The sequence below is a fragment of the Equus asinus genome, chromosome 8, assembly GCF_041296235.1.
Source record: "Equus asinus isolate D_3611 breed Donkey chromosome 8, EquAss-T2T_v2, whole genome shotgun sequence".
Classification (NCBI taxonomy): Eukaryota; Metazoa; Chordata; class Mammalia; order Perissodactyla; family Equidae; genus Equus; species Equus asinus.
The window spans coordinates 64,815,717-64,959,895 of NC_091797.1; the positions used below are offsets into that span (position 1 = coordinate 64,815,717).

The 144,179-nt window shown below is 47.7% G+C and overlaps 1 protein-coding gene and 1 long non-coding RNA gene across 2 annotated transcripts; one reads left to right on the forward strand and one right to left on the reverse strand.

Moving 5' to 3' along the window:
- Window positions 1-42,296: 42,296 nt before the first annotated feature.
- Window positions 42,297-79,339, reverse strand: LOC139045896 (uncharacterized). The gene is made up of 3 exons (XR_011505255.1): window positions 77,313-79,339; window positions 60,419-60,575; window positions 42,297-51,094 (listed from the first exon to the last, which is right to left on the reverse strand). It is a non-coding gene; the product is annotated as an uncharacterized lncRNA (long non-coding RNA).
- A 515-nt stretch (window positions 79,340-79,854) lies between these two features.
- Window positions 79,855-112,911, forward strand: PXDC1 (PX domain containing 1). The gene is made up of 5 exons (XM_014867443.3): window positions 79,855-80,242; window positions 94,126-94,217; window positions 94,904-95,021; window positions 107,562-107,673; window positions 111,691-112,911. Exons 1-5 carry the CDS (start codon window positions 79,987-79,989, stop codon window positions 111,806-111,808), a joined length of 696 nt encoding a protein of 231 aa, XP_014722929.2. The 5' UTR covers window positions 79,855-79,986; the 3' UTR covers window positions 111,809-112,911.
- Window positions 112,912-144,179: the final 31,268 nt, after the last annotated feature.

Sequence of the window (144,179 nt, forward strand, 5' to 3'; positions counted from 1 at the left end):
ATGTTTTCTTCTAGGAGTTTTATTGTTTCAGGACTTACATTCAAATCTTTGACCCATTTTGAGTTAATTTTTGTGTATGGTGTAAGATAGTGGTCCAGTTTCATTCTTTTGCATGTGGCCGTCCAGTTTTCCCAACACTGTTTATTCAAGAGACTATCATTTCCCTGTTGTATATTCTTGGCTGCTTTGTTGTAGATTAATTGACTATATACATGTGGGTTTATTTCTGGGTTCTCTCTTCTGTTCCATTGACCTATGGGTCTGCCTTTTGCCAGTACTATACTGTTTTGATTACTATAGCTTTGTAATATAGCTTGAAATCAGGAAGTGTGATGCCTCCAGCTTTGTTCTTCTTTCTCAAGATTGCTTTGGCTATTTGAGGTCTTTCATGGTTCCATACAAAATTTAGGATTGTTTGTTCTATTTCTGTGAAAAATCCTGTTGGAATTTTGATAGGGATTGCATTGAATCTGTAGATTGCTTTGAGTAGTATGGACATTTTAACGACATTAATTCTTCCAAACCAAGAACACTGGCTATCTTTCCACTTATTTATGTCTTCATCAGTTTCTTTATCAATGTCTTATAGTTTTCAGTCTTTCACCTCCTTGGTTAAATTTGTTTCTAGATATTTTGTTCTTGTTGATGCAATTGTAAATGGAATTGTTTTGTTAATTTCTCTTTCTGCTAGTTTGCTATTAATATATAGAAACATAACAGATTTTTGTACGTTGATTTTATATCCCGCAACTTTACTGAATTTGTTTATTAGTTCTATCAGTTTTTTGGTGGAGTCTTTACGGTTTTCTATATACAATGTCATGTCATCTGCGAATAGTGGTAGTTTTCCTTCTTGCTTTCTAATTTGAATATGTTTTATTTCCTTTTCTTGCCCAATTGCTCTGGCTAGGTGCTCATTTTTTAACTGGGTTGTTTTCTTATTAAGTTTTAAGAGTTTTTGTTGGGTTCTGAATACAAGTCCTTTATCAGATATGTGATTTGCAATAGTTTCTACCAGTATAGATTCTTTTTTCATTCTCATGTCTTTTGCAGAGCAAAAGTTTTAAATTTTGATGAAGTCCAATTTACCAGTTCTTCATTTATGGATCATGCCTTTGATGTCTTATTTAGGAGTTCTTTGCCTAACCTAAGGTCAAAAGATTTTCTCCAATGCTTTCTTCTGAAAATTTTATAGTTTTCCATTTTCCGTTTATATCTGTGATCTATTTTTTGTTAATTTTTTTGTGTAAGATATGAGGTGTAGGTGAAAGTTAATTTTTATGCATTTGTATGCCTAATTGTTCCAACACCATTTGTTAAAAGACTATCCTTATTCCATTGAATTTTCTTTGCACCTTTGTCAAAAATCAATTGGCCTGTATTGTATGAGTCTGTTTCTGCACTCTTCTGTTCCATTGAACTATATGCCTGTTCCCTTGTTAATATCACACTATCTTAGAGTACTGTAGCTTTATAGCAAGTCTTAAAATTGTTTACTATGAATCCTCCAATATTATTCTTCTTTTTAAAGAACTTTTTGGGTATTCTAGTCCTTTTCCTTCCCATATAAGTTATAGAATCACCTAGCCTATCTGTATAAATAATCCTTCTTGGATTTTTATTGGAAGTGCACTAAATTCATGGTCAACTTTGGGGAGATTTGCCATCTCAACTAATTAAGCCTTCTAATCCATGAACATTGTATGGCTCTCCATTTATTTAGGTCTCCTTTGATTTCTTTCATCAGCATTTTGTAGCTTTTAGTATACAGATTCTGCACAAGTTAGCTTTATGCCCAAATGTTTATCTTTTTTTCTTTTGGAGCTATTACTCGTGGCATTTAAAAAAATTGGTTTCTAATTTTTTATTGCCAATACATAGAAATACAAGTGAGTTTTGTCTGTTGACCTTGTATCTTTCCATCTTGCTAAACTCATGTATTCCATAAACTCTTTGGCAGATTCTTTGGGATTTCTATGTAAACATCATGTTTCCCGAGACAACAACTGTTGTCTGAGAACAAGGACTGTTTAACTTCTTCCTTTTCAATCTGTATACTATTGGTTTCTTTTTCTTGTCTTATTACATTGACTAGAGCTTTCTGTGTGATGTTGATTATATAGAATTGGTGTTATTTCTTCTTTAAACGTTGGGTAGAATTTGTCAGTACAATCATCTGGGCCTGGAGTTTTCTTTTTTGGCAGGTTTTAAACTACAATCTATTTAATAGATATAGATAGAACAACTATTCAGGTGTGTCTATTTTTTCTAAGGTAAGTATTGATAATTTGTGTCCTTCAAGACCTTGGTCCATTTCATCTAGGTAGTCAAATTTATGTACATAGTTTTGTGTTACTCTCTCATTATCCTTATACTGTCCACAGAGTTCATAGTGATTTCCTCTCTTTCATTCCTTATACTGTGTCTTCTCTCTTTTTTCTTTCTGTCTGTCTAGAAGTTTACCAAATTTGACCAATTCATGGTCAAATTTACCTATTTGAGGAATCAATTTTTGATTTTATTTATTTTCTGTATTGTTTTTCTGCTTTCAATTTCACTGATTTCTGCCCTTTATTTTTTCCTTCCATTTGCTTTAGATTATTTTGAACTTTTTCTAGTTTCTTAAGGCAGAAGCTTAGATTATTGATTTGAAACCTTTCTTCTTTTCTAATACAAGCCTTTAAACCTATAAATTTCTCTCTATGCACTGTGTTAACTGGATCTCTCAAATTTTGATACTGTGTTTTCGTTTTCATTCAATTCAAAATGTTTTCTAATGTCTCTTGAGAATTCTTCTTTGACTCATGGGTTATTTATTTAGAAGTGTGTTTTTTAATTTCCAAGTATTTGGAGATATTCCAGTCATCTTTTTGTTATTGATGTCTAGTTTAATTCTATTGTGATAAGAAAACATACTTTGTAGGATTTTTATTCTCTTAAATTTGTAAGGATTATCCTAGTACTTAGGAAATGGTCTATATTAGCTCGGCAACATAGAATGTCCCATGTACCCTTAAAAAGAATGTGTGTCCTGCTGTTATTGATTGGGATGCTCTAAAAACGTCAATTAGATCAGTTGATTCAGTTCTATAGCTTGCTGATTTTCAGTATACTTGTTCTATCAATTACTGAGAGAGAAGTATGGAAGACTTGGATTGTAATTGTGGATTTTTCCATTTTTCCTTTATGTTCTATCCATTTTTGCTTCATGTATTTTGAAGCTCTATTGTTAGGGACATACACATTTGGGATTGTTATGTCTTATGGGTGGATTAACCCATTGTTATAACTTCCATCTTTATCTCTAGTCATTTTCCTTGCTTTAAGGTCTACTTTGTCTGATATTAATATAGTGATTAGTGTTTGCATGGCATATCTTGTTCCATCTTTTTACTTTTAACCTACTTGTATCGATACATTTAAAGTAGGTTTCTTGTAGACAGGATCTAGTTGGGTCTTGTTTAAAAAAAATTACTGTGACAATCCCTGTCTTTTTATTGATGTCTTCAGACCATTTACATTTGTTATTGATATATTAGGATTTAGGGCTAAGATTTTATTATTCATTTTCTGTTTTTTCTCTATTTTCGCTCCTTTTCACTGCCTTCCTTTGAATTATTTGGTTATTCTTTAGTATTCAATTTTAATTTATCTATTGAGGTTTTTACTATATCTTTTTGTGGATTTTTAGTGGTTGCTCTGGGGATTACAACATATATTCTTAATTTTTCAGTTTACCTGAAATAATATTTTACTACTTTAAGAGTAATGTAAAAACCTTAACACCATGTAAGTCACTTTGCCCTTACCTACATATTGTGTTTATTTTATGTGTTACATCTACATGCATTGAAAACCTCATCAGGCAATGTTATAATTTTTCCTTTCAACCACCATACAGAGTTTAAAGGAGTCAATTGATTATAATTACCCAGATATTTGCCATTTCCATTTCTCTTCCTTCATTCCTGAAGTTACTTGTTTCTCTCTAGTATCATTTCCCTTCCATCTAAAGAATTTCCTTCATCATTCTTGGTTTTAAGTGACCAATTTATCACCTAGGTTTTTAAAAAACTAGTCTATACCTTCTCTTTATAATGGGAATCTATGGTGGAGACAGGATTGTGCCCTTCAGTGTGTTGAAGGTGATTTCAGGGACTGCAGAAAACAAATGAAAGGGCACCCACAGTGCTTCCCTCTGCCATTGGCTGCAGTGCACAGAATCTTTCAGGAGACGCAGGCTCCTTGGCACATGCTGAGACACGTGCAACACAACTGGCTGCCAATGGTGTCAGTGGCCAGGGTGCCCACAGCAGCCTGCTCTGGGGACCCCATGCATCTCTTCAACACATGCAGAGGTGGCCATCCTGACACAAGGAAAGCCCATTCTCAGACACACCGTTCCTAAGATGTGGTGGTTTGCAAGTCTGCTAACGTATAGCTATGCTTCCTTTGTAGCCAAAATTAAGTAGTAAGGATCTTTGCTGAGCCAGTGGAATGATCCATAACTGTCTCAGGGGTTAGGACTGGGTCTCTGTGTCTAATTGATGATGCAGCTTGTCCTACCTGGAGGACTTACCATGAGCCTATAAAGGATGCTAAGATTCCAGTGGTAGATGAAATGCAAGAGGCGAAACCCTCTTCACTTTCTGACTCATTGAGAATCCCGTCAGACCACTGTCCACAAGGGCTGCCTCCAAGAGTTGATCTCAAGTGAATGTTGCCAGAGGGTCTTCAGTAAACTGTTTGTTTGGCACTGATGCACTAATTCTCTGTACAAGCATTGCCAAGACTAAGGGCCAGGAATCTAATGGGCAGGACCAGATTGACTGGAAAAGGATGTATGGTTTAAAATTTTTGCTAAGTTATATGGCCTCTTGCTACTGCTTCGTGTTTTCATTTTTCCTGTTCCAGGGCCTAGTATATTGTATATGCTCAATAAATGTTTGATGACTGACAGAGTGAATAAATAAATGAATGAGCAAATGTCACATTGATTATATGACATTGAGATACTGCCAATATCAGCAACACTAGGCATTACAGTAAAGGTGTTCAGTGCCACATCTGCATTTTCAATTCTTCACATTGAGTGAAGTTATAAAAGATTACTCTTCACAAACCCCTGAAACTGTGAGGCCCTGCAGCTGGAAATGTGGCAGCCAAAGATGCAGTATGGCAGAGTGGAAATCATGCACCATGAGGAGGACCGGCTCTGCAACTTCTTGTGGCCTCAGGGAAAGCCACACACTTTTCTAAGCTGCGGTTTTCTCATCTGGAAAACTACATACTGAATTGTCTGATGGTTTTGAGTTGTACAGGCCTAGGACTCCATCAAAAGAACGTTCTTATAACTCATCTGAGTTGATCACAAGACGTGCGTCCAGGAAGCCTAGAGCTTGTTTGTTTGTGTAATTCCTCCTTACTGCTTGTTATCTGGAGCTCCAAACTCCAGTTTCTGGGGGTGGAGAGATGTCAACTCAGCCAAAGGCATTAGCTCATAGGCTCATATCAGACTTTGGCTGGTTATAACAGGGCTGACGTGTTATCGAATTAGTCCAAAGGCAAACTCAGAGGGCTGGGAAGGGATCGGATCAAGCACAAGAAATCGCTGGTTTGGCAGCAGAGAGGCTGGGGCAGCCTCTGTCTGGCCTTCGCAGCTAGAACCTGACAAATGACTACTTCTTGTGCTTTTCAAGGAGCCAAATTCTGAACACTTTAGGTAGCAGCTGACTCCAGGAGAGTGAACACTGGAAACTAAATCCTTTACGTTCACCTGGAGCTGATTGTGAAATTTTCCATTCCTGGTTTCCTGGTTGGGGAAGTTCCGTCTTCTTCTCTCACACTTCCCTGGGCAGCTTCCCTGTGTCCTCTGCAGCCCTCCAGCCCCACTCTCTGTACTACTTGGAGGACGCGGAATGTGTAGATCTCAACTCTGCCCCTTCCCCTTCCTTCTACCCTTCCCAAACACGACGGTCTCTGTCATCTGCCAGACGCTCGTCGGCGTTCAGAAGCTGAGGACGAGAAAGATACAGTCCACTGTCAGGGTGGCCACAGATTACCCAACCTGGATTCCTCTCTGATTTGGGCTCATTTAATTATTTATTTTAAAATGAAAATATTTTTATACTACATAAATTTTGTAAAAACTTTACATAAAATGGCCTTTATATAATCCAGCACTTGAGAGATAATCATTATTAATAGTTGACATTTACTTCCAGACTTTAAATGTATATGTAGACATGTATTTTAATATAAGTGGGATCATTCTTTACATTGTTTGATAACCTCAAACAATATATCATACTTTTTTCTATGCTGGCACTTAAAGGCCTACTTTGTAATGACCCCAACGTATTTCAGTATAGGAATACATCATAACATATTTTAACAGTTTTCTATTGCTTAACATTTATTTTCATTTTTTAAAACTCTATAATGATCATTCTTTATTTAAAATTTTTTTTTTGCTGAGGAAGATTCTCCCTGAGCTAACGCCTGTTGCCAATCCTCCTCTTCTTTTGCTTGAGGAAGATTAGCCCTGAGTTAACATCCATGCCAATCTTCCTTCACCTTTTTTATATGTGGGTCAGCACCACAGCATGGCAGATGAGTGGTGTACATCCACGCCCAGGATCCAAACCCACCAACCCGAGGTGCCAAAGATGAGTGCACCAAACTCAACCACTATGCCATGGGGCTAGCCCTGATATAATGATCATCCTTACACCTACATCTCTGTGAGTGAATTCTTGTAGTGCCTGGTGTTTAATATATATTAGTTATTACAATTATTAGCAATCCTTTTTAACCTGATAGCCCTTGACTTTCTTTGAATTTAAATTCAGCATCTTATGTTCTTTAAATTTCATGATCACATCTTTTACTATTTTTCTACTGAGGAGATTTCTTTTCTTAGGGATTTATAGGAACTCTTTATATATTGAGACTACCAACCCTTTATCTGTCATATAAGTTCCAAAGATTACCCCCAGTTTGATCTTTGCATTTTTGACTTTGTTTATGGGATTTTTTTTTTGGCCACATAGCAGTTTTTAGAATTTTGTTTTTATGTAGCCAAATCTGACCATCTTTTATGACTTGTGAGTTTAATATACATTTTAAAGCTCACTCAGTTTTGTAGATATTTTTAATGTTTGTTTCTTTTTATGTATATATTTTGTCTAGCTGGGATCTATTTCTGAACATACTCTAATACAGTGATTTAAATCTTTTCTGAAAGAAGGTACTAAGTTAAAATGAAAAAAGGATTTTTTCTCAATCTGCTCCATGAACCATAGGTATTCTTGCTAACTAGTGGTAATAAAAATAATAAAAACTAATTTTTTTATGGGAACTTGCAAGTTACAAAGCTTGTTTACACACTGTGTCAATCGGGAGTGTCTGTTCCAGGTAAGAGAGAGCCTGACTCAAACTGGCTTAAACACAAGATTTAAGGACTCACTTCTCTGAGAAGACCGAGGTCATGTGGCTTTCAGTGTGGGTCGATTCGGAAGTCCAGGGACCTCACCATCTCTCTTTTCTGCTTCATCTTTAGACTGACACTCCTCAGGTCACAAGATGTGTCTAACAATTTCTAGGAGTTACAGGCTGTCTTCAAAGCTGAGAGATTATTCCTTTGATTGCTCTCTCAGAAGAGTTAGAAAGTTTTTTTTCCCAGATAACAAATTTCTCCTTGCTTTTTCCAATTATAGTGTCAGGGAAAATGATAAGTGGCCACTTTGGATTTAGTCAATCAGAGCCTATCCTAGACCAGGGGACAGGGTGGTGGGGGCACCAGGGAAAGGTGAATAGTCAACCGAACAGAAATTGGAATGGCACAACTACGAGGAAGGGAGAACGGCAGCTGAGCACTCGGGTTGGCAGATGTTCACCATCCGTACGTTGTCCTGCTTGATACTTACAAGAACCCTGTGACGGCGGGTGGTTACTCATCTTCCTATCTTTACATGGGGACGCTAAACACTAGAAGAGTTGTGTGGTTTGCCTTCATCACTTGCCTGGTAGGTGGCAAAACTCAAATCTAGATGTTAAATTCTCTGAATTCTCTGTTCTTTTCAATACTCTGAATTAACTCCCTACAGCTTACAACCATCACTTCCTGTATGGGACTGCAGCAGTGCTACAAACTCATTTTTAAAAATTAAAACGTCAAAAGGAGACATGAGCTCTTGGTTATATTGATGGTCCTAATGGGGACAGAACATTATATGAGGTTCCACCACGGTGGCTTCAAAAGAACTAGAAGTGAAGATGCTGTTCTAGCTTAGCCTGGGTTTCCCCAAAGAAGAGCATGGTATGTAGGCTTATGTCTGGGTGGTTTACTTGAGAACGTGGTCACAGGGAGCAGGAGGGAGTGTTCAGATGAGGTGGGAGGATGAGGAGGAAAGCCGGTACAATCAAGGCCGCCATCTCTATAGGTGACTGTTTGACCCCACAGGAGCTTTTGGAAGTCTATGAAATGTGTCGTCGTGGGGTGGAGAGAAAAGGGGAAGCATTTACCCTACAGCTCACATCCCCACTGGTCAATAGTTCCTCCATAGGATGTTAACAGCCCTGCATTTCTTAGTTGTGCATAAGTGAGTGCCTAGTGGGTTGGCTGGACATCCCAGCCAGCCACTGCATCAGAGAAGCCAGGGAACTGAGAGGAGGCACTCCGAAGGTGCTCCAGCATGAAGCTGGTGGGATAGAACTGTAGCCATGGCTGGAAGGAGATGGGACCAGAGGATTTTAAGCAGGGCACCAGAGGTCTTCAGTACATGATCCGTAAGCTAATAATACAAAGCTTGAGATAAGGAAGTGATACACAAACAAACTTAAATTCCTATTTCTCTAGTTAACATCTGATAAGTTCAAGCCTGGATTATTATGACTACCTCCTGAAAAGGTCTTCCTAGATTTTCTCCATTAAAGTAAAGTGTTCATTACTCCCCACGGCTTGCAGGATTATGTACAAATTCCTTTGCTTCAATCTTCACAATTGGTTTTACTATAATTAAACAGCTGTGCTCCCAAAACTGTCCCAGCTGGACTCAAGCCAGCCTAATTTTCTTACCATTTGATGTACAGTCCGAGATTATTCCTTCTCCGTGCCCCTGCTAATATTGTTCCCTCTTAACTGACCAGGATGATAAGCGAAACATTTACCAACTGCTCTGGCAGGCACCGACCAATCAGCATGGAGCCTGAGCCAGTTAGAACTGAGGTCAGATGTAACCGACAACATGAGCTGACCGTCAGCCTGCATCCTCCTGCCTACTGAAACCCCGTCTCTCTGAAGGTCTCCTGGAGTGTTCTTGCTCGTGTTGGTCTTTCCTTCCTCGGGATTAATTACTACTTTGTGTCCTGAATATTCTTAAAGATGTTCACCTGATGGTGTAAGAGTCTAAAACACCTTCACTTTTTTGGCAGCACATTCTCGATTGCCTCTTCATATGGTAACAGTTTCGTGACATTTTCTATACAGAGAATAGAAAGATATAATTCAGTCTTTCCTATAACATGGATGATCAAAAATAATTACTGATATTTTAGAAAAGTTTCTTTCAGCTTCAAAAATTCATGACTGATAATGACATAAGTTTTTAGAATTTTTGTCATATATGAGGAAAGTCTCTACTAAGTTTCTTTCATGTGTGAGGTATAAAATTTCAGGAGATTTCAAGTCTCCTTGGAATGCTCTTTGAATTGCTTTAGATGTATTCCTGGAAGCCATTCCAACACCAGGATGACCAACAATATTTTAACTGATACAGTGCTTTCAAAACATGGCCCCCAAATTCTTTGCCATTCCTCCCATTGAGAGATGAAGTTCATGTCTCTGCCCTTGAATCTGGGCTGACTTGTGACTTGGTTGTAACCAACAGAAAGCTAGATCAGAAAAAGAGATGCACCTACTGCTTTGTAATCTGGAATTCTCACCCTTGGGGCCATGACCCATCATGTAAGAAGTCTAGTTGCTCCATAGCCACCATCCTTGGGAAGAAAGCTATGGTCCACAGCCCCACGGAGATCCCAGCTGACAGCCAGCACCAACCACCAGGTGTGATTCTGGCCCCTGGCTATATAGTCACCCCTACCATGAGGTCTTCCCAACTCGGGCCCCAGACATTGTGGAGCAGAGACAAGCTGTGCACTGTCTGAACTTCTGTCCCATAGAATCCATGAGCATAAAAGATGGTTGTTTTCTGCCACTGAATTTTGGGGCAATAGTTATGCAGCAGTAGTGACCAAAATAAGTATAGACAAAGCAAACAGTGACCCAGGTACACTCATAACATTGTGAAGTCCTGGGTTGGAATACAAATGGAGGTCTATATACCACAGGTCTAAATATTTAAAGATTTTTTGTAAGTTAAATTTTATAAATAAACTAATATTTATAATGTTGTAAATAAAGCTAATAAACTATTAAATAAATACATTCTCTCCTCCTTCCTTGAAGACTACGCCTTCATAATGACCAGGAAGGCCAGGTTTGGATTTAGAATTCCCATCAAAGGCCAGCCCCTCCCCGTCTTTACCCACCTCCAGCTCCATCCAGCACCTTTTGGGGCCTCATACATATGCATGCCCACGTTCCATTCATACTCCCCGGGAACAGCCACCTCGTACCATTCTTGGGCCTAGGGGTGCAGACCCAGCAGTGGGGTTTGTCATCCACAGGAGAGTAGATTCGACTGAGAGTTCCAAGCAGGCCCCAGGCGCTGGGCAGGAAATCGCGGGATCCCTGGGATGGTGTGGAATCTGGGGCTTGGGCCCTGGGGTGGTCCAACAAATGGTCCCGCAGACTTCCCACCTATGCCAGCCAATGGTCAGAGTTGGGGCAGTCTTGCTGTGGCCCAAGCACATTACTTGTGCTAACCACAAAAATAAATCGTTCTCAACTCAAACGAAATGAATCTTCAACTCAACTTCCCCTTTGCAGTCTGCCAAGAATATCCGTGGCCAGTTCAGTGCCACCTGAGACAAGGGGAAGTGCGACAGAGAGGAAGTCAGAATGGAAGGAGACAGCAGTCTTAGTCAATTGTGGCTGAAGCTTCTTACTTTGGAAAACACCACAGCACAATATGGCCCCAGAGAAGGGGCCCAGACAAGTAAGGGGCCAGGAAGCTACTGCTTCATTATCTTCTTGGAAGTCCACCTCTGTTTCCATTTCTGGGTTCGTTCATCCGCTCTTGATAGACCCTCTGGGGAAGACAAGATCGTCATCAGATATGGTCTTTGTGATCCAGGAAAGAATTTCAGCTGGAGCAGAGGTCAAAGTTAGTGACCCACGGGCTGTATTTGACCTGCAAATGTATTTTATTTGGGTTGTGCGATGTTTTAAAAATTCTTTCTGAATGAGTGACTAGCATTTAAAAACAGAGATTTCAGGGGCTGGCCCCGTGGCCGAGTGGTTAAGTTCGCGCGCTCCGCTGCAGGCGGCCCAGTGTTTCGTTAGTTCGAATCCTGGGCGCGGACATGGCACTGCTCATCAGACCACGCTGAGGCAGCGTCCCACATGCCACAACTAGAAGAACCCACAACGAAGAATACACAACTATGTACCGGGGGGCTTTGGGGAGAAAAAGGAAAAAATAAAATCTTAAAAAAAAAAAAAAACAGATTTCATATTAAAATCTAGATTTCTCGCTTTTCCTGGAAATTAGAATGATCTGAAAAACTGGGCCCACCTTCCACAGAGTGACAAGCAGTAAGACATGCTCTCAGATACCTGCAGAACAAGACGGTAAATGCTGACTAATGGGGCCTACCCAGAATAATGAAGAATGACTAGAAGAATGAAAGGCTATGGTGCAGTTTTGTTAGACAAATGCCAGGAGGACAGAGAGCAAAGCAATCATCTTAACTGCTAGAATCTTCTTTAAAGAGTAAATCGAGTGGAGCCTTCTTCTTCTATTATTTATTTTATATTATAATACTGACCGTCTGCTACTGATCAGAGACTCTAATTTGACGGGATCCTTAGAGAGAAGGAAGCTTGTAAAACTTCTCAAAGTGCATAAATGAGAAAGAAAAGGCAAAGGGCAGCCCCATCAGGGAGTTACTTCAGATTTTCCACAAAACAAATGTGTATTATGATTTTTTAAAAACTCTAACCATAGGAATTTAAAAAGTCACCTGCCCATCTGATGTAGTCCTTTAAAATATAATCACAACAGTATGCCAGTTCCTCATAGAATGACCATATGATCCAGCGATTCCACTTCTGGGCATAGACCCAAAAGAACTGAAAACAGAGTCTTGGAGAGAGATTGTACACCATGTTCACAGCAGCATCATTCACAACAGCCAAAACGTAGAGGCAACCCAAGGGTCCATCGACAGAGAAAAGGATAAACAAAATGTGGTATACACATACCTACATTATTCAGCCTTAAAAAGGAAGGAAACTCTGACACATGCCAAAATATGGATGAACTTTGAGGACATTAGGCTCAGTGAAACAAGTCAGCCACAAAACAACAAATACTGGATGATTCCACTCGTGGGAGGTCCCTGGAGGAGTGAAATTCATAGAGACGGAAAGTAGGATGGGGATTGCCGGGGCTGGGGGAGGGGGATTACGGAGTTATTGTCTGATGGGCAGAGAGTTTCAGCTAGAAAGAGGAAAAAGTTCTGGAGACGGATGGTGGTGATGGTTGCACAACAACGTGAATGTCTTTAATGCCACTGAACTGTAGATTTACAAACAGCTAAGATGGTAAATTTAATGTTATGTGTGTTTAAACACAATTTAAAAATGATCACAAAAGATACATTTGTGATCTGCAGCTTCTCATTTAAAGCCCAAATTAAATTCAGCTTGCTTCCCCCAGAGGCTGTGGAACAGCTGTCAGAGAGGTGGATGAAATGGGAGGATGAAACGCAGGGTTCACTAGTCTAATTGGCCAATTGAGGCGGCCTCGTAGTCCCTTAATGAAAGTAAGCTACTCTCTGACCTCCCCCAGCCTCCTGGCCAATAAACACACCCTCCTCTTAGTTAGACAAGTGCTGGGAGAATCAGAATTCAGTTGTCACAAGCTTTTTCAAAATAACCGTTTTCCAAAGAAGATGCAGGAAAGCCAACTAAATGTGGATAAGCATGGCCTAACCGGCATTTTTAGAAACAGTTAGCATGACCTAGTTACAGCAGCAGTGCAGCCCAAGAGGACCAGTGTGTGGAATTATAACTCGGGATGAAAGATCTCACTCGCTCTTCACATGCAACACTCGCGGAGGTCTGTCCTGGAACCAGCCAGAGACACAGACCATGCCTGGGACACAGAGGCTCCTGGAATGTCAAATAGTCCTATTATTTGCATGCATGCCTATTTCCATTGTGTATGTACTGAGTTCTGTATTTTCACACTACATCAGTGTGGCTCTAGTAAATACAAATGTCAAATCTCATTATACCAAATATTACTGTACTAAAACATACTTTGAATTTCTGAAATATGCACTTGCATTTTAAAAACTGATATTCTTATTTCTAATATTATACTCTTGTGTCACATGGCACACATACACCCACAGGTCTTCAGACACCTCACCATCACCCCAGGCTCTGGCGTTTCCTAGCCCTGTGACCTCAGGTGAATTATCTCCTAGTGCCTCAGTTCCTTCATGTGTGTCTACCTCGTAGGGTCGTTGTGAAGATGAAATGAGCTGTGCAAGTGGAACCCTCAGAGCTGGGCCGCCACACAGCAGGTGCTCCATCATTCAGCAACGCGTGTCTGCGAGCAGGTGGGCTTGCCTTCCAGGTGGCTGAGTGTCCGGATGACTCCTGCCCCCAGCCCACCCTAAACCTTCCTCATCATATTTGCAAGTCATTGGTGTTTTAGTTTCAAACTCATGTGTCTAAATTCCTCGTTGGACTTTCCCTTTCCTATCAACACTCTAACCAAGGACGTTAAGATGCAGAAGGAGACACATGGGGGAGAAACATGGCAAGGGAGAATCGCTAAACACGATCACAGGCTGCATCTGCATTTGTGAAGCATTAAACACTCGGCTGGGTTCAGTTTCATGAAAACCCTCCCCGTCATGCTCATGCTCCGTGAGCGCCAGGCGCGGACACGCACAAGGGCCCTGCTGCCACCTTGGCTGGGACCTTGCCCGTCTCTGGCACAGGGAGCGTCCAGCTTCTCAGATGAGATCACCACCGTCTGACCCAGGGAGCAGACTGCTTGGAAAACTCCAAATTAAGAAAACTCCAGATGAAGCCAGATGGTGCGCTTTCTTTCGAGACAGGGAAACATGTGTTCCATTTTTGTGAGGAAAAAGCAACTCGGGACTTCATGTTTTGATTACACTTGGCTCCCACCTCCTATAAGTCCAAACGCTTGTGGAACAGGGAAATGAGCTTGGAGTCAAATGATAAAGCCGATATGATTCACGAGTCTGTCAGGAGGAAAGAAACAGGAAACGGAGGGGCTGGCTGTGGGGCTGTGACATCACCACTTTGGTATCCTGTCCTGGTCCTGGAAACATGCAGCTTGCACTGCCTTGAGGAGTTTGAGACCCAGGAGACAGAAGCTATTTGGTTGCTTGGCCAACTCCCAGGTGCCATGAACTTAATCTTGAAAGTCTTCTCTGCGAGAGCGAGTAACGGAGGAAAGGTCGGCATGTGGCCTCTGTCGCCAAGAATCGCCAGGAGAAACGAAAGAAGAAACAAAACCCTTCAGTGAAAACACCGTTGGAAAAACACTTCTTAAAAGCAAACAGTGAGAGCACAATGTGCTTTTATTGTGCCTGGGGTTTTTGAAAAAGAGGCTCTGGATGTTTATAAAGTTTCTCCCGACTGAGGGCTACTCAAGGGCGACGGGGAATTTGGCCTCATGGCCTGAGAACAAGCATCTGCCAGCTGCGTTTCTTAGTGAGGAGGGAAGACAAGTGTGTGGGGTGTTGGGGAAGGAAGAGGAGGCCCATGTGCGGCTTTGCCCTCTGACGCGGAGGAGATGGCATTGCTACCCCCCTTCACGAGGAGCAACAAGGCTTACAGGCCTTCCTGCCCGGCCCAAAGCTAGACAGCTAGTAAAAGCTGCTGCCCAATTAAAGCCCAGACATAAGGGGACTCCTGAGTTATGTGCCATGCACATAAACCAAGAGACAGAGAAATTCTGCTTTTCTTCCTTCACAAGCTCATGCTGTCCAACAGCATCTGCATCAGCAAAGAAACAGTCCTGGAACAGTGGGCAGTGAAGCTGCGAGGTAACACTCAGCCCAGGTCCCCAGCTGGGATGCAGAACTGCAGCCCATGGACCAGTCTGCCGCTGCCTGCTTTTGTAAATGCCCTGATCACAGCCACGCCCACCTAGTGACCTGTGTCTGAGGCTGCTTTCAGGCTAAGGGAGAGTTGAGTAGTTGCAACGAGACCACGTGGCTCACACAAATAAAAATATTTACCTTCTGGCCCTTTACAGAAAACGTTTACTGCCCCCTGGTCTAAAGAAGAGAGCTGCCAGGAGAGGGAAGCCCCTCTCGGCTCAGTGCCCCCTCAGCCCCCAACCAGACCGCAGAGACTTCCCCCTCCCTCAGCCTGCCTGCCGCTGCTCCTCTCTTCGGCAGCACACGACCTTGCTTGATGGCCGTGGAAAGGCGGTCTGGTTGAATGGTGCATCCGCTGCGCCGCCTCTGTTCTCGGTTCTCCTGACGGCTTTGCTGGGTCTCGCAGCAGAGCTGGATTTTAACTGGGTCCTGTGGTCGCCCTGTTCTGTAGTTCTCTCTCCTCTGTCTATGAGCTCTGTGGGGGGGGGGGGGGGGGGGTGTGGGGCTGACTCATTTTTGTATTCCTAGTACCTACTATGTAATAGGTGCTCAATAAATCTGATTTTAACTAATAACTAAGCGCACAAACAATGAATTAACTTTTTTAAATTAACAAATGAGTGAGTGCCTTAATCTCATCTGTTGAGATCCTTATCTCGCGAAGCCAGAGCCTCAAGCCAACAGGCCCGGGCCCAGACAGGAGGGCTTCTGGGCAGTTACAAATTTAGCCCCACTTCAAGCCAACATTCTTTTAATATTCATTCTGCACTTATTTAGTGAGAAGAAACAGATTTTCTTTTAGTAAACATTGTGTATATCTTTCCTTCAATCTAGGGGTTTATTGGATACATTGACTATAACAGCGTCTAAGCTGACTGTGTTTGGGATTGTCTTTCATTTCAGTTTTCCCATCACTTGTGACTGGCTTACAATTAGTCATTTGCACACAACAGGAATTTAAAAAATACAGTCTTACTCAAAATAGATTTTAAGATTATTTTTCGTGGCTTTTATTACCTCGAAAACATTTTCCATTTTTCTAGAGTCTTTATTATCTCTTGGATTTTCTTTTGAAATTTTCTGAACATAACAACTCCTCAGATACATGCTAAACAGCCTAAAACTTATGCAATAAAATCAAACCACTCAGTCCCAGGAAACAGCCCTCTCCCGTGTGTTCTTTGGTTTCAGAACCTCAGGACCATGTTGTCAGCTTCAGCTGGCTGCTTTTGAGTTTGGTGAGGGGAGACCAATAGCTGTACCTTCGATATTCAGTCAACTAAGAAAGACGACCATATTCAAGGAGCATTGTCTCACTTTCCACTTGAAAGAATTGACCCCTTTGGTGGCTATAGGACCAATTTATATTTAGCCATTTATCTAAAGAGTCATACATGGAAACCTGAATTAATCAATCGCCGATTTGTGATTGATTCCAGTAAGATTTGAACCCATCTATAGCCTGGTGCCTAGAAAAACTGCCCTGGTAGCTTGCCTATTAATCCAACTCAGCTTCCTCGCTTCCGTCACAGAGATAAAATCCACTCACAGCATTGCAGCAATCGACGGCCATAAAATAATAGTGATAATGATGACTCTACCCCCAGACTGTGAGCTCCATCAAGGGGCATGCTTGTCGGTTCTGGTCACTCCCTGCTGCACTGCCAGCTCCCAGGGCCATGTCCAGCAATGCTCCTGGCAGAGGAGAGTCGGGTGGGGCTGAGCAATGCAGCAGGGCGCAGTGAACAGGTGCTCAATAAATATTTGCTGAGCGAATGAATCTGCTGAAAGATTACTGTGGGTAAAGTTCTCTCTGTGTCATTTTATTTAACCCTCATGATATTACTGGGAGTGAAGCATCACATCCATTTCACAGTGAGAAAATCGGAGGTTAGTTGACTCGCCTGAATATACACAGTAGGGGAAGGGAGAGCTGAAGGGAGCTTGGCCTGTTTGATCTCCAGATCGTGCTCTTTCCACAATCCCACCTGGTCCCCGGGGCCCTGGAGTCAGTTCTGTGAGCGAGCCAGTCCTTCTGACTGGTGAGTGGACACACATCAGAGCTCTCGCTCACCATGGAATATTAATCACCACGGGGAACGGGTGAAAGGCTGCTTGCAGGGCAGCAGAAAGCTGTATCTATTGCCCACTGCAGATAAGGACCAGCTAGAACTTCTAGTGTGTCACTGGCAGCGAGGCGTGTCTTTACCTGACTCTGTGTGGGCGTGTTTGCAAGGTTGAGAGGGCACAGAGCCGGGCACCACAGAAAGCAGTCTACAAGCATGTCTTAAGCCTCCTCTTTGTTTGTCTAGTGAAGTGCTGGTTGCATAGCAGATGGGGCCTGGCCTATGGCTCCACAGGCAACAGGGAGCACGATACACTCCACGGAATGTAGTCCTGGGCTTGCTGTGTTTTCCATGTCACACATACATTTTTGTATGCTTGTGTGTGCATAGGTAAGTGAGAGGACACACGCCAAGCTTCTGACAGCAGTCAGCATTGGTTAGCCCCAAACAGCGTATCTTAAAGCAGAATGCAATGGTCACTAGCACCAGAACCACTGGGGTGGGCTGGGGGCTTTGCTAAAAGTGATGATTCTCAGACAGGCTCCAGATCTGGCTAAGTCAGACCCTCCCGGGAATAAGTGCTTTTTAACAGGTTCCCTAGCTGGTTCTTACACACACTAAAAGATGAGAAGCACTGTTCAAGGAGCTGGGTAGAAAGAGGGATGCTCACTTTTTACTTTTAGATGTATGCGATATTGGATACTTTCTAATTTAAAAAACACAGGTATGAGGGGCTGGCCAGTGGTGTAGTGGTTGGGTTCCTGCACTCTGCATCAGCAGCCCAGGTTCGCAGGTTTGGATCCCGGGCATGGACCTAGCACCACTCATCAAGCCATGCTGTGGCAGCATCCCACATAAAACAGAGGAAGATTGGCACAGATGTTAACTCAGCCACAATCTTCCTCACAAAGGAAAAACCCCAAACCACTACAACAAAAACCCCCACAGGTATGAGGGAAGAAAGGAATGGAGGACGAGCAGAAAAAAGACAGTATGGTGACGGAGGGGGCACAGGTTTAGGAACCCCATCGCCCAGACTCTGGATAGTCCCATTTAAAATCTTCTCATTGTTCCCTTTAATCTACTTTTCCTTGCTCTCTTTCTCTCTCTCAGATACTCTCACCACCACCAAGGAAACACCCCACCACGCACCCCTTCGGAAACCAAAAACAACCCCAAACCAGTGTCTGGAAGGTCCTGGGTGCTGGAATTGTTTGTCTCGCTCAAGAGACAGACGTTAGTATTTCATGAGCAGCAGAGCAAAGCCAACCTCACAAGAACTGTTTACAAAGTTGCCTTTTTCATAGGAACAAATGCACCATCTCCATCCAAGCACCATCTCCGGTTGATGTGGAGTTTAGTCTACACACTCAGTGATACAATGAAGCTTGTTTTGTTTTGATTTGTTTTAACGGGGTTCTTTTACTTCAAAACACAGAAAAAGTACGTTCTAAAGAGGACCTGAAATTATAAAATATTCAGTTTTTCACAGTTGGAGCCTTTGAAGTGAGGCCGTCCAGGTCCTGGCTCCCCAGCAGGGCAGCACTGAGTAATGCACCAAGCTGGTCACGTCGTGGCCGGCCCGGCGTCCACAGGAGCCGTCCTTCCAGCCTGGTGTCCACGCTGGCAGCGGCGATCCCACCATGAACCCCCCTCCCCTCCTCTGCCCGGGCCGTGCAGGCCTCTCGCTGCTCCGATTAGGAGTAAGAGCTCCGGTTTCCCGAGTCTCCCACCGGCTAGGTACTTGGCATACGCCGCCCAGACCCGGCTCCGACCGCACGGAGGCGGCCTGAGATGGTCCTCCAGGTGAAGGGGTGAGGCGGGCGAGGTTAGCGCCCTGCCGAGGTCCCGCACCTGAGCCGGCGCCCGCGCCCCGCTTCCCGGGGAGCACCGGCGGCGCCGAGAGCCTGCCGCCCTGCAGCTGGCGGCGGTTCCAGCCACGCCGGAGGGGAACGCTGCGGGTTCGGGGCCAGGCACAGTCTCCGCGGAAGGGGCAGCTGCCGGCTGCGTGGGTGGGGCCTCCTTTCCAAAGGGCCAGGGCCAGTCTGTTCAGACGGGGTCCTCCACCTGGGCGGCCCCTTGGAGTCACCAAGGAAAGTTCGTATGTCCGACCCCAGGCTGTGCCCCAGCCCAGTTAGGTTGGAATTTCTGGGGATGGGGCTAAGGAGTGAGCTTTTTGTGACGTTCCACCGGCGGTTCCAGCAGGAGGCCACGGTCCAGAAAGCTGGTTCCGAGACGGGTCGCCTGGCCCAGCTCTTGCCTCCCGCGCCAGCTCGGCCCTGCAGCGTTGGTGGCCCCGGGGCCATTAGAACAGTCCGCTCTCGGCTGCGCTTAACAGGCCCCCAGGTGACTCACTCGCACGTTAAAGCTCCAGAAGCGTGGCTTCAGACGACCATGTCTAGCATGCCCCAAAGTTTGAGAATCACGGCGGATGCCACGCTTCCAGGCCTGGGGAGGGGTCATGCCTTAAGCCCCAGCAGGAACGACTTGGGAAACTGAGGTAACTGAAGGCGGTGATTCCCTCCCGCTCCCCCGAGTCTCCGGCATCTGCAGGGATAGGAACGGGCCCGAGTGACGTCACACACAGGCCGAGAGCAGTATCACAGCTCTGTGCACTTTTTGAAACTAGATTAGCACTGTGATAACAGGGGTTATTTTCGTGTGTCTTAATGTTCTATTATCATAAATCAAAGTATCCCAGAACTTAATAGCTTCAAATAGCAACTATTTATTTGCTCAAATAACAACTACTTAGGCTCAAATAAATAACTCTTTATTTGCTCAAATTCAACTATTTATTTGAATCCTGTAGTTCAGCAGTTTGATCTGAGAAGTTCTTCTGATGGTCTCGCCTGGGGTCACTCTTGCAGCTCTGGCCATCTGGTGGGTCAACCAGACCTGAGTGGCCTAGGATGGGCTCACCCACATGTGTGGCAGTCAGCTGCAGTGTTGGCGGGAGCCTTGGCTCTCCCACACGTGGCCGGGTGAGTGCGGAGTTTGGTGTGCAGCTGCAGCGGTGGCAGCATTCCAGAGAGCAGGAAGTAGAAGCTGCAGGGTCTCTTGCTGCCTTGCTCAGAAGTTGCACAACGTCACTTCCAGCACGTTCTGTTAATTAAAGCAGGTTGCAAGGACAGGCCAGATTCAAGGAATAGGGAAACAAACTTCATCTCGTGATGGGAGGAACTGCGGAGAATTTGTGGCTATTTTTAATCCACCTCATTCCACCCTTTGGTCACAATTATTTACATCATTCCCACATACAGAATGCACTCATCTAGCTCAAGACCCCCTGAAGTCTCATCCCACAGGGCGCCAGGCTCAGGCCCTGTCCTTTCACGCTCTGGAGCAGGTCCACATATGGCAGAGGCTCCTTGGAGGCCGCTCCTTGGAGGCCGCTCCTTGGGTGCACTTTCTCTTGATCTGAAGACTTGCGAACCAAAAAGACAAGTTACCAGCACCTACTACCCAATGTAAAGGGAAACAGGGCAATCACATTAAAAGCAGGGGTGGGGGGAGGGCAAGAGGCGCACAGCAGTCGTGGGCACACAGAGATTCTGAACTCCAGCTGGGGACTGGGGGTCAGGGATGTTCCTTGATTAGGGCCTGGGTCTGCTCCCTGGAGCAGCTCTCAGGGCCACTGTTCTTTTGGCTCTTGGCTCAGTCCTCTGGGCTCTTTATTACTCTCTGAGAGGTCCTTCCTTTTCCATAAGAAAGGTTCATGGTTGCAGGTTAACATTGCTCTCAGTCTGCTTCCTTCCCATGGAAATTTGGGGGCATGGCGATCTCTTCACTTTAGCCTGTCTCAGCCCCCATTGGTCTGAGCTGGTGGTGCTTTTGCCAAGACAACTGTCTTAAAGACTCTGTGGGCTTCCTGTGAATCTGAGAGGATCTGTCCCGTGTTCCCTAGCCAGATCTGTACATTTGTTTTGAGACAGATCTTCTTCTACTTGGCCATGTCATGCTGCTCTGGGGCAATGCCCTTTTGTTTAGCTGAATTTCACTCTCCAACCTAGTAAGTCCTGGACCCTTTATATTTCCTCTAAATTCTGCTTGCAAACCAAACAGTTTCTTCTTAGCTCATCTCTCTTTTGCAGTATCTTATCACATTAAGCTGAAAACATCCAACCCTCAATAGTCTGTGTAGAGATGTTCTTACCCAGAGCTACAAGTTCATTAAACGCATTTTCTAGTTTCTCAGTTGCCACAGGTGACCTTTTCCCCCATTGTTCCACCACTACATAACATGCCTTGCCTTTTTACCAGCCTCAGACAAGAATCTCCTCACTGATTTTCCAGCCTCTGCTCTCAGTCTGGCCACCATTCCTCCAACCTTTCCTGCAGCCTCCTCACTGCTTTTCCAGGCTCAGCCCGGCTGGTCCCAAAGACGATGTCACTTACTGCAGTTTTTTATTACTCTGGTACCTCACTCCCAGTAACAATTTCTCTGTCTATTATCTATTATTGCTCAATAACACACCATCCCAAAATTCAGTAACACAAAGCAACAGGCAGGTATTTGCTCAAGATCCTGCCATTGGTCTGGGCTCAGCTGGCTAGTTCTGCTAGCCAGAACTGGTCTTATCTGGGGTCAATCATGTGGCAGAGGCTGTCTGGAGGTGCTACTGGGGCTGGTCTAGGGTGGCCTCACTCCTATGTCTGCTAGTTAGCTGGGGCTGTCCACTGGTTCACCAGAAGGATAGCCCTGGCTTCATACAGCAGCAGCAGCATTTCAAGAGCGTACAAGTGGAAGCCACAAGTTTGAAGTCTTGTCTGGAAATTGCACAAGGTCACTTCCACCATATTCTACTGGTCACATCAAGTAACTGACTCAGGAGATGGAGAAAGGGGCTAGCCTGGTGGCAGAGTGGTTAAGTTCACACGCTCTGCTTCGGCAGCCCAGGGTTTCACCAGTTTGGATCCTGGGCATGGACCTAGCACCGCTCATCAGGCCACGCTGAGGTGGCATCCCACATAGCAGAGCCAGAAGGACATACAACTAGAATATACAACTATGTACTGGGGGGCTTTGGGGAGAAGAAGAAGAAGAAAAGATGTTAGTTCAGGTGTCAATCTTTAAAAAAAATAGAGAGATGGAGGAAGAATTTGGGGCCACTTTTACCCCACCACATCTTGGAAAAGGAATTATTTCTTAATAAATATAATTTGGACAGAAAAGCTTTCAAATCATGGGTCAATAATTTTCAGCAAGTGCTTGGTAATAAATGTTAAGAGCCACAGAGACTTAAGGAGTGAGGACACAAGACTTCTCATGAGAGGAAGCGGGGTGGGAGAGAGGAAAGGGCACCAAGACAGAAAGATTTGAAATGTTAAACCAGTTCCACAGTGGCCTCATGAAGTGGGCAGGCTAATTGGTGAGGAGTTTGGAATGAGAGGCGTGTGTACCGTTGTCTTATCTGAGCACTCGTTCACCCAGCAGGTGTCTATTAAACATAAACTTTGGTTCAAGACTCCAAACCAGGGCTCTCTCATTTACGATTCGCTTGATAACTTAGGACATCACTGTATAGCCGTCTGGTGTGTATGTGTGTGATCAAATAGTGAAATATGAAACAGCAGGAGGCTGACACTCGGTGATCCAGGACATACTGTGCCGCCCCCCTGGGCCTCGTCACCATCCAGCTCTGAGATTCTGTGATTCCCGGGAATTGACCTTTAGTGTTTGGTTTTTGGCTGTATTACATGTGTTACACGTCAGCCAGCTCTCCACTTGCACCAGCGGGGCTGCTGTGAGCCTGTCCTGCAGCCAGGATTTGGAAGTAATCGATTGACTCACAGAGGAACTGCTGGCCCGGTGAGCACTCAGGAAACCTCGGCTGGTTCCGTTTTTGTGGTCATTTTGAGCACAGCCTCGGGCTGCCTGCACGGGGGCCTGGAAAGGCTGAGCCCTGGCGTTGGCATTGGGCGGTGTCAGCTGCCTTCAGGAGCTGGATGCTTAGGAAAGTTCCCAAGGGCAGAGCTGGGGTGAATACGAGGTCATCAGATTGTCTGCTGCTCTCTCTCTTTTGTTTTCTTTTGCTCACCCCTCACCCTCTTCTCTGCACAGCGGTTTGCACCTGTCTTCCATCCATCCATCTGTTTATCAATATCTGTCTGTCATATCTGTCTATCATCTATCATCTCCCTCTCTCCTTCCCTCCTCTCTCCCTTCCTCTTTGTCGATCTGTTTGTTTCTTTCCTGCCTGAGACAATTCACCACAAAAATGTATAATAAAATAAAGACAAAAAATAAGTGTCATAAATCATGAGAGAGGAAACAGAAACAAACCAGAGTAGAAAATCAGAGATTCTGCTTAGTTTTGAGCGCTGTTGTAGGAAGGTTTCCACAGGACATAACTACGAGGCCCTGGCGGGTGGGGCAGCCGCACATCCTCGGCACACTCCGGCGTGGCAGCAGCAGGAAAGAGCACCGCTGGGCTGTCAGCTAGGAGGTCTGAGCACTGTGTCTGCCCCCTTCACGCTGGCTGGGAGAGGTGGAGTGAGTGCTCCGGTGCCCTGAGCCCCAGCCCCCCTCAGTGCCCCCTCCGCGTTACTGAACGCACACCTGTGAGCCGGAGTGCTCCGCGTCTGCACAAGCTCCTGGTGGGGCCCCTGTTTAAACGAAGTGCACAGGAAGACTCAGGGTGCATGCCTGCAATCACTCTGGTCCCGGGCCCTGAGGCAGCTGCCTCTCCCCAGGAGCCCCGGCCACAGCCTTCTCAGCATCTGGAAGGGAGGCACCAGTCCTTGGGAGGACGCCAAGCTAGTTTGGACTTACTTATAAGTGAAACGGGGTAGACTCTGGTCCCACCTCATGGTCCCATCCACCCCTTGGACGTCAAAGCCCCGGCAGGCTTGGGTGTAACTGCCCCTATTTCATACTGTTTGGGGCATGTGTGGCTTCCCACCAAACTAAAGATCCTTAGCAACAGAAACCGTGCCTTTTCTCTCTGTATTCAAGATATCCAGTGTGTCTGACATGTGGCAAGGGACCAATTCTTATTTTATGAAGAAAGGTACGTATTGTAGGTGCGAAGAACTGCCAGAGAAGCCTGCGTGCGTGTAGGACCCGCCCTGGCACTCTGGTCCAGCGCTGGGCAGTCTGGGAGGGGGCGTTGGTCACAGGCGCCCATGAGCGGAGGCAGAGCCCCGAATTTCCTGAGACTTCAGCAGCCCACAGCCACTGTCCAACGTGACTTTTCACAAAGACATTCAGGGACTTCACGTCTACACCAAGCTCAAAAGAGAATATCAGAAAATTCTGATAAAAGCGTATGTTAACTTCAGGAAAAGTTGTGGCTGTCGAATCGACCATAATCAGGGCCTCGGACTCTCCACACAGGGCCAGAGTGAGGATAACCTTTCCTCGCTCTTCTGGAGCCACGTGAGGAAACGCATGACGATACAGGCCTCTCTGGTCACTCTAGTTCAATCTGCTTGTGGATTTATCCAGACCTTGCACATTGCTGAAATGTAAGCCCTGGTTCCTCCTCCCTTCCTAGGATGGGGTAAATGTGGGAAGTGTGAGAGACGAAGGTCCGGAAATTGAACGAGGCATTGACTCAGTGAGCCCAGGTTTCTGAAGGGAAAACAAGGCAACCTCAGCTGAACTCTGCCAGCCCCCGGTTAGCAGATGATCCCTTCCTGGTGAAAGCTGCCGTGTCAAAGTCAGAGCACCTGGGCCCAGCTGGGAGCAAAGCAAGCTGTTGGGCGCTCTGGTCCCTTCCCTCTGGGAAGTCCGTCTACTTGGGAGTGAAGCAGTCGTATTGAACAGGTAAGGGGATCTGCAGGCAGTGCTCCTCAGGGTCACAGGCCTTGACCCGGGACAGGGCGACTCTTCCACAGAAAGCAAGCCTTCGACATGGAGAGCGGGTGAGAAAGCTTCATGGTGTCAGTGGTGGGGTTGCAGGTGGGCCATGAGTGATGGAAAAAACTTAAGTGGAGGCTCCAGCTAGGAGAAGAGGTGCAGGGAGAAGAGGCGGCAGGAAACGGGACAAGGAAGGAGGCTTTGCAGATTGGAAAAGACAGAAGGAGAGGGAAGGAGCCTGACACTAAGGGACAGATCTTCCACCACGTGCCGAGGCCTTCACATCTGTTCTTGTTATCTGTGGCTGCAGAACAAACTTCAGGACTTAGAACAAGCCCATTTCTTCTCTCTCACTGTTCTGGGGGTTGGCTGGGCTCAGCTGAGTGGATCTCTTGCCGTAGGTGGTGCTGGCTGTGACTGCAAACATCTGGATGCACCCCTGCTCCTGGGGGTCCATGGTGGCCCACTCATGTGGCCAAGGTTGACACTGGCTTTTGGCTGGCAGCTCAGCCCGGGCTACAGTTGCCAGGGCCTCAGCTTTCCTCTATGTGGCATCTCCATAGGTGTGCCCAGTTCTAAGAAAAAGTGTTCCAAGTACACAAAAGTGGAAACTGCAGATCTAATGAAGTCCAGCCTCAGAAATTACAGTGCCACTTCAGCCTTATTCTACAGGTTGACGTGAATATGGGTGCTGGCCCAGATTCAAGGGGAGGAGAAAAATGTCAAAGAATTTGCAGCCATCTTTTATGTGCCGCTATTACCATTTCCAATATCCTGGTAAAGTAGGTTGTTTGTTCATTCATGTATTAATCACGTGTCTTCTGAGACTCCACGAGATGCCTGGCACTATGCTAGCTGTGGGGGATGCAACGATGAGCAAAGAGCTATGCAGAGTCTGCTGCAGGGAGCTTGCAGTCCAGGGGAGGACGAGGACCTGCGTCAATGAATGCAATTATAATCTGAGATAGTGCTCTCAGGGGAAGAAACATTGTTGCATGAGAGTTTATATTAGGTGATCCTGACTTAGAATAGGGTGGGTTTGGGGGAAGGGGGATGGTCAGAGAGGAAACGATACTTGAGCTGTCATCTTCATTTGATCGTTGTAGTTTACTCAGAGAGGTTAACTTTTCCAAGGTCAACCAGCCTATAAGTGATAGAGTGACCTCCCTTGATCTCAACGCAGGTTCGTCTGGCTCCAGAGCCCCCGTTCTTTATCCTGTATGACACTGTGTAACCGGGTGATGGGGAGGGAGAGGAGAGAGCTGAGCCACTAGGAAGGTGGGGTGGGGAAAATGGAGTGTTTCTTTCGACTGGGATCCACAAGCTTATTCTGGGGGAATACAAGTTATATGAAAAAAGAAGTCACTGTTTTAAATGGTTTTATTTATTTTTAATTATATAATTAATTTTTGAATGCATTCTCACTGTAAAAAATCCAAATATTACAAATAAAGCCAAAGTCTCTTTTAATCATTGCTTAATTCCATTCTTCTCCCAAAAGGTAACCATTGTTATTGATTAGTATGCCTTATGCCAGATCTTCTCTGATGACACACACACGCATACACACAAACATCATCCATATTCCCATAGATATACACGGTCGAGTTTAGGAGTTTTAAAAACAGAAATGGAGTCATACCATACTTTTCTGCATTGATTTGTCCCTTAAGAAGGTATCTTAGAGAGTTTTCTGGTCTTTTTATATAGATATCTACATCAATATTTTATGAGAATTTTTAATTTTGTGCTGTTCCATTGACGATAAAAAACAACCAGTTTTAAAGAGAGAACTTCTCCCTTCGAATCACAACTAGCAGTTGAAGGACATTTTTATGGAACACAACCTGAGACTAGACTAAAAGTCGATAGTTCATAAAGACTAGAGACGAAGACACACTCTTGGGGGCCATAGGTGTGGCTTTTCCTTTTCTTTAAAACGGAGCGTCATCACTCAAGTTCAGGGCCTGCTGACTCAGGAGGAGGAGCACCCCTCAGCAGAGAGCCGGAGACGGGGCTGAGGTCTGTGATGGAGCCTCTGTCTCTGGGCCTCCTTTCCTTCCTCTACATTTTGAAGAGGACAGACCAGGAGCAGGGGCATCACCGGGAGCCTGTCAGAAAGACAGACCCTCAGGCCCCATCCTCCCTACTGAATCAGCATCTGCATTTCGTCAAGATCCCAGGGGATTTCAGTGCACTTTGAGCTTGAGAAGCTCTGATCTAGAGGATTTCTCAGGCACTTTCCTACAGAAATTTTCTGTCATTCTAAACCCCAAGGAGTTCGAGTACCCAACTGGCCAGAAGCTGAGAAGACCTTTTGGGAGCACTGTCTCTGAGGCACCGACGAATGGGGCTTCCCCCAACAGCTGGGGTTTCCCAGCGCTTCTGCGCTCCCATGGCTGTTATTTTGGGAGCTCTCTCTTCCTCAGTATCCCGCAGGCTCCCATGGACCAGCGGAGGACGGGTGACTGTGACTCCTGGAGAGATGGGCAGACAGCGCTGGTCTCGCCTGCTCTGCACGTGGGTGGAGGGGCTAGCACAGAGCGCTGTGGTTGGATCTGCTCAACAGGCAGGCCTTTGTGTGTTCCCTTCCTGCACATCTCGTTTCTGGAAGTTGCCAAGTGATGTGAGATGAGAGGGAATTAATTTATCTTTCTCCACTCCACTCAAGAGGGCCTTGGAGTAAACTCGGAGATTCTCCTGCGGGGGGGGGGGGGGAAGGTGTTGAAGAGGAGAGAGCCCTGCAGTAGGAGTCAATAGATGTGGATTCTACCTGCCACCGACGTGCGACTTTCCGTCAGCCCTGGGGCTCTCTGGGCTTAGCTTCAGCCTCTGTAAGATGCCCAAATTGTCTCTAGGCCTCTGTCCCCATCCACTGTGGACATTGGAAGGGAGCAAACCTTTTACTTATTCATCTGTTGTCACATAATTTTTCAAATAGTGGTGCAGTCACATGGTTCAAAATGCAAATTTTAAAAAAGTTCCAAGTTGAGAAGTCTCCTTCCCATCCATTTCCCCTCCACCTCTGCTCCCTTATAGCGATTTTTATTAGTTTTAGATACCATTCTATCTAAGTAGAAGCAAATACCAATACGTGTCCTTTTTCTCCCCTTTCTTCCACAAAAGTCACATACTATGTACACCATTCTCTATGTTTACTTGTTCACTCAACTGTGTACAGTGGAAGATCACTCCGCACCAGTACACACAAGGAGTTCTTTGTTCCTATTTGTAGTCACGTGGTATCCACTGTGTGTGTTTGGCTAGTTTAACTTGCTCATTTAACTAGGCCCCTACTGTTGGATACTTGCGTCCAATGGAGCTAAGTTTTAACGTGCTCTATGCACTTGCTGCTGGATGGGGGAGGGAGCTAACCCCGAGCCAGGCCAGGGACCACCTCCTTCACCCTTACCCTGGGAGGTGGACATCTGCTGTGGACTGAATGTTCGTGTCCCCTTAAAATGCACATGTTCCAGCCCCAGCCCCCAACATGATGGTATTGGGAGGTGGGGCCCTTGGGAGGTGACTAGGGTTAGATGAGGTCACGAGGCTGGGACCCTCATGCTGATTAGCGCCCTCATAAGCAGAGGAAGAGCTCTCTCTCTCCCTCTGTCCGCCTGCACAGTGAGGCAAGGCCACACGAGGACAGCGAGAAGGAGGCCATCTGCCAGCTAAGGAAAGAGCGTGTGCCAGCCCAGCCGCGCCGGCACCTGACCTCAGACCCAGCCTCCAGAACTGCGGGAAATTAAATTTCTATCCTTTAAGCCACCACGTCTGTGGTCTTTTGTTACCGTAGCCTGGAGAGACTAATACAACATCATTTCCTCCACTTCACAGATGGGGAAATGGAGGCTCCCAGAGGCTTTGAAACCGGCAAACAGTTAGCCTTTGATGATTAAGTAGCTAGGAGCTAAAGTCTGTTTTCCTTCTTGCAATGACTGATTATAACTTTTAGCTGTTTAACCCACCCATTGTTAACTGCTGCTTAGGCAATATGCTATCTGGCTCCCACTAGGCTCCTATAGATAACATCTCCCTGGAGCCTGGGTCACCATGGTAATGGGCATGTGAGCGGTTCTTCAGGAATTAGAACTCCTTGTCCACTCCAGGCTGGTTGAGACCACCAACCCATCAACTGGGCAAGCGCAGATGTCCTATAGGCGACGTTTTGATGTCAAGAGGCTAAAACTCCACCCTCAGATCATGTTTACCCTGCCATTTTGTGAACACGTGTCCTATGAAGAGGCATGGAGTCTGACTACGCTTGCCCAGATCATCCATTGCCTTACCTCTCCTCACCTCCAATCACCTCTCTCCACATTTCAGACCACCATGCCCCTACCCCATAAATATCCCTGAGTCCTTATTTTTGGGGAAGCGGATTTGAGACTCATTCTCTCGCTTCCTCAGTTGGCTGCCTTGTGATTAAACCCTCTCTCTGCTGCCATCTCGTTGTCTCAGTGTTTGGCTTTCTGGGCGACGGGCAAAAACGAACCTGGCATGGTAACAGCTTAATAAGTTGACTTAAGGTTACACAGCCAGAAAGGGTGAAGCCCAGTTCTTAACCCCAGCCTTTCTCCTAACCCATATGCTCCCCACCACACCAGTGGCCTCTGGTCACCATGGGGCAGCTGCTTTGTAGCCACTTTGGCTCCTGGACCATTCCTCCGTGATGCCACATTGAAAATCTATTCTGAGAGTAAGGACACAAATTAAGGAGTGGTGAGGGTGAGGAAATCCTTGCACACCCTGGCTCCACTCTGATTTTCTTATCCAAATCCCACATCAACAGCTCTGGGTGTGGGAGGCAGCTCAGGGGCTCTCCAACCCCACAGGGAGTGGCTGTGGTCCAGCGCAGAGCACACCTCCTGGGCCCTCTGTGCTCCTTGTGGCTCCTGCAGGTCTTCTGAAATGCCTTGCCTGGAATCATTTCTTGATTTCCACCTAAGCCTTCTTGGTTAAGGGAGAGGAAGAACTGGGGTTTTGAGTCCAATCTAGGAAAACAGAAATGAAGCTCTTTGTTTCAGTCATCACTCTTCAGATGTATTTGAAGGGAGGCATTCACTGGACAAGGAGGAAAAGCAATCTGGAAACACAACAAGGGTTTTCATCAAGAGCCTGAGGCCAATGGTGGGCAGCGGTGTTTGAAAATGAACGGCAGCCTCTGCGTTTGTAATGACCCAAAGCTATTCTGTGGAAAGTCTCACTCCAAATGTGGTTTCAGCGGGGAAAGAATTTCTGACATCTACGAATGTGCTTTTTGTTCTCCATGTACTTGACGTCGTCCACCCATGGCCCTACCCCGCCTGCTGCGGTGTGGGGTGTGGCAGGAGTGGTGCTGGGGTTCAGGGGGTGGTTAGGGCTGGTGAGGCCAGGAAAGGAAGTGAAAGAGGGCCTCGCTCTGTGTGTTCTACCAGCCAAAATAGGATGTCGTGACCAGCAAGACAAAGTCTTGAAAGAAAGCTTTGTTGAGACAAAGTGTTTCTGTGAAGTGGGTCTGACTAATTTTTTTGTGGGGGAGGTTGACTTTGCACCAATATTACTCCAAGTGATTAACAAATATTAACAAGTTTAATTCTCATTATAACCCTATGAAGTAAGTGCTGCTCTTATCTTTATTTTAAAGATAAAGAAACCAAACAACCCTCCACCCGGACAGAGTAGCTAAGGAAGGGGCTGGCTTGTGCCGCCGTCAGGAGTGGAAGTAGGATAACGGGCTTTCGATGTGAGCAGTGTCCTGTGTGGGAGGCCCAGCTGGCGCCTGTGGGGAGGAAAGGGGGCAGATCCCGCTAGTGGGACAGAGGTACTGGGTGAGCATGCTGCTGGGCACGGGGCTTCAGCTCACCTGCCATCTCCAGCCTGAGGCCTCGAGGAGCCCGTCCAGCTGAGCGCCCACCTCACAGTAAGCAGGGCCGGGCAGCCTGGTTTGGCAGAGGTTACTGCCCTACCTGTCCCCATTATCTTCCATGTCAGGCGCAGTGCATCCTCAGGTCCTCACCTGGACTGCAGGGAAACCCCGGAGGAGCCAATTTGAGGACCAACACACATGGGTGATGATGATGTGGCCTGCTGCAGAGGCTGTGGTGTAGACAGCCTTGGCAGGGGGCCAAAGGGAAGGTGTGGCAGACTGGTGAGACTGGTGACAAGTCTGGTCCCCCTGGAGAGTGGTGGGAGCCAAGAGGGCAGATGATGAGTGGAGCTGGAGCAGGATGGAGAAGAGCACCTGGGGACGGTGAGCGGGCGCTGTCCACAGCTGCCCGTCAGGCCGTAGGAGAGAGCTGGGACTGCGGAATAGGTGCAGGGACCGGGGGCTACCAGTGGCCGGGGAAGGCTGCAGGGAAAGCAGGACGAGCGTGGGGAGCAAAGTCTCCACACTGCGATCCCAGATGGGGCAGACTTCATCCAGCTCGCTTAGTAGAACCGGGAACTTTGGTATAAGTAACAAGGCGAGATTCAGCTCCTAAACTCGGGAGCCCAGGCCTGAATGGGACCAGAGGCAGGGCTGCCCTGCTCCTGAGTCCCTGAGCTCCTGGCCTACGACTCCTGAAATCCCCCAGCCTGAGGTGAGGACCTTAGCACAAAACATTGAGGGGGCGTAAAGGGCAGCTGTGGGTGTGGGGGACTGAGGAACATGCGGGGTGAGCAGTTAGGGAAAGCAGGCCCTGCTTTACACACATCCCCGCTTCCCTGTGGCCACATGCAGCTGGGATGCTTGGCCTCAGGGAGGACGGTGGTGGCCTGTCTACCCGGCCTGGTGCAGTGGTCTGGAATCTCTTCTGGGAACAGGGACACAGCAATGCACAGACCTGGATGGGAGGTCCAGTTGATGGTGACACAGGTATGTCCCCTCTGCCACGCTGTGCAGCTTGGGCAGCCCAGCGAAGCTCTGCGGTGAGGCTACAACGTCCCCCTCAGCTCCCGCATGGCCGTCTCCCCCTGAGAAGAGACAGGAGCGAGCCACTGTTCTGTAGACTGAGGACAGCCTTGCACTGCAGGCAGAGAATCAGATTGTTTCTCTCTGCATGGGCCCAGGGAGGCACACCCAGCTCGACACATTCTTCTCTGCGGAGTCACCAGTGGCCACACTTGAGCCGGGCACAGCTGGAGCTCACGGACCCACACATGGAAAATCACCCACAGACGACTCTGCTCCTCAGGAGAGACTCAGGGGCTGAGGGTTTGGAAAAACAGAGAAGTACCACGGTGAGCAACTGGGCAAGCACATGCATGCACGCGCGCACACACACACACACACAAACGTAGATACACAAACACACGCGATGCACAGGTAGCCTCATGCTGCCCTTCCTGCTGGAGCTGCCTGAACGGCCCTCAACGCCGGTCCCAAAGCCGGTTCCGTTTCTTTCTTGAGACGATACTAAATTACTTATCCTTTGGACTGGTGTTTTGACTATGAGCCCTAATGGGCAAGGAACACCTTCTCAAGACGCTGTTCAAATGCCCCAGGCATGCGGCTCAGTCCCAGTGCTTCTGCTCACGACAAACTCCTCCCACTCACAGAATCCAGGGCTGAAAGGGCACAGGGTGGCCCGAGTCCCCCTTTACCATAAAGAAAACTGGGTCCCAGAGTGCGAAGTGCCTGCCCATTTTATTCATTCACTTTTCTCCTTTGAAAATAACAGACCCCACTTCCTAACACAGAAACACGACGTTGGTAAGAGCTGAGTGGGCCACCTGGGATGTGACACCCACTCGCTCCTGTGGAACCACGTCACTGACTGGGGATTCCTGGACCCGGGACTCCCTGCTCCTGGCCCTTCCTGCCACCGGCACATTTCCATCAGTTTCCTCCATCGCTGCCCCTGCCCGAACCTGGGCATCTGCCGTGGGCTTCCCTCTTGAAATTTTTGTTTCTTTACTGGTAACTCGCTTGAAGATGTTGCTGTTCCCACCCTTTGATTATTGTAAAATTTGAGTACGTAATTCTTTCTTTTTTTTTTCATGGATCGGTTAAGAATAATAGTGTAGGTTAGAGGTAGCAGTGACTTGGAACCATCTCCAAGACATCTTGTTAAATGAAAACTCAAGTTGCAAGATATTTATGTAGTGTGATTTCAATGCTGTTAATCTTTGTATTTGCCTATGTAAAGATATATTTCTTTTTTTAATTCAATATTTGTATTGATTACAAAATGATCACCACAATAAGTGTAGTTAACATCTGTCACTAACTCTCTGAGCAACTTTCCAATATGAAGGCAGTATTATTAACTGCAGTCGCCACGGGTGTTTCCCCATTTGGGCAAACTTTAGGGATATTCTTTATGGTAATTTCTTCCACTAAGAAAGATCTGCTCTCACATTAATGTTCTGAGTGAGAAGGGAATTCACGTATTTTCTTTCCTACGAAGGTGTGTCCTGTCATGGGGGTGGGGAGAGCAGGGAGGAGGTGAGGGAGGAATGGTGCTGTGGGTGGGATTTGAAGAGCTGGAGGAAGGGTCTCCCCCACCAGGGTCCTACAGAACCTGAAACACCACGATGAAAATATCGATGCGAAGTGCTGAGGTTGATTATGTTTAAGAGTTTGTTAGGAAGTAATTGTTTAGAACTGAGAAAGCATTCCCTGTAGAAACCATGTCATTAGTGGAGGATTAACTTTTCAAACACATCCACAAGACGTATTCAGTCGTTGTACAGTACTGGCTGTGTCACACAGGGCAGTAGTTGTTGGCTGCCTCAGTTTCCTCAGCTGTAAAGTGGGGGTGTACGTCATCTGTGTCACAGTGTTGTTGGGAAGAGTACATGGGCTTGTACATGTAGAGCACTTGGAACAGTGACGGGCACATAATTTGGGTTACATTTATTTTTATTATTATTATTTGTAGCAAAACTATAATATGCTTCAGCCCCTCTGTCCCTGGAGCCCTTCTGAGTCTGAGGAAGGGCCCAGAAGCCACAGTGGGGTGGGGGTCCCTTGGAGGGTGAGGGCTGAGGGCCAGAACTCCCAGCCTGAGGGTCCCAAGGCAGCAACTAGGAGTAGGGTGCAGTGGAGAGGACCCAAGACTGAAGTGGCTACCCCGCCAGCGTGACTTCGTCAGCTGTGTCCCCAGAACGGAGTCTTCCTGAACTCCCAGGGCAGGTCAGCCTTCGGGTCAAACTCTTTAGGGCATGCCGCTCTATGACACAAACTCTTTAGGACCAGGCAACGTGAGAGCCGGTGTTTGCCGGGTGTGGGCATGTGGGAGCACGTGGGGCACCTGAAAGGGGACGAGCAAGACAAGAACCGTCTCCTGTGAGTTTGTGCAGGGCAGTCCAACCTGCTTCACAAAACCCTGGGTTAAAGGTCTTGTCCAACACATCAGCAGAAAGGTCCTTTATCTGTGTTGGGTTGGACTTTGCTGCAGACAGATTTCCCCAAGGCCAGCTAAGAATTACTGAAAACAGAGGCAGAGGCTTCCAGGTCCTCCCGGTTTCTTGCATCGCCCTTTCCTTCCCCTTCCCGTGCCTTCTGAGCTAAAGGGCATAAAGGAGACAGGCAGGAAAAGGGAGGAGGCGCTGCCGGTTTCCTCGGGGTGGCCAAAGGGCCCTCCGTGCACAGCGTGGGGGGCAGCAGCTCTCTGCCAGGGGCACTCGCCCCCCAGAGCCAGAACCCACAGGGGACAGCGTGGGGAGGGGCTCCACACTGCAGGGTGGACGGAAGACAGAAGGCGACTCCAGGAGCACGGCCACTGGGGCCGGCGGTCAGTCCCTCTGTCGGGTTGGATCCAGCTCAGGCACTGTGGGGCCCCCTATTTTCCCTGCAGCCCAGGTCCTGTCTTCACAGCCGGTTCTGTCTCGCCTCACAGATCGCTTTCTCTGGGCACCGTCACAGCCATCAGCTCAGGCGTCACACTTCCAGCTAATGTTCTCTTCACTGTGGTCCTAGGGGGTTTACAGAGTAGAGCATTAAATAATTATTGTATATATTTATATGCGTTCAGACAGATATTTTGTATTCTTTCACATGCATAGTTCTACTCTATAATCTGCACATACAGCAATTCATCCTCACAAACACTTTCTAAAATATTCTGGAGTTGGAGTCATTTCAAAGTGCTTTGAGTTATAAAGGGTGAGGCCTCTGAGGTAAGGGTTGTCCTCGGAACGCCTCCTGCGACGCTATGTATTCCACCCGACAAGTATTTACTGAGCCCCTACGGTGTACCAGCCACATTCCGAGAGCTGGCCACGCTGCGGCAGACAGACAGACGTCGTCTCCGATGTCGTGGAATGTGGCATTGTTCCAGATGAAGTGGCGTTTCCAGAATTACACAACTTGCTCTTGTCGCTTCTCTCTGCACCCGCTCCCAGCACTGTTGGTCTCATTTGCTGCAGGTATCAACAGAGATCGGTAATTAATATTTATAATTTAAAACAGATATTTCTCATTTCCCGTTACATCCAGTTCTCACTCATTTCCCAAAGTGAAAATGACTTGTGTTTGAGCAACCATCGGTCATCATGATAATGAGTCAGATGCCTAACCTGAGGTGAGACCGAAATGAAATTGTGTGGGAGATCTGTTGGGAGTGAATCATGCCCCGTTAAAAGATGTGCTGAAGTCCTAACCCACACGGGATGTCCACTTTAGATCAGGGCTTTTCAACTTGGGCACTATGGACATTTTGGACTACAAACGTCTTGGTTGTGGGGCCATCCTGAGCACTGTGGGATGTCAGCCGCACCCCTGGCCTCCACCCACTAGAGGCCCGTAGTCCCTCTCCCTGGTCATGACAACCAGAAACGTCTCTAGATATTACTGACTGCCCCCTGAGGGGGAAATTGCCCCCCGTGAGAATCAATGATTTACATCATCAACCAGGAGCTTGATGCTTGATGTGTGTCTATAACAAAGTTTTCGACTGTGAACAGAAGTTCTGAAAAGTTGGCTTAACCAGGACAAAGAAAGCGAAGTCATTGTGAGTTGAATTGTCTTCCCCAAAAAGGTAGATTGAAGTCCTAATCCGGGTACCTGTGACTGTGAACTTACTTGGAAATGGGGTCTTTGCAGCTGTAGTTAAGATGAGGTCACACTGAAGTGGGGTGGGCCCTAACCCAATGAGACTGATGTCCTTACAAACCAACACATGCATCTGGGAGGGGACAGCCCAGCGAGGAAACAGCTGACACTCAGAAGTGTAAAACCCACAGTTACTCATCCCAGGGGTTGAGGGCCCAAGCCTGGCGGGACCCAATGATTCACACCAAGATGAGCAGTTCCTGCAGGCCTGGTTCCAGGCCCTGGTACGGAGTTGTAACGAAGGTGTGGCAGTGAATCCAGAAAATTCTGTACTCCCTTCCCCACAACACCAAGGATAGGTGTTATGATAGTTATGTAAATAATCAAATAATCAATATACATATACAGAAATCAGCCTTATACAATATACAGGGACACATGTATCCAGGATGTGAGTGTGATGCTATGACACTGAGATAGCAGAGGAGCACACAGGGAAGTTCTCCATCTAACTGAGACCTGTTCCTCACAGGGGTTGTCTTGTGAGGCTGTGCCCTTAAGGCTGTTGATTGCTCAGAGGAACACTGGAGTGCCCCTTCTGAAATTGCCTTTAGCAGCAGCTTACAGGGGCCAGCCCAGTGGCACAGCAGTTAAGTTCGCATGTTCCGCTTAGGTGGCCCAGGGTTCACCAGTTCGGATCCCGGGTGCGGACGTGGCACAGCATGGCAAGCCACGCTGTGGTAGGCGTCCCACATGTAAAGTGCAGAAAGATGGGCATGGATGTTAGCTCAGGGCCAGCCTTCCCCGCACAAAGAGGAGGATTGGCAGCAGTCAGCTCAGGGCTAACATTCCTCAAAAAAAAAAAAAGCAGCAGCCTACGGAAATTTCAGGAAGTTTGGTCATATTACTCACATAACATTCCCCAGCTCACCTGCCTCCTCATTCCTGAGGTATGGTTCCACATGAGTTTCAATTACTTAAAAATAAAATCTACCTTCCAAGGGTGATGGTCTTTCCTCTAGGAGGATAATCAGAAGAATATGACACTAACAGCGTGTGAAGAGTGCTAAAAATGTTTGGGCCTTTTCACCAAACACGCCACTTAGAGAATCTTGTGGGGTACTGATGCAGCAGAGGATTATTTATGACCAGAAAAGAGTGGACACTACAAATTCCTCCAAAATGGGGACTGTTAAATACCTTTGGTACATCCATATGATGAAATACTCCTAAGGCATTAAAATTTAAGTTCTAGAAAGACGTTGACGGTGTAATCCCAGTTCTGTTATAACGAATACTGAAAGGATATGCCTCAATACTATGAGTGATTCTGAAGTTCCTTTTTGGGCTTCTTTGTATTTTCCAAGTTTTCTACAATTAATATATATTCTTTTGTAATTAAAAATAAAACAACTCAGGTTTATGAGGTATACACAAAACATTTAACCCATTTTAAGTGTGCAGTTCTATGAGTGTTGACAGATGTAGACAGTTGTGTAACCACCTCCACAATCAACATACAGAACGTTCCTATCACTCCAGAAAGTTCCCTCAGGCCCCTTTGTAGTCAGTCCCATACCCCGACCCCAGCCCCTGGCAGCCACTGCTCTGTGTTCTGTTGCTACAGTTTTATCTTTTCTAGAATCTCACGTAAGTGGAATTATACAGAATGGAGTCTTTTGGGTGTAGCTCTTTTTTTCTTAGCATGTTTTTGAGATCCATCCATTCGCCTCCATCCTTCACACAAGAATGAAACATCTCTAATGCTCACGGGGCTATCATTCGGGTTTTCCATTCCTTGTAACTCGTCAGCCCTCTCAACTGGCGCAATAACGGACATCACTTCTGAAATTCCACTCATTCTTCAAAATCATCCTTAATGCAATTTCCTCCCCAAGGAGCCCTTCATGATAGTTCTGCCCCCAAACATTATGATTTCTGTTTTGAATCCTTGTGGTATTTCATGGCCCTAATAAGACACTTGAATTCATCTTTGCAGTACAGTTTGTTGTTTCCTTGTTTAATCTATCTCAATATTTCCAGTCAATTAGATATTAGGCTTCTAAAGCCAAGCTCTATCTCCTTTCCCCGTACTCCCTCACCATCTGTTCACATCATCATTTGTCTGTCTGATTGGTGTTCCCATTATTTTTCCGGAGTGTTGCCTTCCCTGCTCTGGTCATCCTGGCCTCTGTACTGTCCCGCACACATGTCGTGCTCACTCCCAGCCCCGTGTCCTCCGAGGGTACAGCAGGCCGCAGTGTTTTCAGGCCTCCCAGGTGGTGTATTTGTGGTGGGTAAGAACGCTAGGTGTCTGAGTCTGTGGATGGGCTCTGCCTGGCACATCACAAGACAGACTGGCTCAGAACACACTTCTTGGCAGGGGTGGCCAAGAGCCCTTGTGTGAATTCTGATCTCCACCATGGCCTCTCCCAACTTTGCTTTTGGTCTAGATCCCCTTAAGACAACAGACACTTCAACCCACGTCATGGTGGCTATTGCATACAAAAGTAGATCCTAAGTCAGCCCTCCCGTTCCCCCAAATGAATCTTTTTTTTGCTGAAGGACTGCTCAGAACCTTTGGAAAACCATATGCTTTGCTGATCTCCAACAGAAGGATACAGTGCCCAGCATTTCCCAAATGTATTTAACCACAGACCCTGCCTCATTTTAAAAACATTTATTTTGAAATGATTACAGGCTCTCAGGAAGTTGCAAAGTAGTACAAAGAGGTCCTGGGTTTGCAGTCTACTTTTACTGTTTGTTGCAGCAATTTCTAGGTCTTTGAGACTTTCAGAGACTGCCTGCAAGAATTACGACTGCTTTTTGCTTAAGATCTCCTGCTCCAACAAAGACAAAGAGAATCAATTCCTGCGAGAAACTGCGAGGTCCTCACATTTAGGGATAGACTACGTTCATTTGTGCACAGCACACACAACTGTGTTTTTCAAGTTTAGCATCTATATTCCAAGGGCTAGATCCACAATATATATTTTTAAAATCTTTAGCAGCAGCCACAGGCAAATTAAAACCCAACCAAAATACTGTATTTTAGAGTAGAGTGCATGTTAAATGGCTTATTCCTCTCAAATGTCTTGTCATTGACACTGGTAATCAAGCATAGGTACGCAAGCCCTAATTACAGAGACCGACACACGAGACGTCTATAATGAGAGAGAAAAGCCAGCCACCGTGGCATTCAGCTTTCCAACGCTGCCCTCCGACTGCCACTTGCTTGAGAGTCATTTCTACTCAAGGACAGGCTCAAAAGATGGCACTCGTGACCCTGGATTTTAGGAACTCCTCACCTGCACTCAAAGCTCATCACAAATATTCTGGCCCCACTTGTCTTTGAGTTGTTTCTATTTTCCCTCGTCCTCTCTGCCCACCCTCCCACGCATACGTCCAATCCCATCAGGCCTGGCCCTGTTCCCGAGACCACGGCTGCCTGCCTTGGCGTGTGCTGCACCTGCTGTGCCCCTCCAACTCTGCCTGTAGAAACCCTATTCAGTCTGCGGTTCTCACCCACAAAGCCTGCCCTGGTGCCCCAGCGGGAACCAACCACTCCCTGCCCTCTGCTTCCTTGGCCACATATTTATTAGTCAGGATTTTTCTGCAAAGGCCAGAAGCCCGACTCAGACTCACCTACGCAAAAAGGGGCCACGTTCTTTTAGAGGTGCTACTCTTGAAGCCAGACTTCGGGGAGGGCAGGGATGCCAAGAAGCAGGGATTCTGCTGTGGTCAGAGCTCTCCCGGCTTCTCTCCGAGTGTCATCAGCCTCGGTGTCCCAAATTCCATCCAAGGCAAGAGCACAGGCGGCTGTGTCACACTCCCACCTGCAGTTTCACACTCAGGGAGGGGGCCTTTGCCTTCCAGGCAGCAGTTAGCAAGTCCTAGGAGGGCCCCTGGGGTCCGTCGCTGTGGCTGGGAGCGGGAGGCACAGGGGTTGGGGGGGCAGGATGCTCTGCGTTCAGCAACTCCCTCTCAAACCTCGTGGTGGGGCCGGGGCAGGAGGGTGGTCACGCTGTCAGTGGATGCACTGGGAAGATGTGATGGCAAGTTGGGACACTAGCTGCCCATGACAGGATGGGTCTACCTCCAAGAACAGATCCCATTTGACTTATTCGGACACACCCGAACCTCTAACCACTCAAGCCGGATTGAGAGCACCTTAAGGGTAAACGTCTGGTCTTTCCGATCTTCCCGCCACCTCAGAGCAGGGTACAGCCATGTCTTGTACAAAATAATGTTTGTGGAGTTGAGTCGTCATTAATAAGGTTATTAGTTTGCACTGATGAACTGATGCGCGTGACTCATGAAGTTTGTAAGATTTAGGGTATTTGCACATTGTCACTGAACCATGCGGGTTAAGAGAGGCCAACAGCTAACAGTTCCTCAAGGCCGCCTTTCCCCCAGCAGACCTATTTGCCTGCCTTGAACCTATTGTTAATTCTCGAATTGAGAGAAAGAAACAAAGCAAAGATTTTCTGTCAAGTCGCCTAGCTGCTACTTTGTTAAATCTTTATCTATTAAAGATTAAAGTATCTGATAGTGCTTTATTTTGGATTAGTATGGTTATGATAACATTAGGAAAAACACTTTTATAGATTTTAACTTGCCAAGTTTAATATTGCTATATTTTATGTAGGTGGTTCTCCTCCTTTTGATCCCTCCGGCATCATTAGATAAAGTAGTTAGCAATAGTCCAGCAAACTGTTAACTCAAAAAAGAGTTACTTTTATTATTTTGGACATACTGTCCCAGGTTCTCTGGAACAAAAGACGTTCACATTAGTACAAGGGTGTTTTTGAAAACCGTCTAAATAGTTTGCCGTATTGGGCACCAGGAAATGCCAGGCATGGAGTGTACTCAAGGCCTAGGGGATGGGGGAAGGAGATGGCTTGGAAGCAGAGGCCCCTCCCTCCAGGATCTGATGATAAGTAGGGTATTATCCTCAATCCTGTCCCCTTTCTCTGCCCCTCATCCTGCCCTGTAGATCCCACCTCCTGCATTTCACCAGATTCTGTGTCCTCATCTTTATTCCCATTGTCAGCGCCTTATCTAGACCCTCATTAACCCTAGACCAGGGATTGGCAAACTTTTTCTGTAAAGGGCCGGTTAGCAAATATTTTAGGCTTTGTGGGCATGCAGTCTCCGTCCCAACCACGCACACAGCCACAGCCGGTCTGCGGGTGAAGGGATGCGGCTGTGCCCCAGTAAAGCCCCGGGCTCTGGGCAGCAGCTCACCCTCAGGCTGCCGCTGGAAGCATTCTTCAGCCACCTCAACCCGAAGCCAGTGGCCTGTGCTTTTCTTCTTTGAATCCCCAGGTCCTTACAGAGCGTCTGGTACCTAAGAGATATTCAATAAAAGTTTGTTGAAAGAATGAAAGTCTCTTAGCCCAAGGGTACATACCTATGACGTCATTTTATTACCAAATTTGATTGCCAAATATTATTTTCAATTTCATTAACTTAAGATAAAAGACTTGGAGCTTTTTTAGATTTAGTAAAAATTAGAAATCCATTTCCCTTCTAACAACACAATCTACATCTTTATTTATTGTTGTATGTACAGTTGTTTCAGAAACATAGAATCCAGCCCCTCTTACTGCAAGCATTTTAAAACACGTTCCTCTTGGTAGTAAGTTTGATCAGGGCTTAAACAAGAGGTGTTTTGTTCTTTGTCTAAACAAGGGCACCTTAGACCAGGGTGAATGATGAAAAGAGCTGCTGGCTGGTGGGAAGAATATCATGTCATCCAACTTTGTGTTTGGTTGGACATTTTTCCTTATCTTTAGGGTTAATCATTCTTGGAAGAAATTCCTCACCTTGCCACTCCAAGTCATAGCAAAAAGGCTTTGCTCTAGCTGTTTGCTTTTCTGAAGAAGGGTTGCCCGGGTCACACAGCTTCCCTCTGCCTAAACGTAACTCTGGGCAGAGTGGGTGGGCGTCCCTCGGGACTGGCATGAAGTTCGCACGTCTTATGCCGAGCGGGCACAGCCACGACCAGAACGCACCTCCACGTGGAGTAAGATTTGAGTAAATTATCCAGTTAGTAAACTCTTCCAAGGCACCATGCTTTTGAGAAACTATTAGAAGATCACAGAGCCAAAATACCACCCAAACAGTCAAAAAGAGTTTGGGGCTGGACAGCCTGTGCACCCCCAGGAGCCAGTGAGGGGTTGGAGCTGGCTTCCCCCAGCTTCCCAGAGCCAATCGTGCACCACTCTTCCTGGTGTCTTCCCACCGCCGGCTGGAAATCAGCTGTGGCAGGTTTTGCCCAATGGAAATATGCAAACGATGCAGACCAGGCCTTTGTCCCCCGGAGGGCCAGTTGTCCATCACTTCCCAGGGCATCACTGACGAACTCCCTCATCGTGCCAACTTTTCTCATCCTCTACACGGGGACGTACTAAGACAGAGCAGCTGACCAACCCAGTGCATTATTTCTAAGCTCGTGGGTTTAAGAAAGATCAATATTATTCGGTTCCTGCCTTCAAGGACTCTGTCTGGGAGATAAGACACGGACATATGAAAAGATAACTAATAATGTCAACCTTCCAAAGGGACCTTGTGGAAGTTTCTTAACTTCCCTGCATTTCAGTTTTCTCATCTGTAAAATGGGGATAAAAATGCCTTGCAGAGGAGATAGGAGGATTAAATTAAATAATGTATATAAAGCATCTAGTACGTAGCAACGCTGACAGTTTGTGCTTAATAAAAAGTGGCCGTTATTATTATTTTTATTGATTAACTGGAGAAGAAAGAGGTTTGAGAGTAGCAGGAAATTAAGAATTGAGGCAAGTAAGTCTAAGGCAGTAGTTCCAGGCTAGAGACCACTAACTGGTTACAGGGTCCTCGTCAGGCATCTGGTCGACCCTTGAGGCCAAGGAGCGTTAGAACCTGAAAAAGGGGAGGCTTGGTTCTGCTCTTGGCTCTCACACCACTTCTGCCTGTGGCTTCAGGCTCCACTCAGAGCTTCATCTATCAAAGAACTCGAAATAGGACGAGGCCAGAAACAGCTGTTACCACAGCCTACTTAGCCCCACACCAAGGTCTCAGGAGCCTCCACAGTATGAGGTTCGTGTGAAGGAAGGCGGCAACAGGACACGGAGCCTGCAATGAGATTGGTGTCTACAGAAGCAGGAAAGGATCATGCGACTGTTGGAGCCGCTCTGAAGCGGCTGCCTCTTGGCTGTGCTTGGACAGGAAGCTCTCTCCATGGTGACTGGGCCACCATGGGCATTCTAAGCAACCACAAAGGAGAGACGAGCTAAGCTCTTGCTTCCTCCCAGGAAGTAGAAAACATTATTTCATGTGTTTCTGGAGGATTATCTAAATGATTTAATTTAATTGTATACCTCCCTCACCATGGAAATTCAAATATATAAAAGGAGAAACATTTTGACTTTTTACACACTAGGACTTACAGAGGTATCTGTTTATATGCTCAGCAGAGATGGCGAGTGGACAGTTTGCTAACAACCGACTTCTTTCAGGTAGTATCGTCCAGTTACCACTGGATGTGGGTTATGGTATCAGTCAATATTCTTAGTTGTAAGCGACAGAAACCAATTTTGCTATTTTAAGCAAATGGGAATTTATTAAAAAGTTATTGAGAAGCTCATAAACTCTCTTAGAAGGAGGGGAGCCAGGCTGGGAAGCTATGCAGCCAGGAACTCGCTTCCCCCAACTGCTCCAAACAATGCCACTGCTGCTGCACCAGCGGAACTGCTGACGTTGGACATCACCATGCCCCACATGCTGCTGCAGCCAGAGTCACTGCCACTGCCCCCTGTGGACACTGGACATAGCTCCTGCCTCCTTCATTAGCACGGATTCTGTACCATCTCTGTTTCTTCACACCACTAGCTTCTGACTCAAGGTTTTGGCTTGGGTGCACAGGATTGGTGGAGCCTAGGTAATAGGCTCATTCTGAACCGTGTAGGAAGCTGGGAAAGTGAGCAATTGGCATATTCAGCTCTCACTATAAAAGTGCGAGGTGGGCTCTGCCAGTTCCGGTAGGGGATGCCACAAACATTAGAAAAGGACTCAGATCAGTAAGAACGCTCTTGGTTACAGTAACAGCATGTCCAACTAAAAGTGGCTTAAACGAAACGGACTTATTTTCTCCTGTCATGAGAATTCCAGAAGTATGTGGTTCCAAATTTGGTAAATTTAGCCACAAAGGACGCTATTAAAGACCCAGGTGCTTTCCATCTTTCTGTTCCACCATCCGCAGAGCACTGGTTTTCATTTTTAGGCTTGGTCCCTTATGGTTATGAGATAATGGCCACCGCCCTAGACATTACATCTTTACCCAAGCAAGTTCCAGGGGGAAAGACTGGGGTTTCTGCCTGCACATCTCTTTTTATCAGGGAGGGAAACTTAGACATCGGGCATCCTCTTGTGTCCCATTGGCCAGGATTAGGACACACACATATGTCCTTGCAGCAGAGGAGGCTGGGAATCTGAGTACCTGATGTTTTCAGCCTCCATAATGCAATGTGGACTCTGCCAAGAAGGAGGAAGAGTAGAGGAATGGCTGGTAGGTAGACAACCAACAGGCTTTGCCATTGCCACCATCCTTAGAAATGTTGGATGGCCACTAGGCTGATAGTATAAAGTGGGGTTACCATTGAATTTCACCCTGCATGAAAACTCCAATCTTTCAGCAACATATGCCTGGTGTGCTTTGTTGGCGAGGATTCTGAAGTTCTGTCTGGGATCAGCAGGAAAAAGTGATATTGTCAGTTAGTGATGTCTGCCATGGGAATAGGAGAAGGAAGTGTTAGCACATGAGCCACAATTTGCCACACCCATTCTGGAAAGGGACCAGCCTGATTTATAAACTCTCTTCATTTCCTTGCAAAGCATTTCAAGCTGCTTTTGGAGAGCTGGGCACACCAGCGTAGCTCCAGTGGGGACAGCTGTGGGCCTGGAGCTTCTGTGGCATCTCACATATACATCAGCATTCTGGATCGTTCTCTTCCTGATGTCCAGGCTGTTCCTTTGCCACACTTTTCAAGCTCAAATGATTGGAACGAATCCTTGGCCTCGGAATAAATGCTGGTTGGCACCAGTATTGGCTGGGGGAGAAGATCAACTTGTCATGGGTGGGATCCCATGGTTTTGTCTTCAAATATTTATTTCACCTGTCATGGCCACTCCGGTTAATTTTCTCGAGTCTCGTATGGTGCAATTTTTGCTCCTGATATCCAAGGATGTTTGGTTCAAATCTCTGTATTCCAGGGTGAGAAGGAGCTGACTCATTTGGCTTTTCTTAGAGCATAACTGCAAAGAAAATTACTAACTGTGAGCTTGATTCCAGCCACGACGATTATCACCATTAATGATGAGTAGCACAACAGAGTATGCTTCACAGTTTACAAAACACCTTCCTGTACACGTCACTTCTTTAAGTTTCAAGAGCGACAAGAGTCTCGTGAGTTACTCAGGGTGGGTAACAACAGGAGCTAACTTTTATTGAGTTCTTACAACCTTCTAATCACAGTGCTAAGTGTTCACCTGCATACATTCCTTCATTAATTGAACCCTTGCAACAATTCTCTGGGGGAGGCTCTATTGTTTTTCCTATTTGTCAGAGAAGAAACTGAAGCCTAAAGAATTTAAGTTACCTCCCCAAGGTCAGCCAACTTGTAAGTGGTAGACCTTGGAGTCAAATACCTGTGTCTGTCTCACTCTAAAATCTAAGTTTTCACTCCTTTTACTCTCTGCTCTTTACTGTTGTTATTTTCATTTTAGCATCGCTGTTCTTCCCATATTTGGGCTAAGGAAACTGCTGTTTCATGATTATTGGCATTGGGTCATCCAAGGCCACCCAGCTGGTAATGGCAGAGCCACCTAAGGCTTCTTACTTCATTACCTAAGGGCTGAAGACAGCTGATTGCTGCTATAAAAAGTTAGTGTTACAGCTTTTAGAGAAGTTACAGACTGGGATACCATTGTTTAATTTCCTAATTCATGAGTTGTCACCACTTTATCTGAGCTCCCAGCAGAATTCCACAGAGCATAGCTGAAAGGCAATAGGCTGGAAGGCAGATATCCCCGGATCAGAATCCTGGTCACTACTTAACCTCTCTGAGGCCCGGGCTCTCTATTTGGGAAACACAAAGTATTTTATAGAATTGTTGGGAGGATTAAATGAGATAATTGCATGGACTATCTACAGAGTGCCTGACACTTAAATATGCTGACCATCCTTCGCCATCTCCACGTGCCTGTCTTCTTTTTCCCTGTTTCCAGAAGGTCTGTACTTCCTACATCCTATCAGCGAATGCTTCAGAAAGAAGGTGTGCCCTGGACATGGGTTTTTCCATAGGGATAGACCAGAAGCCTTTGTACTTTGACTATTCTGCACCAAATGCATCCATAAAAGCTTTGGGCCTTGTGAAACGAAGACAAATTACGTTAGATGTCCACGTCTTCCAATCAGGCAGTAAACATCAAGTCTGAGTCAACAATTTCACCTGGGTTTGGAAGCAAAGATGGCTTCTTAAGTATCAGAGGATCTAAACCCAGGCCTTTGCATGGAGGATAAAGACAAAAAGGCTAAGTGTCCACCAAGGGTTAACAGGTACTCAATATTTACACATTTACTCTCTTGAAAGCAGATCCTGAAACTTTCAAATGATGGCTACAACTTGGTCATGCCTTCTGCCAGACGGCTGGTGACTTAGGAAAGTGTCCCTGATGACAGCCTACAAATAATGTGTGCGGGAACTCCAGCAAGTGACTTAGATGCCAACATCATTCCCTTCTAGATACTAACTTCCACGAAAGCAGGGACCTTATAGCCAGGTACACAGCAGGCGTCCAGCAAATGTTGATTTGGATGTTGCTCATGGATGGATGGATGATCCCAACTTCCTCAAAGTGGAGACACTGGAGAAAGGAGACTCCCAGGCCATAAGACACCAGGGGCACAAAAATAGGTGCCACTTCCCTCTGGGTTTTTGGCAGAAACTCTCCCTCTTAAGTTATCTAAGTGCACACGTAAAAAGAAAAACTGGATAAAGGAAGTGAGCTTTTGGGTGACATCAGTCCTGGCCACAGCCAGTCATAGCCAGACGGCCACAGTCACAATGACAACAATGCCACCTCCGCCTTCTGTGATGAATTCACGCTCACACCCACAGTCTCCTGTCCTGGGGGGAAGAAGGATGCGGCACCAGAACTCAAGAAACCTGTTTTAGGTTTTTCTTTTTTAACTGTAAATGATGAATGAGCATGAAACAAAGTTTCCTTCAATTCTACAACAGCCTTGGGCAGCTAGTGATAGCTGCATGTAAAGCTGCCTTTGGCGTTTCCAATAATAGTTTACCCAGGACGCACTGTGCGCCAAGCACAATGTGAGGTGGTTTTACAATTCTTCCCTTACCCACACAGCAGCCCTGTAAAGTAGGTTTTATCTTCATTCATGTTAAATGAATGATGTTAAGACTTAGAGAGGTCACATGACACCCAAGTTTGTAAAACCAACAGAGCTGACATTCAAATCTAGATCTAAAACAAAATATTAGGTTTAACTAAGAAATATTCAGGTGAGCTAATACGAAAGGCAAAATGGAATGCTCGATGGATTAGCGTTTTTGCATCCCTGCATAGACCACGAATAACAATACGATAATCACCTCCACCTATGTTCTGATTTACTGACCCAAAGTCTGTAGATGAATGTTTGGGCTTGTTTTTGTTTTCTACTGCTAGAAATAGACTGGTGCCGAGACATCTGCAGTCTTTCGTCCGGTTCCCCTCGTGGTCATACGAGGTTTACCACAACCCTACCATTCAGCAGTTCCCAGACTGGTGCCTTGAAGAGCATGGTCAACCAGGTACTATAAAATGGGACCCTAAAATGTCTTACATATACAAATTTGAATTAAGCAGAATGAAACAAAATTAAACAGATTTATTTAATGCAAGACTTCAGTTTTTGGAGTTTTTAATCTGCTAACACGTATAAATTGTGAAGGGGCATGTGGTATATACCATTTCCCAAACTTATTTGAGCCCTGAATCTTTTTTATTATTTTTTTGCACCACACTGATAACATCTCTAAAAAGAATATGGAACATGATTGGAGAAAACCGACTGAATGGATTTGTTCTTTGCAAGGTCAGTCCTTACAAGCTATTTCCACCTAAGCACCTTGTCTACAGTTCCAGAAGCCGCCATCAGATGAACCACGAGCTGGTTCTGGGTGCCTAGTACAAATCTTTTCCACTGAGACTAACAACCTGGACAATTCAGCTTCTGAGAGCCCCAGACTGGCGCTTCCTCCCAAGCCAGTGTCACTCCACAAGTGTTAAACAACAATAAATGTTCACACGAAACAATTCAAAGTTACGGTGTTCTTTCATCCATGTATCATGCCATAGTGAGTCACTGACCGGCTGATTTTCCACTGAGAACAGGGACCATGTCTTGCTCACTGGCCTGTCTCCTTCCTTAACCCCCTCACGTCTGTTGAAACAATCCTCAGTTAGATGCCTGCCCCGCGCTCAGGTAGGCAAGGCAGGTACTTCTGTCTCTAACTGACCTTTAAGGAAACTGAGACACACAAGCTGGATCTCTAAGTTACAAAAGTGGGGAAGCAGCACAGTCAGGACGAGAACTCATGACCTCAGATGTCGAACAATGAGCTCGTTCTCCTAAAGGCAGCTGGTATAGGGCTCCAACCTGTCACTGACTATTATTCGAGAGAGAAAAAGGTCGAGAACGAGACTTAGAAAATGACCAAATGGGTCTGTAACTCGGTGAACACAGACACAGAATACCCATGTGGGAGGAGCACACGGCCCCTGCCATCTCAGAAGACTCTGAACAGACCCAGAGGGTGGTTGCAAGGGCTGACGATGTTAACACCACTGGATAAGTGAGAACGATAAAACACGAAACAATCCTGCCACTGCCCAGGGGAAAAAACATACACATATTGGAATCATTCCTACTTGGGCAGTGATGGAGAATTTCCCTCTGCTCTTGCATCTTTCAGAACTGTGCCAGGGAGTTATCTGATAGACCCAAATTCTCCATCGATCACTCGTACTCCTTTGCCCGTGAACTCAGTCCAAGGGGGCTAATACAGGACATATGAAATATTTACAGATTTAATTTAGGGAAAATATTCATTCCCTGTGGCTTTGCAGCCTGAAGGTGAGGGGGGCCCCTGAGAGCACTGCTGAGGGACCGTGGGGCACAGGGGTCATCTTTTGCCCAGCTGGCCTGTATGGAGTGAGAGAAAAGACTGTTCCAGTTACTGTGCCTACACCCTGCAATGCAGGATGGGATTGAACACCAGGCCACAGCCCCAGCCAAGACATTATCCGTAGAGCCAAGACGGTGAAACTCAGAAAAAAAGCTTCGGCAGCCTAAGTATTATTTTGATAACATACTTTTGTTTTGGAAAAACCTAGAATTAGGAGTATTTCCAAGAGAATGCATTTACTCCCCACTGTGATTTGCTAGGAGCAGGAGAGAACCACATAATTTCCATGATGACAAGAGAAAGGTCCATCTGGAAGGAGCCACTTCAACGTTCCCATTTAGGGAGATAATCCTGAGAAAATTCAGACGAAGAAATTACAACCTATGCTCACAAATGATCAACAAAGCCCATATTCAGAATATTTAGTAACAGAACTTATCTCTCGAGTGTGTCTAAAGTGAGTGGGTGGATGTGAAGTCATGGAGTCACGGGATATTGGACTCAGCACCTTAGAGATCTCTGGACCATCTCCTCCATACAGAGTTGGCCAGACTGGGACCTGCCCTGCTTACACAGCTGAATCGCATCACTGGGAAGGAAGTGGATCTGGAGACAATCTAATCCAGGGCTTCCTATCCTCCTCTGAGAAGCGGTAACGCACGGCAGTTAAGGGCATGGATTCTCGGGTGAACCTTGCCTGGGCCCCTACTGCCTGTGAGTTGAGCACCTTGAACACTCTGATTTGGAAGTGATGGGGCGCAGGAAGCAGAGAACAGGGCCTGGCACAGAGTACAGGTGAATACATGGCAGCTGTGAGCAGCACACCTAAGGCCTGGCAGGAGGGGTCCCTGCCCTGGCCCCAGCTTTACTGGGCCCAAGGGTAGCCCCCTCCCATTGGAGTGAGGATGTGCCCGCCTGGAGCCCATGTTTCTTTTTCGAGACCATGTTTCAGGTAATTGTGAATCTGAATTTCCTGCCTGTTCCCACTGTTAGTGTCTATGTGTATCTATTCCCCGGGTCTGTCTTCCTGGGGTGGATCATACCCCCAGGCCCCAGGGGTAAAGCAGGACAGCTGTTTCTGGGGTGTGGATGGAGCCTGGAGGCCTCTCAGGTGTTGGGGGGAGAAGGGAAGGAGGGCAGGCCACTGGCCAAGAGCGGGCTTGTCCTGCAACCCTCCATGTGCAGGTTGTTAACCTCGAGTGCCACAAATCCTAAATTTGAACCCCTCTTCAGGTTGTTATCAAGGTCTATTTGCAAATGCAGGAAGATAAGAATATGTTTTGTTTAACAGGTTGATGAGTAACTTTTAAATAGTTAGACCTGTGGCGTGTGGCCTCTTGCTGGGCCCTTCAAACTTCCGGGCAGAACTACTGCTACAATCGTTTCTATTTTCATTGTACCAACCACTCTATCAAAGATCCTGGACTCTATTCTGCTGGAGGCTACAGTCCACTATTTCCCAAGAAGCACACGGATGTGCCTTCGCTGTTCTATTTATGCTTTAAGGGAAGTTTGAACCAAACTCTAAACAATAGCAGTCCGCAGCATCAGCAGGCGCAGGACATCAGGGTGTAGCTCTCGGGCAGAAGCTTGTTCTGAGTCAGCCCAGCCCCAGGGAACGGTCAGCCGGCGCCTCAGAGGCGGAGTCAGCAGCCTCCTGCTCCAATGCTCCTCACTTCACCAGGCTCGTCTGCTCCCTCTGTCTCAGCTTCTCTCGCTGTGTCTTTGACACAACTACTTCCACTGTTAGAAACTTAAATAAATTAAATAGATTAAAAAGATTAAATAAAATATTAACATCTATATGATAGAATATTAAGCGTTATGTTTTTAAATAAACTCCAGTGGGGTGGAAAAACTCTCAATAGAATTTTAAATTAAAAAGCAGAATATAAAATTATACACAGAATATATAGCATAACCCCAATTGAGCGTGAAGAAGCACACACATCAGTTAGATCAAGGTGTTAACAGGGTTGTCTGTAGTTGTGGAATTCTGAGCAATTTTTATTTTCCAATTTGTCCTTTTTGTTGTTTTCAAAATTTTCTACAATACGTATATGTGCATATATTACTAAAAGTTATTTTTAAGATAGAAGACCTAATAAACAAAGTCAAAATGGATGCCAAAGAAAAATTTTGCAATACACATATCATAAGGTTACTATCATTAACTTACAAAGAACTCATGAATACCAAAAAGCAAAAGGTGAACACTCCCGTAGAAAAATGGGTAGAATACATTGTGGCAGAGGCTAGTCTTCCACCAAAATTCACTCGACCCCCACTGCAGTCCCGGCTTCATGCTGGGTCGGCCCCTCCAGCCACACTGCATTTCCCAGCATTCCTTGGGGGTGGGGTGGTCTCCTGCCAAGTTCTCTCCCGCAGAGAGGGACGGGTGTGGAGGGCGCCAGTATTATGTCTGGCTTCAAGACCCTCTGGGGTCATTTATGAAAAGGTAGAACCCATTTCCAATACTTGATATACATTGAGCTATTACCTGAGCTCAGCTCTTTACAGACACGATCTCCTTTAAAACTGCCAACCGAGCCCGTGAGGCAGGTTGTAGGAAAGCTTTTTCCTGGTTCTCCTGCCTCCTTTACGTTTGCAGTGCTACCACACGCACGCACAACACTCACACTTCTGACCCTTCCCCACATGTGTGGAGGCTCTCCCCACCCCAGCGGTTCTCTGCCACTCAACTCAATTCTGACACTGTCTACCCGAGATAGTGGCAGATCCCACAGGCTGAGGGTTCAGTCCCACTGAACTTCGCCCCCTTTAGACGCCAGTCACAAGCCCCGGTTACCACCTGTGCTTCAGACCGACCTGCTACAAAGTGCAGGTTCCACGGCCCCCTCCACCTCAGGATGCCAATCGCAAGGCCAGGTTGTTACCTGTACTTCTGACCAAGTGGCTATAAATCAGAGGTCCCCGTGACCCTCTCCTTAGGTTCAATTTATTTGCTAGAGCGGCTCACAGAACTCAGAGAAACAAGTTTATGAGTTTATTAAAGCATATGATAAAGGATACAGATGAACACCCTGATGGAAGAGATGCACAGGGCAAGATATGTGGGAGAGGGCGGGCGTTTCCAGGCCCCATCCCAGCACACCACTGTCCCCGCACCTCCACGCATTCACCAATCCCGAAGCAGTCGGAACCCCGTACTTTGGGGATTTCACGGAGGCACCATCACATAGGCACGACCAATCACGAACTCCATTTTCAGTGCTTCTCCCTTCTCAAGAGAAAGATGGGGCGGGAAGGGTGGGGACAGGGCTGGAAATTCCAAGCTTCTAATCAGGGCTTGGTCTTTCCGGTGACCAGGCCTCACCCAGAAGCCCACCCAGAGTCAACTCATTAGGACGAAAGACGTTCCTGTCACCCAGGAAATCATAAGGCTTCAGGAGCTCTGTGTCAGGAGCCAGGGACCAAGATCAATCTTTTCTTGCCTTACACAGGTGTTATTATTCTTCCCACTTTAGAAATGAGAAAACGGAGACCACAGACATGGTTTACCGCGTGGCATGTGGTATATGCATGTAAGAAATGGCCTGAAAAGTTACACACGAACACATTATAGAGGTTGTTTCTGGATGTTCAGATTATAGACGCGGTGTGCACATAAGTTTTCTCAACAAATATACATTACTTGTGTAGTCTTTAAATGGAAAAAACTTCTACGTGACAGGATTCATTACAATTTTGTACACCATAGATTGCACAGCTTAAGACATTACCCAGGACATTAGCTAAATAATAATAAATGATCCTTCTTTTTTTTCAATACATTCTATAGACACAAAAAAAACAATTTTCACTACCAAAGTTGTAAACCAAATCTGAAAGCTTGAAAAGGAGGTCAGAAGAGCTAATAATTCCTGGGACTTCAAAATCCACCCTGACCCTCTGTGAGACCCTCTGATTCACCGTCATCTTCAAATGAGTGAGGCCTTCTGACCGGGGTCATCGAGGGAGGCAGCATTACCATGTTATAACCCACAAGTCAGTATACTTTTTCTGTAAAGAGCCAGATAGTAAATATTTAAGGCTTTTGGTCATACAGTCTGTTATAACTGTCCAGCTGGGAGTGGCTTGCCCCAATAAAACTCTATTTACAAAAAATAGGCATCTGGGGCTCGCCCCAGGGCATAACAGTTAAGTTCGTGTGCTCTGCTCTGGCAGCTCAGGGCTCCCCAGTTCGGACCCTGGGTGCAGACCTACACAAGCCATGCTGTGGCAGGCGTCCCACATATAAAGTAGAGGAAGACGGGCATGGATGTTAGCTCAGGGCCAATCTTCCTCAGGAGAAAAAAAAAAAAAAGAGGAGAATTGGCAGCAGATGTTAGCTCAGGGCTAATGTTCCTCAAAAAAAAAAAAAAGGCATCTGGCCTGTGAGTTATGGTTTGCCAAGCCCTGTGACAGACTTTTGCTACTTAAAGTGTGGTCCCTGGACCAGCAGCATCTGCGTCACTTGAGAGCATGTCCGACATGCAGAATCTCAGGCCCCTCCCCAGACCGACTGATCTGAATCTGCATTTTAGTGAGACGCCCTGGTGACTTGCAAGCGTGTTCACGGTTGAGAAGTGCCATTACAGAAGCCGATTCTCCAGCATGGTTGCTCACTGCTATCACCTGGAGAGTTTTTTTTTTAAGTACTGATGCCCAGAGAGCCTGATTTATTTGATCTAGTCCAGGCATGGGGATTTTTAAAAGCTCCCAGGTGATTCTAATGTGAGGCCAGAATTGCGAATTCACAGACATGGTCCTCCGAGCATTCCTAATCGTGACTCAATAACAAAGCACACTGTCCGTCAGAAGGACAAATGGAACATTGAGCGGCCTGGCTCAGCTGTTGGGAGAGAGATGCTTGTCTGTTTCCCCTTGGCAGGGAGCCAAGGGGAAGCCTGGGATAACACTGCGAGGACTCCTACCAAAAAGGGGAGCTGCCACCTATTGATTCATGTTATCTGGAGCCAGTTCCTGCATGGCCCTTCACAGACCAGGCCACGGAGCAGCCACGCCCAGGGAGCTGGGCCCAGCCACACACAGATGAGAATCCAGGCACCTCGATGTAGCTCTAGGAAAACATGGAAATACTTAGATGTCGTTGATCCAGAAAGGATGGGTGACTGTGGACATCAGGAAGAATCACATGATCAGGAAGCCTAACCCTTAATTTCATCTTCAATATATTTATAAAAAGAAGACACAGAAAGACGCTGAATGCCAGAAGGAGTCCTTCTGAAATTCCTGGGGATGGGGGTGGGGAGGCATTGTAGCACACACTACAGATCTGTGGAGGGGCCCCAAAGGCAAGGCACCAGCAAGAGTTTACAATTTATCAGAAAAGAGGACGCTAATTGCGCAGAAGCTCCAACCGGAACTGAGGGTAGCAATGCTACGTGGTAGCGACATTCAAACCTGCTCCTAGGGAACCTGAGAGTGAATTCCTGGGAAGCTTAAGTGGAGTTGGAATCAGGAATCTCTGCTCCTTCCCTCAGACCGGACATCTGCACCTGCTCACCAGAAAGCCCCACGCAAGGGCACAGATGGTCCAGACAGGATGCGAGCAGACTGATGAGTGCGTGTCCCGCCTCCGGGGGCGGGGCTTGCCGAGCAGCGGTGGGATGCCAGGCAGCTGGCAGACGTGCACCCTAGCGGTTCTGGTGGGGCGGGTTTTGTTCTTGTCCTCTCCTCCAGAGATCTTCAGGGCTGTCCGTGGTGGGTCAGACAGCCGGTGCCTCAGGACAGCACATCTCTTAAACCTTGCAGTGCGGCGGGAAAAACAGGACTAGAACTCAGAAGACCTGCTCTGTGACCCATTCACCTGGTGACCACGGGCAGCTCCCTTCATTGGCCGGCTCCTCCCTCATTTGAAAACAGCGTGACCTCTGAGGTCTTCTCCACCTGAGACACACCTTTGGGACCTTGAAATCAGATGATTGTTTCTACGAAGCTTCCTCAACCACAAAGTCCCATCCACAAACTTGACCCATATTTATTTTGGGGAGCTGGCTTCATTCTTTCACGTGTCTAAACTGAATACTTACACTTTGTGGTCACAGTCTCAGAATTAGCCCAGAGTGAGGGCTACAGGGCTTCTTATCTTGGGAGACTGATCTGGCCCATTATTTTCCAAGTCTGGAAGTTTTCCAAGTGTGGAGGGTTTGGACAAGAAGTGTATCCCTCCTCCGAAATCAATAAGTATGGGAAACCTAATCAGAGCAAAGAGAGACAAGAAAACATGCCGTGTTGTCCAAGTTGGGACAAGAGGCATAACCCAGGGCTGCCCTGGACAAACCGGACACACAGTCACTTCCTGCTGCCGTCTCACCCTGTCATCTGGCCGAATCGCAAGAGGGAAGCACGGCCTTGTGTGTGCAGGACAAAGTGTAGACAGAACCCATGAGGCTTCATCATGGGTACAGTCCTCGGACGGGCCACCACAGCCCTGTTCCAACACGTCTGCTGTGCCACGCAGGAATTACTCCACGCTCCTTCTGCACCACTTATTTGTGAGGAGCTCCCCGAAGCGCCAGGCCACCGGCCCTGGCGGGAGAGGAAGCTCTTCTCATGGACAGCTCAGGAAAGATGCACAGAGTGGGACCCCTTTCGCAGGCCCGCCAGGAGATGTGCGTACTAATGCGAGATGTACTTCTGAGCTATTTAGATGTGTAAAAATGCCTGTTTTAGTGTTTACAAAATACTGCGGCCCAGGTTGCCTCACATTATGAAAAGTGCTGCGTAAATGCCCTTCATGATGAGTTGTTGTGGTCTGTGCTTCACTGCAGGGAGACTGAAGAGCCGAGCTCTCAGGACAAGCTGGAGACATGGCCCATTTGCAGGCAGGTGAATGTTTGCTAGGTGTACAGAGCAGGGGTGACAACTAAACTACTAGAGGGGTGCTGTGACATTCCCGCTGCAGGAATGCTTCCTCAAAGGAAGATTTTTGGGGGTCATTAATAAAACCAGGGAGTTAAAGCATAAGTTTTATCCACTTATTTGCTCTATGACCTTGCTGGCAATGCCAGATCTCACAAAGCCTCAATTCTCTTATCTGTAAAGTTAGAATAATAATAGAATAGCATCTCTCAGAGAGAAAATACGAGGACGCCCACAGGGCTCTGTCAGCCCCTGCAGAGCATGCTGTAAGGCCTTGACAATTGTCAGCTCTCAGCACTGGATCACTGAATTACCTCCTCATGATAAAGCCCCCAAATGCATGCGACCTGCCTCACGCCTTCCTGGGGCTGCTGTCTGTCCCCAACGGCCCAGACCTGAATGCCAAGAGGACCAAGAATCCACAGAAATCCCATTCAGTGGGCCTCTACATCTGCTCGTGCTGTACTTAGGACTCTGCGTCCCTCCTAAGTCACGGACCAGTATCCAGCTCCCAACATCCAACCTTCCCCCAATGTCCTCAGATGCTTCAAAACCAACACATGCCCAACTGGAGTCATCGTTCTTTCTCCCCAGGCTGCTGTTCCTCCCTTGGTCTCTGTGAGAGAAGGATGCCCCTGGCTTCCCCTCACCCTGGGAGGGAACCAGTGTTGCTCACCTCTTCCTTTTCGCTTGCCCTCACCAGCAGGCGCCCGTCTCCCAGGGTCTCCCCATGCAGGCTTCTGCTCCACTTCCTCCCACAGCCCCCTGCCCAAGTGAGGCCCTAGTGGAGGTGACTAGGCGACGTCGGGGCCCTGCCCCCCACCACAGGGCCTTCAACACTGACTATCAGCACGGGACTTGGAAAGCCCAGCTCCCTTGTCTGGACTTGAGACTGAGCACACCCTACACCCCACGGACCCACTGCGGGATGCGGCTGAAGCATCTGTCTGCAGGACTTCTGTCCGAGATGGCAGCCTTGGGAGGCCTGCCTCCTCCCTGGCCTGTCCCCCACCCCCCCCCCCCGCCGCCCCAACCCTCACAGGTCTTCCCAAGACCACTTCCTTAGCAAACCTCTTGCTCATGAATCCTTGTCTCAGGGTCTGCTTCTGGGGCACGTGACCCTAGGCAGCCCTCAGCACGTCTTTCCTGGCTGTCTCAGTAGGCTCTTAGCTGCTCTCCCACCGCAAATCTCTCTCCACTGCAGTATTTTTGACCCAAGCCTCCAGTTCTCCAGAATGATGCATGCTGGTGTTCAGAGGGGAGGTGTCTCAGTGGCCGTAACTCGCACTCAGCAAACCAATGGTTGTTGAATCTAGGTGTTCATGTTACTTTCTCAGCTCTCCTGTATGTTTGTAAATTAATAAAACGGGGTAGAGTTAAAAAGTCTCTCCACTAATCAATAGGGAAATGCAAATTAAAATCACAGTGAGATGCCACCTCACACCCATTAGGATGGTCAGCATCAAAAAAACAGAAAATAACTAGAGTTGGCTAGGGTTTGGGGTAATTGGGACACTTGTGTACTATTAGTGGGAATATAAAATGATTCCTCAAAAAATTAAGGATGGGGGCCAGCCTCATGGCCTAGTGGTTCAGTTCAGCCTGCTCTGCTCTGGCGGCCCACGTTCAGATCTCGGGAGCAGACCTACACCACTTGTTGGTAGCCACATTGTGGCGATGACCCACATACAAAATGGAGGAAGACTGGCACAGATGTTAGCTCAGGGTGACTCGTATTTTCTTCAGCTAAAAAAAAATTAAGGATAGAATTACCACATGATCCAGCAATTCCACTTCTGGATATACCCCAAAGAACTGAAAGCAGGCTCTCGAGCAGATATATGTACACCTGTGTTCACAGCAGCGTTATTCACAATAGCTAAAACATGGAAGCAACTTGTGTCCATTGACAGATGAACGAATAAACAAAATGTGGGGTATACATACAATGGAATATTATTCAGCCTTAAAAAGGAAGGAAATTCTGTCACATGCTACAACATGGATGAACCTGGAGGTCATGATGCTCAGTGAAATAAGCCAGACACAAATGGACAACTACTGGATCATTCCCCTTGTATGAGGCCTCTAGAGGAATCAGATTTATAGAGACAGAGAGTAGAATGGCGGGTACCAGGGCCTGGGGGAGGGGATGGGGAGTTAGTGTCTAATGGGGATGGAGTTTCAGTTGGGGAAGAAGAAAATAATTCTGGAGATGGATAGTGGTGATGGTTCCACAACAGTGTGAATGTATTTGATACTGCTGAACTGTACAGTCAAAACAGTTATGATGCTACATTTTATATGTGTATTTTACCGTAACAAAAAAATTGGGAAAAAAGTCTCTAATATACTCAGGCTCTTCCTGAGTTGTCCCCAGCCCACGTCCTCAGTCTCATTGCCCTCCACCGCACCCACCTCCAACTCCAAGCCCCTGGGCTTACCAGCCATTGTGTAATGGGCCCTTTACTTTCCCTGCTCTGGGAAAATTCTACTCTCTGAAATGCTCCTCCTTCCATTTCTCACCTGCTGGCCTCACCCATGCTCCAAGGCCCGTTCAAATGATCCGTTCCAGGAAACTGTTCCAGCTGCTGTCACTGCCCCTGGGTTTCAGCTGCAAGAAACTGTGCAGTGTCTTTGCCTACCACGTGGCCATCACTCCAGGGGCGGAGCCACGACCTCATGACCGGCCTATGGTCAGCACCCAGTGCCTGCTGTATGAGTGGAGAGTGCCCCCTCCAGCTGACCTATGTGTGCAGGTGAGGGCGTGCTCATTCATCTCTGTGTCTTCTATCACTGTGCAGAGCTCCTGGGTCATTTCAGCTGCTCAGCAAACATCGTTTGAATGGAGGTGGGTTAGGGAGTGAAGGGAACAGGGACCTGATTGACAGTCAGGGCTGGAATTTCCCACCATGTTCCAGTAAGGCCCCCGTGGTTGTTGAAACATTGCAGGGCCTTCAGACTGGTTGGGAATTAGTCATGTGCCCCCACCCCTGTGCCCACTGCTGTGCCCTGGCCTCCTGGTCTGTCCCTCAGCACCCTACATGTCTCCACGAGCCAGCATCCAAAGGGTAACCCCAGCACAGCAGAGGCCTCTGTCACCTCCCTCAGCCCATTTGGACTGGTCGGTGCCCAGCCTTGTGTGGTGTTCTCTATTTTGTGGTAAAGGTTCCATGGGTATTGATAGTTTCAGGTAAGAACAACAGAAGAAGAGAAGATAATTCTGCCAGGAGACCCACAGGCTTAGAACACACTGGCCTAGCCTCTCAGGGCCCATTCTACCACTCGGCCCTGGGCCCTGGCAGATAAGCTCCAGATGCTCAGCTGCTCCCTCCCATGAGAGGGGTAGGACCGCGTGGGCAAGAAGCAAAGCGTGGGCACAGCCTCCTGGGCACGAAAGTGCTCTTGGCTCGGTGACAGCAGGGAATGGGTCACACGTGGCTGTGGAAAGCTCTCTGCCCAACACCCACCCAGGATGATGCTGACAAGTGCAGCTGGACCCAGCATGGCAAGGGGCTCGGGCAGTCGTCCCATCTTTGCTGGCCCTGCGGAGGCAGGCTCTATCGCACGCAGCATTTTCTTAGGTAATATCCACGTGGAGGGATTTTTTTCCCGGCAGCAAAGAAATGATCCACACTTAGTGTTTAAAGAAGGAGATCATTGCTTTTTACCTTCAAACGCAGACACCCTGAGTAACTTCAGGCGGGTCTGGACATGCCGGATTTCAAGCAGAGAACAGTAAAGGTCGTTTACAGGATTAATTAGAACACGAATCAGCGCAATTTGTCAAATACTGCAATATTGACTTCCTTGCTAAGTTTTACACAGCAGAGGTGACTGGGGCCTGGGAACCACTGCTGACGTGAGAGGAAAACATCATACCCAGCGATGAGTGCTGCAGCCCGTCGGAGGACACGCGCCTGAGATTGATCACCCAAGGCTCAGCTCGTTCAGCATGACGGGACTGCGGTGTCCACAGCCATGGAAAGCTTGAGAGGTAAAGTGTCCTTGGATGAACGAGGAATGAGCCACACACACACACACACACACACACACACACACACACACAGCGAGATTATGGAGGCTTCATGCCTTGATGTTCTATAAAACGGTAAATTAATGTGCACATGGTTTCAAAAGTAGACTAGGACTTCAGTCTGAGAGGGAACGGAAGTTGAGGTGACCTTACTGTGAAGAAGGGGCTGCTTCCACCCCCGGCAGGCAGCCTCGGATGAGATGAGCTGGGCTGTGGCATGGGTGTCGTCTCCAGCATTTAGCCGAGCATGTAGTTACACATCCTTGCTGATTTCATCTCATTTTGTTTTCTTGGATGGAACTTCAGGCTGCTGCATGAAAATTACATGTTAGTGGTGGGAAGAAGAAACAAACCCAAAAAAGCAGCTTTCTTGTCTCGCTCTCAGTAGGAGAGAGGTCCTAGGGAGTCTGAAACGGCTCCTTCCTGCTTTGCTGGCAGTCGTCAACTTATTGATTACTTGTTCGGAGGAGAAAATAGTTGACAAAAGACACTCTCTCCCAAATTCTGTGCTGTTCAATAAAACAAATCCCACTGTGGGGGTGGGCCGCTGTGTGCAGTGCCGGTCTCGTAGGCCTCCCACGGGCCCTTGAAAACGGGCTTCCACCGCCAGGAGCACCGAGGAGGAAGGACCCCAATGCAGCACGATTCCACAGCCTGACTCACGATCCCGGTGTTTTCACGGACCCCCGGAGAAAACCTCTCCAACAGGGACCCACAGTGGGGAGGCTGTTGGGTATGCGGTTCCATATTGTCCCCGGGGGTTCTCAGGGACCTTTGGCAACTCTTCGTTTTCTCCTCAGAGTTTCTTGGCCATTTCCAAGTCCTGAGGACAAGTGCGTCCACATTCAAAGGACAGACGCTCGCCTGGGAGCGCGGGCAGCTGCTCGGGGCGCTCCTCCGCGGCTGGTCAGCCTGTCTGCACCCGGCCACTGGACATCTCCTCCCGGGGCCTCCCTCAGACAGGAGTTAACTGGCTCTTGAGTCTCAAGGTCCCAGAGGCAAACAAGCACAGTGCCTTGCACTCAGGGAGCCACAGCCGGCTCAGGGCCTCTCTGGGCCCTCCTGTGCCACGCCCGGTCAGAGGCACTATCGACTGGGGGGTGCAGCTCACAGCCCTGTCATCCTCATCTAGTGAGCACCGAACCCTGCCATCCGTCCTTTCCATGTTTCCTGTCCCACTCCTTTCCTTCTGTCTCCACTGGTACTTTCCCGTCAACAGCCTCCTACTTCCTCTCCCTGCTCCCAACCAGAGCCTGTCCCCCACAATGCCTCCTACACCCCACACAGGCCGTCCCCCACAATGCCTCCTACACCCCACTACAGGCCGTCCCCCACAATGCCTCCTACACCCCACACAGGCCGTCCCCCACAATGCCTCCTACACCCCACTACAGGCCGTCCCCCACAATGCCTCCTACACCCCACACAGGCCGTCCCCCACAATGCCTCCTACACCCCACTACAGGCCGTCCCCCACAATGCCTCCTACACCCCACACAGGCCGTCCCCCACAATGCCTCCTACACCCCACACAGGCCGTCCCCCACAATGCCTCCTACACCCCACACAGGCCATCCCCCACAATGCCTCCTACACCCCACACAGGCCGTCCCCCACAATGCCTCCTACACCCCACACAGGCCGTCCCCCACAATGCCTCCTACACCCCACTACAGGCCGTCCCCCACAATGCCTCCTACACCCCACTACAGGCTGTCCCCCACAATGCCTCCTACACCCCACTACAGGCTGTCCCCCACAATACTTCCTACACCCCACTACAGGCCGTCCCCCACAATGCCTCCTACACCCCACTACAAGCTGTCCTTCACAATACCTCCTACACCCCCCTACAGGTTGTCTCCCAACAATGCCTCCTACACCCCACTACAAGCTGTCCTTCACAATACCTCCTACACCCCCCTACAGGTTGTCTCCCAACAATGCCTCCTACATACCTCTACCAGTTATCCACCAGGACAGGTCTGCTCCTGTCACATACACCCGCAACACACACGTGCCTGTGCACACACACACCCAACACACACCCAAAACACACCCTATACACAAACACCCAACACGTCTACCAACCCACACATATCCAATACACACACATACCCAACACACACACACACAAAACACACCCACAACTCACACACACCTCTTCATAATCTTCAGAATAACACTTCTAAACAGTGCCCAGCCTGCATGCGAAGCTGCCACAGTTGACTCCAACCTACTTATGTAAAATCTTTTCTCTCACTAGCCCCCTGCACCAAAGATGGCACATTTAGGGACTATTTGAAATAAGCTCATCACTTGCAGTGGAAAGAAGTTTTCAGTGGAATATTTTATGGTTGTTTATCTGTTCTGTAGAAGACAAAAGATATATATATATATATATATACATCCTCACACACAAATAGACACATACGAGAAATGCATATTTATATATTACCATATCTGTGTCTATGAAGGAGGAGACCTTGTTCAAATGCTGGCTCTCCACCCTTGTACCTCTTGGAGCAGAGGCAGGGCTGAGATTCCGTAGGATTCAGTGGCTGATCCACCAGCTCACGGTTGGCCTCCCTGTCGCAGCTCTTACCACAGCGGGCTGTAATCCCTGACTTGCTTATCTGTCCCCAACTGGATGGAACTTCCTTGGGGGCGGGGGCATGTCTCTATCTCTGTGTTCACAATGGTCAGCGCAGGGCCAGCTCTCAGAAATAAGTGCGAGCAGGGCTTGGAGCCCCTACAATCTCCAGGCTGAAACAGGGTCTGGGGGGCACCTCTACTGGGGTGGGTGGGGGAGGCAGGGCATGGTAGGGCTCAGCGATCTGGGTGTGAGCCTCCATAAACTTGTATTTGCAACTTTCTAATCTTTAAAAAGAACTTGCAGGTAAATTTCCAAAATCTTTCAGGCAAAATGTTTTTTGGGTGTGCTGGTTTCCTTAAGCCAGTGCACACCACTGTGGACTCCCCCAGGACACCAGGCAGGGGCAGGCCTAGGGGAGAGGGCCAGGATCCTGTGATGGGATTTCAGGCCTTAGAAAGACCTAATTTCCCCCAAATATCTTCCCCTACTAAGCTTGTCATAGTGCCTGGCGGAACCCTTTGGGTTGTGGCTGTGGTTCTCAACCTGGTCACACATTAGAATCACCTGGGAGCTTAGTCCTGATGCTGGAAGCTTCCACCAGAGGTTCTGGGTTAATGGTCTGGGTGGACCAAGACAAGCTGCCCAGATGATTCTAACCGGCCATCAGGATTGAGAAGCTTTGCTAACACACCAGGAGCCACAGAATTTCACCACCCGCTTCTCAGTGCCCAGCCAGCATCAGTGAAAGGGTTCCAAGAGGGTTCATGCCATTGAAGGTGCTAATGGCACCTACTTCTGTTTTCACTTTAAAATAATAAATGAATAAAATAATTATGCGGGGATTTCCCCCTTTACAACCTAAAGTTGTACCTCTAAGCTTGCACCTCTGAGTACTCAGGGAGGGAGCCCACATGGTGGAGCACGGTGGGGGCGGGGCGGGGCCCTCGGCTTTTGTGGCTCTGTGTGCTGAGGACAGCTGTCCACTCTGGCGCTCCTGCCAGCCGCAGACTCCACGTGCTTCTTCACCTCAGTCTACGTGGTCTGACTCGTGCCCGTAATGGGCCTCGGTTAAACGGACAAGGCATTTGGAGAACTGACATTTAAATACAAGTTTGTGAAGAAAATAACATAATCGTTCCTCAAATAAGCCTCCAAACTTCTACCAGTTACATTTATTGAATCGGAATTCTCAAAGGACATCAGTGTCCAGCATCTCAAACCGTTGTCTAAAAGAGCAAATACAACACTTATTTCATCCACTCACTTTTCCATTTATTGAAAATAAATCGAACGAAAGACATTCCGTCTCCCTTATCATTTTGAAACAAAACATAAAAGTTATGAAAAAACTTAAGTCCATGGTCCACTTTTGATGTCTTAACATAGTCAATTTCAAGCTGTATTTTAATATTTGTCATTTGCCCAAACACAATATAACAGGTCATTTAAAAATTGGTTTGTCAACAAATTGTGCTTTTTCGTATAAAATTAAACTTTGTTAAATAGCACCAGCTACTCCTTAGGTGAGGAAAAAGTAAAAATGCAGCTTACAGATCATGATCATCATTAATATTGCATTAGAAATACTTCATGACATCTTTTGATATCACATTGATCCGAAATAAAATAAAATTAAAATAAATTTTGGTCAATGTCATGTAAAAATGATAAAATTATTTTTTTTTATTTTCAAGGAGCTTTTTGAGATTGTACATTACATGAAAGAGGAGCATGAGTCAAAAACTTTTGGGAAATGGCATCTCTTCCCCAACTTGATTATTTGTCAGAATCACTCATGGAGTTTGTTAAACAAGGAGACTTCTGGTTCACCCCTCACACACCCCTGCCTGCCAGGTGCATGAGTCAGCGTTTCCAGGAGACGCTGGGGCCCCTCTGACTTTAATAGCGCCCAGCTGATTCTGATGATGAGCCTCATCTGGGAAACCCTCATCTTGTCAGAGAGCAGGTCCTCAAAGCAAAGGGAAGCCCGAAGAGCAAGTGTGTGAGCTGGCAAAAGAGCACATTAGCAGAAAGCGGCCAGATCTGAGTGGCCCGAGGGACAGCCGCTCGCCTCCGGTTCCTCACCTGTGTAATGAGGATTAAAAACCTCAGCCTTTTAGGATTGTGGTAGCGCTGGAAGAAATCCTCTAGCAAAGTGTTCGGCCCCAAAGCAGCTAAACGGAAGTGGGGACCCAAAGAGAGGCTGGAGACACTTGGAAGAGCGATTCTGACTCTGCCTTTGCCCTATCTCAGCAAAATTATTATATTTTTTAAAATTGTAATTCACCTGTTGTATATTTTTTAAGAGACGGACAGTTTATTCATCAATCCCACCAATCTGGGACCCCAGGCCATTTCCCTGCTGGCACTTCAGTCATTGAACACTATCTCCGAGCCTGGAAATGATCATTCTCTGGTGAGGAAGTTAGAGCATTGGGGGAAGAAAGTTAAACAGTGCTCTGGGTGTTTTTATACATTTTTTAAAAAAGATTTTATTTTTCCTTTTTCTCCCCAAAGCCCCCTGGTACACAGCTCTGTGTTTTTAGTTGTGAGTCCTTCTAGTTGTAGATACATTTTTTTTAAAGATTGGCACCTGAGCTAACAACTGTTGCCAATCTTCTTTTTTTTGAATTCTTCTCCCCAAAGCCCCCCGTACATAGTTGTATATTCTAGCTGTGAGCACCTCTGGTTGTACTGTGTGGGACACTGCTTCAGCATGGCCTGATGAGTGGTGCTAGGTCTGTGCCCAGGATCCGAACCAGCGAAGCCCTGGGCCACTGAAGCGGAGTGTGCGAACTTAATGACTCAGGCACGGGGCCAGCCCCAACAGTGCTCTGTTTTGAATGTAGTTTCTGCAAGGTTCTCTAGGTGAGGATGAGTGTTCTAAAGAAAAGGAGTTGTTTTTTTTTTGAGGAAGATTAGCCCTAAGCTGACTGCTGCCAATCCTCCTCTTTTTGCTGAGGAAGACTGGCCCAGAGCTACCATCTGCACTCACCTTCCTCTACTTTATATGTGGGACACCTGCCACAGCATGGCTTGCCAAGCAGTGCCATGTTTGCACCTGGGATCCGAACCGGCGAACCCCAGGCCGCCGAAGCAGAACGTGTGCACTTAACCGCTGCACCTCTGGGCTGGCCCAGAAAAGGAGTTTTATAATGCCAACCACTATTGAGCAAGCAAGGAAGCCAGGCTGGGGGTGGGGTCTGCACGCACTGAGTCTTTGATCTAATTCTCACCACAAAGCATTCTTTCATTTAACGTCGTTCCGAGATGAAAATATAATTGTTAGCTAGGCTTACAAATTGGAAGTGCAATTCTAAAGACTGTAGAATAACTCACTTGAAGCATACGGGCTGGTAATGAGATTACATGCTCGGCTCTCAGACATCACACAGAATAAAATATGTACTGAGGAAGCTGGAGACGGGGGTCCCACTGTGGACCAAAAATATGTTATGCAAATACGGCGCATCTGTATTAGTGAGGGAAGTGGTAAAAACTAGAAAGACAGTAATCTTGAGACCTTTCTTTTCCTTAAAAAAGAGATGTGGCGGGTTCAGAAGTGCCCCCTGAGAGGGTGCCTCCTATCTGGGCCCCTGGCTGCCTCTGCAGAATGTGGAGGGGCAGCTCTGGGAAGACACATGCAAACAAACCCCGCCTGCTGCTGAGGATGCAGCCAGAACAGAGCACTAAAGAGAAGAGGAGGGAAAGAATGAAATGATGGTTTTCATCTTCATCCCTTGTGGTTAGGCATGGTTACTCTCAGTCTATTGTTAGAGCTGACTGTATTTCCATATCTCTACCTTCCTTCAGACACAATGCTCTTAACTGCCGGAAACTATTAGCATATTTCAGCAAAATTTCTTACAGCAGAAGTATGACACACGGTGATAATTCTTTTCATCAGAAGAATGAAACTGGAAGTTTGGGACATTCCTGTTCACAAAGTTACACATCCACAGCTTCCCTCGTTGATGGTTTTTTCCCCCTAGTCCATAGACTAACTACATCCAGAACAAGAAGGGTGCATGTGAATTTTATAAAGAGAATATGAGATGTTTGCTATGACAAATCTAATGTACTGGCCTGCATTTACTAGAGAGGTCCAAAACAGGGGCCTCTCAAAGTCTACACTCAAACTCTAAGTGAGCTCATTACCATGGAGAAAATGCCCCTTAAAATGGGTGAGGAAACTGGTGCAGAAATCAACGGTCTGATGTCTGCGTGTGTAGAAAAGCCTGAAGCCTTATTGTGCAGGCAGCATTCTACAGGAGGTGTGGAGAGCACGGCCACCCACGAAACGCCAGCAAAGTCCTACAGAGCTCACGGGACTACGGTCAGGGCTGCCGCAGCTATTGCTTATGTTATGCTCCAAGTTCCTTCTTTGAAAATTAAACCATTGTGGAATTAAAAATTGATATATGAACTTATCAGAGGTACCAGATGATCAGCGTCTGGATGACCGTCTTTCCTTCCTCACAGTCCCCAAGAGCTGGTAATTCGTGATCTCCCACGCGAACAAATCTGAATTTAGAAAGGATAAGTGAAACCCCTGACCACCTGCTTACTCCCCCAGGCCCAGAGAGATTGTTGTCTTTTCTAAAGCAGCAGCCAAAAGCACAGAAGAATTCTCCACTCCTATTGGTGCTGTTCTCACTTGATTTACCACCTGGCAATAAAAATCTGTTGAATGAATGAATGAATGAGCGGTGAAAGGACGGCAAAGTGGACAAAGAGAGACTTCTACAGGGAGGGAAAGAAAGTGTTGGATGAATAGATTTGAAAAAATTGGAGGGGCGAAAAAAATCTACACATGTAAAAAAAATAACTGGTTAGTTGGGTAAACAGTCATAGGTTTTGAACCTGGATTTATAATCAGTGAACTGAAAAAAAACCTAAAAACCTCCTCTTGAGATCCCCAGTAAAGTTACAGAGCATTTAGGAGTTTCATTTCCTTAGGAAGTGCTCATTCATCCCACGTTGTCATAGAAACTGCAAGTGTTTTCCGGCCGTGTTGTGGTTCCACTGAAGAACCTGGGGACCACCAAGTACGGAGTCACAAGGAGATGTAAAAGTCCCCTGCCACTTTCGCCTCCCTCCTGCCCACTCCCCCAGCTAAAATAACTCTGGATTCGTCCTTCCTTTGACGTAAGAGTTCCTACAAGCGCCTTTTGTTTGAAAACTGACTATTCCTCCCAGCTCGGAGCCAATTCAGAGGAAGAGTCCAGCTATGAGTAAACAAACCTGGCCGGCAGGAGGAGGTGGACAGGATGCGAGAAGGTAGTGCAAGCGTCCTGTACCATGGAGCATCTAATCTGGGATAATTTGGAATATGTGTAAATATTTTTACCCACCTTAATAAAATGCTTTTAATTCTATATTTGTATGTAACGGTCGAAGGGTGAAAAAATGGGCAAAATAATACACTTAGGCCTATTGGTTTTCCTGTAAGCCTATGACTTGAACAGGGTATTCCCAGCCTCAGTGTCATTTTCCCCTGGCCAATCGCCCTTCCTCATTTCGTGGACCTCGTGAAGTGAGATGAACAGCCAGAGCAATAGGGAAGTGAAAGAATTTGGATATGTTCAGTTTCTGCCCAATATCCTTAGCTATTAATTTCATTCTTTTATTCATTGTTTTGAAAGCCACTTCAAACCCTTTTTGGAATGAAATAGTTATAATAAATAATTGAATAGTGTGTGTGTGGTTGCGTTCTAGGAAGAATTACATTTCTTCTAAGGTGGGACTTAAAATCATTGGAATTAATTTGGAAACACCCCTCAATTCCATTTTCTCTCAATTTAAAACTGACAACATGTCAAACCCTGTTTCCCTGAAAGTGACCAAAAGCAGCAAAATTAATCACCCAGAGCTATTATCATTGGAAACACAATTATGTAAAGGCTTCTGAAGACTAGACAGCGCTTACACTACGGGAGGGTGTGGTCACGGGTGTAAAGTACGTGGATAGCAAGTAAACCTTGGCCGTTTGCCCAAAGCATGCCCGCACAGCCGCCTGGCACAGACCAGCTATCTCAGAGAGGCTGCCTCTAAGTCAAACCGTCTTCCAGTGTGGTCTGAGGGGCTGTGTGGGCTCCACCGCCGTGGCAGCTGCTCTTACGTTGAGCCTGTCTTTCCAACGCAGTGCACCAGCAAGCCATCTCACTTACCGTCAGCCTGGGATCTGCTGACGCTGAACTTGGAGTGGAGTTTTGGGAGTATAATCAGAATCAAAGGAGATGCCAGTCTGCTGAACTTTAAAATAGGTTGTTAACAGAAAGCAAAACCGGCCAGAGAAGTCCGCAATTGCTTAGCTTCTAAACTACTGCTGTAGCCCAAGTTGGTGATCAGAACTAGCGCTGGTTTTCTAGAAGATATACATACATTTCTGGGGACTGGTGGTGGAAAGAAAGTCCCTCAAGCATAAACTTTCCACCCATGCGTACTCTCCTCCCTCAGAGGTACAATGTAAGCAAATTAAAAAAAAAATTTAAGTGAGGAGGAAGCAAACATTCCAGCTATTCTTAGCTCCTCTTCAATCATTGGCCGAAATCGCATGTTTTTGGAAGGGAGTGCTTTCTCCATCCCTTTAAAAACTTATTTACTTATTTTTTCAGTCTTATGACTTCTGCTCTGGGCTAACTGAGGCCAGGTCGTTCTGAATGTTTGAGTTAAAGGGCCCCTGGGAAAAGAAACTTCAATTATGTTCCTGTCTGGGAAATGTCAGAACAATCCATCATGACGGCTAATACAAATGTACTCACTTCTGTAAAAGTCAGCTCCTTGGACCAAGACACTGGCATGTGCTCCATTGCCCTGAGCTTTTTTCTGGCTTCAGTTCACTGAACCCTTTGTGCCTGGGCAGAATTTACGCCCCATTGGTGAGGCCATCACAGGCAGGAGAAATGTATAGCAGAAATTTGACAATTAGCTGCAATTCTTGGGATGTGCAGAGAACTAAGCTAAGTAATTTGGGCTGCTACTTGGAAGTAAACATTCAGGCCAACTAGAGGGAAAGAGACAAGGGTAAAATTAGAGGCTTTCATTAATATGGCCATAGCTGCATTGAGCAGATCTGGAGATGAAAGTATAAATATACACAAAAGCCAAAAAGGAAATCAGGATGTGAATATTTGCTGGAAAGGAGGGTCACCTGAGACGCCTTAAAGTTCTCTCGACTTGTAGTAAGATATCTTTAAAATTGTCTTGATGTAAATTTCCCCCCATTTCTTTAGACTGACCCCCAAGAAGTACTAGAATTCTTGTGTCAAGAAGGCAAAGAGAAACAAGCAAGGGTTTCCCACTCTAGAATGATACTCTTGAGATTCCAAAAGGAAGGTCAAAGGGGGGCAGGAAACAAGAGTTTGTGCCCCAGAAAGAGAGGAAAGGAAGAATTAAGTCTCCTTGGGTGTATGGCAGGGAACGTGGTGGCAGGGGTGCCCTTGGAGGTTCAGGGGAAGGAAATGGAAATGGAGAGGACCACCTGGCAGCCAGCACACTCTGCTGCATGGAAGCCAAGCCACTGCTGGGGATCACGGTGTTGCAGGTGGTGAGGAGCTGGTCTTCCTGTCCTCACTGGGCCAGGACCCTCATGGACCCATGCCTGCCCACTGCCTGTGGACAGGGTGCTCGTCTCTCCAAACACTTGCTGAGCCCAGAACTGCCTCAAATTTCCTCCCTTGGATGGCCTGAATCATATAAATCCCCCCAAAACAGAGTAGGTCCTTGCTACTCGGCGATGCTGTTGGGGACAGATCCAAGCCCCTGCATGTGGGTGAGGCTGAGTGGCCAAACACACCCCCTGACTAGAAACTCCTGCTCCTTCTAATCAAATTTACAGAAATTTAGTCGATCCACATTTTCTTTTCAGAAATATATGTACTCCATAAAGTGAGGGGCAATGGAATTCAACCTTGGTCTTCTTCATTGAGAGCTCTTGCTCCCCTTGTGCTAAATGCCTGGTGATGTGGTTAGAATGAGACTGCACTAAAGGGACAAGCTGTTGGGCATATAGATATGAGCAGATATCAAATGAAGTAAACACAGACCCAGATTCCCCACACAATTTCTCAAACAGGCCTGAAGTTCCTCAGTCTCCTTTTTATTCACTCATAGGAGAAAATGTTTCCTGGGTGCCCATCTAGAGTCTCCATGTTGGGTGACACAACTAATGCAAATATACTCAGGACAATATCTCTACCCTCAGGAGCATTCGTAGCTTTACGATAACATTCACTACAGCTAAATGACCATTAAAGACTTTTTAGCCGGCATGTGAAATGATTCTATTAAAGTTTAGTTGGGGCCAGCCCCAGTGGCCTACTGGTTAAGTTTGGTGCACTCTACTTCGGTGGCCTGAGTTTGGTTCCCGGGCACAGACCTACACTGCTCTGTTAGTGGCCATGCTGTGTTGGCGGCCCATGTACTAAAAATAGAGGAAGATTGGCATGGATGTTAGCTCAACGTGAATCTTCCTCAGCAAAAAAATATAAATAAATAAAAGTCTAGTTGAATATCTAACTTGGGGAATTTGGGTATAAAATGCAATATGGCGGACTTAATTTGCTGGGATTCTTGTGTTATGTGGTGACGGTGGTGTGCAAGAAGCCTAGGCATTTCAGGACCAAGGAGCCTTAAATTCTTCGTCACCTTGTGCATAACTCTACGAATTATACACAAGATGCAGTGTTGATTGATTTTGCTTTTTCCTTGACCTTTAACTCAGTGAGTAGTAACCAGTTTGGGAATAATTTTAATGTGCTTGGTAAAAGTCCTTGGCTGCTGTTGCTTATACAGAACCTGAGCCTTAATATCACTGTGAAAACGTCAGCTGAAATAAGTGGTTTCTCAAGGCAAGTGACAGGACCTTTCCCCTCTCTTCTCGTTAATTTATGGGTGATTCACTTGACATCGTTTAGATTCTCTGGATACTATAAAGGAGTAGAAATAAGAATAGTATTCTCCCGCCCCTGTTTTTTCTTGTGAAAATTTTCAAATATTAAAAAAGTTGAAAAAATAGAATAGTATAATAAATGCCTGCATCCCTTCTCTTAGATTCAACAATTATTAACATTTGGCTATATTCACTTCATCTATCTGCCTGTCTATCTCTCTCTCTCTCTCTATTGTGGAACCAATTGAAAGACGGTCTTTAACATTACAACACTTCATTACTAAGGACTTTGGTATGCAAAGTCCAAAAACAAGGACATTTTCATTACAAAATACCATTACTACATTTAAGAAAACAAACAAAAATTCTGAAATACCATTGATTATACTGTTTATAGTTTTTCCCAGTGCCTAGGAGTTATTCTTTATGCTCATTGATATGGTTTTATTTTTATGTACTAGGGTGACCTTATTTGGTTTCACTCTAACCATTGTCAGAAAGCATGGCTTAAGAGATTGTTCTAATACCAAAAGTCTAATTTTTGGTAAATGTGCTGCCAAACTCAGTTCCTTGAAGGCGTATTTTATTTGATAGTGAAGTCAGCCTGGTGGGATCACCAGGAATCTGTGTTGGTTATTTGTCTATACACAAAGACATGCAGCATCAATTAGTAAATCTTACTTTGACACTTTCCCAAGACAAGACCCAGATCACATGGGCCAGCTTTAGGGTGGACAACGCTGGGGTCTTGACTGTTCTTTTGCTCACGCAGTAGAGCCGCTCCCAGGCTGCAGGAAATTTCAGCTGCAGATTCTCCTTGTGCCATCACCGCGAGAGCTGGATGCTCCTCAGACATTGTTGTTGTGAGGATTAATCAGATCCAGACAAGAATTCTGTTTTGTTGATTGAGGGCATATCCGTGCCCTTTAAAAGAAATGACTGAACCCTCACACTGTGGGATGGATATCCTTTCGTGTGAAATACCTGCAGTCTGCCCCTGGCCCGAGTCTAGCACCTTAGCTATTTGCTGCTCTCACAGGCTTCACATGCTAGTGAGGGGACAGATGGCTCAAAAGCATGTACAATGTCGTGTCCTCTGGACAGGAAGGAGATGGTGACAGGCAGGAGCACGCTCGTGTCAGAAGAGTGGTCTGGGAGGGCCTCACTGATAAGGTGCTAGACTTGAGCAGAGAGCAAGGAGGGGGCCATCGGCAAGGACACAAGGCAGCTTCAGGCTGAGGCAACTGTGACCACAAAGCCCCGGGGTGGGACCTGCCCAGCGTATCTGAAGAGGAGCAGACTGTGGGAGTGGGAGGGTGGTAGGGGGTGAGGGGCTGGGCTGAGGGGTGACATGGCAGGTCCCGTAGAAGTCTTGGAAGCCAGGCTGCCCTTCTGGAGTTTACCTCCAAGATGGGAAGCCACTGGCGGGAAGGCATTTGCAGTCCACACTTAGCAACTGAGTAAGGTTCTATGGCCTGCATATCTGTGCACTTGTTTTCCTCTGCTCCTTTTTCTCTTCTACTGTATTTCCTAGGCCTTTGATTTTAATTTATGCGTTTTTATCATGTATATATAGTTAGCCCTACATAAGTCAATATAAATGTATTAAGTCATCTTAAATCTTTTGTGGAATCTAACAAGACATATCTATGTCGCTAGATATATATCTATGCAGTAAAAATTTAAAAATTATATTAGTTGTCTTGGACTAACATTTCTGGTTAATATGAGCAGCTATTTAGCTCAAAACAGGTAAGAATGAAGTTCAGGCACGCGCACTTTATTTCTATTCAGAATAGAAGGAAATGTAGATGTTTGTCCTAAAAGAATGCTGATGTTTGTCCTAATATATGATATACAATGGTTCTCATGTAAATATTATGGGCAGGCACTAAGTCTCCAGTTATAGTGTTGATCCTAAATATTTCAATTTGATCATTAAACTTTTCTCATTTTAACAAGTTCACTTAACTACTCATGGCAGCTTGCAGAAAGCAGCTTGAGTGGACGTTTCAATGAGCTAATAAATGTGAAAACTAAAATGTCATCTTCAAACCAACAAGTCATGTGAAATCATGTCATGTATTCACGGATTCATATCATTGGGGAAAATGGCGTGGACGCGGGGAGGAGGTACAAATGTTTCGTCTGTCTATAAGCTGATTGCTAAGAAACCTCACACAAATTATGTGTTGAAGAATATTTACTGAATGCTGGGAACTGAAAAGGGTAAAACTCCAGCATCGCCTCCCAATGGGATTAGTTAGTGAGGCGACTAAAGCTGATGGTCGGAAACGGTCTTGAGTTTTCATTGATTTTTCAGTCATGTTCAAAAATGGTGACTCAAATTCGTGCAAACACCTCGGCTGCAGCTAAGGGTGAAGTCTACCACCCAGGCCTTCAGGAACAAAATTCCACCCTCAGCAAAGGGGCAGCGTGAAACAATGTTCAGATTGGCAGGAACATGCAGAGATGAGGTCATGAGGACTGGGTTAGGGTTCCTCGGGAGTAACAAGGATGAGAAGGAATACATGCATGAAAAGACAGATTCAGAGAGAATTCACACCCGAGTGAGTCTCAGTGGTCATCTGTAGCCCAACCCTCCTTAGTAGTCAGGACACTGAGATGGTAGGAGCACAAGTGATTGACTACACAGCTGGCTCAGCATCTGCAGTGACAAAGGAGAAGTGACCATGTAGATAGTAGAAGAAAAAATCTGCTTAGACGAACTTTTAAATTACCTGTGAATTACTGCAGTAATACCAGCCTATTGCATTAAATTTGGAGAACACGAAAAGTGCACAAAAGAAAATAAAAGTCTGTAATCCCATTCCTGAGAGGCCATCACCGTGAACATTTTGGTCTGTCCCCTTTTAAGATGGCTCAACACCTGGGATTTACGTCTCCAGGAAAATCTGGATTTGACGATAGGTTATAAAATCTTCCCAAATGTCCAATTGTCAGAATTGATGGATGACATCATTTTGGTGGGAAGAGCAGTGTTGGCTCTCTGGCTCATTCAGTCATTCATTTCCTCCCTCACTTATTCATTTGACAGATATTTAGTGAGGCTGGATCACACGCCAGGCCCTGTGTCAGGCATTGGGTAAATAAATATGAGGAGACAGTTTAGTCCCTGTCCTCACGGAGGTTCCATTCTAGCCAGGAAAACGTAATTCACGCTCAGTTACAATTATGGACCGATGCAGGTACTGTGAGATGGTACAGCAGCATCTCCTGACACTGTCCAGACTCACTTTGTCTGTTTTATGCTAGAATCAGCCTTGCTACTCAGAGTGGCCTGCAGATAATGAGCTCTGGCCTCTCCTGGGAACTTGTCGGAAATGCAGACTCTCAGCCCCACTCAGACCTACTGCATCAAGACCTGCTTTTTAACAAGCTCCCGGGGGACTCAGGCATAGCAGGGTTTGAGAAGCACTGGTCTGAAGGGGGAGTGGAGTCGGCAGTCCACGGCAGGTGGCGGAGGGGCCCTGAGCAGGCTCAGAGTGGAAGGGGCTTGGCAATTTGAGACAGTGAAGGAAGGCCAGTGTGGCTGGTGGGGTCAGCAGGGAGGCCCCCAGTTTGGGGCTTGCCATGGCTTTGGGACCTCTTCAGACCCTCCTGGGAACTTCAGTTTCCTCACCAGCCATGGGGCTGTTGCGAGGATCAGATTAGTTAAGGTGTCCGAGAATGTTCACAACTGTGAGGCCCCATCACTGCTCTTCTTTTGGAGAGAAGGGAGAAGAGCTGTGGCTGCGGATGCTCACTCCATTACCCTCCTGCGTCTACAACGTCGGGTGCGGCGAAACACAAGGAAAGCATGGCGCGCCGATGAAGAGTTCATCAACCTCAGCCCAAGCCCAGGCAGGGCGGGAAAAGACTCTTGAGCTCTAACTGCTTATTGTCGGAGGTATACTGGGGGTCATTACAAATTGTGGAACCCGGGGGGTTAGGGCCATCCTGGGGACAGGATCGCCCCCCACCCCCCGCAGTCTCACTTCCTGACTTTAGCCCCCAGCTTCCTATCACATTGTCACATGCAGAATGAGGGGACACAGAGGGTGACCTTTGTACTGTCTCTAGGGAGAGGGGATAGAACTTAAAAAAAAAAAAAAAACAACACACAACTAAGCCAAAACAAAACAACTGCACAAGAAAGACAAACAGAAAAATAAACATCACCTCAAAAGTAAAGGCCTTGAATTTCATGGTCTTTGATTCCCATTATTTACTCTTATTAATCGGATTGGAATATCGGGTTTCCAAGGCTCTTATCTACACCCAGGGCTCCTGGTTAGTCTGTGTAATTCTACCCCAGGCTTGGGAGACAGACAGGAGACACAGGAGACCCAGAGAGCTCCTCTGTGTCCTCCATTTCACAGGCTGTTGTGTAGCCTCAGGCATTAAACTAGCCGATCAGCTTGGCTTTACAACCTGAAACCACTCTCCCTCCTTGTTTCTGTCCCTAACATTTATGTAACAGGGCCTCGGAGGGGTTCACAACACACTTTCTGCCGTGTGCCATCTTATTTGTCCTCACAACAGACGTGGGCTTTTTCAAAATGTTTGCTTTAAATTCCTAATTCATAGAAAGGCAAATCCAGGCAAAGAAAGTTGAGGTGAGCAGTTTGAGATTCCCCGGGTGGAGGCAGTCAGTGGCTGCGCAAGACCAGGAGTCAGAGGTTCTAGCATTTATTTCAGAGATTCTTTCATCACCATCAGAAAATATTTAAAGAACAGAAAAATACTAAAAAGAAAATCTCCATAGCGCTTATTCCCTCATCCAGAGTCAAGCACTGGGGCATCTTGGCTATTTACTTTCAGCCTCTCACAGCACCCACAGCCCTCTAAAAACTACACAACATGGGAGGCCTGCCCTGTGGCCTAGTGGTTACGTTTATATGCTCTGCTTCGGCGTGCAGGCTCGGTTCTGGGCGCACATCTATGCCACCTGTCAGGGGCCGTGCTGTGGCCACGACCCACATACAAAATAGGGCAAGATTGGAACTGATGTTAGCTCAGGGCTAATCTTCCTCAGCAAAAAACAAAAGATAAAAAAATTACACAATATGTGCATTCAGCTAATTCAGAAATGTATATAAGAACATTATAGGTAATGCAAAAGCCCTCTTGACACCCTCCCATCTTGACTTGTCCACCATCCCAAAGGCACCTTTATGGGATTGGCAGGTATCTTCACAAATTCTTTCATATTGTTTTGCCATATATTACCATGGTATAGCCGTTAGTCATTTCTACCGACATTTCTTTCTGATGTTTATCCATACTTTCAGAATGGATTCAGTTTTTTGTGGCTGTATAGTATTCTCTCACATGCCAGTGCTATTAATTTATTCACTCCACTCTAAGGATTAAGTCATTTCCAGTTTCTCACTGTGGCAGACATGCAACAATGAATGCCTTTATACGTTTCTCTTAGTGCCTACGTGGAAACATTTCTCTAGGACTGAATCCTAGAAGAGGAATCGTTGGGGCACAAGTCATGCACATTTTCAGTTTTAACAACTACTGCCAAACTGCCTTCTAAAGAGCCTTACCTCACACCTTGTGAAAAAATTCTTGCTCTTGTCAGACTTGTCCAAGTATAATTTCAAGTTAAAAAATATGACTTTCCAATATGTTCCTACAAATAAGGAATACACGTGTCAAAAATTTATTCAATCACTAATGAGGAAATTTGTAAGATGAAAAAGCTGATTGAAAGACCATTTGGAGAAATGGGTTTACATAGTCCTTAAAAAATATTAAAATAGGATTGCTAGGCTAGAAGTGAGAATGGTTAACGTCCTGCAGGGCAATAAATTATAACCTTTGAGGTTATCTTTTCTTTGGTACAAAAAATATTTGCATCTCTACCAGGCACAAATCTCTAAGTTAATATATAATCTTACGGAGTCTTAGCCTTTCATTAATAATAAACAGCAACATCAAACAATGGTACACTCTCCTAGAAAATTAAGTAATCCTTTGGCCTTTAAACAATCCTTCAAAATGTCAGTGAAAGGACACACTTTGAAAGAATGATGATTCTTTTGGCTTTCTTTTCAGATTTTGGGTACTTTTTCTTAGATTTTACAAATCTATATCAATGCAATGGATTTAAAAATGGCAGTTCATTGTGTTTTGATCCGAATTTCTGTCATTATTAGCAGCATTTGGGGGCTTGCTATTTTTAATTGGCCATCTAGTTTTCTCTAGTTCCAGGTCTCTTTAAAGAAACATCACTGATACGAAAATACTTTCTTCTTTTTAGTGAACCAGGAACGCCTGACGCAAAGTGAAGGGCAGCTTCACAGAGTTAGGCCTCTTAGGCAACAAGGGAATGGAGACCTGATGGCTCCTAGGAAAGATTTTACACGGCGCAGGGTGCCCGAAAAACAGGATGCGTAACAGCACCTTCAATCTGGCCTCTAAAGTCCTGGGGAGGCCGCTCAGCCCAGAGGCAGTAGGAGAAAAGGGATGTGCGTCCAGGGAGGATGAGGCTCGGGGAGGCCTCGCTGAGGAAGGTGGACCTCAGGTCTGCTCTGGCCTCTGCCCTCAGGTCCCTCCTGCACGGGGCGGACTGCGGTCGGTCGGTCAGTCTACTATCAGTCGCACAGCATCTACTGACAGCCTGCCACAGCCGGGGGCGGGAGAGGCTGCTAGATTTTTCACAGGGCAAACCGGGAGAAAGACCAACACAGGCAGGTAAACACGAACCCTGATGTTGAACTTTGACGATATATCCGAAAGTCTGAATAAAACCTGGCGGCGGCGATGCGGGGCGGGGGCATCTCGGTCTGGACTGAGTCAAGTGACCTGCATAACAGCGCTCGGGCCTCGAACCTCTGTCGCCCTAGAGGGCTTTCAAGACTTTCCAGAACGCTGCACAGCGCCGAGGGCCCTCGCCCTGGCTCTCCTACCGCGCCTAGGGCGATGCGAGGTCACTGGAGACACTTCTGGAACCAACTTCCAATTCTTAAACTCTCGCATGAAATGATCTTCCCGTGAGGAGCAGCCTCAGGAACAGGAGGCTGCGAATCACGGCCGCTGCGATTCGTTTCACCGTGGGCAGTGTCCCCAGTGCCCCGTCTCACAAACCGCTCCCGGCCCACTCGGGGACGCTCTGTCCCAGGAGACCCCTTCCCACCCCCGCTCCGCCCGCTTCTTAGCAGGGGGCTTCCTTCCTTAGGAGGGCCTCGGCTTGTGGGCGGGTCGCGGTCCCCGGAGACACCCTTCCCGGGCAAGGCCTGACCGCTGCTGCCCGACCCGCCGCGTCCCCGCCAGCATGCCGGCGGCGGCCGGGCCTTGGCCGGGCTGTGGCACGACTGGAATGCGCGGGGGGACGCCGGGCGGGGGACGCGCGCGGGGCGGGCCGGCCTCGGCCTCGGGCCCCCGGCCCCCCGGCCCCCCTGCCCCCCGGCCCGGGTGGGTAGGCAGGCGGCGGTGCGGAGACCAGGGCGCGCCTCGCTCGGCGGTCGGGCCGCCCTCCCCTGCCCGACGCTTGCAGGGTCCGCCCCGTCGCGGGCCGGGGGCGGGGGCGCAGGAGGATTCCCAAGCCTGGAGAAGCGGAAGGAGAAACAGCCCCTGGGCCCGCCCCCCCACACCCCTCCCCCAAGTCTCGTCCAGTCCGGCCCAGCGGCTCGGGGCCGGGGGGACGGAAGCGGCGGGCCGGTAGGCCGGCGGGCGGGCGGGCGCGGAGGCGGGCCCAGCGCTCGGGTTTCGGCCCCGCTCCGGCGGCCTGGGGTCCCCGCGGCGCCAGCAGCGCGCCCTCGGGGGCGGGGGCCCGGGCGCGGCGGCCAGGCCCTCCCTCCGCGCAGCCGGCGGCGCGTCCTCTCCCCGGAGGCGGGAGGAGGGCGGACCGGCCGCGGCCTCACGTCGGCGGCCGCGCCGCCCGCGATGGGAAGTGCCTTATAAAGCCGCCGCCCGGCCGCGCCGGCCGACTCGTCGCCGCGCTTTGGCGGAGTGCGCGGCGCCCAGGGCAGACCCGACGGACCCCGGGCCCTGACAGCCCGCGGACAGGCCCCGGTCCCGGCAGAGCCCGGCCCGGCCTCGGCTCCGGACAGCCCCCGGCAGAGCCCGGCCCGGCCCCGGCTCCAGACAGCCCCCGCCCGACTCCGGCTCCGGTCAGCCCCCGGCAGAGCCCGGCCCGGCCGGACGCGCCTCCTGCCGGCGGGCGGGGGCCGGGCGGGGCGGGGGGCGCCCCGCGGCGGGGGATGCGCGGCCCGCGGCATGGCCTCGGCGGTGTTTGAGGGCACCTCGCTCGTGAACATGTTCGTGCGCGGCTGCTGGGTGAACGGCATCCGCAGGCTCATCGTCAGCCGGCGCGGCGACGAGGAGGAGTTCTTCGAGATCCGCACCGAGTGGTCGGACCGCAGCGTGCTCTACCTGCACCGCAGCTTCGCCGACCTGGGCCGCCTGTGGCAGCGCCTCCGCGACGCCTTCCCCGAGGACCGGCCTGAGCTGGCACGCGCCCCGCTGCGGCAAGGTTCGGGGCCGGGGCGGGGGGCCCCCGGTGGGGTCTTGGGGGAGGCAGGGTTGCCAGGTCGTTCTGAAGTGCAGTAAAGGGAGGAGGGGAACGCAGGGGAAGTTGATTAAACCACGATTGCGGCACGGGACAGGACACACTTGGACCCTCCGCCCCAGAGGAGGGACGCCCAGGGCGGCGGTGGTGGGAGGACGAGGAGTCGGCCCCTGGAGTCCCGAGGCCCTCCCGGCCGAGATCGGCAGGACGCGCGCCCTGACCGTCACCGACGACTAGTCGCTGACCAGTACCTGTGCGGCGGCCAGAGTCCGGGCGGCCCCCAGGTCGCTCAGCACCAGCCCCTGCTCGGGAGTGGTGGCCGCCTCCCTCCCCGCCCTGCCCGGACGGCGGCAGGAGGGGACTGGGGAACCGTTTGGGAAGAGCTAACGACAGCGTCCGGTTGGGGGTCGCGTCGTGTCTGGCAGCCGTGCCTCTTATCTTCTCGGGTGACGGAGAAGCCTGAGCGCGGGATGCCACGCAGCCTTCGGTCACTCCTCGGGAGGGGCCGCCGAGGGAGAGCCCAGGTCCCCACCCAGGGCTGGGTCCACATTCGGTTTGGATTAACTGTAGCCGCCTCCTCTGTGGCCTTGTGACTGGTCCTGGCTTGCGGGGACTCGAGTTTTCAGCGAACCACTGTGGCTTCCCATTTCTTACCGCCCAGCTGACGCCCATCCCACGGGCTGCCCTTTGCAGGCCCGGCAGACAGGAGGCTGGAAGAGGGGAGGAAGCGAGAGAGGCTGGAGTGACGGGAGGGATTGGATGCCCGGTGGGCAGCCTGGGCCGGCCGGAGGAGAGGTGGGGGCAGGGGGGACCAGGAAGTCTGCAGGGCTTCTGAGCGGGCTCCCCCCTCCGCGCAGTGTGTGACCACCTGCAGCTCTTGGAGTCGGTGCCACTTCATCGAGAAGCCTTGCTCTCTGCAGCCTCTAAGCAGAGCCTTGGCGGCCCCTTTGGGGGCATTTACTGAAGCTGAGGGGGGCGGGGCAGGTCTCCTTAGCTGCATTCTGCCTGAGGTCTTGAGATAACCTCTTCTACCCCCTGGTGATAGCCCCCACCCCAGCGTGTGAATTACAGGGATAATTAGCTCAGTTCTGGTGACACATCCTCTGGCAGACACATGGTTTGGAAAGGCTCCCAAAGCCAGTGAGCCTGCAGGCCCTGAGTGGGAAGGCCTGCCCTTCCGGCTTCTCTTTTTGATCCCGATTCTCACGTTTATAGCCTTTCTGGGGATAGTTTAGTATTATTTCAAGCATGGCAGCGGTTTTCCTTGGATTTGCTATTTGGGCGTGTATGTTGTTTTTTTTAATGTAACAAATGAGTGCCCAAATCAGGAAAGCTTAGATGAAGGAACAGGGCTTTATTCAATGACTTACATCCTTTTTGGAACAAGGTGGGCCATAAAAAATTGGAGCCCCAGAGAACTGGCGGAGTGCCTGCGCCCACTCCCCTCCAGGTCTCACTCAGGTCAGCTGGCCCAGCTCAGCTGTGGGCCCAGCCCGACGCCTTGGCATCAGCTCCCCGTGTCACTCCTCTGCTGTGACATAGTAGGGATTGCCTGCCTTTGTGCATAGGAGGATTAAAATGCACAGTAGAGTGTCTAGCAATGGTGAGCCCTCCGTAAATGCTCACTGTGGTGATTGCCCTCAGCATCAGCTGCTTCTGCCTCGGGTACAGCCAGTGGGGAGCAGGGTTTGGCTTTAGTTGCTCTGGGACATGGTAGTGAATACACCTTAGCTGGAGCGGAAGGGAGGTGTGGGACCCGCCTGCCTTGCACATGCCCTGGCTGTGTCCCTCCTGTGCTTATGGGAGTTGTGTTGGGTCGGTTCTGGATTCCTGAGGTGTAGACACACAGAGACTGCCTCAGAACAGTGGACCACCCGTAAGTGAGGAAGGTTTAGGAAGATGATCATCGCCAGGGAGAAAAGATGGCTCAGAAGGGCTACGATGGCTGCTTTCAAGTGTCTCAAGGGGGGACGCGAGAAATAGGCATTAGACGCGGTGGTGGTGGCAGGGGTGCCGGGGCGGTTAGGATGAGGACCAGTGGGTGGGTGTCAGGGACTTTCCAGCAGCCCGTGGTGGAACCATTGGCGCCGTCTCGGCTGGGGTCCTGTGCAGCACAGACCTCCTGCAAGGGCCGGCCCAGCGCTCCCAGGAGGGGTGACCTTGATCAGAACAGAGGTTCTAGTCTTGATTGTCTGCACACAGGCACACTGGTTCCTCCGCCAGCACCACCTGCATCTTGTTGTACATCCCGGGTGAAGTCCTTCTCATTTCTTAGATCCTTTTAAGTCCAGGGAAATTGTTTGCTAAGTAAAATACATCACGGTCCTGTCCAAAAAGATTCCACCTTATTTCCACGCAGATGTGTTATTTGCATAGGAAGGTTGGATATGCGAACTGTAAATACAAAAGGCAACCAATGTGTGTGGCGTTGGCAATGCCAGTTTTTGTCATGGGATCCTTGTCAGGCTCCCTCAGTTTAAATTCACTGAAATGTTTCTGGGCTGGGTTAGGCGTGTGTTCCCCAGTCTCACTGGAGTGCTGGTGAGGAAGTCTGGGGTCACCGCTCGTGCTGGCAGCCGACTGGGAGCCCCTGTAAACGTCTCACGGATGCCTTCGGTGGTGAAAGCCATGCCTGCTGTTGCGTTTTGAGTGTACAGGCAGTTAAAGGGGTGCTGAGCCCTTTTCCTAGTCCCTAGAGTGTTGCAGTGGGAGAACGTCTGCATGGGGACGATGTGCTTTTTCTCCTGCTGCACACACTGTTGTCAGGCGTGGCCGCCGTCCGGGTCTTGTGGGCTTCAGTGACACCTGTGTGGAGGCCTTTGCACCCCATGTGGGGCGGAGGCGTGGTGCTCCCAGCTCACCTCTCTGGCCTTCTGTCTGGGCGAGGCCGGCCTCAGGACTTGGCCTGAGTCTGTCCTCTCTGCTTTCTCCTTGGAATCCTGGCCTCTCATCCTGCCCTCTTCATCTGGATCTGATGGCCCCACCTCTTCCTTTCTTGTGGCCCAACCCTAGGGGATGGCGATAGCTGCTTCCTGCGGATGTTATCTCTGGGTCACCAAGGTGTCCCCTTTCTACCTTTTCCCCACTCAGACCCGGTGGGGCCATCTTTCACGTAAGTGGCCTCGGTGCGGTACTTAACGTGGCTCAGGGTTTCCTGACCAGACCATGGCCGAGGGCTCCTACCTAGGACATCTCTCACATCCAGGAAGGTCCACCGTTAAAACATAAACATGCAGAATTCCCCATGGACTGTTTGGGGCTCCTGGACTGTCTTGATCCTTTTTGGTGGCATCTATTTCGGGCCTTGGGAGGGCTGAGCTGTCTGGTCACCACCACAGCAATAGTTTCTGTTTCCAAAGTAGGCGGCTGCTCTTTGGTTCTTGGTTACTGTGAAATCAACATTTGGTTGTTCATTCATTCATTCATTCATTCATTCAGCAAGTACCTGCTGAATGCCTGTCATGTGCCAGCCACTGTTCTAGGTGCTGGGGGCACATCAATGAACAAAACAGACACCAAAATCTTTGCCTCATGGTTCTCAGGTTCTGGTTGGGAGAAATCCAATAATAAACAAGACAAGTGGAAAATATGTTAGTGGTAAACGTTCAGGAGAAAAAGAAAGTAAGTGAAGAAAGGGGCTGTGACTTGTAGGGGCAGAGGACCCAGGGGAGGGGTTGACTGTCAGGGAGGGTGGGGGAAGGTCTCAGAGGAAGTGACCTTTGAGTAGAAACCTGAAGGAAGGGAAAACAAGCCAGGCTGATATCTGGGGAAGAAAGAGCTTTCCAGTCAGAGGCAAGAGCAAGTGCAAAGGCCCTGAGGCCACGTGTGCCTGGCGGCTCTAACTGGTGGGGAGGCCCTTGTGGCGAGAAAGAGGTGATGAGTAGTAGACGGTCACGGAGGCAAGGAGTGGGCAGATCTGGCTCAGATTTGGGCTCTTATTCAGAGATGCTTTGAGTGGAGGAGTAACTTGATCTGAGCACACTCTGGCTGCTATGCTGAGAAAGACTGGAGGGGCAGGGAGAGCAGGGAGAGGTACTGGCGGTCCCCAGCTGTGGCTGAGCAGGCGTGAGAAGTGGTCAGACACCGATGTGTCTGGAAGGGAGACCACAGGATTACTGGGAGACCACACGGGCGTGTAAAGGAGCGTCAGGGCCGACAGCAGGGCCTTCAGCCTGAGACGTGGGACGCCGTTCACTGAGGGGGGCCTGGAGGAGCTGGTGCAGGGGCCCGGCTGTGAATGCCACGTTGGAGCATTTTCTCCAAACAAGGACTGTCCTGGAGAGCCTACGAGTGGTGCTGGTGGCCTGTCCGTCTGCCTTTCTCTTTGAGGACATTTGTCTACCTGTGCGTTCTCTCGCCGTCCGAGGTCCGAGACCTGAGGACGTCCTGCCACCTTTGTCACCGAGGATGTCCATCCTCCTGCACACTCGCCCACCGTCTGAGGTTTGAGATCTGAGGAACAGGAGGGAGGGAGGGATCCAGGCTGTCACCAGAATGGCCTGGACACGGATCCGCCGCCAGGCTGCCTCTGCCCTGACCGCTCTAGGAAGACGCGTGCTCACTCCCAGGCCGGAGCCTGCCCACCTGCTCCCACGTGGACGGACCCTGCGCTACCAAGAAACAAGGGGGAGGATGCCACCGATGCGGGGGACGAACCACAGAGCCGCTGAGTCAACCTTCTTAGTGAAAATGGCTGAAAAAAGAGCAGAGGCCACAGGATCCCAGGCAGCGGGTGAGGGGTGCAGAGCCCGTGCCTGCCCTGCCTGATGGGCCCTGCCTGAGGTGCCTGGTGGGCCTGCCTCCACCTCGGACACAGGCCCCCCCATGCGTAGCATCATCTCTGGGCATCCTGCCCCTTCTAACGGGCCGTTTTCACCTCACAGGGGGATCTTAGGGGCTCTTTCTGACTTGCAGATCTGTTTTTGGGTCTCCTACGAGTACAGGTCTCCGGGCTGCCGTGCTTTTCCCACAGCCCAGGGCAGCATGTGCTGCTAGTCCGGTCCAGTGCTGACCGTCCACCTCGTGCAGCCTGCTCTTCCTCTCTCTTCCTTCTGTCTGCTGTCCTCTCCTTCCTTGTAAGTTGCCACATGCCTTGCTTCGTGGTTGAGTGATCTCATCCCATTAGACCTCACCCTGTGCAGGGCGGGCGGGTGGGGGGTACAACAGACACGGCCCAGGTGACCTGATCCAAGCTCTCAGCCAGAGAGGCTGCAACTGGGCCCTTACAGAGGCGGCTCAGTTGCTTGCTTCTAGGTCATGGTTACTTTCCGCCAAATTTCAAAGGAGAACCTTGGTTCTGCTTCTGGATCAGAGGCACTGTGAACCCACTGGTAGCATCCTGGCTGCCCCGGACTAGGCCTAGGACTTGGGTCTCCTTCCCGTTTTAAAAGAAGTCTGGGCCTCATGTTTCCCTCCGTCTGTTTTAACAAACCTTTTCCCAAAAGGGAAAGGTGTTTCTGCATCTAAACAGTCAAGTCAAGGGCAGAGTCGAAGTGCCGGTGAAAGGTGGTAGAGCCCTGCACACTACTCAGATGGCGGCGACATGATAAGCTAGCCACTTCTCCAAGAAGCACAGCTTGAAGCTGCACGATGCTCACGGGGTGGGATTCAGGAGGCTGAAGAGAGGAGTGGTGGGTCATGAACCCCGTGTGCATTTTACCCACGTGGCATCAATAACACACTGCAGGCCATGTCATCTGCGTGCAGCGTCGGGCGGGAGTGCTGGCTCTGGGAGCAGCTGCTGGAGCGAAGCGGAGAAAGCCAATAGGAGAGTCCACTGTTAGCAGTGGTTGGCAGCGCCCTCCCACTGAAATCTGCTTTTGTTGGTATTTTCACTCACTTTTACTTTCTTGGTGACAGTAGCTATCCGCTGGCCACTTTTGCTTGTCACCCCTACAAAGATGGTCCTCTTGTCCCAGAACAGGCCCAAGAAGTCCCCCCACCTCCACCCGGTGCCCCTCCTTGTTGGGAGGGGCAGAGAGGAAGTAGCGCGGAGGGGTCTGTGCCCCACTCTTTGCTGGTCAGGCTTCGGAGGTGGCACAGGCGTGTCACGTGGGAGCACAGACCCTTATGCTGCAATGTTATTCTCCAGACACCTCGGTCCACTCCGCTTCTTACCCCTGCCTGAGTGGAGTCATGACAGTGGACACAACCACAGGGCTGTTTTGCTGGCAAGTTTTACCTCATACTTGTTTTAAGAACAAAACATCTTAATCATCCTTTGCTGATGTGTAACTTAGAATCAGAAGGAAAAATGTGATGAGCAGCAGTTGGACAGGCTGGGAAGGGAGGAGAGAAGGAATGAACGTGTATTTAAGACTTTTATATACAGCATCTCCTAATCCCACCGCAAACCCACCCTGTTTCCTGCAGGAGAAAAATGAGGCCTTGCGAGACTGGGTGACCCATCTGGGGACACAAGGTCACAGTGGGAGGGGTCAGGCGAAGCGGCTGAAAGCACTGGCTGTGGAAGGTGAGGATTCGGATCTGTGCTCTGTCGCCTGCTCCTTGCCAGGTGACTTCAGGCTGGTTGCTCAGTTCCTCAGGCCCCAGGTGTGTGATCAATAACATAGCAATAATGATACCTGCATGGCCGGGCTGTTGTGGGTACTGAAGCAGTGATATCCACAAAGTGCCCAGCACCGTGCTGGACACGTGGGAGCTGTGGGCTTTGGGCTCAGGACCATGTGACCCCGGAGCTCCTGCCCTTTGCTCTCGAACACACAGTCCCTTCACCGAAAGTCCTCCAGACAGGTGTGCAGCCTGCTGCCCCTGACAGCGCCTTCTCCAGGTGTGCCCGCCGTCCTCCCGCCCTGGGGAGGTAAGGATGGTGACAGCCCATGCCCAGGCTAAAGAGAGAGCCCGAGAAGGGGGTCACCACCATGACCTCAGTGGGGCCCCTGCAGACCAGGCCTGTGGCTTCACTGGTCCAGAAACTAGAATTTGGTGCTTGATGTGGGTCAAGGACTGTGCTGGGGGCAGCTTCACAAGGGGCAGGTTACTGTGGAGTCCTGGGGCTGGTGTTTGTATTACGTAAGAGAGAGAGGTGCCAAGTGGGCGGAGTTCTCGCGCCTAGAGCCTACATGGGAAGCCATGACTCCTCTCTGCCCCCCATGGGCCAATCCCTTAAGGTGGTTTGTAAGGCCCTGCTCATCTCAGCCCTCCCCACCCCTGCCCTTGCCATCCAGGTCTCCTTAGGGCCCCCACTCTTCCTGATCCCACTCCGTTCCCCTCCTCCCTCCCTCGCACCCTTGTATCTGCTCAGCCTTCAGGCCTCCTACCCTGGTGAGGGAGGGTCCCCTGCTGGGAGTCCTCCTAGCCTCCCAGGTGACACCCCACTCTTTGTGGCCAGTGTTCGCCTCATGTCCATGCTCCTGGCTAGCATGAAAGCACTGGGGAGGCGGGGTCCTGCCTGTCCTGTCGGCCACGGTACCCCCAACAGCTGATGGGGTGCCTGGCACAGAGCAGGGGTGCAGGTAGTACTTGGGGACGGGTGGATGCAAAGTGCTTCCTGTGAGAGCGTAGAACTGGGTGGTATGTCCTGATACCTCTGGCTAAGTGAATGGCTTCTTAGACATGTTAAGTGTGAAGTTTAGTAAGGGAATTCTGCTTTTAGTGGGAGAGAAGAAAGAAGAGGCCCAGAGAAGGAGAGAGTAGGGGAAGCTTGCAGTAAAGATCAGGACGTTTCAGTCAAACACTTATCTTCTCACGCTGATAAAATAACATAGCCACTCAAGGGAGCATCTTACAGGTGGGAAGCCCGTCTTCGCTTGGCCCCTTCTTGGGTCCTCAGGAAGCAGTATTTTGTCTCTCTCTCTTCCGGCTTCTCCTACTTTCCCTGTCCTGCTTTTTATTCCTGGAAAGATGCAGAGGAGAAATTAGTGTCAATCAGCATTCCCAGCTCTTACAGTGTGGTGTGAACATCCCTGAGCGAGGGCGGCCGGTGGAGGGGCGGGACCCCGCTGGGCACCGCCTTGTGTGTAGCAGGGTAGGAGCGAGGGGCAGACGGGGTTTCTGTTCTTCCGTCAGTGCTGTGTGGGACCCCGCAGATGGAAGCACGCGAGACTTGCATGGCGTAGAGCTGCTGTGTCTCCAGGGAGTTAGGACTGCCGTTGGGGGTGCCTAAGTGTACAGAGAATAACCCACTCGGTTTTGTCAGGCCCATCGTTTCTTACTCCTACTTAAATGTTGACTACCTATTTAGAAAACAGGTACTTAGGAAGTTAGTATTGCAAGTTTTCCTAGAAAATTTAAAATGTTTTCTTTCCAAAATTTGTACTATTCTTGAACTTTAAAGACTGTGTATCTCTTCTGCCTACAAGGTGACCCCACATCCGTCGCCTCACCCATGCGACCTGCTTCTCTGTTGAGCGTGTTCATGGACACGTGTGTTACAGGGAAAAGGAATTCTTTAAATGTCACTTGTTATTGGACTTGTTATTGAAAGTTCACAGTTTCCCGAGGGTGCTGTCGCGTGAGTCCCCTCTTAAGAGACTTGTGTTCTTGGGTAATGGACACTCCTCAGTGCGCTTTGAAAAGGACAGTCTTCCTTCCCAATCGACCCAACAGCACCTTGTCATCCTTTCCAGAACTGCAGCTGCAGAAGGCACTCACGTTAGCCTGAGACTACGGGCCGTCCGGGCGGGGGGCAGCCTGCGACAGGAGCCTAGGTGTTCAGCCCAGACCCCCAGACAGCAGGGGCTTTGGGTGCAGGGTCCTGAGATCAGGGAGCTGGTTGTTTCTGTGTGCCCTCACCGGCAGCAGGCTCAGTCTGCCTTCCAGGAAGGCACCAGGTGTTTGTGTTTGCGTAAAGAAGCCGATCCTGAAACTCACAGAAAAACGTGTTGTGTTCTCAGTTTTCATGGCTAAACTAGTTTAGAAAGAAAGGGCACCCCAGCTGCTCTTGGCTGATTTTTAGCCCCCAAATGTCTGTGAAATTGGCACACTGAGATTTATATACAATCATGGTATCAATCCTTTGCTTTCAAATTTTTTACTGTTTTGGGCTAACTCTGGTTAAAATTTTCACATCACAAATTGTATAGAGGAAATTCTTAAAGTTGATGTTATATTAGTGATTATGCTTTATTGGAAATTAGAGAAATTTCCGGGGGCTATGAAGTCTTCTGAGTCAACTTCCGGATGGAAGTGTTTGAATGTGGTTAGTGGAGGATTGTCCCTTCCTATAGTCCTGACTGGACCGAATCCACGGCTTCTGCAGAGTGCGAGCATCCCCTGCTGGTCAGTCCTGGAACGACAGTCTCATAACCAAGAGAGGTTTGAGTTTTTCTGTTCAACTGTGCAAATTCACAACCATTTTATACTTGTAGTTTTTATTATTATGATCTCAGATAGTAAAAATGAGTCAAACAAGATCCCCACAGAATTCTCATTCCATCAACAATATTGGGAATATAAACTGAAAAGTTTTAGATAATCCTAAATTATTGTATTTAAGCACATTTTTGAAAATAAGGTTTAAAATTGTTATTTACTGTAAACAATTGATATTTGGAAAGCTATACTGGCCATTAAGAGCCAAAGTTCTTCAGTCACAAAGGGAAAATACAAGATAGGATAAAAAGCAACCCTAATACGTGTAATTAGTTTGGGGTACCAGTACTTTGCGGACTCATAGTTCTTGTCAGCTGTCCCTGAAAAATAGCACAATGTCCCAAATGTGGGTTCTGCCCACACTTCACCTTTCAGGGCTGTATCCTTTTGAGAATCATAATAATTTTGGGGTCACTAGCAGGAGTTTAAGGTTTCCACCTGTTGTGAAATTGAGAAACCTGGCCGGAGGAACCCGAGTGTATGAAACAATTAGGAATTTTAAAATGAAGTTTTATTTCACTTCTGCACTGTGGCCCCAGATAGCAGTTTTGGTTTTGTTTGTCTTTTTAAAATATTTTCCCAACACATTTAATGTACCCACCATTTCATGGGAAACACTTAAAAACAATTGAAGGAGGGCGATATCCGGGGCCCAGGAGAGAAGAGAAATGTGAAGGTTGGGTTTTAAGAGGGACAGGCAGTTGGAAGCCACCTGGGGAGCGGTGATTCCTTCCTGCCCTCGTCTGGGTGCTGGGGGCTCCGCTGGCGCTGGGGGCCTGCGCCGGGGGCCTGCGGTATGTGATGGTCCCAGCGCTGGGCTCGTAGCCCGGGGGCGCGGCGGCGGCATCGGTCTGCCCAGTCCTGCCGCTGTGGGGCTTCGGTAAGTTCGGCTGAGCCCATCACTTCCCCGGTCTCTGCCTTTGACTAGCTGAGGCTCCTCGTAGGGAGGAGGCCAGCAATCCTGGACGTTCCCCGGGGGTGGGTTTCCTCGGAGAAAGGAGGACAGCGCCTCAAGAAAGTTGATCCAGATCGCCAGCTCGTCACTCAGGGACCCGTGGGGGAAGTCGATGATAAAAAAGTGCCCCAACTAAAAGCCAGAGCTTGAAAAGCCATCACCCGTCATGCCTGTTCTTGCAGGGAGGGGTCCCAGCATCCTCCTTGCGCGTTTACAGGTCCTCACCTCCGCTGGTTGTGAAGCGTGTTCGCATTTCCGAGGGTACCGGGCTGCGGTTCAGGACACGAGACAGGCGCAAAGAAGCCGTGAGCTGCTCCACGGATGGGAGCAAACCGGCAAGCCCGTGACTCGGCACACTTCTGCCACTTTGTCCCCGGGCAGCTCTCCTGTGCGGCCTGTGACCCAGAGCCAGCCAAGCGGAAGATTCTGTCTGGGGTCTGGCTGAGTGTGATGCGGCGGAGCATGAAGCAGGGCCAGCACCCTGCGGGCAGGATGGAGCGCGCCCCCAGGAGAGAACGACTTCTTGACTCCGTGCTCCGGTGTCAACTTTATTTTTATTTATTTATTTATTTGAGAAAGATAAGCCCTGAGCTAACTACTGCCAATCCTCCTCTTTTTGCTGAGGAAGACTGGCCCTGAGCTAACGTGGTGCCCATCTTCCTCTGCTTTATATGTGGGATACCTGCCACAGCATGGGTTTTGACAAGCGGTGCCATGTCCACACCCGGGATCCGGGCCCACGAACCCCCGGCCCCCGAAGCAGAACGTGGGAACTTAACCGCTGCGCCACCCGCCAGCCCCTGTGTCAACTTTAAACACTGCATGCCCTGCTCGTGTCAGGCTCTGTGCTGAAAACTGGTGATGGCGAGAGGAGCGGAGGCACCTCTGCCTCAGGGTCACCTGTGGACTCGGGGCCACCCTCAGGTGAAGGAGCAGGTGCAGTGGCGAGCGGTGAAGGGCGCGGAGGAGCCCAGAGGCAGACTGGTCCCATCCCGGGTGTGGGAAGGCTGCACAGTGGACGGCGCCCACCCTTAGGGATCCGGGGGAGTTGGTGGAGCCCTTCCTCGTGGGCGGCGCCGCCCCAGCGGATTGGGTCTGGGTAGCATAGACCAGTTCCTCGGGGTTGGGGTGAGGGTGGGCCGAGTCGCAGGGCACAGTGCAGGGAGGTGGGCCGGGTCCCAGCCGGGAGGGCCTGCACCGAGCTAGAGTACCGGTACCGTTTCTGAGGCCCACATGTAGTTGTCTTTCTCCACTTCATTGTGGAAAACGAGTCATGTAGAAGATGGAGTTGCCAGATAAAATACAGGACACTAAGTCGGGTTTGAATTTCAGATAAACAATGAATAATTTTTAGTGTGAGTCCTTCCACACTATTGCAATATTCATAGTTTATCTGAAATGCAATTTTAGCTAGGTGTCCTGTGTTTTATTTGCTGAGTCTGGCTCCCCGGAAAGATCAGTATAGGGCAGAATGTATTTATCTAAGTCTTACCCTTGGAGGTTATGCACCAGTCCATGGGCTGGACATTAATTAAATCAAAGGTATAACCAAAAATCTGTCATTACAGCAAAGATACAAGAATTATAAGCCTGTATACTCATTTGAGATTGTTAAATTATGCTTTATATCCTGTAAAATGGGTATAAATGTGTCGTATGCATTGACCATGCAAAAGGCCAGTCTTCCTACAGACGGACGTACGGAACATGAAAATGCAGCTGCTGTGTCATAGACGTGACTGACTTAAAACTCATCTTCTGGCTGTAGTAAAGTTGGACTGCAATAATAGTTCTGCTCATCTTAGAATAAAGAAGCGCTCGTGGGATGATCTGTATAACTCCTCTCTTTAAAAACCACTTTCAGAGGATTTTGATCCTCCTCTTTCCCTCCGTAGACATCTCTGTAGCAAGCAGGAAATCAGCATTTTGGTGCAAAGAGCAGCACGCATGCCTTTGTGTGTGTGTGTGTGTGTGTGTATCTGAAATTCTAGGCAAAGAATTCAGGACCTGGGGAAGAGGCATCCAGAGGATCTGACACTCTGGTGCTTTCTTCCTTCTTCTCCCTCCTTCCCCCAACCTGCAGGTTGGTGTGGGGGGCCTGGGCCACCTGGGAGAGAGGGGAGAAGGTGGCGGGGTCCCTTTCCCTTGTGACAGCCAGCACGTTGTGCTGAGGTGTGTGCATGGGCTCGTGGACAGAGGCCCGGGGTTTCCCTGGGGTGAGCCATGGCCCACCCAGCCACCTTTAGAACTCCTGCTCCCTGAACAGTGCTGATGGGCCACCGGGGCCTGTGTGTCTGAGGAGTCGGGCAGGCCCAGCAGCCCCACTGTCGAGCAGGGTCGCCTGCCCCTAAGGTGGCCTGTGCTTTAGGGAGTCAAGGCAACGATTTCTGGCCTTGACCAGAAGTTGTTCGCGACTCCAGGTGACATCATGAAGGGTCCCCCACTGTAACCCGCTATAACCAGGCCTTCGGAAATGCCCTCGCCCTGTGTCTGGGGGCGCCCCTGGTTTCCAGGGACCACATGCTCTGGGCCTCTTCATTTCTGTCATGGACTTTAGGAGATTAGTTTTGTCGCTTATGTAGACTCAGTCAGTGAGTTGCCTGAAAAATGAACAACTCTTTTTCCTGTAAAACAAAATGAAACCAGAACTTATGAAAAACCTAGATTCAGCAGCTGACGATAGTTGTGGGATTTCAGCCTTTGTGGTTTGGTCACAGCTCACAGGGACAGTTATCCTGAGCCACATGGAGTCTGGGGCAGAGGCCGGCGTCCTTGCGACCTCATTTCTCATCGCTGGAAGCTAATGCGTAGAAACTGGTGGGAGGATCTGCGTTCTGTGCTGCTCCTGGGGAGACAGAAGCGCACCCCGCATCTCCATGCGAGAGCATTTTAAAAACACAAGACTGCCCTTTCCAGCAGCCACCCAGGACTTCTGGTAACTGTGACAAGGACAGAGGCTCAGATTCCTGAAAAGCGTCCTGGGTCATGCCCACTTTGGTTTTCTCCTGGTGAAGATCAGATTTTTTCCCTTCCAAACCTGCATTTAAATGACTTGTCTAAATATGGGCTCCACTGCCAGCAGAGCAAGTCCTTCTGCTGTATCATTGGAGGTGGCTGAGTCCTGGGCCACCTCCCCTGGCTGCATCCACCACACTGGCGGGGGCTGAGTGGTCCCCAGCTGAGCTCTGGCTGTGTCCCCAGTGTTTATGGAGCTGCTCAGAGGGGGCTTTTTTGGTCTAGCTGTGGCTTATGCCTGCCTGCCCCACTCATTCCGCTGTACCCAGCCTGCCAGACCTCTCCTTTTGGAAGGACAATTTCCACTCCAGCACACAAGTAAATCGTTCATCGGGTTATTGAAGCTTAGGCGGAGGTTGTGAGCAGGGCTTCCAGGGTATGGCTGTGCACACACGAGGCTGAGTTAATGTTCCCAGACTCTTTCGTGGAGGGTGACACGGGGGGAGGCCCTCCTCGTCGTGGGGTGCCTGTTGTCTTGTATTTAATGTAGAAGCACATTTCCTGGTCTGCTTTTCTGACTTAGGCATTTCTGTCTCAATTCTAGGACTGGTTGCCATAAAGGAGGCCCACGATATAGAGACCAGGCTGAACGAGGTGGAGAAGCTGCTGAAGACCATCATCGGCATGCCGTGTAAGGTGGGTCCCCGCAGGGCTGCCGGGCTGGGAGCTGGGGGCATGTGCTGTGGCTTTCACATGACTGACCTGCTCCCCCTCCCTGGAGGTGCAGGCTGTGGGTGGCGGAAGTGGCTCCGCTTTTGCTCCCTGGGGAAAAGGTGGAGGTGAGGGGCCAGGCAGGCTGGAGCAGGGAGGATGTGGCCCCTCCGCCACGGTGGTCTTTGCTTTCTTCCTCCGCTCAGAAGCCACTGGTCTTGCCGAGGGTGTTTTAGAAGAGGGCACGTGGGAGCCGAGGGCAGCATTCACGGTGACCTAGGTGGGCGGCCTTTAAATGAAGCTTGCTGGCCTCATGTGGAGTATCGACTGAGAAGCTGGACTGGGGTCGAGGGGGTCTGCTTATCTCCGGAGCTTCTACTCCCTCATCTGTGATTCGGGAAAGTTTATTGAAGAGTGAAGGGGGATGTGTGCGAAACACTGGCACGTACCAAGAACTCAGACAAACTAGCCGCTGTTGCCATTAACCCCTCCTGTCTGTCCCTCGGACCTTGCATTTCAGCCACATGGGGCCACAGATAAAGGAACAGTGTTGGCCATCACAGCCCCACTGTGTGGTCAGCCCTGCGGGGGGTCTGAACTCTCGGGCTGGGCGTCAGATGGGCCACCTTGCGGCAGGATTGAATTTTAGTAACGAGCGTCTTTCTTCCCAGTATTCTAGGTCAGAAGTCGTGCTCACCTTCTTTGAAAGATCTCCTCTGGATCAGGTGTTAAAAAATGACAACGTACATAAAATTCAACCCAGCTTTCAAAGTCCGGTGAAAATCTCAGGTGAGCGTGATGGGCAGGTGTAGGGGGAGGGCTGGGTTTTCCAGAACCTTTCTGTGTCTGCCACTTTGGACATCTACCCAAGACAGCTTCCTGTGTGTCCTCAGAAAGCAGAGCAGGGGAGTTTGGGAGGCCTCCTTGGCTGGCACGTGGTATCCGGAGCCCTCTCCATAGGCAGGAAGATGGCAGTCCTTTATCCTGGTGGGATGTCCGTGGACCTGAGGCTCTCAGGGCTCAGCGAGGGCTCTGGAGCCCTATGTCAGTTGGGTTGGGTTTTGCATGCTGTCCACAGGAATGCGGGCAAGCCTCTGTTCTTGGTCCTGAGTGGGAGTCCCAGCTCTGGAGTTTCTGTGTTGCTTTATTTCTTGCTGTTTTGAGCAGATACGAGAGCATAGAGCAGCAGAATCCTTTCAGGGCCTCGTGTGGTGGCAGGAGCTAGACTCTTGCTTCAGGTTGACCCTGGAGGCCCCAGAATGCAAAAGGGACAGACTCGAGCTGCATGGAGTTGCTTCTGATCGAATAACTCCTAGAATGCAACAACCTGGACCATCCCCAGCCCTCTGTCTTACTGTCCTGTTTTTATCAGTGACTTGGTGAACACATGCCCCGTGTTTATCCTAAAGGGCTGGAAGTAATGAGATGACATTTAACAGGGATAAGCGTAGAGTCCCATGCTGAGGTTGTAAATGCTTTCTCAGTGCCTTTTGGCGAGGACTGAGGACAGAGGCTTTACCTGGCTACCGTACCTGAGCCTCATTGAGGCCTTGCGTCCAGGCCTGGGAAGGCAGGGGTCACAACCTCCTTGAGGCAGCCAGGAGCTCAGGTCATCCTGGGTGTCATGCTCGTCGTCGACATGGCAGTGTGTGGAAGTAACTGCAGCCGACTTTGGCTCAGCACAGGACACTTTGTAACAGCCGGGGCTGCCCAGCAGTGGGGTTAGTAAACGTCAATTGCAAGTCTGCAGCAAATCTGTTGCCTCAAGCCTCAGGCCTGGGTGCAAAGGCCGGAGGCCTGTCACATGCGTGCCTGCAGAGGTGGCCGGCTGGTGGAGAGCCTCAGGCACCCTTCCAGAGCTGAGCTCCTCTGCCTCCCGGGCTTTCCTCCTCTTCCTCTGCTCTAATCCATTAGGCACCAAGTCTAGGGGTCTCCCTTTGGAGTCTCTCACCCTTCCCATCTTTGCTCCAGCACCAGCCAGCCCTCACTGAATGGGTGCTTCCCAACATAAATTAGTGTGCAGATGTGCAAGTGGTGAGGGGTGTTCCCGTGAGATGTAAGGTGTCCTTGGTTATTCACTGAGTGAAGAAAGACAAGGAACTGTGGTAAATTCAAAATTATTTTTTAGTGAAACTATTATTTACCAGGGCACCACCATCCCTTTGAAGAACTAGTCCACACGCGGGCAAGCCGTGTTGTTCAGCCTTGGTCCCACATTTGGGATGTTGCTGGATTTGGGGGTCCCAGCTCTGAGCTTCAGGATCTGAAGAGCACCCCACGGCCTGAGGACATCACCCATCTTTCTGTCAACCTTCCCCTGTCCCCGGGACCGACCCTGAGTACCCACGTCGGTCATCCAGGACTCTGACTTCTTGGGCTCATTGATTTCTCAAAACCTTACACTCGGGATAAAGCGGAAGTGCCTAGGCATTCCAGGCACAGCAGAGTCTGGCTCACTCCAGCTTTTTGGTCTGATCACCCCAGAACCCTCCACCCCGACCCTCAGCCTCCTCTGGACTGGGCTCGGCCTGTGTGGGGCCTCCCATCTTCTCCCTGTTCACACAACCCCGCCTCCACGTCCGCTCCTGTCCTGCTGAGTTCCATTCCTTCGTGAAAACGCCCTCGCTTGCTGTGACCTCACAGCTCGCCGCCTCGCCCCTCAGATGTCTTAATGCCTTCTTGAGCTGCTGGCGTGGCGCTTAGAGAGCTGGTGCCCTGGGGGACGGGACTGACACCCTTGGCTGCCAGAGGCCGCTCTTCGCACTCGTCCGCCTCTGCACGCACTGCCTGTTCTTTCACAGGTTGAGGCTGCTGCCACTAGATGGCGCGAGGGGCCCGCGGTGTGAGGACCCTGCGCACTGGCGCTCCAGCGAGGGCCGTCCCGAAGTATGTGGCCTCGTTGGTTGGTGGTGCCTGGGCCAGTACAACCTTCAGCATTCTTTGTCCCATCTCAATTTAAATGCTTATCAAATCTAAGAAAACGTACATTTAGTTTTCTATCCCATGGCTGTGTCTGTGCAGTTTCAGAGGAAGAATAAACATCAGCCTTGATCTGGCTGCTCAGACTAATCGATATCAGCCACAAAATTCTGATTGTTTGGGTTTATGGGGCCTGGAAGTGAACTATAATTTCATTTTTCATTAACCAGGCCTCCGTACAATCTCAGCCTTAATCTTCACCCTGCAGGGATAACGCTTCAGTTAGCCAGGCAATGAAAAGGCATTGCGTTGGGTTTCGTCCCACTGTTGGGGTACAGTGAAAAGATGATGCGAGGGGGGCGGTCGACAGGGAGGAAGGCTGCACTGTGCATGCTCCGGGGCCGGGACTAACCGTCTGCGGAGAAGAGCATAAGGATTAATGAGCTGAAGGGACGGTGGCATATGGGCCAGCTGCAGTTTAAAGACAAAATCACCACTAGGCAGACTCCAGAGCAGTGAGTGTTGCAGAAGAGACCAACCCGTAGGTGCTAAGCTTGGTGGGCAGGAGTTTGAGGAGAAACAGGAATTGCACGGTCTCAGCAGATCTCCCCCAAGATATTTTTTAACTAGAGAGACAAAGAGAGTAACCTTACTTTGGAGACCCAGCAGATACCGCCTTACCCAGGTGATCCAGACCAACGTGCCTGCAGTCAGGCCTGTGGATGTCACATACCCTCCCCTGATATGATGCACCAAGTGAACACAGTGTCACTGCAGGAGCCCTGCTTCAGTTGAAGCACACGAAAACGTCAGACAAATATTGATGAAGTAACTCACCAGTCCTCTTCAAAAGTGTTAGCTCCTGAGTTGAAGAGCCAAGATGGCGCCGTGAGTAGTCCTCTTTGTCTCTCGCCCTTCGAGTCTACAATTATTTGGACACTTATCGCTTGACAAAGGATATCCAGACAGCATCTCAGGACGTCTGAGACACCCACGCGACTATACATTGGAAGGCGGATGGACTTTCCTCCGGGAGGATGTGGAAATAGGTGAAAACTCTCCGACCCCGACGGGCAGCCTAGTACCCGCAAGCGGCTTTCTTCCAACGGACGCCCCCAGAGGATCCACACACATCTAGGGCAGGAGCGAGAACACAACAGAGGAGCGATGGTGGAAACAGGTGACCAGAACCCTACCTAAACCCCCTGCAATTACTCCTAAACGCAGAGGGAAACTTTGGAGTTGCACACCTGAGCCCGCGGGGAGAGTCTCTCCCCGCCATTGGCGGGGAGACCCAGCCTGGTGCTCGGGGCGCCCGGAGGGTCCCAGAGAGAATCACGGAGGGCACGGAGGTCTCCCAGCTGCCGTTGCCCACCCCGTGGGACTAGGGATTGCCGGAGATCTCGGAGAGGACCGGGGCTGCGGGAACTTTCAAAGGCCGGTTCTGCGACCCGGAGGGGAAGCGCCGGAGCTCCGCCCGGGCAGCAGACAAAACTCTCTGTGTGCCGTTAGCAGAGGGGCCACGCTGAGCATTCACGGCTCCGGGAGAGGCCTGGAGAGAATCCCAGAGGGCGGGGCGACCCCCAGCTGCCATTGCCCGCCCCGTGGGGCTAGGGATTGCCGGAGATCTCGGAGAGGACTGGGGCTGGAGAGAGTTCCAGAGACCCAGCTTAGTAGCCTAGGGGGAAACCCTACAGGCTCACAGCAGCCTTAGGGAAAGCCTCTGCACAGCACCAGTAGAAGGCACCCAGCCGCCAGCCACAAGGCTGGAAGACCCCAGGGCAAAAGCAGCATAGCTAGGTGTACTAACCACAGACTGTAGAAGATGCCAATAGCTCTCCTGCGACCCATAGAGGACAAGTGAGATTTGGTGGGTGCCGACAGCAACGGAGCGACAAATATAAGTGATCCCACCCCTGGCCGCTGGAAAAGCCCATAACACCATTGCAGACCCCAAGGAGAGAGCACATCTAGGTGGGCTGCAACAGTAGGCACCTGCAGCCTGAAGCCCCCCTGTGACGGCCCCCACGGCAGAGGAGGGAATCCAAAGGGCCACTGTGGCTACGAAGAGGGGCCCAGGCCCAGTTAGCAACTACGGACAGGGTTCCTGGTTGGTGAAGTATAAACAGCTGCTCCCCCCACCGCAGCAGCTGAAACAAGTGAAAGGAGCAACTAAACTCTATCTCCATGCGGAGGCACAAATCAACAACATCAAGCAATATGAAAAAATACATTAAATCTCCAGAACAGAAAGAAAGTAACAAATACACAGAAAACAATCCCAAAGAAAATGAGATATATAACCTAAATGACGATGACTTCAAAACAGCCATCATTAAGATTCTCAATGAGTTAAGAGAGAATTCTGACCGACAACTCAACGAGTTCAGGAGCTATGTCACAAAAGAGTTTGATACGATAAAGAAGAACCAAACAGAAATATTGGAAATGAAGAACACAATAGAGGAGATTAAGAAAAATCTAGATGCTCTGAACAGTAGGGCCGATAATATGGAGGAAAGAATTAGCAATTTGGAAGATGGCAATATAGAATTGTTGCAGGCAGAGGAGGAGAGAGAAGCAAGACTTAAAAGAAATGAAGAAACTCTCCGAGAATTATCAGACACAATTAGGAGATGCAACGTAAGGATTATAGGTATACCAGAGGGAGAAGAGAAGGAGAAAGGGGCAGAAAACCTATTCAAAGAAATAATGGCTGAGAACTTCCCAAATCTGGTGAGGGAGATGGATCTTCAGGTGACAGAAGCCAATAGATCTCCAAACTTTATCAATGCAAGAAGACCAACTCCATGGCATATAGTAGTGAAGCTAGCAAAAGTCAATGACAAGGAGAAAATATTAAGGACAGACAGGCAAAAGAAACTAACCTACAAAGGAACCCCCATCAGGCTATCAGCAGATTTCTCAGCAGAAACTTTACAGGCTAGAAGAGAGTGGAATGATATATTCAAAAATCTGAAGGACAAAAATCTACAGCCGAGAATTCTCTACCCAGCGAAAATATCCTTCAAATACGATGGAGAAATAAAAACTTTCCCAGATAAACAAAAATTAAGGGAGTTCATTGCCACAAAACCTCCTCTTCAGGAAATCCTCAGGAAAACCCTCATTCCTGAAAAATCCAAAAAAGGAAAGGGGCTACAAAACCAAGAGCAGAGGAGATAAGTAGAAGGACAACAACAGAGAGTAGCAGCTCTACATCAGAACAGATTAAACCATGGGACGAGAAACAAAGGAAACTGAAGAAAACCGGAAAACAAGACACAAAATGGGAGTGGTAGGCCCCCACGTCTCAATAATCACTCTAAATGTAAATGGATTGAACTCCCCAATCAAAAGACACAGAGTGGCAGGATGGATCAAAGAACAAGATCCAACAATATGCTGCCTCCAGGAAACATACCTCAGCCCCAAAGACAAACACAGACTCAGAGTGAAGGGATGGAGAACAATACTCCAAGCTAATAATGAACAAAAGAAAGCAGGTGTCGCTATACTAATATCAGACAAGGTAGATTTCAAAGCAAAACAGATAAAGAAAGATAAAGAGGGACAGTATATAATGATAAAAGGGACTCTCCACCAAGAAGACATAACACTTATAAATATATACGCACCCAACACAGGAGCACCAAAATTTGTAAAGCAACTCTTAATAGAACTAAAAGAAGACATCAACAACAATACAATAACAGTAGGGGACCTCAACACACCATTAACACCAATGGACAGAACATCCAGACAGAAAATCAACAAGGAAATAATAGAATTAAATGAAAAATTAGACCAGATGGACTTAATAGATATATATAGAACACTTCATCCAAAAACAGCAGGTTACACATTCTTCTCAACTGCACATGGAACATTCTCAAGGATTGACCATATTTTGGGAACCAAAGCAAACATCAATAAATACAAGAGAGTTGAAATAATATCAAGCATCTTTTCTGATCATAACGCTATTAAACTAGAAATCAACTACAAGAAAAAAGCAGAGAAAGGTGCAAAAATGTGGAGACTAAACAACACGCTTCTCAACAAACAATGGATCATTGAAGAAATTAAAGAAGAAATCAAATATTATCTGGAGACAAATGAAAATGAGAACACGACATACCAACTCATTTCGGATGCAGCAAAAGCAGTCCTAAGAGGGAAATTCATCGCAATACAGGCTCACCTCACTAAACAAGAAAAAGCTCACGTAAGCAACCTCAAACGACACCTAACAGAACTAGAAAAAGAAGAACAAACAAAGCCCAGAGTCAGTAGAAGGAGGGAAATAGTAAAAATAAAAGCAGAAATAAACGATATTGAAACAAAAAAGACAATAGAAAGGATCAATGAAACAAAGAGTTTGTTCTTCGAAAAAATTAACAAAATTGACAAACCCCTAGCCAGACTCACCAAGAAAAGAAGAGAGAAATCGCAAATTAATAAAATCAGGAATGACAGAGGAGAAATCACAACAGATACCAATGAAATACAAGAGATCATAAGAGAATACTATGAAAAACTATATGCCAACAAATTGAACAACCTAGAAGAAATGGACAAATTCCTAGACTCCTACAATCTCCCCAAACTGAATCAGGAAGAAATGGAGAATCTGAATAGACCAATCACAAGTAAGGAAATAGAAACGGTAATCAAAAACCTCCCCAAAAACAAGAGTCCAGGACCAGACGGCTTCTCTGGAGAATTCTACCAAACATTCAAAGAAGACTTAATACCTATTCTCCTCAAACTGTTCCAGAAAATTGAGAAAGAAGGAGAACTCCCTAACACATTCTATGAAGCCAACATCACTCTGATCCCCAAACCTGACAAGGACAACACAAAGAAGGAGAACTACAGGCCGATATCACTGATGAACATAGATGCAAAAATCCTCAACAAAATTTTGGCAAACCAATTACAGCAATACATCAAAAAGATTATACACCAGGATCAAGTGGGATTTATACCAGGGACACAGGGATGGTTCAACATCCGCAAGTCAATCAACGTGATACACTACATCAACAAAATGAAAAACAAAAACCACATGATCATCTCAATAGACGCAGAGAAAGCATTCGACAAGATCCAACACCCATTTATGATAAAAACCCTCAGTAAAATGGGTATAGAAGGAAAGTACCTCAACATAATAAAGGCCATATATGATAGACCCACAGCCAACATCATACCCAATGGACAAAAGCTGAAAGCCATCCCTCTGAGGACAGGAACAAGACAAGGGTGCCCACTTTCACCACTCCTATTCAACATAGTACTGGAGGTGCTGGCCAGAGCAATTCGGCAGGAAAAAGAAATAAAAGGAATCCAAATAGGTAACGAAGAAGTAAAACTCTCGTTGTTTGCAGACGACATGATCTTATACATAGAAAACCCCAAAGAATCCACAGAAAAACTATTAGAAATAATCAACAACTACAGCAAAGTAGCAGGGTATAAAATTAACGTGCATAAATCAGTAGCATTTCTATACACTAACAATAAACTAACAGAAAAAGAACTCAAGAACTCTATCCCATTCACAATCGCAACGAAAAGAATAAAATACCTTGGGATAAACTTCACCAAGGAAGTGAAGGATCTATACAATGAAAACTACAAGACTTTCTTGAAAGAAATAGGCGATGACATAAAGAGATGGAAAAACATTCCTTGCACATGGATTGGAAGAATAAACATAGTTAAAATGTCCATACTACCTAAAGCAATATACAGATTCAATGCTATCCCAATCAGAATCCCAAGAACATTCTTCACAGAAATTGAACAAACAATCCTAAAATTCATATGGGGGAACAAAAGACCGCGAATTGCTAAAGCAATCCTGAGCAAGAAAAACAAAGCCGGCGGAATCACAATCCCCGATTTCAAAACATACTACAAAGCTACAGTGATCAAAACAGCATGGTACTGGTACAAAAACAGGTCCACAGATCAATGGAACAGAATTGAAAGCCCAGAGATAAAACCACACATCTATGGACAGCTAATCTTCGACAAAGGAGCAGAGGGCCTACAATGGAGAAAAGAAAGTCTCTTCAACAAATGGTGCTGGGAAAACTGGACAGCCACATGCAAAAGATTGAAAATTGACCATTCTTTTTCACCATTCACAAAAATAAACTCAAAATGGATCAAAGACCTAAAGATTAGGCCTGAGACAATAAGTCTTTTGGAAGAGAATATAGGCAGTACACTCTTTGACATCAGTTTCAAAAGAATCTTTTCGGACACTGTAACTCCTCAGTTGAGGGAAACAATAGAAAGAATAAACAAATGGGACTTCATCAGACTAAAGAGCTTCTTCAAGGCAAGGGAAAACAGAATTGAAACAAAAAAACAGCTCACTAATTGGGAAAAAATATTTACAAGCCACTTATCCGACAAAGGGTTAATCTCCATAATATACAAAGAACTCACACTGCTTTACAACAAAAAAACAAACAACCTGATCAAAAAATGGGCAGAGGACATGAACAGACATTTCTCAAAAGAAGATATGAATATGGCCAATAGACACATGAAAAGATGTTCATCATCACTAATCATCAGGGAAATGCAAATCAAAACTACACTAAGATATCACCTTACCCCCGTTAGATTGGCAAAAACATCCAAAACCAAGAACGACAAATGTTGGAGAGGTTGTGGAGAAAGAGGAACCCTCATACACTGTTGGTGGGGATGCAAACTGGTACAGCCACTATGGAAAACAGTATGGAGATTTCTCAAAAAGTTAAAAATAGAAATACCCTATGACCCAGCCATCCCATTACTGGGTATCTATCCTAAGAACCTGATATCAGATATCTCAAGAGTCCGTTGCACCCCTATGTTCATCGCAGCATTATTTACAATAGCCAAGATGTGGAACCAGCCTACATGCCCAGAAACTGATGACTGGATAAAGAAGATGTGGTATATATACACAATGGAATACTACTCAGCCATAAAAAAAGACGAAATTGGCCCATTCACAACAATGTGGATGGACCTCGAGGGCATTATGTTAAGCGAAATAAGTCAGTCAGAGAAAGACGAACTCTATATGACTCCACTCATAGGTGGAAATTAGTATATTGAGAAGGAGATCTGATCGGTGGTTACCAGGGAAAAGGGGGGGTGGGGGGAGGGTACGGAGGGGGAAGTGGTGTACCCACAACATGACTAACAAAAATGTACAACTGAAATTTCACAAGCTTGTAATCTATCATAACATTAATAAAAACAAAACAAAACAAAAAAAAACAAAAGTGTTAGCTCCTGAGAGTTGAGGAAAGACTGAGGAACTGTCAGAGGTCGTAGGAGACTGAGACACAACAACTTAATGCAACAAGGGGTCCTGGTTGGGTGTGGAACAGAAAAAGGGACAGTGGTGGAAAAGCTGGTGAGACTGGAGGGAGGGAGGAGTTAGCTGGTAGTGTGGTGCCAATGTTAATTTCCTGCATTTGCTCGTGGTACCGTGGTTATGTAAAATGTGAACATGACAGGAAGCTGGTGAGGGATATGTGAGGACTCTATTCTGTTTTTGCAACTTTTCTGTAATTCTAAAATTAGTTCAAAATAAAAAGTTAAAAAAAATGAGGTGGCAAAGCAGGACTCTTCATGTGAAAAAATATGAATGTAAAAAAGTAGCTTGAAAATGGGCTATTTCATAGAATCAGTCATGTATGTGATTAAAGTAAATAAATTCATGAGTGATTTTTCCTATAGATATTAAACTGACTTCTAAAAATTCGCATTTTAAGTATGCTGGAAGATGGGCTTCAGATGGTATAGTTTTTCTGTCATTGTAACATTTCCTTCGGTTCTTTTCATTTGCATGTTGCAACAGATAGGAAGACATTAGCAACAATGATAGTAATAACTACCATTTATTGAGCCTCCTGCATTTGTTAGGTTCCATACAAAGACCATCTCATTTAATCTACACCTGTCCCCTTCAGGATGGGTACTGTTATTCTCATTTTACAGATGAAGAAACTGAGCCAGAAGTGACCTGTTCCCCAGGCATGCATGGCAGAACTGGAGTTTCCTCGAGGGCCCAGCTGGCCTTGCAAACCATTAGACCACATTTCTGTGCACAGAGGCTTCTTTGCATAGACGATTAAGGATGATTTGTTACAAGTCTGTTTTGGGGGCTGGTAAAGATTCCATTTTCTAGAGCTCCAAACTTCACATTTACAGAAGATTAGAAAGTTGCTATGTAAGGCATCTCTTCATAACATTCACAAATGTTTGGCGGCACTGACATTTGTTTTCACTTGTAGGGTTTTCCCCTAATTCCTTGGCAAAGGGGTGGGAGAAGGGGGCTGGGGCTGTGGGCGGGCTGCACTGCGGTCCACTGAGGTCCAATGTGCTCCCTGAGACGGACAGAGCTGAGTCAGTTTTGACAGCATTAAAGAAAGTGGTTCTGTGCTGCCCTGCATTTTAAACCGAGAGGCGAGGGCATCTTTATCTTCCCTTCAGGTGGGGTCAGCTTCAGAGTCTGTCTGTCCACTCAGGCTTCAGTGAACATCTTCTCTTTGTCTTTCTTGCACTGGAAATGTCGTCCACCCCGGAGGGTCCAGGCTCTGACTTCTCGTTGGTTCTCTGCTCCTTCTCGTCACAGCAGGCCCTCCGTGCTGGTTCTCCATCAGGGAAGAGGGGCCTGGGGGCTCCACCAGGGAGGGCAGGGCAGGAGACAGCGTGTGCTCATGTCACACGGAGGGTGACTAACTGGGCTGGTGCAGCTGAAAGACCAATGAAACACGAGCTGTCACTTCTCCAGAAAGTCAAGTGGAAATTTCAGCAGTTACTTGGCAAGTTTGGTTGATGAACAATCATTTTAATCCTGTGGGGTGAGGAGGAAATCTTCCGTTTTTCTCTCTTCATTTTTGTGTAGTTTCCCTAATTCTCTTCATATGGAGAGAAATTCCAAGACTGAGAACCAATTACCTAGAAAGATTAAAAATAAGAAGATTAATTTCATTATAAAAACCAACAATCCATACATGGGAATAAAATAATCTAAATTGTGGTAAAATGTAAGAGAAAAAGTAAAGAAGACAGCTCCACAAACTGCCGTAGTGTCAGGTGCCCGCTGAGAGGCCGGGAGGCGCGTGCCTGTCGCCTGATCTGCATAGGGAGGCGAGGACGGGCTCGAGTGAGCTGTGTGTCCCCGTGTGTCAGGCCCTGAATGAAGGGTAATAATCCTTTGGATCTGAGAATGCACCAGGAATTTGGAGTGTATTTTAAGCATGTTTTTTAAGATGAGTAAGTAGAGGGCCTGACCTGGGAGGACAAACAAGGGTCACAGCGTGAGCTGACTGAGAGCTGAGGTCAGGAGCTGAGCAGCCTCTCAGGGAGCTGCAGAACGGCAACACCTGGGAGGAGTGTCATGGCTCCAGATCTGTTCTTGGAGTGTCTGTCGTCTGCTCGGGAAATAGAAATGAAAGCTACACCAGATGTTAGAAGTGGGTCGAGCTGCACTTGCTACTTATGCTTAAATGGACCAGAGGGCGTGGTAGAACCGGGAGTCATGGGACTTTAGAGTTGGAAGGATCCCTGGAGATAATCCCATACAATTGTGGAATTTTCCAGTTGAGGATACTGAGTCCCAGGGTCATGGCTCTCCTTTTTGGGCTGAGCTGCAGGGTCCAAGTTCCCAGCCTGGGAGTTTCAGCTGCCACACTCTCAGGCACCCAGGTCCCACCTCTTCCAGCACTGCGTGAGCACCAGACTTCCACCCTTGAAAGCTAACACCACAGAGCCCACGTAGACATACGAAGACATTTTCTTGTTGGTCTTTTTAAATTACCACCATTCATGCTTTTCATTAGATTATCAGTTTATATACAGAATTATATAAAGTAAAAAAGTGAAGTCACCCATTTGGTTTAAAATGCATGCTGATCTCATTTGATCCTCCCAGCAACCCAGGGTGTTGATGGTGTTATATCCCCGGTGTCTCAGACACGAGTGGGAGCTTAGAAGATGGGGTAACCCATGCAAAGCCCCATGGCAGTGTGCGAGGGACCTAGACGCAACTCAGACTGATAGACACGAGCCCAGTACCCTTTCAGCCCAGCTTTGAACCCATGGGGAAGGGCGCGTGGGGAGGGCGCTCAGACAGCCGAAGCATCCTGCCGTGGGGAGAGATGCGCCTCTCGGCCTGCATGGGTCAGCAGGTGTGGCTCCTGTGCCTCCTGAATCTGTGTGGCAGCACTCCAGACTGGGCCTTGGGGGAGCAGAGCATTCTCTTAAAGTAGGGGAGCAGGGGGGCAGGAGTGGAGAGGGAAGTAGGGAGATCGGTACAAGCCCCAAACCTCACAACTTTAAAGTCTGACCCCTTCTGAATAGTTACCTTACTCCTTTTGTTTCCAGAAATCATGAGGTCCAATGGATTTTGTTTAGCAAATACAGAAACAATCGTTATTGACCACAGTATACCAAACGGAAAAGACCAGCGCCTGGCCGTGGACCCGGCGGAACATCTGTAAGTACAGTGATTTGCATAGTTTTATAGAAGGACCCCGAGCTGTCGGTGGGTGCCAGGGGCTGCAGTTCAGGGACTCTGTAGCAAGGAGACAGATGTGGCTGGAACGCCGAGCCCCCATCGGTATTTGGATACTGATTTAGGGTGTCAGCCTTTCCTAGAGGAGTGAGACCTCGATTCTTAAACCTGTGGGAGCAGAGTTCCTCCGGCTGAGTGACGGCTGCAAGGGGCCTTGAGGAGAGGTGGCCAGCCTTCAGGGACTGGTCTGTGCCGGGCGCTGAGGGCTGTGGGGGCCACAACCTCCTGGCGCAAAGGGCCTGTTCTCCTGGGAGGGGAGAAGTGCCACCTGCACATCAGCCTCACATCGCAGGGCTGAAGTTCTCCTGATGCCCAGGTGGGCTCCGTGTGGCTCACGGTGGCACCTGGCCCAGCGGGCTGCACTGTTCCGAGGGAGGGAGGACATGTCTGATGAGTGAAGGTGGGACAGCCACACGCCACTGCCTTCTCCGGTCTTCCTCCCTCTCAGAGGAACACTTTTGACCATGAGAAGTGCTCCAGGAAAGCCCGAACCCTGGGCCCCATGAGGCACAGCCACCCTCATCCTTGGGGCACTTCCGGGTCGTCTTCTTGGGAGGCATCAGGCGGCAGCTTGAGGGGATGTCACACGGCGGCTTCTGTGACTGTCGAGGCCCAGCCCAGGGCTCTTGCTGGTTGTGTGAGCATCGGGAAGTGACTGAACTCCCCGCTTCTCTTATCCTCACGGGAGACCAAGATGCCCTTGCAGGTCCTTGTGAAAAACTCAGACACCAAGTGTGCAGCTCTGAATGTGCAGTCTCCCTGTGGCACATGAGCAGCATAACCCAGGGATCAAGGGGCCTCCTTAGTCCCATGTCCCACGCCACCCACTCAGCCACAAATAAAAATGGACGAAGACAGACCCACATGCCTGGACACACATCTGGGCCAGTCAGCTGCAGGCCAGGGCATGACCCCAGGGTGTGCCTGGGCTCCGGCAGGCAGCTCGAGCCTCCTGTGCTGGACCCCGCTCTGTGTTGAAGCTCTGTGGGAGCCTCTCGGCCCGTGGAGCGGGCCCCAGCCAGCAGCCCCCACTTGCTCAGTTTCTTAGGTGTCCCTTAGGTGGATGGCACAGAAGCTTTCACAGTGGAGGAGTCATGAAACGGGGGTGTATGGATGTGCTGGCAAGGCCGAGGGCCGGCCCACCTCTGAAATGCTGCCCTGCTGTGACTCCATGTGGCGCCATACCCGTCATGTGTGTCCAGATAGCTCAGTCGTTCATGACCCGAGGGTCCTCCGTGCTAACACGGGCTGGCACGTGGCAGCGCAAGGTCGATGTGTGTTAAATGGCGACTGGAAGGAGAAGTCCTTTACCTCGTGGGAGGGGTTGCTGGTCTTGGTGGAGAAGACAGGTGGACTCTGCCTCGTCACCAGTTGCTGCAGGTCCTGGCTCCGGCTCCCAGTCTTCTCAGACCCTTTCCCTCTCCGAGAGGCCTCGAGGGGCCTTCTGCAGCCTGGCATGAGGTCAGACTTGAGAAGTCAGTTCCACTGTGAACAGTTTTGCTGAGAGACACGCGGAGAGAAAGCCGGGATGGAAGCACAAGTTCCCCTTGAGCCAGGGCTCTGTGTGGACGGGGCGACATCCTTGGTGCACAGCTGCCTGCTCCTGGCTGCCTTCAGGCCGGGAGAGCAAGCAGGGGAATACCTCTGCGACCCCAGGAAAGCCCCACCGAGATCTGTCGCCCCTGCGCACTCGGGAGCAGTCAGAGGATTGCTGACTTGGCCGGCAGCCCCCTGGGCATCTGATCGAGGGCAGCGAGGCCTGCTGCTGTCTGTCCTTCAGGAGCCATCTGTGTGTACACTCCTCAGGGCTGTCAGGAGCAGGTGGGGAGGCGACGGGGCCAGGTCATGGAGAGATGACCCTTAAGTAGCCGGAGGCTTCACTTCCTGGCCGCAGCTGTCCTCAGAGGTACTCAAGGGTGACTGGCCTCGAGGCTGTGAATTCAGTGCTGTCGGGCCTGCCGTGAGGACATGTGCCACGGAGTCGAGCAGGCAGTCCCCACGCTGTCCCTGGGGAGGGCAGGGACCAGCACCCAGGACCACAGACCCCCTGCACTCAGGGAATGGGAGTGTGCCGGACGGCGATATGGGTCAGTGGACAGCGAGGTCTCTGCCTGGGGAAGATCCTGGCTGGCTGGAGGGGTCACCAGGCTCCGAGACGTCCACCCCAGTGCTGAGGCGAGCCCCCACACTGTCCCTACAGCTCAGGAGCAGAGGTATTTGCCAAGCCTGCCGAGGGCTGTGGGGGATGGATGAGGACCCTGGACTCAGCCTGGTGATGCGTTTCCTGAGCATCCTAGCTGCCCTTTCCCCCCTCGGGTCTCAGGGTCATCTGATCCTAGGACAGGAGGAGGAGCAGGGGCAGGAAGCCATCTGTGGTACCTCTGGCCTGGCCCTTGCCCGCCTTGAGCCTTGCCCCACACCCGCGAGACCCCTGTGGTTTCAGGCCAGCGCTGGCTGAGGGAAGAGATGTAACAGCCTGTGTAAAGTTGGAGAGCTGGTCTTGTCTCCATGAGACCCGCTGCCTCGCAGGCTGCACACACTTTTCTGTCCACAGTTCCATGTCTTTCTCGGCAACCTGGTGCCACCAGGGCAGGGAGCATGGGGAGGGGAGTTGGGCCCTGAGCTCTCTCCTGAGGGCACAGATGTCAAGGCCCCTGCATCTCCACACACACGCCTCACTGTGGAGTTAAAGGGAGACCTACCTCTGGCCGTTTCTGTCTAATTTCAAAGCCGTGATCAGCTCATGCTCGACTTTGAACCTGCAGCCTGGACCTGGAGGAAGCATGCCCCTTGGAGCGTGTTTGGAGTCAGTGGGATTCTCACTGTGCGCTCTTGATGCAGGGGCGGCGCTGCCTCCGGCGGCTCCCTGGCTGGGGAAGCCAAGTCAGACGCTCGTTGCTGGGCTGCTGGTCAGTTTGTGTCCTTTTCCGTCACTCCAGAGCTTTCTAGGTGTAGTTGAGCTCCGACAACTGTTGACTGGTCAGCGACACTTTGAACGCCAGGAATCAAGGCAGGAACATGGGCGCTGGGGTCCAAGGGCTCCCCCCATCCTGGGAGAGCAGTTCCTTCCCCACCCCACTGGCCTATTTTGTTCAGACTGATGCTCAGTCAAGGAAAACGGAAAAAGCACATTTCTCTCTCTGTTATGCATTTTTAAAAATTTGGAGTCTTTTCTAGCTTAGGAGGCCACGTCTGGGTTAGACGGGGTGGAGATGTTTTCAGTTCATGGGGGAATCAAGACCAGGAAGATATTTGTGTCACCTTACATTTGGGGTACGTGTTATTCCCTGAGCTCTTCTTGCCTCCCCTCCCCCATGTAAACTCCCCTCACTGAATACATGGACCCAAACGAGGGCACCCACCCCCCAAAGGAACCCTCCCTCCGCTGACCCCTGCCGGCCCTCTGCCTGCCCCTGCGCCAGCCCCCTCGTCAGCGCACAGGGGGCAGTTGGGGGGTGAGCGGGTGCAGTAGCTTCCCGCCCATCTCTGCCGTTGTCTGCAGGGCCAGCACAGGGAGGTGTCTGCTCCCAAAGACAGGCCCTGCCTGGCTTGTTCAGGTGTGTCCCAGACTCGACACACAGCCGCCCCTAGAGAGAAGGAATCACCCTGTGAATGAAGCAATGAGTGCCTCAGTAAATGATGGCCGATGAGCATGGAGAGCAGCCTCTGAGGCCCTGGAAGCCGGAGCCATGACAGTCTGGCATTGGGTTCATTTCACCTAACGTGTAATCACGTCCTTCCTAAATGCACACTGACGAGACCGTGCGTCCCCTGGGCCTGCGCAGTGTGAGAGCATCCTGGAAAGCCCTTCCGTTGTGCTTGGCGTTGATCCCTAAGTGCCCTCCTGCCAATGACCTTTTGCCCTTTCTTTCTCCACTTTGGTGGGGTCAAGGGTCAGTGAGCAGCTCCAGCCCTCACCTCTGTCTTTTCCCGTTTCAGGTTTGAGAACGGCAGTGAGTTTACCTCAGAACTGGAGGATGGCGATGACCCAGCAGCTTATGTCACCAACCTGTCCTATTACCACCTGGTCCCCTTTGAGACGGACATTTTGGATTGAATCGCCAGTGGGCCCCACATCTGCAGCCCTCGACTGCTGCTTCTGCTGCTGTCCACTGCACCAGCTCCAAAGGCCAGAGCTTCTGTCCCGGGCCTCTGTCTGGCGGTGCCTGCAGGGGCCAGCCTGGCTCTGCTCCCAGGCCGCACCCGGCAACCTGCACCCAGGAGGCCTGCGTGTCCTGTGTCCTGTGAGTGGCACAGCAGGGGTCTCCAGGGTCAGGGCTGACCCCAAGGTTTCCAGTAGCCAGATCAGGTCATGGGAGTCCCCACATGGCCTGCTGCTTCGGAGTGGCCTTCCATCTCCACTGGCGCCACCAGCCTGTTTCTGCGTTCCTGAGACTCGCTCCCCACCGTGTGTGGAGCCGCAAGTGCCTGCAGGACCCCCAGGGCCTCTCCTGGGTCCTCCTTCGCTGTCACTGCTTCCTGGGGAGGAGCCTTCCTCTTGGTACCGTGGCCCAGGATCGCTGGCCTCCCCTCCCTCCCCACCGTTCCCTCACACCACAAGCGCACAAAACACTTTGGGGCGATTTTGATGAGTTGCCAGGTTCTGGACCCGTGGGCAGGGCATGTTAGGTAATCCGGATTTCCCTGGGAACCAGGATATGTGGCTTTCGTTTCTGTTTTTCATCTTCTATCCGGAAACTCTGGGCTTTGTGTCAGCCTAAGGGAGTGTTTACAGAAGGTTAGTCGTGAATGGAGAGTGGGGCCACGGGGTCAGGGGCCCATTGAGCCCAGACTGAGAGGTAATGATTCTCCTCAAGAGGAACAGAATTCCTGCCTGGCCCGCCCGCATCCCTGCAGCCTCCAGAGAGGGGAGCAGCGCTGTGGTCCCCGGGCCGTCTGAGGCTCGCCCCTCTGCTGTCCACCCAGCTTCACTGGTACGGCTGCCATAGTGCCCCGAGAGGACAGATCAGGAGGGAGCCTGAGTCTCCGCGGGCTCCCTGGGTCCTGGGGGAGGGCCTGTGTCCTGCCCGTTTGTCTCTCCCAGTGTCTACTAACGACCCACATTTGCTAGTGTAAATAATAGTAAATTATTGAGAATCCTAATTCTTTTACACAGTCTGTTTTTTAATCTATTTTAATTAAATAAAATATATTACTCTACTTTTGTCAGTCTAAGGTGTTCCTGTATAGAGGTGTGGCTGGGGAGGGGTGGAGACTAGACACTCCCCCTCAGGGCTGGCCCCGAGCATCTTGCCTTATAGTTATTTAGGGAACGTGTTCTGTTCTCACCCCAGGGAGTAATCTGTCCAAACTGAAAAGTGACCAGACAGCCTGTGCTGCTGTTTTCACTGAGGGTTTTCCCGTCTCCGTGTTCCTCCTCAGCAGCCACAGGAACCCCTGCTGTGACCCGCTGCATGGCTGGGATGCCCGTGGATCTTGCGTTTCCTTTCTTGCTTGCAGCTGTGTTCAGTGTCATGCATCCTGCCTTCACACAGGCCAGCAGGTGGCTGACGGGGGTTGGCCAGTCACCTTTCTTCTCTCGAAGGGTGAGATGGGGTTCTGTGCAGGATCGGGCTTCTTGCCTGGCAGCTAAGGTTGGAGTCCAGTGCCCTGTTCAGTTAATTACCATACGAGGTCTGTCGTGGATTCCCGGGTTGTCCTCATTACCCATGTTCCGCAGAGGGGCTTCTCCCCAGCTGTCAGGCCGCTGCGATGGCAGCTTCCCGAGCTCATCCGCCTACTTGGGCTGTGTCTCCCCATCAGGACCCAAAGTGGGCTCCCGGCCCCCTTCACTTCCACTTGGGCAGCCTCACGTCCCATGACTGCATGGCGGGATCTCTAAACAAGGGGTCAGGTCATTGAACGTTTGCGTTCCCAGAGTACATGTCAGAACGCTCTCTAGCTTCCATTTTTCTCTGGAGACACATGGTCTTCTAGGCCTGTTCTTCATGTTCCCACATTTGAAAGAACGATAAGTACAGACAAATATTTCATTAAGTGCAGTAATAAATGGTTACTAGTATCGACACAATCCATAATCAATCTATAAATCAACACGGGGGTGAGTTTCTTATATGAGCCCGTTTTGAGGACTGTAGCCCAGGAGAGAACGACCTTCAAGGGAGGAAGCGCTCTGAAGAAGCAGGGTGTACAGAGTGGTGGTGTGCGGTCCTGGAACAAGGAACATATATCACATAGGACAGGAATATCTCTTACTCCAGTCACAAGATGCTTTCCTAGCACAGCAGGTCCATGGTCACACGATGAGCACAACAGGCCAGTAATTAACCCTTAGTTTCTGGGAAGAAATGCTTATCTTTAAAGAAATGATGATATGGGGGAGGCATACATCCCTATTTTTTTTTCACGTTTCAAAATTATGTTTATTTATTTAGTTGTTCATACATCCCTATTTTAAGGGCATCATTCTTGGCTTTGGGACACTGTAAATTTTAAAGCAGATGTACAAGCCATGCTCAACAGACTACATCAGGCCTTTCTGGAAAAACAAGATCAGGCTAAATTAGTTTTAAATCAAATGGCTTCCTCATATTCTACAGCATATGTTATTGCTTTTCATTTATTCATCACTAGCACTCAGCCTTACGGTGAGAAGGCCAGTATGGAGCAGTGGGGACTGAGGCAGATGGTGAGCTCATGTGCTGTGTAAGGGAGCAGTTACTGCTGCTCGGTTTAGCTGGTCATTTCACCTGGTAATGGGGGCCCACTGTGGCCAGATGGCCCAGTTTTTCAATAACTAGCTAGAAATCTGACTTTTTATGGGAAACATCCCAATTTTGAGTGTTGCAAAAAACAAAACAAGAAACTTGACCAAGTAAGAGAATCAGGACTCTTCAGCCCCTGGACCATCAGTCTAGAGAGCCAAAGCAGAGGAGTTGCGGGGCATGCGTGAAGTTTGCAGGCTGGCCCACACGTTTCTCCAGAGACTGCTTGAGAACAACTGCTTCTCTCCTTATTTGCTCGGTGGCATGTCCCTCATGCTGCTCTGGCAACCAGGGGACCCTTGGCAGACGCTCCCCTTTATTAGTGACAGTTGTGTGAGGACTACGGTCGTGAAACTCACTTACTACATTAGACAGGCTCCTGCAAAGTGGTAGGCAACCAAAACAATTTTTTTGGCAAATCAAATAATTTAAGTCGCTTAGGTTTTCTACTCGAACATTCGGCAAATGCTGTTTGTAGGCAGCGGAATTGTCCCCTCTCTGATTATTTCATAAATAGATGCTGGATTTCACATACGAGGCTTGCTGGAAGTGCAAAATGCACAGTGTGGACCTGATGTAGGTCTGCCCTCTGATGGTGCCTGGAGAACTGACCTGCTGGGCGGTGCTTGCCCTCATTGTGGGACAGCAGACAAGCACAAGCTACCTGGTAATTGAGCAGCCTGGGGGCTCATTAACAAACCCACAGTTCTCGTGGCTCTGACATTCATTAATAGAAATACATGCAGGGATGTTGGCAGCCAGACTGCCCTGAGCAGAGTATCCTAACCTTTGCCACGTTCTCCTCCTGAGAACAGAATGCATTTTTGGTCTTCATTTAAGGAGGTGTCCTGTGAAATTACAGGCATTTTTATTGCAAGTGAAATTTCTGTCCCAGGTTGGCTGTGCTCAAGTACCTCCAGCAGACCAGTATTTTACTCTAGGCTCATACTGTTTTAAAATGTGTATTTTTTTGTTATTCAAGTATGGCAAGGCCAGCAAGTCAGGAGATGATTGCCATTGAAAACGTGCTTTGTTACTCACAGATCTCAAGAGGAGGGGGCACATCATACCATGCAGGGCCACATGTGGAAGCACCAGGGCCAATAAGGAAGCAGAGGGAGCGGGAGGAACCGTGGGCAAGAGCCTCTATTGTGGTTTCTACGGGGAGAAACAGATGAGGCAGGGTAAGGCTGAGTAATTTCAGTGGGTGCTGGGGCACAGGGGCGGCCCTATCTGTCAGCTACTGGCCCTGGAGAGATGAGGGCAGATGGACAGTGGCCAGAGTGTGAGACCCATAAAGGAGGTGGTGGGGTGTGGGCTCTGGATTGGCTGGTTTGCATATGAAAGGCACACTCAAAGGCAGGTTGTTTACTATCTCCAAGAACTGGCTAATCCTGGGAGGGGCATCCCCTCCAAGGTCAGCAAGGCCCCAAGATGCTGAAGCATCAAATACAGAACTGGAAGACATGGTTATTACAAATACTAATCCCCAGGACTCCTTGATCTAGGCAGGGATCTGATTTTGTCCCCTGCTGAGGGCACACAGAAAACCAAAACTGTGGCATGTCTTAATGCCTCATGCAAAAAGCTTCCAACCCTCCACATAGATATAGACGTTACATTTTCTCATTTGAATGGGAACTATATTCCTGTGGTCCAAAAACCAAAATGATTTAAAAGGTTTTCCACAGGAAGTATCACTCCTGTTCCTGTCCCCATCCTGTCCCTCTCAGCTTGAATAGTTTCTATTGTTTCCCTCTAATATTTCTTTATGCAAATGCCAAACAAATATGTCCATATACTTTTTAGACAATGACTAAAATAATTCTTCTGGAGTCTGTATAATTTAGCATTCACGGTCAATAATAATGTGTCTTCAGAAATAGATGATCTGCTCAAACTTGCTAAGTTTTGCTTCTAATCAGAAAGTGTGAATGAGTAAAGGCTTGGCTGATGTGCAGCGTATCATATCTTAGACACGGTAGATTTTATTAGACTTCTGGGCACAGTGATAGACTTTCTATTATTTGCTCCCGTCTATTTTGAGGGTGGGGGTGAGCCTAGGAGTAGTGGAGTTGGCAGAGGGTTGTAAGTTTTCCACAAGCTAGGGGCTGCTCCTGGTCTTACGGACGGTAAACTCTGAGAGCAAATCTCTCTCCTGTGGGCATATGCACATTAAACGATCTTGAGGCAGATGTCCAAACACCACAATGCCAGAACATTTACTTATTTACAATAGAAACAACTGACCCAGAAATCAGAATACTTAGAAGTCATGACTGGCCGGTGCATTCACTCCTTACGCATAGGAAAGGTCAAATAACACTCTTAAGCAGGCTCTGTGAATATGGAAATTGGAAGAGAAGGAATTGATTAAATACCACAAGAAATATCATTGGTACCAAGCCTTAGAATTTTATGGAAGCCATTTTGACAGCACAAAAAGTCAACAAATTAATAGTTTAAAAAAGTGACTATTCTGTGTTTTTCTCATTTCTCTATGGCCAAGTGAAAACTTGTTATAGACACACAATGAGTTTATTGGGAACCCCAGAGATGAATGAAGAGACAACAGGGATGACCTCACCAATGGGAATCCAAGCAGGAGCACCTCCAGTGTCAGGGTGGCCTTGCCTAGTGGCAGCTGTGACTCAAATGTTCAGATTGAGTTGTGGGAGGAAAGACCCTCTTGGTCGTGCAGCATCCTTTCTCAGCAGGGGACCCTTCTCCAGGAAGTGTGTTAGTGGGAGGATGGGGCACATATGTTTCCATCCTCTACGTCCTTTTGGATGGAACAACTATGGCTTGCTACTGGACCAAGAACTCAAAGTTGGTTGGTTTGGTCAAGATTTCTCCACTGGCCGGTGCACTGAACAAGTTTGCTCTGCAAGGCTGTAGCTCACTGCCCTTCTCCCAGATGCATTCCCTCTTCAGACACCTTAACACGCTCAGACACGACTTACAGCAAAGTCTTGGGATCTATTCTTCTTATCCAAGGAAAGCTTGGATACCTCAGTTCTAATCAGTTGTGTTAATTTTGGAGTATAACTCACAGTGGCTATCTTTTGTTATTATTGTACTTTTTAAGCAGGTATTGTTTACATATGGTACAAAATTCAAAAGAATACAAAAGGGTGCTCCTTGAGAAGCAGTTGCTGCCCACCCTTGTCCCTGGCTACCCAGTTCCCCAACCTAGGGACAACCATTATAACCAGATTTTTGGATACACTCCAGAAGCATATATGAATATAATTTTTTTAAATGTATGCACCTGACTTTTTCACTTAATGATTTAGTTTGGAGATTATTCATGGAGCTATCTCATTCTTTTTACCTAAATGCATTTATTTAGCTAAGCAACTGTTTTCTTTTTGTTTAATTTCCCCATAAAACCACCCTTCTTTTTGTTTCTCTTTTAATTTTGTACATAGGTAAACCATTCACATATTTCAAAATATTATTGGTCCATTTGCCCACTGACTATTCATTCAAGAAATACTTACTGAGCACCTACCACGTGCCACTGTTCTAGATGCTAGGAATACAGCAGTGAACAAAGAAGCTAATTCCTTGTAGAGGGGCCAGCGATAGACAAAATAAGTAAATTATACAGAATGTTTGCTGGAAGGAATCTGGAGAAAAAAAAGCAGAGATGAAGAGTTTGACGGTGGTTGAAGGTGGCCGGGCAGGTGCACCTGCGAAGGTGAAATTTGAACAAAGGTGAGGGAACAAGCCATGGACATCTTAGGGTTGACCATGAGAACCTTGAAAGCCATTATAAGGCATTGGCTTTACTGAGATGGGGACCACTGGAGGGTCTTGAGCAGAGAGTGAAAGGATATGACATATAGAAGGCTCATTCTGGCTGCCAGGTGGAGAACAGGCTTGAGGGTCCAGAGCGGAAGTGGGGAGACCAGTGAGGAGGTGTTGCAGTAATGTGGGCAGGCGATGAGAGAAGACCACGTGGTAACACGGGAAGCAGTGAGCAGGGTCGGATTGGCCATGGGTGTGAGAGGCGAGGACTCAAGGGTGACTATAAGATTTTGGGCCTCAGCACCAGATCATTTGGTCTTCCTCAACTGAAATGCCGACAGCAGAGAGGTTTTAGAAAGGAAGGGCAGAAAATCTGTTTTGGATATATTAAATTTGAGATGATTATTACTATTATTTACCTTTAAAGTTTAGGAGAGAGACTAGATCTGAGGGTGGAGATTTGTGAATTATCAAAATAAAAGAGAAGCTTTTTTTAAAGCCGCCGGACTGGATTCGATCACCACAAGAGTGGGTATAGACAGAAAGCGTTCTGAGAATTGAGGCTGGCAGCTCTCCAACATTAAGAGAGAGAGAGAAGAGAAGGAACCAGCGTAGGAGAGGGAGAAGGGCCAGTAAGGTAGAGAGAAACAAGAGAATGTGGGGTCCTGAAGCCAGACAGAGTATTTCAAGGAGCAGAAAAGGATCAAGTGTGTCCAGTGTTCCTGATAATCAAGTACGGCGACGACGGAGAAAAGAACCCGGGTGTTAGCACAGCAGGAGTCATGGAGATTGTTCAAATATTGTGACATTGCAAAAGAAGAAGAAAGCATACATCTGAGCATACAAAATTGCTCATGAATGAGAATGTATTTGTAGACTAAGGTCCTTATTGATTTGGAAGAGTTTTTGGATGTGAAAGATATGTAGGAGTTCTTTTTGTGAAGAAAATTAGCTTTTGTACCAGCTTTTGCTGCATAACACTAGCTCCAAAGCTAAAGGCTGAATAGCTATTTATTTAGCTTCCAGTTCTGTGGGCCAGCCCTGTTGATCACGCTTAACAGGGTGGTTCTGCTGTTTGGGACCAGGTGAGGCTGTTCTTGGCTGGGCTCACTCGGTATAGCTGGTATAGGACAGCTCAGCGGGATGGCTCATTGTCTCTGCTCCACGGGCTCCCTCATCCCCCAGCTGGCTGGCCTGGGCTTTTTCACATGCAACTCATGAGGCAAGGGCAGAAAGAGGACAAGCCCCAAGGTACAAGTAATTTTCCAGTCTGCTTCCATCACATTTGTTACTGTCCCATGAACTTAAACCCAGAGTCAATGTGGGAAGACTCTACCAAGGGCATGGGTACAGGGAGGTATGAACAGGTTGGGGCCACAATTGCCATCAGTCTAGCACATCCCTTAAAGGCTAATCTTAATTCTTTGTTTTAAATATTTGAGATTATCGCTCTAGTCCCTTCTATTGATAAAGCAAGGCTCTGTGCTAGGATGGGAGGTAAATAAATTATGGTCTCCACGCCCTTGATTGAGTGTCAAGCAGCTGGTCACACAGTTTCAGGTCTAGAAGACGAGCTTCTTTCCATGGGAGTTCATTTCTTCTGGAGAGAAAGATCTAGCGAGAGTGATGGCACCTGAGTCCCAGGGGCAGGGCTGCTGCCCAGCGTGGGATGCACCTAATTTTTGTGGTTTGGAAAATACATTTTTATTTTATGAATAGTTTGCTTTCCTTCTCTCAAAGGGAGCTTAATGACAGGTATCCCTCTGGTATTCCACACAACCCAGTAGGAGGGGTTTGATTTTTGCCAATTTCAGCTGCTAATGTGTTTAAATGGAAACAGACAACACCAAAACTAAGGCTTTCAGAAACTCACTGGAGCAGTGGGATTACTGGATTAAAAACGTCCCCAGTGACTTGAAATTTTGACTTGTTGAGAATAGTCTGATTGACCCTTATCCCCAACCCAATCTATTTTTTTGACTTTATGAGTGGAGTTGACTTGATTGAGTCAGTCTGGGAGTCTGCTGTTCTGGCGAGAGAAGCCTGGAACAAAATCCATGAAATTAGTCCTCTGAGAGTCTAGGCAGACAGCTGACAATGACTTCCCAGCCCCTGAGGCATGAGTGTTGATGTGACATGACTGTTGTCACCCACATCCAGGCCTGAGAAACCAAGGAGGGCCCTTGACAGGAACAGAAAGAGGGGGAGAAAGAGAAGTAACATTTATTGCTCATCTGCTATGTCCGAGGGACTGCCCCAGGCACTGAGTGTACGGAGATGTGTAAGATGCTGTCTCCGTCCTGAGCTAGCACATGAAAACACAAAAGAGAACATAGTGTGAAGGAGGAAAAGGAGACAGAGGAGGAGAAGGTAGGGCATTTGAATGTTTTCTGCAACCACTCTAGAAAGAGCCCCTGACTCTTTCAGTCTCTGGTTAGCTTCCAGGTAGCAGTCAGCTCACGGACCAGCGTGAGCCTTAAATCCACTCCTGACTGCGGGGTGGGACTCACAGGTTGTGTGGTCTTCATCCTTTAGGCTGGCCTGTGCTCCCAGCTCAGGTTTGAGAGCTGGAGTTACATGGCCCGGAGCTTCTTTCTTTAGAGCTAGACTCTCCTGGTACGTGATTGGCATCCAGACAGAAGTTGAGCAGTTTGAAAGTCCCAGGACCTCTTTCAGGGCCCCTGGGATCTGATTAAATGAGATCAGGGACCTAATGTGTCCTGCTCGCCACCATCATTCCAGCCCACAAAGACACCGAGCACGTGCAAGGCACTAACAATGCTATATTGAGAGAACATGTCACTGTGGCCCGAACCAGTTAATCTCTTTTCCCAAAACACCCACAGTGTCCCCAAGGAGTATTTATTCTCTCTGGGAATCTGGCTCAACTTGATCTGCAATAGTGCCAGTGGGGGGTGAAGGGATAGAGAGGAACTTGTACCCGTCCCTCATCAGAAAGAATTTCTCCTCTCACTCACCAGAAAGAAAATAAGAAAAAAAAAATGAGGAAGTGTAAATGATCCTTTCTTTGTGTCTGGCTTATCGGCTGAAGGAGAACAGTTGGGTCTGGCACCTGAGGATGACAAGGGCCCCGGGTGTGCTGTCCTGGGGACTTGATGATGACATTTGGCTTCTTGGGTCATCAGAAGCAAGGAAGGTCCCAGCTCTTCCTGGGGGAGCAGCGGGACATCAGGAGCTCCTCCCTAGCAGCAGGTGGGCTGTGACTGGGTGCCCAGGAGGACCCACGGGCCAGGGAGCTGCTGGCTTGCTCAGCCCCTCCTGCACTCGTTCAATGGGGAGGCTGGACTTCAGTCGGGGTTTGCTGGAACATCCAGGGTCCAGACAGGGTGGGGCCTTTCCTGAATCCAGCTTGTTCCTGGTGGTTCCCCCCGGCCCGCCTTTCTCCTGCTGGGCACCTGTTGCCACAAGTCACACCATGGCCCGTTGCCCTCTGCAACCCCACAGCCCACAGCTGTAGGGCTCTCCTCCCCACAATCACAACACTGCATCGCCATGAGTTCTGATCGCTTCTGATTTCCAGTAGATTTATTACTTCATATGCTTTGTTTACACACCTGTGTCCCCCAGCCCCCAAACCCACAGCTTAGAGCCCACAAAATCCATTCTGTGCGGCTGGCACTGTCACGCTGAGGGAAAAACCAGTTTGGGCGATGAATTAAATAAAACACACCTAAGAAATTCTATTTTCACAAATCTTTTCTTAAAATCTAAGAGGCTTGATTAGACTTCACCATTTACTTTCTCTTTTTGATAATTTTAAAAATTTGCTTTGAGTAGGGCCACGCTTATGCAGGTCTGGGTGGATCTGTGAGCAGCCTGATACTGGGGGACCACCGCTTCTTTCTTGAGCCTGGCCTGCTTCCTTTTCGCACACAATGTTGGCAGGCCCACTCTCCTATTCTCACTCTCCTTCCTGATTATTTCAAGTGCTCTTCCATTGTCACCTAGGCGGGGTTCGTGACTGTTGCTATACTTTAGTGCTGAAGCAGTTATTACTATAGTTCTTGGCTCATAGTTACGTGCTACCGCCAAGCGTAAAATTTGCTGTGATAAAGTTCGAAGGCAGCAGGAGAGCGGAGAGCATAGTAGTGTATAGTCTTTGGAGCGGCACAGACCTGGGTTCAAGTCTCAGCTACACCCCTGAACAGCCACGGAATGCTGAGCCTGTCACACGACCTCTCTGAGCCTCAGGTTACTCAGTAAGAAACGGGGATAATAAAAACTACTTTACAGGTTTGTTATTAGAATTAGATGAAGGAAGGGATGTGAAACTCTTAGCGCAGTGTCTAGAAAATAATATGTACTTGATGATAGATTCTGTTCCTAGACATTTATTTTTGGAGCAATTTATATCAGAGTTTGGTCTAGAACAACATATTTGTTTCCTTAAAGATGGCGTAGGCTGTTCCTATTTATAAATGCAAATTTATATTTGTAAATGAGAATAAGAAGGGTTAGAACGATTTGTGGTTTGCATATCTACAAGTGGTTTCAGAGGGAAGCTGAGAACATGGGCACAAGAGGCTGCTGGTTTCTGAGTTTGGGACAAACGTGTCTCCCGAGGGCGCGGGTCTCCGGGGCTCTGCGCTGGTGACGGGGGCCGGACGGATCAGCCCCTGACTGAGCGGGCGTTCCTTACGCGTTCATGCGTAATTCAGGCGAGAACACTCACGTGTGTCTCAGGAATGTGCTCGAGGAACAGGAGGAAACTGGTGGAGAGAGGCGGTGAAGGCCTCTGTCCTGGGTTAACACCCTCCTTCATCACTGCTCACACTCACAGGAAAGGCCGGCGGCGGCGGGGGACGGCCTCGCGGTGACCGCTGGCCACGCTGTCTGTGCATCCCAGGAGCCGTCTGCGCTCCGCCCCACATCCCGCACACCGCTCACGGCACCGCCACTCCCCCCAAAGCCTCCGTGCTCCCCTTCGCCCGTGAAACCTGCTCTCCGACGCGACCGCTGGTTTACCCTGCGTGCCACCCAGATGACACCATGAGGAGCCATCCCTTCCGCGGGGATCGAAAGTTCTATCAGGGATACAAACCTCCAACCAAAGCGAAGAGGCTCTGATGAGAGAACTTCAGGGCTCCGTCTGTGAGCAGGGGAGGAGGGGGACTCTGTGTCACGGCCCCACCCAGCAGCTGACCCTGACACACAGCCTGGAGCTGTCCTAGTGAAGCTCTGACTGGACGACAAGCTTCGCCTCAGGGCTCGTGAGAAACCCATTTCCCCGACGACTGCGCTTGACTGTGGGGCGCGCGCGCCAGGGAAGCCCTCCCGCCACCACCACCACCTCCAGCCCGCAGCCTTTGCAAGTTTTCAGGAGGACACTACGACTTTAGCTTCTAGGAAGCCCTCGTGTGGCTGCCTCACGACCTTGGAAGGACCCTCCCGCTGCTCCTGTGCCTGGAGCGCCGGGCTCCGCAGTCCTACAGAGGCGTTCCATCCGCGCTCAGCCCGCGTCCAGTCGTCCCATCCGTGTGGGGGGCAGCTGTTCTGTGCCAGGCCGGGCTGCCAGCCTCAGCAGGCGGCGAGGTCCCGAGCCTGCTGAGCATCGCATCGTTCATTCCAACGGGGCTGGGGTCCAGCAGAAGCATGGACCACGGAGAATCCCCATGTGGCCCAGGGAGTCTGGGTGGGCTCTCCTGAGTGGGTGGCGGGTAAGCCGAAATGTGGAGGGAGGATAAATGAGGGGGTGGGTGGTAGGGAAGAGCAGCCCCGTGGAGGGAACAGCATGAGGAAAGCCCCTGAGCAGGAAGGAGCTTGACCCTGAGCCATTGGGCATACTTCTGTTTACCAGCTTCTTCCCAAAATTGTTCAGGAGGGATGAGTGAAAGGAAACCGAAACTTGCACAGCACTGACACGTGGTTCTCTCTTCTTTCCAAGGACTGTGAGTACCCACCTTCTTGTTAAGCCTGGTGAATTTTGCTCCCCTTACAAAGAGTGAAGGTTATGGAACTTAGAAAATTTTGCAGCAACAGGAAGCCAGAAGCCCCACACAGCGGGATGAACTACCAGCTCCAGAAGGACTGGCCTGTAAAATGATAAGGGAGTGGAATTGTGTAACTTAGCCAACGGGTGGGTAGCAGGTGGCTGTGGCCTCTTCTGTGGGACTGGCTACCTGGATGAACATTCTCTACTCTGTCATGATATCTTTGTCCAAGAATTCTTGGTTCCTTCCACCACACTGCATGAAAAAGCCAAATGACTGTAAGATTTCTCAGTTATAGCTCTCAACTGAGCCTTAATTATTCATATGTGCTGGATTAATTATTCAAGACCATGAATTGGCACGTTCAGGGGGGCGGTTACTAGTAAACAGGAGGCTGTGTGAACGGCGTTTGGCGGGAGAGACAAGGCCCGCTGTCTCCTGGGTGATTCAATCCGTGGATGGGCAGAGGCGTTCGTGCAGGGGTGACTTACATGGACTTCGGCGCGGCTCTCTGCTGGTGTGAGGAGTGGCCTTGCCGATCCTTTCCGGACAGGGAGGAGAGCCGTGGTTAGACTCCGTCCTCAGCGCGTGGCTCCTGGGGCCAGATTATATGTGATCTCAAATGGGTGGTAGCTCTGTCGAGATTTCTTACGTTTGCATTCTTGATCGTTTGCTGTGAAATGTGCTCGTGAGCAGTCATGAAACAGATCTTTGGCACAAATTCTTGTTCCAGTGTAGAGTGCGTGACGTTGAAAGCTGGCAGAACTGAGGACAAGGAGCTCAATCCCAAAACGAATGTGGACTCCTTCCGCTGACGGGGTGGCCGGGGTCTTCTGCAATATCCCGGCGGGATGGGTGGCCGGAGCAGCCTCTCCCCTGCCCGGCTTCACCTCCTCACCTGAGAGAGCCCTTGCGCCCCTGTTAGTGGAGGCTGCTCGTTCCGCTACAGTGTGTACCCAGGTTTGCAGTTACCTCCAGCAGACGCTACACTCCCGCCCCCGCTGCGAGGAGGCTGGCTCCCCTCCCCCTCCACGGTCATGCCTGTCCTCCAGGGCCGTCCATCTTCCTCCCCAGCCCTCTCCTCTCCTCCCTGGCGTGGATGTTAACCATGTACCCTTAGCTCCTGGATCTTTCCCTCGGTAACATTTTCTTCTGTGCCCCCTCAGCCACCCATTCCCATAGCCACACTCTAGACTTTAATTATCTGAAACTGTACCAGCTCCAAAATAATAAAACCAAACATGCCAACATCTGGCCGCAACCTCCTATTCTTTCTAGCTTACTGGCTTATTGATTCTCACTGTTAAAAAAAATTATTGTGGTAAAATATATACAACAGAAAATTTACCATTTAAACCATTTTTGAACCATTTTAAAGAGATCTAAGGTACTATATAGTTAATATAGACAATAACATTGTACTATAATTATGTAATGTGATAAATCTCGCTACATTGGTAATCATATTACAATATATAATGCATAAACGTATCAAAATAACATGCTATACACCTTAAACTTACACAATGTTACATATCAAATCCATTCAATAAAAAATTTAGGGGCCGGCCCCCTGGCGGAGCAGTTTGAGTGCTCCGCTTTGGCTGCCCAGCGTTTCGCTGGTTCGGATCCCAGGGCGGCCATGGCACCCCCCATCAGGCTAAGGTGAGGCAGCGTCCCACATAGCACAGTCAGAGGCGCTCATAACTAGAATATACAACTATGTACTGGGGGGCTTTGGGGAGAAGAAGAAGAAAGAATGTTTTAAATAAACCATTGTTAGGTGTCAAGTTCAGCAGCATTCAGTATAATCACACTACTGTGCAACCATCACAACCAACCACGTCCAGAACTCTTCATCTTGCAAACTGATGCTCTGTCTCCAGTAAACACTAACTCCCGGTTGCCCCTGCGCTCCAAGCCTTGGAAACCCCCATCCTGCTTTCTGTCTCTATGAATTTGATTACTCTAGGGACCTCATATAAGTGGAATCATACAGTGTTTGTCCTTTTAACGTCTGGCTTATTTCACTTAGCAAAATGTCTTCAAGGTTCATCCAAGTTGCAGCATGTGTCAGAACTCCCTTCCTTTTTCAGGCTGAATAATATTCCATTATATGCATGTACCCCCATTTTGTTTGTCCATTCATCAGTTGATGGACACGGGTTGCTTCTACTTCTTGGCTATTGTGAGTAATGCTCCTATGAACGTGAGTGTTACATGTACCTGTCTGAATCTCTGCTTTCAGTTATTTTGGGTACATACCTGGGAGTGGAATTGCTAGGTCATATGGTAATTCTATGTTTAACTTTTTGAGGAAGAAAATTTTCTGTTTAACTTTTTTCTGCTTTTACACAGCCATTTTACATTCTCACCAAAAATGCACAAGGGTTCCAATCTCTCCACATCCTCACCAACACTTGTTATTTTCCCTTTATTTTTTCTGGTTCTAATAATAGCCACCCTAATGGTTTTGATTTGCGTTTCCCTAATGGCTAGTGAGGTTGAGCATCTTTTCATGTGCTTACTGGCCGTTGCTTGTATATCTTCTTTGGCTATTTTTAATTGGGTTGTTTTGTTGTTGTTGTTGGATTGTAGGGTTTTTAAAAATATATTGTGGATATTAATCCCTTATCAGATATATGATTTTCAATATTTTCTCCCATTCTGTGGGTTCCTTTTCACTTTGTTGACAGTATCCTTGGATGTACCAAAATTTTTCATTTTGATCAAGTCCTAGTTATCTACTTTTATTTTGTTGCCTGTGCTTTTGGTGTCATATCCAAGAAATCATTGCTAAATCCAATGTCACGAAGCTTTTCCCCTGTGTTTTCTTCTGAGTTTTATAGTTTAGCTCTTATGTTTAGGTCTTTGATCCATGTTGAGTTGATTTTTGTAGATGGTGTAAGGTAAGGGTTCAATTTCATTCTTTTGCATGAATATTCAGTTTTCTCAGCACCATTTGTTGAAAAAAATTGTCCTTTCCCCACTGAGTGGTCTTGGCACCCTTGTCAAGAATCATTTGACTATCTGTGTGAGGGTCTGTCTCTGGGCTCTCTATTCCATGAATCTGTGTATCAGTGTTTATGTGTTAATTACTATAGCTTTGTAAGCCTTAAAATCAAGAAGTGTGAAACCTTCAACTTTGGTCTTTTTCAAGGTTGTCTTTGCTATTCGGAGTCCCTTGAGATTCCATTTCAATTTTAAGGTGGGATTTTCTATTTGTGCAGTTTTTTGACTTACAGAGTTCTTCCAATCCGTCAACCCTCTTATTCAAGTTCTTTTCCACGGTCCATGATTATCACTGCCTTCCTGCAAACATTCTCAACTCCCTTGCCCCTCTGTCTCTCTGTCACTCAAGCTTGGGTACCCCGCTGTCTGCCTTCTCCCTGCCTGCACTAATGCCCTACTGCGGTAGTATCTCCGCCCTGCCGCCGCGACTCTCCTCTGACAACGACAGCTGATCCACATTGATTGCTGGCTTGGGGCCCGGCACAGTTGTAAGCACTTTATATGAACCACTCATTTAATCCTCTTATTTCAGTAGAATATTTCTGGAGAAAACAGGGCAGACTGTTTCACTACACATTCATAATCATTAACACAATCAAATACTCAGCCCTGCCCTACAATCCTACTATTTCTTCCAGTAAGCTGACTTTTCCACTCTCCAAAATGATTATTTCTCACCTGAGCGTTCTCCCAAGCTTCACCTCTCCACACCCACCCTCGGCAGGTGGCTTTGCTTCACAGTCCACCAGAAACACAGAAGCGGTCAGATGGCAGCTCTGTCTACTGAGTCCACAGATCTGTTGCCTCCACCCTTGTCTTGTCATTCATTCTTTTGGAGCTGGAGTCCTTGATCCCATCCCTTCTCAGTCTCTCAACAATTTTATTCCCTTTGCTGTTTCCTCTCTCACCCTCTTCAACCTCCCTATCTATTGCGTACAAATGCGGTGGAGTGTTTACCACCACCACAAAAAAAAAAAAGAAACAAACACCTCCCTTGATTTCACATCTTCCTCTGGCTTAACATGTCCAAAGCAACTTCTCTTTGTCTTTCCTTCTCCAAACCTCATTTTCCCAGTGATCGCCATCAAAGTGTCATCAAGTGAATGGCACCTTCAACTACCCATGTGCTCCATCTGGAAACTTGGGAACCCATCTTGACACTCGCCCCCCTCTACCTCCCTGACATTCATGCTGTGGCGAAATCCTGTAGATTCTACCCTCACATTATATCTCGCATCCATCCACTTCCCTCCATCCTCGCTGCCACCTGCCAGTCCAAGCCACTACCATCTCTTTCCTGCACTCTTTTCGTCATGATGTGGGGAAAGGAGAAACTGGGGGAGCAGGAAGGCCCTCATCTGAAGGGCTGTTAACCCTGGGGCTGCAGGGCCTTCTTGGTATTCGTCAAGACACCCACCTCGTCCTGCCCCCACACGTGGGATTATTAGTTTGCTATTTCTCCAGGGATGGTAACGCCTGGAAGAGCTGGAGAAAATGTGTCTGAATAAATGATTCCCACCTCACTTCAGACCCTGCTCTTTCTGTAAACACACACGGACACACACACACGCAGACACACAGACATACACTCACACAGACATACGCATGCTCAGCAGATGTGCTTTTGGAGTTTCTCTCTGTTTTTTTTTTAAATTCAGAAAAATGCCCTGGAGCCTGGAGGGAGTTCTGAGGCAGCTGGAGGGACAGGCCCTGGAGGAACCGGGTGGTGCAGGCTCTCTCTACCCTGGTGCTCTTGGCTCTGCCTTTTGGGTCTCTCAGGATCAGCTCAGCTGAGCTCAGTCTATGGGTGGGCTGATTCCTGGCTGTCCTCATGTTGGGGCTGAGAGGGAGAGGGATGAATTTCCCAGCGACCCATGGAAGACAAGACGGCAGGCGCTGTGGCTCCAGCCCTTCCTGGAAGAGCCTGGTGTGAGGTGAGCGCCAGAAAGCAGCTCTCAGAAGAGTTGGGCTGCTCACAGGAAATGCCACGGGCTGTGGTGGAGGGAAAGGCCGGCTGCTCCTTAGAGCCCCTTCCACTCTCTCCCCATTCTTCTCCTGGGTGTCCTTCAGGTGTCTTCAACTCTTCAGGTCTCAGCTTATTAAACACAATGAGAACTAAGGTGTATTAAGAATGCGACCAGTACCAAGGGCTTTACAAGGATTTTTTTCATTTAATCCTCAAAACAACCCTTATAGTGGGACAATATCGTTATCATCATCATTATCTCATCATCTTTTTTCTTCTTCATTTTTGGAAGAAGAAAATGAACTCAGTCACGAATTTGCTCGCTCAAGGTCACACAGTAGCAGGATTGGAGCCCCAGCCCAGCTGTGAGTCCAGGGCCCTGCTCCAGCCCCCTGACCTGTCTTCTCCCCTAAACCTTCCTGGGGTGTGTCTGGCAGCGGGTGCCTCCACGCTCCTGTAGAACCAGAGCTCTGCTCTAAGGCAGGCATGGAGGGCCTGAGCAGGGCTAACTCAGCCCTGTTCTGTCCTGAAGGGGCAGGGGATACAGGATCCCAAAGATAAGGGGCCTCTTCCCTCCACAAGTCCTGCCTGACAAGCCCTGGGCCCACTCGGAGGGGTCCCTTTTCCTAGCTCACAGGAAGGCACCAAGTGGGCTCAGGGCTCCTGCATTAGTGCCCCGTCATTACCATCGTGTAGCAATTACCACTACGTCTGTAATTTTTCATTTGCTTGTCCTGCTCTCCTGCGAGACCCTCAGCTTCTCATGGGCCGAGGCTGTGTTTTGCCTAGCCTGCGTTTTCACCCCCAGCATACAGAAGGCCCTTACCACAGACCTGTTGCATGAGGAGCAGCTGGTTGCAGGAAGGCTTCAGCAGCTGGGTGTGGGGCCGTCACCCCACCCTGGGGCCAGTGCATGCTAACTCACACCTGCATCGGGCCCAGAGGGTTCTGGTGTTGTGACAGGTGGCTTCACCGTGTGAAAAGAACGGCTGACATTTAGCAGCTTCTTCTTCCGTTAGCTCTGTGACCTGTCGACTGGAAGGAGAAGTTTTAGATTTTCATTGACTGCCTTCATGCAACATCCGTGGTCAAGAAAGGTGCTGCAAGGATGAGAAAAGTAACTCTGCGCACAGCTGCAGAACCCTCCCATCTCTCAGGAGTGTGCATGGGCGCCCGGTAGCTGAGCTTTCCTCTCACTAGCTATGGAAACCTGCTCACTTAGCCTCTCCCGGCTTCAGTGTCCTTCCCTCTGAAATGGGAATACTGATGTCCACCTTATAACTTATTGTGTGGATGAAATGAGGCCATCAATGGAGAAGATAGGGCCTGGTACAGGTTACACACTCGGCATGTGCTAGCCACGTATCTCGCTGTAACTGTTGTCATCATTACCGTGTGGAAGGCACGGCTTTCGAATCCAAGTTGCTTGCCCTTTGAACAAAACTGACACATCAGCAAAGGAACAACAACCTGTTGGGACCAAATGGGTGAAGCAGACAGGGAGAGCTCTGGAAGCTGAGGTGAGGGTGGGAACTCTGGGGCTCAAGCTGGGCCAGGGGAAGCATGTGGAAGGTGAGTCTGAGCTGGGTCTGGGGGAGGCGGGTGGGAGTTAGACAGAGGGGAATAGGAATTCCAGGTGCAACACCTGAGTGGGTGAGCACTGAGGAGGTAGGTGTCCCCAGACCTCCCCAGCTCATCCACAGGTCTCCAATTAAATGCCCCATCTCAAGCCTTTCCTGACCGCTCCATCAGGCCAGTGCCTCTGGTTCTATGCTGGTGTGTCCTGATGCCAATTCTCCGACACCAACTAGGTGTCTGGCAATTGAGTTAACTATGACACTGACTACCTGGAGTTAGCATCAGCTTCCGCAAGTTAAAGGACGCAGCGTCAACAGGACTGCCCTCACTTTAGAGGGCAGCTACACTTTGGGGGTCCCCAGGACAGCCGCACTTCTGTCTGACTTGGCTACAAATTCAGGGGCTCCCACAACCTCCCTTCAGGCTTCATAATTTGCTAGAAGGACTAACAGAACTCAGGAGAGTGCTGTACTTATAATTATAGTTTTATTATAAAGGATGCATATCAGGACCAGCCAAATGAAGAGATGCTCAGGGTGAGGATGCGGGCAGGAGTGTGCAGAGCTTGCCCTCTCCCCTGGGAATCCCAGCCCCCCACACCCTCCCAGCATGTCAATGTGTTCACCAGCCAGGAAGCTCCACGGAGCCTCGTCGCCTTGGTGTCCAGAATTTTTGCTGGGGTTTTATTACACAGCATGGCTGATTAAATCATTGGCTGGACAACTGAACTCAATCTCCAGACCCCCTCCCTTGCCTGGACGTCAGGCAGTTCCAACCCTCTGATCATGTGGCTGGTCTTGCTGGTGACCATCCTCCACCCTGAAGCTGTATAGGGGCGGCCCATGAGTCCCCTCATTAGCATAACAAAAACACTCCTGTCACTGAAGGAAATTCCTAGAGTTTTTGAAACTCTGTGGCAGAAACTGGGACAAAAGCCGTATATCGTTTTTATCACATCACAGTTCTTATAGCACTTTCACCACTGAAATCGATTATTTATGTAATTCAGTGTTTAATGTTTGTTTCTCCCACTGGGCTGTGAGCTTCATGAGGCAGAGACTTTGTTGCTCTTGCTGACTGGCACCTAAGCACATAGCCCAATGCCTGGCACCTAGTACTTGCTTGATAGACATTTACAAAGTGGACAAGCAGTGGGGGAAACAAGACTAGAAAGCTGTATTGGGATCAGATTGGAGACGGCCTGAGGTGCTTCCAGCGTTTCTCACACTTCATTTCAGTGACGCTGGGAAAACACTGCTGGGGAGCCCTGGAAGATCACCCAGCCTGTTCAGGCTCCACGGGAACCCCTTTGCAACAAGAACCTTATGAAGTCTGGGAAGGAGCGGGTGAGAAGAACGGATGACTCAACATTTAATCACAGTAAGCGGTGTGACTTATCTCTAAGTTGAGGGAAAAGGGCCCAAAATACAAAATGTGGTGAGATTTGTCTCTCTCGTGTTTAACAGTGTAAGAAATGATGAAAAAAAAAGAAAGGCGACGAAGGAAACGAGGACTGCTGGGGCCCATTAGACAGGGAAGTGGGAGACAAGCCCTGGTTCCTACTGAGCGTCAGCAGACATCCGGGGGTGGGGCGGAGAGACTCTCGGGAGGAATCCAGGTTCCAGGAGGAACCAATGGATGCTTTGAGGGCTCAGATCACCAGCTCCCATCATCCCCTGCTAATGGCCAAGCCAAAAGAAAGAGAAAAAATTGATGCTTATTCATGAAAATAGCAAACAGTGAAGTGAGAGACTGCTGATGTCATGGTCTAATCTAGACTGTTCAATGCACCTCTCTCTTTCCAGAGCAGAATTTGAGGGGCTTTATATATACAAATAAAGGTCTCCATTCTTTGCTTATCTGCTTGTGTGGTCCTAGCTTTGTTCTCTAGAAAGCATACACTCATTGAATACTACATTTGGAAGACATCCCAGAGGCCATCATTTGTAACCCCAGTAAATTGCCAGGGCCACTGAGGTCTGGTGTCTGCATGGAGTAGAATTCAAAGAACATAAGTCCAGAATAATAATGAAGAACGTTGCTGTTGGCTTTTTAAAAAAATTATTTTATCGAGGTCATACTGGCTTATAACATTGTGTAAATTTCAGGTGTACATTACTATACTTCAGTTTCTGTATAGACTGCATCGTGTTCACCACCAATAGTCTAGTTGGGTTTTTTCCCCTCTTTTATTTTATTTTATTTATTTATTTATTTTGGCATAAAATAACAGAAATGTATTCTCTCGTAGTCCAGAGACCAAAAGTCTGAGTCAAACTGTCACAAGGCCATGATCCCTCTGAAAGCTCTAGGGAAGGCTCTGTTCCAGGTCTCTCTCCTAGCTTCCTTTTTTTTTTCTTTTATTGAGTTCATAATAGTTTACATTGTTGTACCAATACTCTAGATTTTATCCATCACCAGACATTTACGCCCCATTACCCCTTTCACCCTCTGTCCACCCTCTGCCCCTCTGGTAACCACTAATCTGTTCTCCTTATCTACAGGTGTGTTTATCTTCCACATATGAGTGAAATCACGCCGTGATTGCCTTTCTCTGTCTGACTTATTTTGCTTAGCATAATAACCTGAAGGTTCACCCATGTTGTCACGGCACGATTTTGTCCTTTTCTATGGCTGAATAGTATTCCATTGTGTATATATACCACATCTTTATCCACTCATTGGTTGATGGGCACCTGGGTTGCTTCCAAGTCTTGGCTATTGTGAATAATGCCGCGATGAACATACGGGTGCATATATCCTTTTGAATTATTGAAGTAATATTTTTTGGATAAGTACCCCATAGTGGAATAGCTGCATCATATGGTATTTCTATTTTTAATCTTTTGAGGAATCTCCATACTGTTCTCTACAGTGACTGAACCAGTTTGCACTCCCACCAGCAGTGTGTGAGGGTTCCTTTTTCTCCACATCCTCTCCAACACTTGTTATTTCTTGTCTTGTTAATTATAGCCATTCTGACAGATGTTAGGTGATATCTCATTGTAGTTTTGACTTGCATTTCCCAAAGAATTAATGATTTTGAACATCTTTTCAAATAACTGTTGACCATCTGTATATCTTCTTTGGGAAAAATGTTCATATCCTCTGCCCATTTTTTCCTTAAGTTGTTGATTTTGTTGTTGAGTCATATGAGTTCTTTATATATGTTGAAAATTAAACCTCTTGTCAGACATATGATTTGCAAATATTTTCTCCCAGTTAGTGTGTTGTCTTTTCATTAATGTTTTCCTTTGCTGTGCAGAAGCTTTTTAGTCTAATGTAGTCCCATTCATTTATTTTTTCTTTTGTTTCCCTTGACTGAGTAGACATGGTATTCGAAAAGATACTGCTAAGACTGATGTCAAAGAGCCTACTGCTTATGTTTTCTTCTAGAAATTTCATGGTTTCAGGTCTTACATTAAAGTCCTTAATCCATTTTGAGTTAATTTTTGTGTATGGTGTAAAATAATGGTCTACTTTCATTCTTTTGCACGTGGCTGTCCAGTTTTCCCAGCACCATTTATTGAAGAGAGTCTCCTTTCTCCATTGTATGTTCTCATCTTTTGTTGAAGATTAGCTGTTTATAGATGTGTGGTTTTATTTCTGGGTTCTTGATTCTGTGTCATTGATCTGTGTGTTTGTTTTTCTGTCAGTACCATGCTGTTTAGATTACTATAGCTTTGTAATTTATATTTTGAATTAGGGGAGTGTGATACCTCCAACTTCGTTCTTTTTTCTCAGGATTACTTTGGCTAGTTGAGCTCTTTTGTCATTCCATGTAAATTTTAGGATTCTTTGTTCTACTTTTGTAAAGAATGTCATTGGGATTCTCATTGAGATTGTGTTGACTCTGTAGGTCACTTTAGGTAATGTAAACATTTTAACTATGTTTATTCTTCTGATCCGTGAGCACAGAATATCTTTCCATTTCTTTATGTCTTCTTTGATTTCTTCCAGTAATGTCTTAAGTTTTCAGTGTGTAGGTCTTTCACCTCTTTGGTTAAATTTGTTCCTAGCTATTTTATTCTTTTTGTTTTGATTGTAAATGGGATTGTATTCTTGATTTCTCTTTCTGCTATTTTGTTATTAGTGTATAGAAATGCAACTGATTTTTATATGTTGATTTTGCACCCTGAAACTTTACTGTATTCATTAATTACTTCTAATATTTTTTGGTGGTTTCTTTAGGGTTTTCTATATATAGAATCGTGTCATCCACAAATAGTGACAGTTTCACTTCTTCCTTTCCAGTTTGGATCCCTTTTATTTCTTTTTCTTGCCTAATTTCTCTAGCTAAAACCTCCAGTACTATGTTGAATAAGAGTGGTCATTGTGGACATCCTTGTCTTGTTCCTGTTCTCAGAGGAACAGCTTTCAGTTTTTCACCATTGTGATGTTGGCTGTGGGTTTGTCATTTAAGGCCTTTATTATCTTGGGGTACTTTCCTTCTATACCCATTTTATTGAGAGTTTTTATCATAAATGGATGTTGGATCTTGTCGGATGCTTTCTCTGCATCTGCTGAGATGATCGTGTGATTTTTATTCTTCACTTTGTTAGTGTGGTGTATCATAGTGATTGATTTGTGGCTGTTGAACCATCCCTGCATCCCTGGAATAAATCCCACTTGGTCATGGTGTGTGATTCTTTTACTGCATTGTTTTACATGATTTGCTAAAATTTTGTTGAGAATTTTTGCATCTATATTCATCAGCAATATTGGCCTATAATTTTCCTTTTTTGTGCTGTCCTTGTCTGGTTTTGGTATCAGGATAATATTGGCCTTGTAAAATGAATTAGGAAGCATCCCATCCTTTTAAAAGTTTTGGAAGAGTTTGAGAAGGATAAGTATTAAGTTTTCTTTGAATGTTTGGTAGAATTCACCAGGGAAGCTGTCTGGTCCTGGACTTTTGTGTTTTGGGAGGTTTTTGATTACTGTTTCAATCTCTTTACTTGTGTCATAGATGTATGATCTATTCACATTCTCTGTTTCTTCTTGATTCAGTTTTGGGAGGTTGTATGATTCTAAGAATTTATCCATTTCTTCTAGGGTATCCAATTTGTTGGTATATAGCTTTTCATAGTATTCTCCTATAATCCTTTGTATTTCTGTGATGGCCATTATAATTTCTCCTCTTTCATTTCTGATTTTATTTATTCAAGTCTTCTCTCTTTTTTTCTTAGTGAGTCCAGCTAAGGGTTTGTCAATTTTATTTATTTTCTCAAAGAACCAGCTCTTAGTTTCATTGATCCTTTCTGTCGTTTTTTTAATCTCTATTTCATTATTTCTGTTCTGATTTTTATTATTTCCTCCCCTCTACTGATTTTGGGCTTTGTTTATTCTTCTTTTTCTAGTGCTTTTAGGTATAGTGTAAGATTATTTATTTAAGATTTTTGTTGTTTTTTTGTGGTAGGCCTGTATTGCTATAAACTTCCCTCTTAGTGCCACTGTTGCTGCATCCCGTAAGTTTTGGTATGTTGTGTTTTAATTTTCATTTGTCTCCAGGTATTTTTTATTTCTCCTTTGATTTCTTCATTGATCTAATAGTTGCTCGGTAGCATGTTGTTTAGTGTCCACATATTTGTCACTTTTCCAGCTTTTTTCTTATAGTTGATTTCTAGTTTCATAATTGTGGTTGGAAAAGATGCTTGCTATGATTTTAATCTTCTTACATTTATTGGGGCTTGTTTAGTTTCCAAGCATACGGTCTGTCTTTGAGAATGCTCCATGTGACCTTGAGGAGAATGCATGTTCTGCTGTTTTTAGATGGAGTGTTCTATACAGTCTAATTAAGTCCACCTGGTCCAGTGTTTCATATAAGGCCACTCTTTCCTTGTTGACTTTCTGTCTGGATGATCTGTCCATTGAAGTAAGTAGGATGTTGAGGTCCCATACTATTATTGTGTCATTGTCAATTTCTCCTTTTAGGTTGCTTTAGATACTTTTGTGCTTCTGCATTAGGTGCATATATATTAATAAGTGTTGTGTCTTCTTGGTGGAATGTCCCTTTTATCATTATATAATACCCTTCTTTGTCTCTTGTTATCTTTTTTGTCTTGAAGTCTGTTTTGTCTGATGTAAGTATGACTACACTCACTGTCTTTTGGTTGACATTAGCTTGGAGTATCATCCTCCATCCCTTTACTGTGAGCCCATCTTTGCCTTAAGACTTAAGATGTGTTTCCTGGAGGCAGCATATTGTTGGGTCTTGTTTTTTCATCTATCCAGCCACTCTCTGTCTTTTGATTGGTGAATTCAGACCATTTACATATAGGGTGATTGTTGATATATGAGGGCTTAATACTGCCATTTTATCTTTTGCTTTCTGGTTGTTCTATATTTCCGTTGTTTCTTTTTCCTTGTTTTTCCGTCTGCCATTGAAGTTTGGTGGTTTTCTGTGATGTTTTTCTCAGTTTTCACTTTGTGTATGATTTGTGACTCTGCTCTGATTTTTTGTTTAGTGTTTTCCATGAGGTTCGTATAAAAGATCTCCTAAATGGGATAGTTCTTTTTCTGATAGCATCTTATTTCCATTGGCCTATGCAGATTCCATCCCTTTCCTCTTCCCCTTCTATGTTTTTGTTGTCACCAATTATTCTTTTTTGTGTTGTGAGTTTGTGACCAAATTGAAATGATTATAGTTATTTCTGATGCTTTCTTTCCCTTTATCCTTTATGTTATAATTAAGTGTTTGCTAACCTATTGTGAAATAGAGCTACCATTTTCTGATTCTGTCTGTCTATTTATCTCCTTATTCAAAGTGCTGTAAACCTTTGCCTTTTTATTTCAGGTAGGAGGGCTCCTTTCAACATTTCTTGTAAGGCAGGCCTAGTGGTGATCAATTCTCTTAGCTTTTGTTTATCTGGGAAAGCTTTTATTTCTCCATCATATCTGAAGGATAATTTCACCAGATTGGGTACTCTTGGTTGATAGTTTTTGTCTTTCAGTGTTTTGAATATGTCATTCTACTCTCTCCTACCCTAGGGTTTCTGCTGAGAAATGCACTGAAAGCCTGATGGGGATTCCTTTGCAGGTTATTTTCTTCTGTCTTGCTGCCCTTAATATTTTTTCCTTGTCATTGTCTTTTGACAGTTTTAATGTTATGTGCCTTTGAGAAGATCTTTTTGCATTGGGGTAACTAGGAGATCTGTTACCTTACTGTATTTGCATGTCCAGTTCCTTCCCCAGGTTTGGGAAGTCCTCAACTCCTATTTCTTTGAATAAGCTCTCTGCTCCTTTCTCCTTCTCCTCTTCTGATATACCTATTATCCTTATGTTACTTTCCTAATTGAGTCAGACATTTCTTTAAGAATTTCTTCATTTTAAAAAAAATCTTAGTTCTCTCTCCTCCTCCACCTGAATCATTTCTAGATTTCTATCTTTGAGCTCACGAATTCTCTCATCCATATAACCTGCTCTATTTTTAATACTTTCTACATTATTTTTCATCTCATTAATTGTGTTCTTTATATCCAAAATTTCTTTCTTTTCTTTTTTAGAGTTTCAATCTCTTTGGTGAAGTACTGCTTTTTCATTAATTTTATTTCTGAGCTCACTGAACTGTTTTTCTGAATTTTCTTGTAATTCCTTGAATTTCTTTTTGACAGCTTTTTTGAATTCTATCAGTTAGATTGCAATCTTCTGTGACTTCAAGTTTGGTTTCTGGAGAGTTGTCATTCTCTTTCTGTTCTGCCATTTTACTGTAGTTCTTCCTGGTATGTGATGAATTGATCCTCTGGTGGTGCATTTGTGGTAGTAACCACCTTTCTTATTTGGGTACTGCCTTGGTTACTTTGGTTCTGAGCTGCTTCTGGTTGTATTCGAGAGCCTGCACTTTCCACAGTACACTCCCTCTCCTAGAGGCATTATCAGTGCCCTCCTTGTGCACTTGTGCCTCTGAGGTTGCTGGTGGCTTGCTGCTTATGAAGTCATTGACTGCAGTCTCAGGTGTCACCACCAGGGTCATGAGGCGGTGAGCACTTCTGCTGCTTTTGGGAACACCTGGGTCACGTCTTCCTCCACTGGCTCTCTGTGGGCTCTCCACAGGTTCGGATGCTGCTGCCCAGTGCACTAACTGTGCTGCTGCTCCCAGGTTGTCTAGGAGTGCTGGCTCTACTGTTGCCAGGGGTGCTGGCTTCTCAGGTGTCATTGTCACTGCTGAGGACCCAGAGACCCAGAGACTTGTATGCAGCCCCTGCTGCTGGTGGAGTGATGCCACCACTACAGGCTAGGTCACTAAATCTGCTGTGGTTCCTGAAGCTTCTGGTCACAGGTTCCACTTCCCACCACTTCAGATGTATAGATGCATGGATCTCTTAGGTGTCCTGTTGTGCTGTGTAGGGAATCCTCTGTTGGCCAGTGGATGTCCAATTGTTGTAACTTAGAGGGGAGAGACAAAAGGAATAACTCACTATGCCGTGATGCTGACATCATTTTCTTGTTGTTACTTTTAATGAGGCCCTTTGGAAGGTTTTGCACAGTGTACCCACAGAGTAAGCTTCTCAGAAAACTTCTCCAGATGTTATCTACCTCCAAAGTTCCATCCTGGGGGCAGCTGCTGTATCTTTCTCCCTTCCCCATCTTACAGTTTCTCACTGCCATGCTGCTTTCCTGTTCACTTCCTTCTTTTCCTTTGCCACACCTTCTAACTCACCCCTGCTGGAGGGGACCATCAGGACTTCAGCTGTTAGCTCTGTTGTGGGTGCTCCCTGAGGTATGTAGCCTTACTAGCACTGAAGCTTTCCTCCAAGAAATTCTTATTCAGTATTTCAGTGAACAAAACTAACCATCTGGTTATTTTCATAGGAAGTTGCCCCAGTGCTGGTCATGCTGCAGGCACTACTTAAACTTTGGCTGGATGAAGGTCTAAAAGATTTTCCTCATAAGATTCTCTTCTCACAAAGTCATCAGGAGCCTGTCTGCATCTCATGGGCCAATAGCATTGCTTGTTTTATTCCAGAGGAAAAAAGCCATTTCTATGAACCAGGGGTCCTGGTTTGAGCTTTTTGATTCTCCTCTCTTCAGGCACTCTCTCCATTGGGTGGGGAGGGTGCATTGTTTGCTGGAGTTAGGAGGAGGGCCAGCTATCTATATGCACATCTCTTATTTAGGGGGAAAGATACCCTCTCTAGGATTTCAAGGGAGTTGAAGAGCCTGCCCTAGGAATCCTTCGTAAAGCAGGGGAATTCTGCATGAGGCTCCATCCTCCCAGGCTGCTGATGCTCATGAGAGAAGAATGGACTCTCCACTGCTTCTTTTCTCTTGATTCTGCTCCCCTCAATGTGAACAAACAATTTTGGAGAGAGTCAAAGAGCAGAACCTTTTCCATTACCAATGGACAGCAAACTCCTTTCTGCTCAGGCTTCTGGTCTGTGGTTTTGGTTGTGCTTTTATAGCTGCAGGTTTGCAAAACCAACATGCATGAAATTGCTCACTGTGTGATGTTTTCCTGCTCTTAGGGTAAGCCCCCGCCAAGTGGATGGTGAGGAGGCATCGGCTCCTCAAGGAGGTGCAGGTAACTGAGCTTAGAGTGCTTCTCAGTTCAATCAGATTTTTATTGTAAACTAAAAACAGAAGCTTTTAATATATAATTAAGCATCAACATTTTTATGCTGTCAATAATACAGTATTTAATTTAGAGCTAAATTTTAAAAGATTTGAACACTAAAATATAGACAGTTACCTTAAAAATCCTACATTATCATCTGTAATTTAGTAATTCCCAAGCAGTTTAATCATATTTTCTCAAAGTATGCCTTTGTCCTTCTACCTGACCCCACGCTTGAAGGGCTTTTCCAAATCGTGTTGCTCTATCTTCCCTTGAATGTGCTTCTTTCCTTTTTTCTCCTCTGTTGCTCTTTCCTCCCATGCCCCCTGGCCTGTGTGAGGGGGTAGGACTTTCAGAAGCTTCATCACACATCCACGTTTTCATGTTTTGTTTTCACACCCCGAATGAGAGAGTTCAAATCCCACAGCTCTCTTGTTCATCCCATATGAAGGAGTGCTTTTCCCTTTGTAACTGCTCACTGTTGTTCGCTAGCTCCAGAAGGAACTGCCCTTCTGCTGGAGCAGCCGCAGGAAGAGAAAGATTGCAATCACAGTGCACTCTCTCACCAGCAGCCTAAACCCCGGTGATTAGCTTTTCCCTATGACAAGTTTCTTCACAACTGCAAACTCTGCCTCCACCAAAAAAACTTTTAGATTGAAATAATTTTAGACTTACAGAAGAGTTTCAAAAATAGTTCAGAGAATTCCTGTCCACTCTTCACTCAAATTCCCCTAATGTTGACATCTTATGTAACCAGAGTTCCATGATTGAATCTAAGAAATAGCACTGATACAACACAGTACTAAATTACAGACTTTATTCACATTTTCCTACAAATGCCTTTTTTTTCTAGTCCAGAATCCAGGCTAAGATCCCTCCTTGCACTTAGTCCTCATGTCTCCTTAGGCTCTTCCAATCTCTGATGGTTCCTCAGTCTGTCCTTGTCTTTCATAACCTTGTACTTTCGAAGAATGCCAGTAAGCTATTTTTATAACATGTCTTCCTAGTTCGGGTTTCTCTGATATTTCCTCATACTTAGATTAAGGTTATGCATTTTTGGCAAGAATATAGCAAAAGCAACATGCCCTCCTCAGTGTGTTGTATCAAGACGTCTCTGTGTCTTATTACTGCTATTAACCCTGATCACTTGGTCAAAGGAGGCATTTGCTGGGCATCTCTACTCTAAAATTTCTATCTTTACCTGTGTAATTAATATGTTCTTGTGGGAGATAATTTGAGACTATGCAAATATCCTGTTTCTCCCCAAACTTTGACTTGCTTATGTTGCCATTCATCAGAGGATCTTGTCTGCAAAAATTATGATTGTGTTGTTCTTGTGGTGGTTTTCTATTTTCCTCACTCTTTCTACATTTACTAATTGGAATATTCTGTAAGTAAGAGCTGTCCCTTCCCCCTGTAATATTTATTTATTTAATTATGTTTCTATAAGTATGGACTCATGAATATTGACTTTATTCTGTGATTTATAACCAATATATTGTGATTCATTTTGTTTCTCACATTGTTTCATCTTTGGCCGTTGGTTGCTCCTTCAGGTTGGCTCCATGCTCTTTTGACAAACTCTGTCGTTTTTTTTTTTTTTTTTTCCTGAGGATGATTCATCCTGAGCTAACATCCACTGCCAATCATCCTCTTTTTGTATATGAGCCTCCACCACAGCATGGCCACTAGCAGACAAGTGGTGTAGGTTTGCACCTGGGACCTGAACCCAGGCTGCCAAAGTGGAGTGCTCTGAACTTCACCACTAGGCCACTGGGGCTGGCCCCGACAAGCTCCATCCTTTTTGAGAATTTCCTTACTTTCTGGCACTGCAAGATGTTCCAGGCAATTTTTGTTGTATTTTTCCTGCTCCAGCAGTGGAATCAACCACTTCTGCATGGAGCCTTGGTTCCTTTTATTGAAGAGTGATATTTAGAAACCAAGATCTAGGCACTAGGTGTATTCACTGCTAGTAGGGTATCATTGCTTCTAGGCCCTTTAAGCAGACAGGACTAGAAAACAAATGTACGTATACTAACCCATGCATATACACATCTATCTATCTATCTATCCATCTATCTATCCATCTGTCTATCTAATCTCTATCCACCTATCTACCTATCTATTGTCTATCTATCTTAATGTTGAAAACCATGTGTTCATATTGATACCTCCTATAAATCCGAAACTACAGGGTTTATTCTAGCCTTCTTGCTTTCCTTATCTGTAATCTTTTTATATTATTATTATTATAACTGATCTATGTTGCCTCTCCTTCCTGCTCAGTAATTTAGCTTTATGTTGTATTGGTGAAATATGTGTCTAGTCATTTCCTTTGCAACCAACAGATTACCTCTCTCCTCTTCTTTTAAGAGCTTGGAGTTGCAAAATTATAGAATTCAAGTTTTTTAAGCACATAAACTTAAAGGCACATTTTTAAGAGTATAAACCGTAAAGAGAATATCAATGTGATTTCTTCACAAACTCTTTGGTGGATATTTGGCCATAAAATCATATTTTATAACAAAATGATGAAGAGGATGGGAAAAATGACTCAATATCACATGTTGATCATTTCCTTCTCAGATCTATTGTGTCTCACTCCTAACTAAGTTACCAACAGTGGCAGCCAAAAGGAGTAATTACAGCCTCCCAAAGTCAACCTAGATAAACGTGTGTTGTAAGTAAAAACATTGTTCTTGGTATTCAAAGTCAAGACGGCAAACAAAATTGCTACAGGAAGCCTTTCTTCCTACTCCATAAACTTATCCTTTCTTTATAAGTCTGAAAGCAAGTAAAAAAAATTGCGAGATACCAGAAAAAAACAGAAAGTCTACTTCAGTGAGTAAGGGTCAAAATTGTGTGGCACATAAAGGTAACTAAACAGAGAATACACTGTAGGGGCTGGATTTTAATTTTGGGGCTGAGGAACAAAGTTTTAAGAACACCTGGAACTAGGCTCTTCCATGAAGCCTGGAGCCAGGGAAATGTTATTCTACGTGTGAACTCATACTAAGAAAACTTTGCCTATAGTCTACAGACATGACTAGAAAGCATGTCTCTGGCCCTGGGCTGTGGGTGGAAATAAAACTAATTGTGAGCAAGAGGAATCTGTAACTTCTGCTGAGTGTTGATATGTGGCCATAATTCTTAACACTACCTATGCAGGGTCAAAATCTCTAAGAGTTTTGGAATAGTTTCAGAGGCAGTTGGAAAACATTTGCATAGGAACCCCTCAACAACCCAGGGTTATCTACAGGACTCCTGCAGGAGGTATTTCCACTAAAGATGAGCTCACAGAGAAAAATTACTAGTCAGATAAGGAATTCAATCAAACACTGCTATACTACTATTGACTAAACTGTACAATAAATGGGAGAAAAAGTACACAAGAAACTATAGATGACAGCAATCTAATGATGATTTTTTTAGGATCATATTTATTTGGTTTTTTTGAAGTATAATTAACATACAACATTATATTGGTGTCAGTGTACAACATAATGATTTTATATTTGTATATATTGCAAGATGATTACAATAAGTCTAGTTAACATCTGTCGTCACACATGGTTACAAAATGTTTTTTCTTGTGATGAAAACTTTGAAGATTCACTCTCTTAGCAACTTTCAAATATGCAATACAATGTTATTAACTATAGTTGCCATGCTGTACATTACATCCCCATGACTTACTATTTTATAATTAGAAGTTTGTGCCTTTTGACCCCCTTCACCCATTTCACCCAGCCCCACCCCCACCTCTAGCAACCACCAATCTACTCTCTGTATCTTTGAGCTTGGCTTATTTATTTACTTATTTTAATGATAACTTTTAATCAAGGAAGTAATAAAATATATAAAGCAAGAATAGAACCTAATTTATTTATTTG

Bases quoted from the DNA above. Each gene is read 5' to 3' on its own strand.
- PXDC1 (XM_014867443.3), top strand. From the start codon at position 79,987: ATGGCCTCGGCGGTGTTTGAGGGCACCTCGCTCGTGAACATGTTCGTG. The intron at 94,218-94,903 runs GTGGGTCCCCGC...CTTTCTTCCCAG, and splicing joins TCATCGGCATGCCGTGTAAG to TATTCTAGGTCAGAAGTCGT. The intron at 95,022-107,561 runs GTGAGCGTGATG...TTTTGTTTCCAG, and splicing joins AAGTCCGGTGAAAATCTCAG to AAATCATGAGGTCCAATGGA.